Source organism: Hyposmocoma kahamanoa, unplaced genomic scaffold (assembly GCF_003589595.1).
Source record: "Hyposmocoma kahamanoa isolate Upper Pololo Valley unplaced genomic scaffold, ASM358959v1 94, whole genome shotgun sequence".
In the NCBI taxonomy this organism is placed as follows: Eukaryota; Metazoa; Arthropoda; class Insecta; order Lepidoptera; family Cosmopterigidae; genus Hyposmocoma; species Hyposmocoma kahamanoa.
This window is the reverse complement of record NW_020654878.1, coordinates 11,979,802-12,123,980: the sequence shown is the minus strand read 5'-3', so window position 1 is coordinate 12,123,980 and position 144,179 is coordinate 11,979,802. Positions and strand designations below refer to the sequence as shown.

General features: G+C 36.9%; 1 protein-coding gene across 3 annotated transcripts; it reads left to right on the top strand.

The window, feature by feature from the left end:
* The first annotated feature begins 48,976 nt into the window (after nt 1-48,976).
* LOC113237815 (lachesin-like) lies at nt 48,977-101,712 on the top strand. Of its 3 annotated transcripts, none has more exons than XM_026474495.1 (8): nt 48,977-49,182; nt 86,576-86,670; nt 86,880-87,087; nt 88,367-88,531; nt 93,788-93,916; nt 95,955-96,089; nt 97,219-97,371; nt 101,517-101,712. In XM_026474495.1, the coding sequence occupies exons 1-8, from the start codon at nt 49,101-49,103 to the stop codon at nt 101,690-101,692; spliced, it is 1,143 nt and encodes a 380-aa protein (XP_026330280.1). In that variant the 5' UTR covers nt 48,977-49,100; the 3' UTR covers nt 101,693-101,712. The 3 variants fall into 3 exon arrangements, with proteins under 3 accessions (XP_026330280.1, XP_026330279.1, XP_026330278.1); XM_026474494.1 differs by having other exon boundaries at nt 86,573-86,670; nt 97,222-97,371; XM_026474493.1 differs by having other exon boundaries at nt 86,573-86,670.
* The last annotated feature ends 42,467 nt before the right edge of the window (nt 101,713-144,179 follow it).

Here is a 144,179-nt window from a genome sequence, read left to right as displayed (position 1 = left end):
GTTGGGGACTTCACACGTTTTCCGAGGGTTGTGAACCTTCTTCAACGTGCAGGTTTCATCACGATGTTTTCCTTCACCGAAAAACTCATGATAAATTTCAAATTAAATTTCGAACATAAATTCCGAGACACTCAGAGGTGCGAGGCCGGATTCAAACCCACGACCCTCTTCTTGAGAAGCAGTAGCTCAAACCAGTAGGCTACCACGGCTTCATATTTGTTATACTGAAGGTTTATTATACACATTGAAATTATGCCTTTTCTTGTTATACCTCTTATTGATCATATTCAGTGAGTGATTATATCCTCATAAATTATATCGGATGTTGTTATACCAATTGAAAATAGATAACTTGTTGTATATCTTTCATTACACACCCGTTACGCACCATTATAGTCGGATAATTTTGAAGTTATATTTTCTAATTGAAAATTTCGTTTCCGTTTCGCGTGTGTTAATTGAATAATGTACTAAAAAAGTGTAGCATTAAAATAGTCCAAGATTGAAATCTTGAAACAGTACCAGAGTCACGGTTGGCGCAGTAAGCGTTATTAAAATTTGCTTACAGTCGCAAACCGAGCCAACGAATAGCAGCAAAACGCAAAATTAGCCGATTTTTCAGATCGTAGACTCGATAACTCATACTGTAATTTTCGCCAATCTATAAAACTTTGCGCCAGGCTCGCTCCGCTTTTTACTTTGAATTATAGCTCTTATGACATCAAATGAAATGCAATAATGTATGTGGGTAGTTAATGAAAAAAGATTCATACCGACTGGTACAAATGGGAAATCATGAATACGATTCTCGACACCATTTTCATGGCGAATTTTATTTATTACTTTTATATTGAAATACAATTTTAATATTTCGCCGAACTCAACTTTCAATTTCCATATCCACGATAATGAGAGCACTATCTACAAAAATAACGCAGTAAATCCCCTATCTTAAATTATGTGCAGTGGTAGTAGTTCCATAGCAGACATTTGTAGAAATGAGTGTTTTACCAAAAAAGAGTGTTTTACTAAGAAAAGTTAAACCACATTCATAATTCCAATAAATAGAAAAACTTATTTTAATTTTTAACGCAAAGAATAAAAGATGTGACAATTGAGTTCAAATATAAAATAAAACATAAATATTGAAATCATAAACCAAGAACTGAAATAAAAAAAAAATCTGAAAAGTGAAATTAAAATTACACAATTCGATTTTTTTTGCGAAATATATTCAACATCAGTTTGTTATATGTTACAATATTACATATAACCTTACCGAGAGTGTATATGCATTACACATATCTAAACTATTTATAACAGCTACATACATAAAAAAAGTAAGAAATAACCACATTTAAAGTTCATTATGCTATGTACATTTTCGTTATTCGCTTTTTTTTTCGCTTGATTCGCTTCCATTCCGTTCCGCCGCAATATAAATTGAGCCTAATGTATACCTCGTCGTTGGGACCAACGCAAATGAGTACAAACTCGGTGTGTCTACATTCAATAAACCTTAGTTCCTGTGTCTACATTCCTGCTCCATCATCATATCATAATTAATATTATTTTAATTTTTAAGGATTTCCAAAGTATACCAAATTTCAAGTCGATCGGCCTAGTGGGAGTAAAATAATTTTTAGAAGCAGTAGAGCTCCTTGTAAAAGAGTTCGTCCAGGGAAGTACTGCCACCTTATCTATTTTTGCCGCCAAGCAGTAATGTAAGGATTACTGAGTTCCACTTTTGAAGGGTTATGGGTGCTGGTGAAAATACAGGCGTTGTCAACTTGGGATTTGTCAACTTGTGCCCCTCAGATCTTTGCGATTTAATACTTTATGTGGCACTGCAACTGCTATGGATAGGCGTGTCGCTTAACACCAGGCACTTGATATTATAAACAAATACCTTTTAGACATATTTATTAAATATTATTTCCTAAGTGCTTGCGGGAACATGTAAGTGACAAGTTGACTTAAACTGGTAGCATATCTTTTCGTATGTTTCAGAACATTAGAACTACTCTTCCAACTTACAGGGCAACCTAGCCCCCTATATGGCCAATATGGTTAAAACAGTCTTTCGTACTAGCTGGTTGTGGGAATATTTAGCAGAGCTAAAGAGTTACGCGAACTTGAAATTTATCTTCGAAGTCGTGACGTAAACTTTTGCCCCTCCTTGGTACGTATAGTTCTTGCTAGTTCTCGGTATAGGCGTAGTTTGCATTTCAATCCGAGGTGGATGTCGGAGAATATTTATGTCAGATTGTCACTGTAAGTGGGAGTTAATTCGGTCAGGAGGCACCATAAGCGTTAATTGGAGGCTGCGGAGACGCACGCGCCCTTACAAAGATCTTTACTGAAACCATGAATGAAAATGAAATACTACGTTATATTTTATTTATTAAAGAAAAACCCGTGTCACCCTTAGGGCGCATTTATTCGACACGAATTTCATCGCGCTCCCCCGCGAGGCCGCCTCGCGGTCGCCGAGCGGTTTCCGCGTTGCCGCCGCGCAGCGACCGCGTGCGTCTAACTGTCATGGCAAAATACGCTCTATTTACTTAGCTTTTACGTTTTAAGTTAAATGAGCGTCCTGGGCATGCGTTCGAGTCTGGCTTACCGCTGTCTGACCGCGCGGTTGTATAATTCAGAGGAATTTAAAAGTTGTTGTCTAGTAAATAAAATTCAGATTCACCATTAATGTACATGAAGGCGTGGTAACTGGCCGACCGCGCGAAAACTTTCTCCTCGTGTAACTGGACGCTTATAGTTCCAGACGTAAAATAAGCGCCTTGACGTCGAGTTGGGGACACCAGCCCGTTACATCAAGTATCAAGTACCCTTATAGTATAACCTACCGCCTCAAGCAGAACTCTCTGCTTATGAGGCGGTTGGGTTCGAATCCGGGCTGCGGAAATGCGGAAAACGTCGTGAGGAAATCTACACACGTCTTCAAAGCAATTTATTGATGGTGTCAAGTTCCTAATCCGCATTGGTCACGCTTGGGCAATACAGCCAAAGCTCTCTCATCATGAAAAGAAGCCTATGCTCAGAAGTGGGACTATATATAGGCTAAGTATTATTATTTATTATTGTTATTGAAGAAATTAAAATACAGAAGGATAATACGTTTCATTATATTCTATGCTTCTTTTGTGTCAAGTAAAAAACATGGTCTACGAAAATTACCTGGTAACCGTAGGAACCAAGACAAATTTGCTTCTAATTCGTAAATATTTATAATGCTAACAATTTGTTACGATTATTTTGATAGTTAAAACATGCTTATGCTGTAATAACATATTATATGTTGAGATTTTACAATCAATTATTCTACACGAGTGACGCGTATGACTTACGACATGCAAATTGGACCCGATCTTAAGATTTGACTTTCTTCCTCTTAGAATTTCCGATCAAATATAAGTTTAAATTCATCAGCAAACTTCTCCCACTGATGGGTAAAGCCCTCCCGTAGTTTGTGACATGCACCATGATCCTGTGCTAATCTCACTCATCTACGCCTGCTTCTTTGACTATATCGCCACTCATCTCGCTACAGGACGTCACACGTGCCTATAACCAATTCTTGGCCACCTTTCGGTCATCGCTTTACTCAATCTGTCTTCATCACACCTCGCATTAAGTCCTGGTTAGCTCCATCTTAAGTTCCTTATCCAGTATTCTATGTCCTGGACTATAAGGTCCAGGACATAGGAGGCGTTCCAAGTTCCGATTTCCCAAGCATAATGTATTGGTTTGATGCCAAATATAACTGGCTCCTTGGCCCTCTGCACACAATCTTCTCTGTGAGCGTCCACATCTCGACACCGTAAGTCATAGTGCGCAGAATATGTTGGTCAAATAGCTGGTTTTTAAACATGATTAAAATGTAATATTTTAAATAAAGAAACATTATAATTATAAAGTATTCTGAAGTTGCAAAGAAGGAGGCGACATCCCGTGTATTTTGCGACATCCATAAAGGAGACCTACCTTCTTGTGACTCATTATCAAAGCACCAAAAAAGCTAATTGAGTATAGCCTGTAGAAGCTGGGGTTATAAAGTTGATATGTTTATAACATAACCTATATCAACTTTAAAACATTGTCCTGTATTTCGCTTCAGATGTTTGTACGTAGTAGCAGAAAAGAACAAGTTTTCAGTTTGTTCCCAAAAATAAATATATATAAATAATAAAGAACTTCCCGAATATTCCCAAATCTACCAAACATTGACACATTTAGTATAACTTATCATGTTCAGCAGCAATGAAAATGAATAAAAATTAAATCTGCCCAAATGCCAGAAATCTGCCATAAATGGTCACACTGTTCTCAATATCAATGTGATATTGACATTGGCAAGAGGTCTCTTGTCAAAACTTTACAACTTTCATTATCTCTCATTTCAATATTGTCTAAATATTTTTGTCGCATTTTATTTTATTTTTTGCTTTATGTCATTACTGTTTAATTGATTATTTCATTAGGTATTTTTTAGGCTTTAATGTTTTATGTGTGTACTATACAATAACCTCTTCGGCGGCGCGCAGTGGCAGCGGAAAGGTTATCGGAACAACTTTCCATAACTGCTATTGTCCTATTATTATCATAATTTTTAACGGACTTCAAAAGAAAGGAAGAGGTTCTCAAATCGACTGTATATTTTTTCTTTTTTTTTGTATGTATATTACGCAATAACTCCGGTATTTGTGAACTGATTTTGATGATTCTTTCTTTGTTGGAAAGAAGAGTACCTGAGTAGTGCTCCCCTTTAAATTTCATGAAAATATCCCACCTCCAAGAGTGGCAAACTAGGGGATAAATGACTTTTGAGGTCGGTGTTTTTAGTACTCTGTACTAAAGTGCAAAACACTAATTGCCTTTGTTATTCTTTTGATACGTGGAGAATTTCAACGTCGTTTGTAATGTTACTGGAATATGGCATACGTCTTCATATGTTAAGGGTTTTAGAACAGTTGGCATTCCTATTTTTCAAAAAAGTACAGTTGATATGCATATAAAAAAATCAATTATATGGTTTCTATTATTATATTATATTATCAAATTCATTTAATCAATATTTTTCTGTGAGCTTTCAGCTCGGTAAATATTGCGTTTGTCTTTTTATTTATATAAAGCGAAACCGACTCCGGATAGATGAAAGATAACGATAATTAAATTTTTTCCATTAGCACTGTGCATTTCTTACTCTCGTTTCTATAGACCGGTGCTGAATTTTTATTACTTTGTCACTAAATATAACTCATACGTAATCCACTGCAAGGAAAGGGAATGAAGTAAGTAGAATGTCTAATTTCACATGTTCTAGAGTACGTAATGGAAATAAATGTAAACACATGAAATATTTTTGTGAGTAGTCACGAGATTAAGAAATTTATTAGAGGAGGGCTATATTGATAACCTTTTTAGTAGTAGTTGAGCTCCTTGTAAAATAATTCATCCAGGGAAGTACCGCCACCTGTCCTACTTCTGCCGCGAAGCGGTAATGTGGGTATTGTTGCGTTCCGATTTTGAACGATAAGGGTGTTAGTGAAATTACAGGTACATGTGGCTTGTCAACTTATGTCACAGAGTGACAGGCGCAGTGGCAGTGCGCCTCAGATCTTTGCGATTTAAAGTTGTGAGTGGCATAGTAGCTGCCATTGACAGGCGTATCGCTTACCAGGCGCAAGATTTGTTCATCCCGTTACTTGGCACTTACTAGTATTTATGTGGTCTGTGCTTGGCACCATAAAAAAATAGTCGCTGAGCTATTTCAGTCACATAACACTGAACACGATAAATTGTTCGCAGCCGAAAAGATTCAAGGGAAGAAAAATCATCAACCTGTTGGTTAGTTAAACACGTCATTGGACTATCAGTAACGGCATGGTAATGACCGCTCTAAGAAAAACTGATAACCAAATAAAATGGAAGCATCTATTTGGTGATCCATGTCTTGAAAGGCCTTTTAAGAAGCCCGTGACCTTCAGCTATGAACAAAGAAGATGGACTTAAAAATTTAGACCTGAGTTCACTCTTATAACTAATAATACACAAAGCGCACCAGCATATGCAACTAAATCAACATTTCTGGTGAAAATATAATACAGTGCACAGGTTGAAATTACGACAGGAATGTAATATTTACGCCTTTGATCACTTTGAAATTATTCAGTCGTGCGTATTCATTTTATATTCGGAAAATCTTTAACATCGTGAAATGAATTCTTATTTTCCTATTATTTAAATAGAAATGAAGGTACGACTACAAATACGACCTCTTCTGCTATTAAAGCATTAGTCAAAAGCAAAGTTATGTGGAACTTTATTAATTTATAGATCGTATTGATAATGGAAGACTAATTACTATACCCGCATTGGAATGGGCCACATTGATTTCGAGCTTTTACATCTATGGTGTGGCTGGTATATGATGGTCTTTGAATGTGTGTTAATGCATCAAAATTACACAAATGATATTCCGCTGTCCAGAACTAACTATGAAGCTTCTAAAATCTTTTTGACAAACATGCAATTATTCCTGTAGCTTTAAATACAATTCGGTTGTGACAAGATCGATACATAACAACAAATTATTAATGATCTAATGTGACTCGTTATAACGATACATAGGGCGCACTATAAGTTTCCGGAACTGGCCACTTACATTAACTATATTTAAAAAGTAATTACAACATTTGAAAATGGAACTCTTTGGCTGTAGAATACAGATTGTTTTATCTGACTGTCACTTGTTTTTACATTGTGGCGTCATTTTAGAAATTGGTTATCTACATCACCATGGATTTAACTCGTGAAAATTTTCGTAGTAAGATTTTCTATGACATTAAGTGTAATTTAACAGCTCAGCGGGGCTTCAACACGACTATTTACAGCTGGTTTGCAAAATTCAAACGCGGTTATGTGAATCTCAGTGACGAATTTCTTGATAGTCGCCCGTCCACTGATGTGAACAACAAAAACATCGATGCTGTACGCCGTATGATCAATACAGACAGGCATGTGACATACAATAAGATTCGGACATCTTTAGGCATAGGCATGAGTTAAATACAATCAATACTACACAAACATTTGGGTGTGAAAAAGCTGCGCTCTCGGTGGATCCCACACATTTTGACTGAGGCTCAAAAAACGGATCGCGTTACTTGGTGCAATATGGCATGCTTACCAGATTCAACGAAGGGGCGTCAAATTTAATGTGGGACATAGTAACAGGTGACGAAACATGGATTTATAGTTACAACAACGTTGACCTTAAGAGCCATGACCGCGTACAGTCGCGACCTGGCACCTTGTGACTCTTATTTATTTTTTTCAAAAATTAAGATCGACGACTTTCATCACCTGCAGAGGCTGTCGAAGAGTATGAAAAATATGTTTCAGAGATTGTCACGGAGAAGTGGCACAAACAGAAACAATAAATCCGTTTCTGACCATTTAAAGCATTTTTTTCTTTTTCATTCCGGAAACTTATAGTGCGCCCCACGTATTTCATAGATTTTTCTAGCAAAGGAAATTAACGCTCATGGGTTATAATTAATGTGTAAGTATAATAAACGTTCAGTGTAACAGACATTAGATATAATTATCATAATTAACTGCCTCAGTGGCCGATTGTTTATGTGTCCTTGGCACCCGCGACACAGGGTTTCCCTAGTTGCCGTTGCCGGTGCCGTTGCCGTTGTTGTTAGTGTTGCTACTGTTGCTAGTGTTGTTAGTATTATTAATTAATGGTATAGTATTACCAGTATATTGTCCTAATTAATATAATTCATTATTTCGGGATGTGGAATCTATCTTATAAATATTTTAACCTAACGCTTAATTGGCATAATTTCTAATAATAAATTTTACCTAAAACATTTTCGGAAACCCAAACAAACTCTCTTCGATATTCGTCGGCCGCTGCCGCGGTACGCTAACTTCGCTCGGTCGACTTGTGCTGCTTTTTCATACACTAATCTAACCTACTAAAGGAGGAGCGCACATTACAGGTACAGGTACAAGTAATACCTCGTAAAAATTGTCAGAATTGACAACGCATAAAATCATTGTTATAGGAAGATAGTTATATGAATAGATTGAAATATGTATAAATATGTAAAAAAACTTGTAACACCAATTCAATAATTATAATCTTGCTTGATTGGATTATAATAAATCCAATCTAAACTAGGGGAAGTATCAATTAAATAAGATTAATTTTAATATGCTTTAGAGCCTAACACTCCTCCTCGCTGCGCTCGTCGTCACACCTAAATTTGATTCTGGGATTATATTTCTAATACATAGTTCTCATCGATTTTTTTTTTTTTTTTTTTTTATACATGACAGGCAAATGACTCCACTCCACCTGATGTTAAGTGGAAAGTGGTATCCAAACGCGAAGGAACCTAGTGCAGCGATGAAATCCTCACTGCACTAGCCACCTCCACCCTGCCTGCCTACAATATAGGCATATTGTAGGCAGGCAGGGTGGGAGGGAGGCTTCACGCCTCGTTTGAAGGACCCCATATCATAAGAGGGAGGGAAGACATGTGCCGGAAGGGAGTTCCATTTGTCAACCGTGCGGCAGAGAAAGGAGCCACCGAACCTTTTAGTACGCGATGGAATTCGGCAGGTAGTGAAACGGTGACTACGAAGGCCAGCACGCGTGCTTCTGAGCAGGAACGGGGAAGGGGGGATGAGGTTGAACAGCTCTTCAGAGCACTCACCATGGTACATGCGGTAAAAGGCGCTAAGCGATGCAACATCTCTACGCAGTTGCAGAGGTTCAAGGCGTGATGAGACCTCTTCGTCGCCTATAATTCGAGTAGCACGACGCTGTAATTCATCCAAGGCATCGAGTAGGTACTTGGCGGAGCCGTCCCACAAGTTCGAACAATACCCAACGCAAGACCGGACCTGTGTTTTGTACAGCAGGCATAACTGGTCCGGCGTGAAAAAACGTCGCACCTTGTTCAGGACTCCGAGTTTGCGTGAGGCTGTTTTGATCACAGATTCGATGTAGCTCCTTGGATTCAAATCACAGCAGATTTCCATACCGAGCAAGGTAAAACTGCTCTGAGGTGAAAGTGCTGTGCTCATCAGAGAAGGCATGGGAAGGAACGGCGACAATTTTGTTGTTAACGCGCAAACCTGTGTTTTCTTGGCGTTGAACTCAACAAGATTACTAGATCCCCATGCAGAGATGAGGTCCAATATTCTATTGAGCTCAACGACAAGATCAGATCGCTCTCTGTCAGTATCGGCGCGCCCAGCTGCGGGGAATCCGTGATATCCCCCATGAATAGTGCTATCATCTGCATAACAATGAATATTCCCAAGTGGAAGCATATCATTGATATGCAGAAGGAAAAGCGTGGGAGATAGGACGGATCCCTGCGGTACGCCGGCGTTCACATTCACGAACCTCGAAATGCTGCCGTCAGAAACGACGCGAATTCTCCGCTCACGAAGGAAATCGGCAATCCAGCTGCATAACTGGGCTGGCAAACCGTACGCCGGGAGCTTGAAGAGAAGAGCTTTGTGCCAGACCCGATTGTTGTACCTGAAAAGTTTATATAAAATGTACATACACCACCGGTATATTAAAGTGGCCTTACTTTATATCACATAAGAATATGGCAAATGTCTTTCTTTATTACCATGAATTAATTAAATCCATTGAGCATTATATCGATCAAAAATATGTCGTTTGTTATTACATCGAATGAACCCCACCCATAACATTCCTTGAATAAAAAATTGTAAATTTGTTAAAAAATTTCCTCATTTTGTCTTTTTTATCTGTTAAAACAACGAATGTACTTTGTAAACACCATCAGTGTGAAAACTTCACCAACAATTGTATTTTTTTTAAATCGGTACACGTAATCTTTTTTATGGTGACGGGACGAACAAATCAAGCACCAGGTGGTAAGCGACACGCCTGTCCATAGCAGTTTCAGTGCTCCTCAGATTTTTAAATCGCAAATATGTGAGGGGCGGTGGCAGTCTACCGCACCTGGCACCCTGAGACATAAGTTGACAAGACACCCCATACCCTTAAAAACCGGAACACAGTAATGCGTAGCAGTAATGGATTGCAGCTTGGAAGCAGAAACAGGAAAAAAATTCAATGAAGAACTTGATTGTTTGTTAAGGTGATTGCGCAATCTATTTCCTTGTTACATGTTCTGTGCCTATCAAGCTTTCATTCCGCGAACAGCTAGCGCGCTTAATAGCGGTCTAGTTGAGGGCCTTTTTTATTACCCGAGGGAATCTGCTTACAGATATCCCGGCCCTGCAGGGGCAGAGCCGGGGCTATGTGGAACCCGGCTGAACCCGGAAGGGGAGCAACCCGACCGCACCAAACCCCCGGGGTGTTCCTCCTCTCCACTGCAGGTAGAGGCACGGGTACGCTATCGCTCGTCCGCGCCTCCACCAGCAGCCGGCCGTGCCCAGCGCAGCTCCTCCCCGAGAAGGGAGACACAACGGTCCCCCGACTCCAAATGTAAGGCTCGCCGAACGTTATTCCATATTGGCCTTCCATCGCGGAGTATAGGATGAGCGGCAACGACACACCGACACGTGTCTGCTCTCGCGACCCTCCTCACCGCATGCGTCCGCGCGAACCCGCTCGGCCTAGATCAAGACGAGCCCGCGCGGTACCACGACCTCCTAAGACCACGGCTACTAGACCCCCGCTACCTCAAGGCGGGAACACATTCGGGGGCTAGTTGAGGGCCTAAGGCGAGAAGACGCACAGGGCACGTGAGTTGCCCCTTTAAGTCGGTAGCTATGTCCGGATATTGTCGCAGGACACTGTTACTTGGCACCTCCGGCACTAGCTCGGAGAGCTAGTAAAGAATTTTAGCGTAGGAATTTGGGAACTGGAGAGACGGCGTTCATTCGGTGTCGGAAAGTGAGCGTGCCTTACAGCTCCGCCACCAGTGAAAAGATTTGGTACAAAAAGACGTTTTCCAAAGTTAATTATCTTTATCTTTGGCCCACGTCATACATCGTGTAGAGATCACCTCAGAGCGGACAGTGTAATATTTATGCATTTCTAAGCAACAATACGATCATAACTTTTAGTAATCATTTATCTGATTCAAATACTTGTATCGGTATAAAATATCAGTGAACTAATAAATTCAAAAACAGTCATTCCATAAAAACATAATTCACGTGTTGCTTTTCAATGCACGAAAAAACATGTGTATTGATTTACTATTTTAATTACCGTTTTTACGCAGTTGTGTGCGTGCGCGTATGCGTGTGCGAGGGCATGTGTATTTATTACGAACTATGGCAGATATCAGCGAGGGCAATGTACTTTAAAATCCTCTGTAGCTGAGTAATAGACCCATTTAACATGATTACAATAATAAATAAATCATTTATTTGGCATCCAAGGCCCACTAGTTAATAAATACAGACATTTTTAAACTTATGACTATTGTTAGTAAATACAGAGACAAAACATAAAAACACACATTATTTCACTTGAGGTGCCGCCGGGTTACCTATCACAAGCTAGAAACGTGATTTACAGTTTTGTTTCTCCGAAAACCTTTAGACTTTTATTGAATAGATTTTGTTTCATTTGTCCGAAAACACATTACGGTTTTTTTCATTACACCATTTAATGTTTCACTATTTTGACATACTGACAAGTTATTCTTTTTCCGATTTTTATTTCCCCAACAAACCATTTGACCAATGTATCTAATTGAATATATTTATTTTGTAAAAAACGATACTCATGATACATTTTTGTTATATTATTTCTTATTACAGATATTAAAAGTATTAGAATGTTTCGCACAGTACGACTCGTCAAATTAAAGCACCTCGCATCTTTAGAAAATATGGTAAGCGAGATGCATGTTAATTTAATCGAGTTGTAGTCGCTCACTTCGCTCGTTCAGATCGTGCTGCTTTTTCTTAAACTAACCTAATCTAAACTCGCAGGAGGGGGTCATACCGTCTAAGTAATGCAAACAAATTCGGCTCTGGCACTCGCCGGCCGCTGCCGCGACACGCTCGCTACGCTCGCTCGGCTCCTGCGACTTTTTCATATACTAACCTAACCTAAACCCACAGGAGGGGGTCGAACTAGCTAGGAAATGCAAACAAATGCGGTTCTGGTACTCTCCTCGATTTAGTTATAAGTTATTTATTGAATACTCGAGACCATTGTTTTTAAATTACATTTCAGATGACAGCAAAAACATAGCACAATGGTGTTACGAAAATTACGTAAGTGGACTTGCTGTGCACCAGCAAAGTACAGTCCAGAATTTTGGAGCTGTACTGTAAAATTGTATGGCGATACAATTTTATCTAAGAATAATAATGTTGTCGAAACGAATTTTCAGCAATCTAAATTATATGGAAAACAGACAGTATAACAAACATGATTAGACCAAACAAACTTCTGCCCAAAGAATACGTATGTGTAATAATTATTCTAATAACAGGTGTTCGGACAAACAATACTTGTGCTATGAGACATTTCTGAGTTGCAAATTTATATCAAAACTGTCATCGCACTAATGAAAAAACGGCGAACCGTTTTCGGAGTAATGAAATTCGGAAAAAGAAATTCGAGTTTGTGATAGGTTACCGCGCCACCGACTACCCCATTACCTCACCAGAGCCTGGATGAAATGACGAAGCATCGGCGCATCGAGCTTAGCCGCAAACGTTTTCAGGATGCTGTTAGGACTAGAACGCAGTCTAGAGAGTAGTGATGCCGTCTTTTTTCACATCACAGCAAAAAAGTCATCTACTCCCGCTTGAGCAAACATCGACGATGCGCTACAATGTCGCGGTAGTCTTAACAGCATCCTGAAACCGTTATTATATTGAAGACGCAGGGCGCCGAGTGCCTTCTGCGTGTAATTGACCCACAGACCACCCGTGTAGAAGGGTTGACGCTACGCCTAAGCGAGGTCGTCCTGTTCTTCAAAAAGGGTGCCAAAACACTCTTGAAGAACTATCGGCCAATCTCGCTTCTGAGCCATATCTATAAGTTGTTTTCGAGAGTTATTACGTGGTTAAATCGTCTTGCTCGCAGGTTTGACGACTTCCAACCTCCCGAACAAGCCGGTTTCCGATCAGGTTTTAGTACCATAGACCACATCCATACGCTGCGGCAAGTTATACAGAAGACCGAGAAGTATAACCGGCCACTTTGCTTAGCGTTTGTGCACTATTAGAGGCCTTTGATTCGATTGAGACCTGGGCGGTGCTGCAGTCTCTCCAAAGGTACCAAATAGACTATAGGTATATCGATATGTTAAGGTACTTTATACAAAAACGCCACTATATCAGTCCGATTACAGGATCAGAGCTCTAATCGTACCGAACTGCAACGAGGCGTGAGACAGGGAGATGTTATATCTCCGAAATTGTTCGCTACTGCGTTGTAGGATATTTTCAAGCTTCTGGACTGGAAAGGACTTGGCATCAACATCAACGACGAGTATCTAACATACCATCGATTTGCCGATGATATAGTTCTTATGGCTGACCTGAACACAATGCTCGAAGGTCTCAGTAGTGTTTCCCAAAGAATAGGTCTTAAGATGAACATAGACAAAATGAAGATCATGTCGAATGCCCATGTTGTACTCGCCCCATTTAAAATTGGGAGCACTACACTCGAAGTTGTTGACCATTACGTGTACCTGGGACAGACAGTCCAGTTAGGTAAGTCCAACTTTGAGAAAGAGATATCTCGTCGAATCCAGCTCGGATGGGCAGCGTTCGGGTAAATAGAAATATCTTCGCTTCTTCTTCTTCTCTTCGCAATTACCTCAATATTTCAAGACGAAAGTCTTTGACCAGTGTGTGTTGCCAGTGATCACATATGGATCAGAAACGTGGTCCCGCACTATGGACCTCATAAGAAGGCTCAAGGTCACCCAGCGGGCAATGGAGAGAGCTATGCTCTGCGGTATTTCCCTACGTGATAGAATCAGAAATGAGGAAATCCGTAGGAGAACTAAGGTAACCGATATAGCTCGAAGAATTGCTCAGCTGAAGTGGCAGTTGGCGGGGCACATAGATAGGAAAACCGACGGCCATTAGGGCGGAAAGGTTTTCCAATGGCGACCAGGCACCGGATGACGCTCAGTGGGTAGACCCCCACCAGGTGGACCGGCGATCTGGTAAAGGTCGCGGGAAGCCCATGGATGCTGGCAGCGCAGGACCGATCGTCGTGGAGATCGTTGGGGGAGGCCTTTGCCCAGCAGTGGACGTCGTATGGCTGAATGATGATGATAATGAAGACATCACTCTACCGGGGATTCCAAAGACCATAAACTCAATCTTGACACAATTATATACAAGGCCGTGAGTACTCGTATACTTCTCATAAAACCGAAGGATCTCCGCAATTGAGTCCGCCGTTATAAATTTGCTTTTTCGTTTAGTGTTGTAAATTCGTCCAGAGAAGTCCTGCCACCTTACCTATTTCTGCCACCAAGTAATAAGAGCATTACTGCGTTACGACTTTGAAACTTTGAAGGGTAAGGGTGCTGGTGAAATTACAGGCACATAAAACTGGTGAACTTGTGTCTCAGAGTGACGGGCGAAGTGATAGTGCCCCTCAGATTTTTGTTATATACAGCTCTGAGTGACGCAACAACTAGCATGGACAGGCGTGTCGCTGACCACCAGGCGCGCGATTTGTACGTCCTTCCCAGAAAAACTTAAAATAAATATCTATTATTTTTTCCAAACAAAGTCATCACGGAGGTGATAAAATGAAGTCTTAAGGTTGAGTATTGAAAATATGTTTCTTTCTAATATTATTATAAAGAAACATATTAATACTAACAATAACGTGATGACGTCATTATAAATAATAATAAACTAAGAAAAACTTTAGGATTATGCATCAATAATACTTTCAGTACAGAGTACTAAAAAAACCGACCTCAAAAGTACGTGAAATGACATCTATTTGCCAAGTTATATTGAAAGCAAACCCGGATTCATCCCCTAGTTCGCCACTATACGGAACTTGACACAGGAGATAATAAAAATCGGTTTTCACTACTCAAAGTATACTGAGATAGAAAAACGCCTTGAATTGGAGTATAGCAAAATAAACCATTAAAATAATTTCTCCTGAGAATAAAATTTAGGCGCTATTTTTAAAAATGAATCTTCATGCGTGAACAGCCATCCTTAGAGGTGGATGATTTTCTTTGTGTGGAATTAAATGGGACCACTATGGAGATACCCTCTTTCCAACAAAAAAAAACATCAAAATCGGTTCACAAATGGCGGGGTTATCGCATAACATACATACAAAAAAACATAGAGTCGAATTGAGAACCTCCTCCTTTTTTTAAAGTCGATTAAAGAAGTGTCGATTGACGACGAATTGACAAATAAAAAATTGACGAATAATATGACCGTCAACTTTATTACACGTAATAACATTCGGTTATCGCACGTTGGTATTAATAACAATAAAAAATAATAATTTTGGCAAATATTTACAAGGTAAAAAATTTTAAAATAAAAAGAAAAAATTAAAATTTTATTGTTATTGACCTTTTTTTTATAACAATAAAATTTTAGGTCAATAACAATAAAATTTTAATTTTTTCTTTTACGTATACAGTCAGTCCCAAAATAAACGTTGACTATGGACCCTGTATCAATGATTTTAACACAAAGCTTAAATTTTTACATAGGTATAAATGTTTCGCATCAATCAATAGCACTTTATGCTTACAGAGATAAGGTCGGTTTTTATTAATGTCCAGACATTTTTATTATTATCATTTTTACGCTGACTGTTCGAATATCAATATCAGAAATTAAAAGTATGTAGGGAATATAATTAACAACTTGTCATAAAAAATGGTTAATAAATATATTAAAAAATAGGTATCGAGTTCTTAGGTTTTCGCGATTGTTACACATAGGAAATAAAACTATTTTTCCTGGTTTAAATCGCGTATATTTGTTTTTGAAACAAACTTGAACTGACACGGTCAACCGTGACCATGGGACCTGTAAAGTTTTTGTGTTGGTTTGTTTGAAAAGATAAATATACGCGATTTCAATCCGGAAAAATAGTTTCATTTCCTATAATAAAAAGGTAGCTTAAATATCTAGGTAGCAGTCATTATTTAACACCTTTACGGATTACATTACAGCTTCGCTGTCCGCCAATGCATCGGTGGAATAAATTATAAATGAATTACGAAGTATAATAAACATATATCAATTTCTGTCAATGTAGTAACAATATACACAGGCACTTCCTGTATCCGTCAACTTCGTCCATTCAGAGTACAACTTGAAGGCGGAACAGCAAAACAATGCCATAAGTAGGTCTCTGATATAGACCGTTTCCTTTCTTACAGGCTGCAGAATAGTGAATATGACAGAGCCTATCAGCGATATGCGATCGTACCGACAGACATTTTCACGTGATTACACCACAAATGATTTGTAAATAACTTCCTATTTATTCATGCAGTCTCTAGAAACGATTACCTGCTCTACCCTCATGAATAAATTTAAATAATTTCCAGCGGAGGTGTAAATGATGTAAGTTTTTGCATTTAAAACCGTTGTTAATCACTTTAGCTTTTCACTTGACAAATTATACGACAGCTAATTTAAAGTTATTCGTTCTAAATTTTTTATTACTTAAAATTGTGTTAAGACAATTATACAACACAAACCTTTAATTGCGCATAAATACGTGTAATATACATAATACAACATATATTTCAAGTCAAAGGAATATCTAAAGCAAATCGTGGCAATAGGCGTAAAGTATAAAGCACATGTACTCGTAAACAAAAAATGTGTAGGTACCAAAATAAAATAGGTACTAATAAAATAAATAGAAACATCACAAAGATATTTTTTTATGATTTTGTTTTATGATACCAAGTGACGGGACGAACAAGTCGTGCACCTGGTTGTAAGCGACGCGCCTGGCCATAACAGATGCAATGCCACTCAATTGTAAGTAGTAGAGCTCCTTGTGAAAGAGTTCGTCCAGGGAAGTACTGCCACCGTACCTATTTCTGCCGCCAAGCTGTAGTTACTGTAAGGATACGGCTGCTGGTGAAATTATAGGCACATGGACTTATCAACTTTTGTCTCAGGGTATTGCGCGCAGTGGCAGTGTCACTCGGTTTTTTGTGATTTAAAGCTCTGACTGGTACTGCAACTGTTATGAACAGGCGTGTCGCTTACCATCAGGCGCACGACTTGTTCGTCCCGAACTTAGTTATTATACATATAAAACAAAAAAGGTTGTGTAAATGTTTAAAATGAATTCCGTGGTAGTCTAATGGTTTGACCTACCACCTCTTAAGCAGAGACTGTTTGTTGTTTCGAATCCGGGCTTACACCTCTAAGTTTTTTGGAATTTACGAGTATGTATGAAATTTACAACCAATTTTTAAAATTTAAAAAGCAGTGATGTTACCATTACTGAATAGCATTGCCACTGCGCCCGTCACTCTGAGACATAAGTTGAAAAGTCCCATGTGCCTGTAATTACTAGCACCCTTACCATTCCAAAGCGGAACACAGTAGTGTTCACATTACTGCTTGGCGGCAGAAATAGGTAAGGTGGCAGTATTTCCCTGGACGAACTCTTTCACAAGGAGTCTACTGCTACTAAATATGAACTACTGCCTCGCAGACGTATGATTATTTTAAAAATAGATATCAGAAAAACTAGCACTTGGCGATATTGCATCTTTGGAAATGCAATTAACACTCGGAGACAGGTCGATGCAGAATTATCTCATTACATGTACGGTAATTATAATTCATTCTTACCCAAATGTCACGTCTCGGTGGTTTACTATTATAATACGGCAGGCTGTATACCTCTGCAGAACATAAATTCTGACTACGCACTATATGACTTAATGAATTATTGAATGCATACAACAACAGTAACTAGTTCAGTGCAATGTAAGCCTTGTAAGCTTGCATTTGAATGAACACCGGGTTTAATAGAATTGTAACACAGATGTGTAACAAAGCACTGTCCATATTGTGCGCTACTATGGAACACTGCTTTGTTAGACGTCTGTACCACAATTCTATTTTAAATAGCATACAATGCGCTGGGATGAACGAAAAGAGTCTTCCAACACGTACCATTACTTTCCTATACGTCTGGCGCATCCTGGACGACAATCGGCGAACGCCTTACGCCGATTGGCAAAGCCTTTCACCACGATGGCAAGAATTATAGTGTATGGCAACAATACCATACGAAGATTAATAGTATGCGCTGACATTTGACGCAAGTCTAAACTAAAAGTATAGACTTTATATTATTAATTAATTTGCTTTACTACTATATGGCGTAGAAACTTGGACTCTCGCAGAGAACACAACAACGAAGCTGGAGGCTTTTGAGATGTGGATTTACCGCCGTATTTTGGGAATCTCGTGGCGTGACCGGGTTACAAATGCAGAAGTACTCAATAAACTGAAGAAAAGAGTTTATGAACTCCATTAAGTGCAGGAAGATGTCGTACTACGGCCACGGCATGAGAAACAATAAATACAAATTATTCCAGCTCATCATCAAATCACTGGAAAACGAAGTGTTGGAAGAAGGCGGCATCCTTAGTTGAAAAATTTGAGGAAATGGTTCGACTGCAGCACCACCTCGCTCTTTATAGCGGCAGCCTCAGAAGTCAGGATTGCCATGAGGCTGTCCAATCTCCGATAGGAGAGGAACTCTAAGAAGAAGTGCTTTACAATTGTTTTTAATCTCAACAAACTAGCAAATTTTCTTCTGGGACTAAAGTCAATAATAATTTACTGTGTTCTCTTAACGTAGCAACCTTAGAGCTTAACCACTGAACCACGCCTTTATGGTTTAATTTATGAAATGAACAAACCAATACCAAATTATTAAACACTTAGTCGGCCCAATGCTTCACTGATTCTTGCAACATTGTATTATTAGACGAGGTTAATATGCAAATTATGATATGCCACATGGAAATGCTCGCAATTATGGGCTGTAATATACACGCTGCAATGCAGTCACAGTTCAAAGACTCTAATTAGCAATATTGCCTTGTATGGTTTACGAGTTAAGTGGAAGCCCCGTCAGGTTGTTGAATTTAACAAAATAAGTAATATGTTTTACGTCTTCTTCTTATCGGATCAATGACAAAAATCAATAACTTTTTTCTCTCTTCCAATAAGCAGCCACCTATATCTGTTGCCTTTAGCGGCCGGATACAGTGGGCACGAGAGCAGATGAGATATACTTTGTGTGGGAAATCCACAATGATTATGTTTTTGAGAGGGTTCGATGTTGCTCCATTTCACTATGTTGTATCTATCAACTTGTGTCCTGAAGCAGTTTAGAGGTTTCCATGTTAGCCACTGCAACCCGGGGGAAAACTTTCGATTGGGGTGATAAAATCAATAGTAACAGAGTGTATGACCTACTAAAGTTGACTGGTCGCATCCATTGGGCTACCGTCTAAGATGCTGGTTGGGTCTTGTGACCGAATAAGAGGTGCTAAGTATTAACAACCTGCTTTAATTTTTCCGCACTATCCTATCGCGTGGTGGAGTAAGGCGATAACCGAATGGTGGCTAAGAAATGTATACAGAAACGTAGGACTCGACGTCCTGTAGCGAGATGGGTGGACGACATTGTCAAAGTTGCGGGCAGTAGATCGGTGATATTAGCACAGGATCGTGGTGGATGGCACAAACTACTGGAGGCCTATCCGCTCGGCTACCCAACAGTGGGTGAAGTCTTGCTGTGGATGATGATTCTATCATGTAACGTACGTTTGGAAAAGGAATACCTGCTAGCGAGTATAACAATAGGACAGTAAAGGATATCTTCTACTGACTAAGCATTTTACTGCGGCCATAATTTATTTGTATTTCAGGATTCGAAAGACGTTTTTGCGTCAAATGGCTATTGTTGTTGCCAGCTTTTACCGGGTGATCTAACAGGAAAATATTAATAATTAAAAGCTGTAGCTATACTAATCGAGTCAAAAAAATATCTCGTGTTCTTTGAAATAGCTAAGTTGAAACGGTTTTAATTTGTTACACGAACAGACCGTAAATTGAATTATCTGCAGAGCAAAAAGAACAAAAGACGAAGTAAAAAATTGTTTACAGAACAGAAATGAGCAATTTTAATACACCTGGGGTTATGTTGACTAAATTAAAATTGTTTATTTTACTATAATAGTTAATTTCCACTATCCAATTACGGTAGGTTTTTAGACAAGTGCAGTTACATTAATTAAATTTTTTATTGAATTGGTATTCAATTATTTTTTGTGAAATTACTCCACTAGTTTGTTATAATTATTAAATACAAAGATCGAACACTCAGAAAAAACACTCAGAAAAAATTCCTTCGATCCGGTCGGATTCGAACCGACGTCTTCTTGCATACCGTGCCAGACGCTATACCAACTAAGCAACGGAACGAACCAACGGACCTCACGAATTTTTCTATGTGCTTGCGTCGTGTCTTTGTACTTGGTTTTTCAACGACTTTTTAGTCGTAGCGCCATCTAGGAGAAATCTTTGAATTAGCAAGAAGACGTCGTTTCGAATCCGACCGGATCGAAGGAATTTTTCCTGAGTGTTTTTTCTGAGAGTTCGATCTTTGTATTAATAATTATAAGTGCTTACATTATTACATTACTCGTCTTTTTAAGTCTAGCAAAGAGGCCTGGTTGATAGTAAATAACATTTTATTGGCATTGTAAGTTGCAACGTGTGCAGTAGTAGCACAGTACGAGAATCGTTGATTCTTTAAAATCCCGGTCGCGATATGTACCTAAGAACTGGGTATTTTGACAAAGGAAGGAGAACTAGAGCTCCTTGTGAATGAGTTTGTCCACATTATTGCCTATCGGTTTGGAACAGTAAAGGTTCTGGTGAAATTACAGTTTGAGTTTGGTGAAAGTACACATGAGTTATCAACCTATGTCTCAGGGTGACGGGCGCAGTGGCAGTGCCCCTCAGATCTTTGTGTTTTAAAACTCTGAGTGGCACTGCGACTGTTATGGAAAGGCGTGTCGCTTACCATCAGGCGCACTTGTTCGTCCCGTCACTTGGTATCGTATTAAAAAATGTGACATCCTTAAGAAAATGCATTTCGATCTTAATTGCCTTCGCAAAAGCTTTTAATACGGTTTCTGTTCTAAAACACAAAGAGGTGTTTGAAAACATTAGAAGAACACAGTTAAGATTATTTAATATTATAAGATTATTCATAAGTGCAAATGTTCTAATATCTCCTTTTAAAATCAAAACATATTCTCCTCATTCTAAAGCAATCGAAGTCTTTATTAGTCCTAACCACAATAGCATTAAAACTTCGTAGACACTAAAATGGTACCTACGTTAGACGTTTAATAAACTAAATATCTTATTCTTCACAAAACATGAAGCTAGACAGGTAATACTACAAAATTGAAAAGCTCTTGATAAACAAGCCTAACGTATAAACTACACGGTATGGATTATTTCGACATCATGTTAAGGAATAATTAAGTTATATACTTAGACGAGTTATTTATATTTATTACAGGAGATCCCTACCCAGCAGCGGGATGTATTGTGGGTTTAATACGTTGCAACAGTGTGATCATTCCGAACACTTATGTTCTCACAGCTATTATTATATGAAAATGTTTATATACCAAATTTCAACTTCTGAATAATATATTCCTGCACATTAATAACTTTCATACTTAACGATGTAGATAAAGGCTGATAAGTTGCCTTTTGGCCGTATTATGGTGGCAATTGTATTGACTTTGACATCAATGTGCGTGTTGGTAATAAAAAAAATCAGTCCTTAAAAAAAATCCGTAACACGGCCTGAGTTGTAATTTAACATTTCAGCTTTTAAGGGATAGTGAGCTTTTTTGGTCATGGTCATTCAATATTTAAACGTTGTTATACATTTAACATAACCAAATTAGGCAAATTCTATTTTAATATAGAGACATCACCATTGTTTCCTTTAACACAATAGACACAAAATAGACGCATTGTTAAAGAAAAGAAAAAACGAATTCCAAATATCTAACCCCTTCGACATTTGAAATTCGTTTTCGTGTTGGCGCCTACGTAAATCAATTCATTTTATCAAAGGAAATGGAAGGTACAAGCGAACAACGATGAAAGACAGTTTAGTAATATTTTGAGATAATTGACTTTTTATATTGACATAAATATGCCAATACATAATTTACTTATATTTCGGCTGTTTTTGCAGTATATGACTGTAGTATTTTTAAGTTGAAGTGTAGCAGTAGAGCTCCTTGTGAAAGAGTTCGTCCAGGGTAGTACTGTCACATTTGTGCCGCCAAGTAGTAATGTCCGCATTACGTGTTCCGATTTTGCAGGGTAAGGGTGGTGGTGAAATCACATGACACTTATCAACTTATGTCTGGATGACGGGCGCAGTGGCATTGCCCCTCAGATCTTTGCGATTTAAAGCTCTGAGTGGCACTGCAACTGTTAAGGACAGGTGTGTAGCTTACTATTAGACGCACGACTTGTTCGTTCCGTCCCTTGATACTATTATAAATATAAAGTTGAAAAAAGCCGTAGTAGACTACCGGTTTGACCTACCGCCTCTCAAACAGAGGTGGTGGGATCGAATTCGGGTTCTTCTGAGTTTTTCTGAATGCATGTGCGAAATTTATTTTGAATTTTAACTGCCTCCTTGGCCGAACGGTTACCATGCCGAACTGCCACGCAGAGGTCCTGGGTTCGATTCCCGGGTCGGGAGAAATATTTGTTTGGCTTACATTTATTTCTCTCGTGAGTTTGGGTGTAATTTGTCGTTGTCCATATGTGTGTCCATGGCAACCGCGACACAGGGTTTCCCTAGTGCGGGGCTATGAGTGTGTACGCGTTATTATTATTATTAATTTACCATGAGTTTTTCGGTGAAGGAATACATCGTGATGATGCGACGAAGAGGGTTCACAACCCTTGAGAAACGTATGAAGCTCCAGCCCGCAGCATTGGGTGAGCGTCGCGGACTAAACCTTGGCCTGAGAGGAAACCCGTATTGGTGATGGTGGTGATGATTTAGTGGATTTGATATACACATATATAAAATTTAAAAAAAAAATTAAAAATCACCCTTCGTTTGGAACCTGCAAATGGAAATTAACAAAAAATGGAATGCGAGTAATAATACGAATCAATTAGTGTCTTGAATTAACGCCGAATCAACAGATTGGTGGTTTTCATGTGGTTAAAACTGTCATTAAGCTCATTTTGCTTTGCCGTGGAGAAGTGAAATATTAGATAGAGAGAGAAATTCATGATTAGAATGCGCATTATAACCTGGCTTATATAGCTATTACCACAAAATATTATGTTGTTTGTGAAGATGAACCTATATAGTTTTACTTATTTTTGTACGGAAAAATGCCTCTTCGAAAAAGGTCGACAGTGACAGGATGCGTAATTTTTTATAGGCACTATCGACGATCTACATCACCAAGTGATGTGTAATTCTAAGTTACTATTTTTTTATTTCTTTTCACATGTTTATATGTTTACTCCATTCCTTGCAAGTCAATTTTAAGCGGTTTAACATTATCCGACTTAATTGATATTTTTCATGCACGTGTAAATTCTGGTAAAAAATCGATAACACAAAAAGCTATAGTTAAATTTTTACTCATAGAATTAATTTTTGTTATAGCTTTTTTAACAACACTTTATTCAAAACTAGGTTTCTGTAGCACATATTTATAATGCTTCGTTAAAATAATTTTTATTATATTAATATAATTACACTATATGTATTACACTATATGATATTTTTCTGTTTTCTGTTATCACAGTTACACTGTGATTACAGAAAACAGAAAAATATCATGTTAAAGTCATATCATATTTTATTGCATTATGTGGTACAGAAAAAGGTTTTGAAGTTATTACATGATCCAACATAAACCCTGTAAGGGCACTGTAACTTAACGTACTTTACTAAATACATTATCTAATTTCATTACCTTTATCAATATCTATTTATATATTTATCGATTAATAATAAAAACCTCCAGTAAATTACAAAAATAGTTCGACAGGAAGAATATTTTCAGTTAATTTGTCAACATGTGTTTCTTTTCTATATTTTTTTATTGTGAGAGGTTTTTTTTTATAATATCAAGTGGCGGGACGAACAAGTCGTGTGTCTGGTGCTAAGGTACACACCTGTCCATAACAGTTGCAGTGCCATTCAGAGCTTTAAATCGCAAAGATTTGAGGTACACTGCCACTGCACCTATCACCCTAAAACATATATGTTGACAAGTCCCATGTGCCTGTAATCTCACCAGCACCCTTGTCTTTCAAAACCAGAACGCAGTAATGCCAACGTTACTGCTTGGCGGCACAAGTAGGTAAGGTGGCAGTACTTTCCTAGACGAACTCTTTCAACCTTGTGAAAGAGTAATACCTTTTAGTAGCAGTAGACTCCTTAGTCTACTGCTACTAAAATGTTTTTTTTTTAAAACCTTTTTTACAATATAGTATGTATTATGTATGAGTATGTACCTGATAACAATGTATACATTTGTAAATTAGCTTATTGATTCCTTTTTTTTTTCAAATAAGCTTTATAGAGATTTTCTATCTTGTTCAAATATGAAATAATAATACTGTTTTTATCAAAGTAAACCCAGAGACAACATGTTACTTTATCCAGCATCAATTAGTAATGGTGTCAGTGCAGATGCACGATAAGCAAGAACATAATTAAAAACGCATTAATACTTCGTAATCAAAGTGCCGTAGTTAAAGTAAGGTAATTGGAACCACAAAGTACCTACATGTTGCTAAATTAATCGATAGTTACCCTAAACTTAACAATAACGCACTATAACAATATAATTAAGGCCTGTACAGATATAAGCGATATTCACTACCATTTCCCGCCGGGTATTTGTATATAGTTCCGCGGCTAAAGCGAAACTGGGATACCGCGCCATACTCCCACGTAGGCAATATCTTTTCACTTGTTTTGCGAAACAGGTTTCGCAGCACGACGCGAAAGCAGTGGCAAATTCAGTCAGTGACGATTAGTTGACATGATAATAATAATAAATGATACTTAATGGCTAATGGATTTCGATATTCGCTTAGGTAACAGTGGTAATATCGCCTACTCACTCGTATTTTGCTACGCCCGGCGGCAGCGAATTACTGCTATATCAGAACAGGCCTTTGTATGTATTCGATATGTTGGTATTCGATATTCGAGCGTTGCCGTCACTCGTGTCGACAATGAGATGAATTTATGACGTTAATAATGCTGATAATGTTCGGACGTCAATCCAAGCGCACATTAGATTCACGAATTTTGTTACCGAAACCGTTTTATTGAACCGAAACCGATGAGGATTATTATTATTTATACACAGTCTATAAATGAATTTCATTACTAGTAGGTCAGCTGTATTAAAATTTAATTAACACTCAATCAGCTTCAAGTTTATGCTATATTTACCTTATTTATTGAATATATTTATTGAATATCATGATACATTTTTACTGCCAAGTTATTAATCTATTTTTTTGGGAAATTACTCCACTAGTTTCTTATTGTTATTCATACAATGATATTATAATATTACAGTCACATGGGACTTTTCAACTTATGTCTCAGGATCATAGGCGCAGAGGCAGTGCACCTCAGAACTTTGCGATTTAAAAGCTCTGAGTGGCACTGCAACTGTTAAGGACAGGGTGTCGTTTACCATCAGGCGCACGACTTGTTCGTCCCATCACTTAGTATCAAAAAAAAAGATCTTACAAAGGCAAACAAGAATTCCTTTGACCCAGCTGGGCTGGAACCAGAGTTTGTCGCCTCAAAGTGGCTACCGTTCTGCCAATTGAGCCACGGATCGAGTCGGCAGACCTTACGAATTTTTCTATGAGGTTGTTGCAGGGCTTTGAATTGGGCTTTAAAGCGCTCTGTCATATGCTTATGCTATATTTACAATTACAACTTTGTCAATACGAAATTCGAACTTAGCCTTTGACTCGCTGAAATAAATAATTAGAATTTCGATACTACTAATGAAGTTATAAAAAACAGAGTTTATTGCGTTTGTTATATTGCGCAAAAAATTATAATTCTTAATCATGAACAAAAAAAATTAACAAGGATACAAAAAAAAATCGACATAATTGAAAATAAAAAAAACAGGGTTTCCAAAGAAATGGCCGTAATGATTTTTCGTTACAACCTTAACATGACGTCAAGCTTAAGCAACGTACTATAATGATCGATCGGTTAAAAAAGGACGAATCATTCCTCCACCACTGACTTTAACCATTAATACGTACACGCCTCTGGTGTTGGTGGAAATGTCAAGAAACAAATTTCAGGTTCATTTTCACATGACCATGTGAATTGATGGTAACGATACAAAGTATCGTAGACGAAGAGGTTTTATTCCAATTGATCTTTGAGCAGAGTCACAGGTACTTAACAGGAAGTTATTCGTAATTAATTTTATTGAATATCATGATGTTTTTACTAATGATTTGAACACGAGTTCATTGTTATTATTGACACAAATAACGAACAAACAAAAAAAATCCTTCGATCCTACTGAACTATCGCCATCACCACATAGCCCCGGTTTGGTAAAAAGCCGCTGGTTCGAATCCAGCTGGATCGAAAGAATTTTTCTTTGTCTTTGTTCGATCTTTGTATCGTTATTGATCACAAAGATCGAACGTTTTGTATAATAAACAAGGAAGTTATTTATTATACTAAATTTATCATTCATCGTGATCAGTTTTTAGACTGCGCCATTAGCTGTTTCGATGACCCGTCTATAAGGTTATTTTAGTCTCTATCTCTATGAGAGCTTCCACATTCTGATGAGATACATATTTATTTAGCATGCAAACAGAATTACAGTCTCCTACATTAGAAATTTCATTCACAATACTGAATTCATTCTTTTGAATGAACTTACAATTATTCAATATAAAATCAGGGTTAAATCTACTACTACTTTGAAACACATAGGACAAAACTGGTTTTTGGTAGTATAATTAACAAACCGTATATAAGTCTTTCAACAAATCTGTATAAGGCGTTCAAGATAATTGGCATTTTAAAGCGATCGCATTAGCATCTCAGCGACGGGTTATAAATCAAGCTGTCAGAGTTGGCACGATGAGAAAATGAGCTTTTCTCACACACTACGCAACTCCTCATAAGATTTTCATATGCGTAGCCAAAACATTTAATGTCTCAGGTCGAGTTCGAGCAGCTTATACTTCTATACACATATTTGTAACTGTCTAACGTTAAAAGAGATTTATGAGTATAACTATCGAGTTTTTTTAGCTTTGTAACCATGTTGAATATTTTACGGTAAGTTACGGGCGAACGAATTATCAGGATTTGATTTTTTTGTAATATATTTATTCGTATGTATATTATTATCTTAATTCGTTTTTGCGTACTTAAGGGACCGTAAAGCCCTATGGCTTTTCTATTACTATGGCTATTCTTATACTATTATAAGAAGGCCAAGTGTGGTAAACTCCATACAAACCTAGCAGTGCAGCTTCTATGTGTACACGCCCGCCGCGCGCCGTGTATGGACGCACACATTTGCATAATCTCGCAGTGCACCCGCATCGCATAGCACGGATCGTCACACGCGCCATTCATTGTATAACTGAAACGTTCCCTCGATGTTTAAAAATAACGTCAAATAGTAGACGTGTTTATTATTGAATTTCAAAATTGTCGTTCTTTTCGTCATCTACTGACCGTGAGAGGCAAGGAGTTAAATATTTTTAATTTATTTGTTTATTTGACGACTTTGGTGGTATTTGACCCAGGCGGTAATCACTATGGGATATTTAACGATAAGGAGCTCCTGAAGCAAACTTATCGCAACTGGTTCTAATTCCCGTATTTCGGATCACAGAAATAAATCTTCGCTTTTCTAAGCAGGTGATGCGTGTTAACTTTTTGACAAACTCCGCATACAGCGTCACCTTGAGAATGCATAGTTAGTGAAGTAACAATTTGTTAAAACCTTATTATCAAATTATGTGTACACCCTGTGGATATAAATAAAATAATAATGTGACAACCTTACGCTCCAAACGAAGTGTAGGCATTGCTGCACACAGGCGGGAGTTGCCCTACGTGGTCTTATTATGCTGTGGTAAAGAATTTAATTAAATTTATTATTCTAAAATTGTAATGTGTTTATGTGATATTTATCTTGTCTTTGTTTTAAATGTGTTGTGTTTATTTGATCTAGTATTAAAAAGGCAACTATACCATTTACCAATATCACATAATTAAACCAGTTATTCGCAACCCTGAACGAAAGTAATAAAATTGTATTTCCGTTAAACAAACAAAAAGCTCAAAGTCAACTACGAAAAACCACAACTGAGACACATGGAACGCGTTTCATGTGCAATGGCTGTGATGCGTGAAGGCGTAACAAACGCGATGCGATTGGAAAGGGATTCACGAATTTTGTATTGTACTTTGGAAGACGAACTTTACAATATTTTTTTAAATCGTTTAAGCCGTCAAGCGACGACAAAATTATGCACGAAAACTGTTTAGAGAAGTTCCTGTTTCATCATACCATCTAAGACGGTACAGAGCTGTTATTTTGCTGATATGTTTCGCCAACGTAGTCACCGTTTACAGCATACCTGAACGAGTAATGTGGGCAATGTACTAAACAAAATTCGCTTTGGAAGAACGTACTTAAACTTAAAAAAACCTATTTAACTCATACAAATAAATAAATTTCATCATAAATAAATAAATTCATAGTGCTAGTTAAAACAATAATTAACGAGGCGTGGAGCGATAGGATATATGGATGTTGTTAGGCAATAAAGTGTCAACCAGCATGATCTTAGTTTTGCGGAAATGACACCTAAAGATTTTTTCGTTGGTTTTGATGAGTACCTGTGTACTAAAATTTATTTGTAAAATATAACTTTTTTATAAAAAAGACCGACGTCAAAAGCTCGTGGAATTACGTCTATTTGCCAAGTTTATTGCAATCGGTTAACGGAAACTACGCGAAACTGGATTCATCCCCTATTTTACCACCTTTAACGGTAGAATATTTTCCTCAAATTTAAATGGGAGGGGAATGCTGAGGTACTCTCTTTCCAACAAAAAAGAATCATCAAAATCGGTTCACAAATCGCGTATCAAACACACAAAAAAAATGCAGTCGAACTGAGAACCTCCTCTTTTTTTAAAGACGGTTAAAAATGAAAGCTTTTGCTCGTGTCACCTCAGGAATGATGAATTGTTATGATTTATTACTATATTTTTCCAACAACAACAAAAGTTTTTATTTTGTGAGTAAATTTTAGGACAAACTATCAAAATCATAAAAACATGTTTACGTGGCATTTTCACAAAACTATGAACATGTTAGTTGACACGTTATTACTTATTAGTATCCATATGTAGGGTACTCAGAGTTACATTAATTATCAAAACCTGTATTTTCTACTGTCACTTTGAAATGTTAACGACGTTTTAGTAGCAGTAGAGCTCCTTGTGAAAGAGTTCGTCCAGAGTGGTACTGCCACCTTACCTATTTCTGCCGCCAATGTCAGCATTACTGTGTTCTGGTTTTGAAGGGTAAGGATGCTGGTGAAATTACAGGCACATGAGACTTGTCAACTTATGTGTCAGGGTGACGGACGCAGTGGCAGTGCCCGTCAGATCTTTGCGAGTTGCACTGCAACTGTTATGGATAGGGGTTTAGCTTACCAACAGGCGCCCGACTTGTTTAATTTTATAAAAAGAAAACATGTAAAGTATAGTCTTGACACGTGACAGCTACTAGATAGGCTTGCCGCAAATTGATTTATGAACATCAATTAGCTGCACGTCGTAAGTTACTGTTGAAATCATGATATTATATCACTAGAGTACTGTTATAATGTATCAATGTAGCAAACGTAGCATAATGTTTCGCGATGCGTGAAACGACATAACCAACAACCAGTGACACGCGCCACCGGCCGGACGCGCTAGTCGCAAACGGATTTATAGCCGCCATTTTGCAACACGTCATTCCGTAGTTTTAATATTGATAAATAAGACTCATCTAGTAAGTAAAACTAGGTAATTGGTACTTCAATATAATTGAAAATAAAAGAATAATCATTATTGAAATATAAATTAATATTACGAAAAATTCTTGTACATAATTACAAGAAAGTTTTATCTTCTTCTAACTGAAAACTTAATACAAGAAAATAAAATTACCAATATTCTTAGAATAATGTGTTAAGACAAAGAAATGTAGACTGTTTTTGAGCCTAGTAATTTATAGGTAGAGCTTGTATTATTAAATTATCCCGCTCCAATACAAGTTAATTATAAAATAATTTAAGAAAGTAAACAAGTTCGGTCTAGTGTAAGCAATCTGTGTTAAAAGCGGATAAAAACAACAATGTACTTTCGTTTTTTAATGAAAGCCCTTGCCCCAACATCGGCTCATTGGGACACGGGAGAAAATTTACACGGGACAATCTAATATCGGGTACAATACGCACGTACGAGATTGCGACTGTATCTACCTTAATGTATTGCTTTAATTTAGAATGCAGGGACACGAGGAAAAAGTGAAACTGAGGAGTAAACGAAATACAAATACACGTATACAAATATTACTCCTGCAAATACATTTATTGTTTGTGCCTTCATGATTGAATCAATATTTATGATAGGTATCGGTAATTTTTTCATATAATTTCATCTGTAATATCTTTCGCATCTTTGTATGAATAAACCGTTGCTGCCGATGAGCCTTTACTCAAAATGTTCTCAAATAAATGTATGTATTTGTATGTACAAACTTACTTCACATAAAGTTAATATACATTGTGTGACACTACTTCAAAAGCATTGTTCGCAGAACCGAAGTCGATATTCAATGTATATTATCTCAAGACGATATACTCGTAACTTAACGTCCTTAGCAAATTATAATCAATTGTTAGTTATTAAATCGAGAACCCCTATCAATATTGACTTCCGTAGCTAGCGGCCCTAAACCGCACAAGTTCACGAGTGTCGTTATTTCACACTGCCAGTATTAGGGCCGTCTTTTTCGAGTTCACTACCCCAATACAGTACAAATAATCTCTTGCTCAAAAGAGTTGATTGCTCCGACTTAGGTCATAGTTACTAATAGCGGTAAAGTATTTTCGACGCCTTGGAGATTTTTGTTGTATTAGTTTCTTCGGAAATACGTCATAAAGGTAAAATAAATGACTGTCAAAGTCTAAGTACTGTCCTATAAGTATATATTACACATCGACCTTTAGAAAAAGACAATCGGCTGATTTTGGCTTTATAGAGCGTCGTCCCTATCACTCATATCAATGCCGACATTTTGTTGCTAATTTGTCAGTCGTGTGACAGAAACGGTACTCTACAATTTTTTTTTCCATCCTCTAAGCTAGAAATCCAAAAGTCGTCTATTATGACGGCTACTCTTTTTCTAAAGCTCGATGTGCAACATTAACGGCCTGTAAATAATGTTGTCGTATCGCAGCTGCCAAGTTTTAAAAAAATCACAAAGCAATATGTTTATGATCTGTACTCGACGAGAATAGCGACCTTCTCCTAGTGTTATTCATAGGTATAATAGTATGGTATGGTTGAACAATGAAAACTTATACGAGTGAAATTTTAATTTTAGGTTTCGATCATGTTTTCTTAGCACAAACATTTTTTATCGAAATAGGTTTACTTTTTTACTTTATTTATAGTATTTATTTATTTAAACTTTATTGTACAATATACTGAAGTACAAATGACGGATTTAATGCCATAAGGCATTCTCTACCAGTCAGCCATGGGCCAAACAGAAAAAAAAAACACAATGGGTTGGTGCACTTAAGCAAGAAGAAAATATACTAGAAGCTAATCGACAATTTGTATGGTATAAAATAAATAACATGATATAAACTCACTTAATAAAACATACATAATAAACTTACATATTTATAATAATAAATAATAAAATATTTAGTGATAAGCGGGATATGATTTAACAACATTTATTTGAAATAAAGACACATACCCTTACTAAATGACAACATACCTAATGTGTAATTTTTAAAAAAAACTATAGCCTCAAAGCCTTTCCTTAGAGGAACTCCAAACCCTGCAGTAGGACATTTAGTGTGAGTGGTTATTGATTTTTTTATGACACTAAGTGACGGGCCGAACAAGTGATAAGCGACACGCCGGTCCATTGTAGTAGCAGTGCCACTCAGAGCTGTAAATACCAAAGAACCGAGGGGCATTGCCACTGAGACATAAGTTTACAAGTCCCATATGCCTGCAATTACACCAGCACCCTTACTCTTCAAAACCTGAACGCAGTAATGCTCACATTACCGCTTGGCAGAAACAGGTAAGGTGGCAGTACTTCCCTGGACGAACTCTTTCACAAGTAGTTCTACTGCTATAAAACATAACGAAACATACTATGATGAACATAGCTTTTATCTACGCAGTAAATAATAAGAAGCTGTCTTCGTATTCAGTAGAAGATATTTTTGAACAAGAAACATCAGGTAAGTAATTTCATCAAAAAACTGTTGTATTTTATTGTACTTTGTTGCCACGTGTGCTATTTATTTATTATTTAATGGTCTTTTAAAGCTCTTTACTTTAACGTATGACGATTGAAACCGCTTTGTTTATTTTTTTAACTATAAGAACTTTCTGACGTATTAAAGAGACCATATTAAATTTTTCATAAAAATATCTAGTTTGCGATACGCTAACAATCGAGATATAAAATCTAACAATGCGTCCTGTGTCGAAATCGATTACAAAGTTTAAGCTCTACGAAAGAATTCGTTATAACATTTACAATTATATGTTTTATATAAATGCGCTTCTGAAATTCAAAAATCATTACTATCCTTTTAGCTTAGGCGAGTTCGAGTAAAAAATAAGTCCATTTCAGTTTATCCAATATGCAGTGATTGTAGATATGGCTATCTACAATCACCGAATTTTCAGCGAAAGATAATGGGGACAGCAATTCCATTATCGGCACACTGGATCACAAAGCAAGTCATTTTTAACCGGGTATGAACAAAACGGGATATCGTGCACCCCTGAGGCCGGTTGACCCGAGATATTGAGCTAGTCGGGTTAAAGCAGAGGTGCTCAAACGTGTCGACTTTTTTGCCGTCCAATCCCCTGTCCTAAGAAACACTCATCTTCCGAGAGTATAATTCAAAGTTAAACGACCCCACTTTCATAATGCAGTAATCTGTAATTTATTACACAGAACATTTTCGACTTTCTTTTTCTTCTGGTTCTTGATAAAATCTTCTGCAAAACCGTTTTTGTAAAAGTAGTTCTAATTAGCAAGCTACGTTACATAAAAAAGTACTCTGATTTTTCTATACCCGTACCTTGAAATTGTACAATAGCAAAAATTTATTTTTGCGCACATTTAGCAGAAAACGTAATGTTAATAATGCTGATCAAAAATATCGAGTTGGACCTTCTAAAATCATTTCAATAAGTATTTCCCCAAAAAACAGATTGAGAATTCCTGGGTCAAGCGAACAGCGAAACAAACGAATCAAACCAAATCTCCTTATAGAGATTTGCTTGGGAGTTGTTTCAAACATTGCCATGTCGGAAATTGCTGCGCTTTGCAAACTGTAAGCCCATTCCAATTTTATGAGCAGGCAATCAAAATTCTTGGTAACACAAGCGCCATGACAGAGATAAATAGGCATAGAGCACCATAATCCGTCTGCGAACACGGAGGGAGGTGTATCACTGCCGGCACGTTAGCTCAGAAATTCCATCACGTGGAATAATTAAACGCAAACAAACTGTCATGTCCACGAGCGATTGGGATAGTTAAGTTTATTTTCGATATCTGGTCTGACCTAAAATCGATTTCGCGTTATTATCTTTTTATAAGCGAAATATATATTTCAGGAATCTTCTTCCGTTCTTTATTTTTTTCGCTGGAGTTTTTATCGTCTCTGGCTTATAACCGACCGGCGTCCGGTGGTAAATTAAATAAGTGGGTGCGCGTTGCACCATAATAAATAGCACAAATTAGTTTACGCTGCGTTGAGTGAAGAGAGCTATAGTTTACACCTTGTGTAATACCGCACGTCAGAGTTACAAGTTAACTTTGTTAAATGCCTTGTAACCAGATACTACGATACAAACACTTAGATATTTTTACTTCCATGACAATGACTACGTTACTTTTATACAATAAGTGTAAGCATTCGCAATTTCTTTGAAATTATTAGTTATGTAGCTTCTGCTAAATTCATAAATCTCGTAACCTCCATTAACGTAAACTTTTGTCTAGGCAAAAAAACAGAATTACTAGAAAGAATGATATAACAATCTATATTATATCTTTATTTTATTATTAAGGAACACATTTTATTCTTTAATTGCCCGATAATGCACCTGAAGAATAAGAAACGGATTTCATCTTGAACATGAAGTTACGAAGTTTTTAAATTTAGCCAGATAGATTTAGACGATAAATATACATAAAGGTTACTATTATAAATTATCAATTGAAATAACGCTTATAAGAACTGTGTTATAGGCAGGTCCAAACTTCGGAAAATGCTTTATATAAAGCAACGAAACCAAATTTTAATTCAACGTTTTCAAGCAAACTGTATAATTATTCGTAGCTATAACACTGGTAGCCATCCGTCGCTTAATGAAACGACTAGTTGGCAGCGTAGCAACAACGCATTGTCGCCACTTGCTGCAACCACCACTTATATTAGACTTTACTGCTCTAACGACCCTCCATACTATTATATTCCTAATTCCACAGACGTTATAGTTTTGAGAAAACCATATCGTGGCTTTACATAACGCCTATTTGAAGAAAATGGCATATGAAATTTAGTAGCAGTAGAGCTCCTTGTGAAAGATTTCGTCCAAGGAAGTACTGCCACCGTACCTATTTCTGCCGCCAAGCTGTAGTTACTGTAAGGATACGGCTGCTGGTGAAATTATAGGCACATGGACTTATCAACTTTTGTCTCAGGGTATTGCGCGCAGTGGCAGTGTCACTCGGTTTTTTGTGATTTAAAGCTCTGACTGGTACTGCAACTGTTATGAACAGGCGTGTCGCTTACCATCAGGCGCACGACTTGTTCGTCCCGAACTTAGTTATTATACATATAAAACAAAAAAGGTTCTGTAAATGTTTAAAATGAATTCCGTGGTAGTCTAATGGTTTGACCTACCACCTCTTAAGCAGAGACTGTTTGTTGTTTCGAATCCGGGCTTACACCTCTAAGTTTTTTGGAATTTACGAGTATGTATGAAATTTACAACTAGCTTTTCAGTGAAGAGACACATAGTGATGAAACCGTCGAATAAGGTTCACAACCCTCGGAAAACGTGTGAAATCAGCCAGGCCAGGGTAGCGTTGTGGATTATGTCCTAAGTCCTCGCCTGAGAGGAGATCCGTGCTCGGTAGTGGATGAACTGTTACGGGAAAAGTCTGCAAAAAAGGAAAATTAATAAACTTCAATGTATCAATATAATTATGATACGGTCCGCTTACCATAACATAAGCTAAATAAGGCTACGAAAAAAGCTAAGAAGATGAATTTGACTGGGAACACAGGACCGAAAACTGTCGAAACCGTTGGAGGCATTTCCGATAGGCCTTCTGGATTGAGGATTTTTTATAGGCCTCCTGAATTAAGGACTTTGTACAGAAGTAAACAATCTAACTTTACAAACAAAGGTCTTTATTATTCTTATTATAAATAATTGAATTATGATCACGGTCAACATTACTCCAACCAGCAATCGATCTACGTTGAATTTTTAAACTCAAGAATTTCAAAAAGGACATTATTTTTTTCATTAGCTTCATAGTGAAACTTGATCCTGTTGTATATGTACGAAAGGTGGTATATAAACTATACAGAATGCAATAAACAGGTCCGGCGGCATATTTCAACCATTTCAACTAGTGGTCGTATGTGTGATATAAACAACAACGCATGAAAATCTACCTCTGCAATTATGCAAGCTTTGGAGTTTGACAGGTAACAGGTAACGTTATCATCATTCATTGCATACCCACTAGGATAGTTAAAACCACGTGTTAGGTATTAACTGTTTTAACTTTTAGCATAAACCTTACAAACAAACAATTTCCGAACATAACTTCTTTTCGCGAGTACTACACGTTAGAACCGAACATATTTGTAATAATATTAACTTCATTGAATATCACGAAGTTTTTTACTACCTTGATATTCAATTATTTTTTGTGAAATTAAATTATTTTATTTCGTTATAATTATTAATACAATGAAAAATTTATTTTGTTATAATTATTAATACAAGAGTCCAACACTAAGAAAAATTCTGTCGATGCGGCTGGATATGAACCAGCGCCTTCGGCATACCGTGCCTGACGCTCTCCCGACGGATCTCATGTTCAGAACTGGGTGTTTGCATTCATATTAGACATAACCTATACCTATTTGATAACTAATACCATCTCAGTCATCCGTACTGTTGGGTAGGTAATTTGAAATTAAAATTTGAAATAGTGGAAATTTTTCCGAAAATATTTTTGAAAAATTGGAAAAATATTTATCATATTTTTTCATAACGCAACAGTAGTCATTAGTGACTGTCGACCCTGTAAACAACACGAAACATTGTTTTTTTCTAATAATTAAACGTTATTCAGGATACAAAAAAATACTTTCATTTCTAATAACTTCTCTTGTTTACTATTTCCTTGCATAACTACGGTCTATATTTTTAGTTTAACAAGCTCACCGACGTGGTTGGAGCAATCCGTGACTGTAAACAACGATGATCCGACCGAAAATCTCAGCGAAACAACGTGGATTAGGTTATCTAGAACAAACATACGTATGAAACAAGATATCACTTTCCTTATAGATTGTTTGTGTAGCGTATTTTATGTTATATTATAAGGTCTCAGAGCAAAAGTATTTTTATTAAATTTTTATTGAATTCAATTCTTTTTTGTAAAATTACTCCACTAGTTTGTTATAATTATTAATACAAAGATCGAACACTCAGAAAAAATTCCTTCGATCCAGTCGGATTCGAACCGACGTCTTCTTGCATACCGTGGCAGACGTTATACCAACTAAGTCACGGAACGAACGGAATTTTTCTATGTACTTGCGTCGTCTTCGTATTTGTATTTTCAATCAATCTTTGTATTATATAAAAATCTTTGTATTTGTATTTTCAACGACTTTTTAGTCGTAGCGCCATCTATGAGAAATCTGCCAGTCCTGGCGAGAGATGTCGCTATTCACTGTATTAATTAAATTTTTAAAATAAAAAAAAAGGAATTTTTTCTGAGTGTTCGATCTTTGTATTAATAATTATAACAAACTAGTGGAGTAATTTCACAAAAAAGAATTGAATATACATATATTCAATAAAAATTGCACTTCACACTTTCGTGCACACATTCGAACCCTATTGAATAGTAAAGATTTCAACATCGACTACCTCGGTTCAATTTGGGTGTAAATTCCGTTGCTATGATGCTCTGGAACTCCCTGATTTGAGGTGATTAGTGTGTTTGTCTGGAACATTCTGGCACGTCTACCCATACATATACTCCTATATCTATGCGTCTACCTATTCCATTCTACTTTTCAGAATGTTTAGACTTCATCATCGGTCACGCAGGAGACTGTAACCTAAATACAGATTTACAGTTGTACTTACTAAATAACTCTAGTTATGTAAATAATAAATTTAGTAGATACACAATCCTACACAAAAACGTTGTTAATAACGAAATGATTCGTAAAAGAAACATAAATTAATATATTGTAATAATAAAGAAAACCTTTTCCCAAAACATTGTTATGATAATATTGTACCAGAAGTATATCGCCCACGGCTCATGGTCTGCTAACTATAAATACGAACTTGTAATTATACATTAATGTATATATAAACATGTAACAGACGTAAATGACAATTATTATGCATTTGTAACTAAAATCACATAACATTTTAGTAGTAGGTGAGCTCCGTGTGAAAGAGTTCGTCCAGGTTAGTACTACCACTTTCCGAAAAAATGCTTCATTTTCTATATATGTGCATTTAAACTTGAGATGATTATATTGATGATGATAATTATGATGCTGATAATGAGATGTGAGTCTCTCTCTCTAATAATAACGCACACACTCGACATAGCCCTGCACTAGGAAAACCCTTTGTCGCGGCTACCATGGATACACACATAGACAACCACAAATTACACCCAAACGAGAGAAATAAATGTAGGCCATACAAATATTTCTCTCGGCTCAGGAATCGTACCTGAGACCTCTGCATGCCAGAGCATGGTAACCGTTCGGCCACGGAGACAGTTGTTGGTTTTTTTTGGTTTAAAAAAGGTAAATTTACAACGTATATATCAGTGTGTATATAGCGATTGATTCCATGATACTAGAACTTTAGGATTTAGTAATAAATCAATCTCAATTGCTCTCTATGAGTAGAATAGATACTACAATCATTTTAAATACATTGATGGGCCGCATAGAGCATGCCAATAATTGAGAGGTAGTTACTCTCTCTTTATGGAACCCGTTTATTTGTTTGAAAAAACAAATATATGTACGCAGTTTTCAGAAAACAGTTTCATTTCCAAGTATATGTTAATTTGACAGGTCTGTATTACTACGAACTCTATAGGAAGCGTGATAATGATGACTATTTACGTAGAGTATAGCTATAGATGGTGCCAGATAATTAGTTTACCTTAACTTAAATACAAAGGGGTCGTTTCGTTACGATTTACATTTATTCATAGCGAGGCTTGCTTGAGAATTTAAAGAAAATTTAATAACTTTTCCGCAAGTCAGTACAAATAACAACAAGTCGTTCAAAGCTTCATTTTAAATTGTGTAAAGAATGAATACTTCTATAGCTAACAATGTACAGCTAAGATGAAACGCAAAGAGGTATTAAAGGAAAAATGTTTGATCTGTACAGTGTCTAAAAAGTCTTACACAGATGTTGCCGTAGAGCTGATTTTCAGGTTCAGTTTGATGACCCCGCTCACCTTATCGATAGCTATAACGAAATCACAGCGCAGCGTGGCCGCCAATTTCGCCGCTCTGCTATCCATTTGAGTATTTCATCATTTTCTCGTAGGCATATTTTTACCCGACAATTTTTATGCCCAAGAGAGACGATGATGTTTATTAATATATTATAATATCTAGGTACATGCTTAAGGATTTACTTTATTGAAAATCATGATATTTTACTACCATGGTATTCATACTTTTTTGTGAAAATACTTCACAAGTGTCTCTTGTTGTTATTGATACTAATATCGAACAACACAAAGAATTTTTCTTTCGACTTGGTAGGTCGGTCTGAACACTGACTCGGACAGTGTAGGTTTTTTATATATCAGCGGGTGCTGACTTTTGACCTAAACATCAGCGGAAGCTGATCTGCCTAGCTTAATAGATGTGGAATTTTATCAAAGTTATATTTCAAAAACAATAACTGAGCGTTTTCGCCACAGTCTGTTTCTGAAAGGTTTGTAAATTATTCCAGCGTGCCTTAAAGGTCAAGTCACGTCTCGAAAATCCGCAATGAATATCAGTGTCGATTAATGCAGATAATAATGCTGATATTTTAATTTATGCAGATTATCCGCGAATGCGCACGCTGATATTCGCAATATCTCTAGTCAGTAGTTCAATTGGTAAAAGCACTGACCTCGGTGACAGACGCTTGTTTGAACCCAATCATATCGAAGGAATTTTTCTTTATGTTGTTCGATCTTTACATCAATAATAATGTATTTTGTCTTCGATTTACGGTATTACGTTACGTTAGTAACTTTATCTTAACAATGTTGAAAGAATCAATCAATCACGTTATTACGATACATAGGGCGCACTATAAGTTTCCGGAACTGGCCACTTACATAAACAAAATTTAAAAAGTAACTACAACATTTGAAAATGAAACTCTTTGGCTGTAGAATACAGTTTGTTTCTGTCTGTCTGACTGTCACTTGTTTTTACATCACCATGGATTTAACTCGTGAAAATTTTCGTACTATGATTTTCTACGACTTTAAGTGTAATTTAACAGCTCAGCGGAACTTCGCTCGGCTTCAAACTGCTTTTGGCGATCAAGCACTATGCAAGAGGACCATATTTATAGCTGGTTTGCAGAATTCAAATGCGGTCGTGTGAATCTCAGTAACGAATTTCGTGATGGTCGCCAGTCCACTGCTGTGAACAACAAAAACATCAATACTGTGCGCCGTATGATCAAAACAGACAGGCATGTGACGTACCATGAGATTCGGGCATCGTTAGGCATAGGCATGAGTCAAATACAATCAATAAATACTACACAAACATTTGGGTGTGAAAAAGCTATGCTCTCGATGGATCCACACAATTTGACTGAGGCTTAAAAAACGGATCGCGTCACTTGGTGCAACGCAATGCCTACCAGATTCAACGAAAGGGCGTCAAATTTGGTGTGGGACATAGTAACAGGTGACGAACATGGATTTAAAGTCACGATCCCAAAACAAAGCAGCAATCGAGCGTATGGGTCTTTCGAGATGAGCCGGAACCAACCAAAGTGGCGCGCGTGCAAAGTGCCTCTAAGTAGATGATTACTTCTTTTCTTAATAAAACCGGACACGTCGCTACTGTTGCTTTGGAGAATCGTTGTACCATGAATAGTGATTGGTACACGACCATTTGTTTGCCGGAACTTATTGACAAACTCCGCAAATATAACCGTAAACGCCGTATCATCTTGCGCCACGATAATGCCAGTTCTCACACGGTCAGACAGACAAATGAATTTTTGAAGGTGAACAACGTTGACATTATGAACCATCCCGCGTACAGTCCCGACCTGGCACCTTGTGAATTTTATTTATTTCCAAAAATGAAGAACCAGTTACGCGGTCAACGATTTTCACTACCTGAAGAGGCTGTCGAAGAGTATGAAAAATATGTTTTAGAAATTGTCAGAGAGGAGTGGTGTAACGTTGTAAATTAATAATATTTCATTTGTTTTAATTATTGTAACGAAGGATGTATTCGGAAGAGTCCCGTGTCCAGCAGTGGAACGTATAGTTAAGGATATCGAGCGAGGAATGCGCGCGAGCCATTTTTTATAGGCGACAACTGGTTCGGTTCCTCGCCCCCTTTGCATTAAAGCTAACGGATAAATATTTTGAGAAACAATAAATTCATTTCTGACCATTTATAGTATTTTTTTCTTATTCATTCCGGAAACTTATAGTGCACCTCACTTATTAACCACAGACCAAGATATTAACCAATATGTTATGTCCTTTTTTGATTAAAATGTTATTAATTTACATATCGAATGAGAAAACAAATACATGGTGCATTTAATTTTGGTCAAACTATATCCTGGTTTTCTTTTCTCATTTCAGTTACAGCCTGAAAGCACTAGAGATGTAAAACGTTAAGTAATATTGGTTTCGTAAGTTAATATTGGTTTCATATGTATCTGTTCTCTGGTATGTATCACAGAAATAGCGACAGCTATTTAATATTTAATGTTGGATTACAATTTATATTCCATAGCCAAACACTGTAATTAGTGCTATATATTTCATTTATCGTTCAGCTGTATTATTCATCTGAGTTTTAGAAAATTCTATTGAAATTTATGATGTTTACCCGTAAAATTTATTTTCGCAACTTAGAGTTATATAACAAAATAATTAAATATTGTTGTTATGTTCACAGTCGACAGCAGACTGGGTTTCACGCCTCGAAATTTCGACCGTCTTATTTTTATTACATTAAGTGGCAGAGAGAAGAATTAAAACCATAAGTTTAAAGTCGGTGGGTTGTTTGTAGTCAGGCATACCATTCAAATGTGCGCTAATTGTACTAAATTATCATAAAATGTGTATGGTAGTCAAATAAATGTATTTTTTTTTATTTCTTTCGTGTGATAACCAACAGGAAAGAACAGCGTATTTTAACCGAAATATCCAACGTCCTATAGACCTGATAAGAGGTGAAGTAAGTTAAGTGTAAAGAAAGGTCGCACTTTCCTCCCTCGTTAGCGTCTAAAAGAGAAGAACCTCTCCTTGAGAGTGTAACGTTTTGTCACACGCCTGAATAGTCAGCATTGTATAAAAAGGAAAAATTGAAAGCGTTGCAGATAAAATAACACTATTATAATTAAAGTTGGCAATATTAAGAATACCACTATTAGATGCACAAAAGTTATACATGATTATATAAACAATCCAATTCTACGAAATAAGTTCATCATTAGAAACATCATGAGCTTAAACTTCGAAATGGCAACGCTTTGAGAAGTATGACAATATAAAAAAGCTGTATAGAGCACACAGAAACCATTTATAGCATTAATATACCATCTAAACGAGTTGCAAACCGTATGAACTTTAAACTGAAACTAGGTAACATCGGATATGAGGGAAAAGGCGAGCACAGCGCAAACATGAACTCACTCGTCTTCCCGAGTGATATTTGAAAAACATGCTGTTCAAAAATGCAATGAATAAAATGTGCATAATATATACCTATATCCGTATAACATGGTTTTCAATTACCTCTTTCAGAACTTTATATAAAAAGAGATGCTTTTTTCGTACGTTTAAAAATATTATTTAATTTTGTTTCGAACACACTCAGACGGTAATAGTGTTGTATGGAATCAGTGATGTCGTGGAAACGGGACCAGTACCCCGAGAGCCGGCTTGCTGTGTAGAAAGGACCCACTCCATTATAGATATTTAGTTCGCTCATCGACATCGCATCACATTTAACATAGGTTTCATCTTCTCTTTCCCAACTTTTCCCAACTAGGCAACCACTCCTTTTTTGTGACATCATAGTGTTGTAGACTATATCTTTTTGCTCTTCAGTACTAACTCAACCCAGTTTGGGCTGGGATGGAGGAAAGTGGTCTACTACGATCTGATTAGATGCGGCGACAACAAATGTTACCAGAAAATATAACCAGACAAATGTACTATTGAAAAATTAAACACGCCGTATAATATTTATGATGGAAAGAATAAAATTGTTTCATCGTACTTCAACATGAATCATGCAAGTGCTCGGTCGGAGAGAGCGGAATATCTTCTTACCGTCGTACTTGTATTTATTAATTATAATAAGATAAACAGCGTATAAATGTTAATGTGACACCGTGCTATCTCTTTTTACTTATTATAAGCGATGTATGTTTTAATAAAAAAAACACGGACGCAAGAATGGGAATAGTCCCACACTCGCTGCACGCGTTCCTTTAGGTACCCACGTACATAAATATAGACTAATGCGTTTAGTGGGGATTAATGGAATATACTATATCAACGAGTGTATACAATAAACTACTAAATGCAACTCATGGGAAGAGAGCATTACAAAGACATTGCCTTATTTTCCATTACATGTATGTAACTTCCAGCCCTTCTAATAAGAGCCTAATAGCTGACGTATCCTCTCGGGTTATCGATAAGAAAACCGCTGTGAGCCCGAGGGCGGTGGACAAAGGGCGTAGTTTGTAACCACACAAAAGCGAACCCTAAGGACACACAAACAAACACAAATTTACAAATTACTTCGAAATCAGATTTTTTTACAATACCATAGCCGAAAGGGGACTTTTTGAATGATAATTTTGTTAAGGTTAATGCTGTGAGTTAACAGAAGTACTTTTAGGACTCAAGGGATACGGAATAAATATTGGGTATATTTAAATACATTAGGTATATTTGCTTTGGGATAATGGTTTTTCCAAAGCGAAGCAAATACCGCCATACCTTTTCTATTTCAGGTGGAGATTGGGTAAGTATAAATTTGTATATGTCCCAATGTCTCGTTACTATTATTTTTTCTATACTTTTAAATATTATTTTTATGAAATAATTATAATACATATTGTGTTCATGCATGTATTTATGTACACAAAGTTTATGTGTGTGTGTGTGTGTGTGTGTATATATATATATATATATATATATATATATATATATATATATATATATATATATATATATATATAAAACTTACCTTTGTATATGTCATTTATAACAAGTGTTTTTACTGTGTTCCCTTTGGGCAATAAAGAATTTATTATTATTAATTACATTAATGTAATATGAAGTAGATTAAGAAGATCAAAATAATAAGTTAAATTATTTGGATTTTGCTTTACAGGTTCCATAATAATGTTAATCTAAATTACCTGCATGTATAGCATGGTATGGTACGAGTGTACCATGGAATAAAATGATTGAATACAACAGTAATGTTACATGATAAACCCGAGCCAGCGTTGTAGACTATAGCCTAAACCCTTTCTTTGGAGGAGACTCGTGCCCAGCTGTGGGACGTACTTACATACGTAGTTGATGGTGAGATCTAACATTATTTGCACGTAAACAATCTACTCTAATGTGTCGCCATATTATGGGAACAGTAATATCAAATATATTTATTGCAAATAAATCTCACAAATAGCAGCTGCCCTTCTCACCGGTTGCTTAAAATACATTGTGCTCGTGTAAACATATCAAGAATCAATTTCCGGGACAAGTCAGCCATTGACTACGCAATTTGGTACAGCTCTTATAAAATAAATGTAATGCCCATCCCATTGATAGAATCGAGCGAATATTGTACAATTCAAAGTCAGCCCGAAATGGGCGTAGAAGTAAAATGTCTATTTTTCTTTTATTTTACAGGCAATAGCTTTACTGTTACTGCTTGGCGGCAGAAATAGCTAAAGTGGCATTTCTATTTCTGCCACCAATAAGTAATGTGAGCGTTACTGCGTTTTGATGAGTAAGGGTGCTGGTAAAATTACTGGCTCTTGGGACTTGCCAACTTATGTTTCAGAGTGACGGCCGCAGTGGCAGTGTCCCTCACATGTTTGCAATATAGCGCCCTGCAACTGTTATGGACAAGCATGGCGCTTACCACCAGGCGCACGACTTGTTCGCCCAGCCACTTGGAATCATAAAAAAAACTCTATTTATATATGCATAGTCCGCACTATAACTTTCCGGAGCTGGCCTTTTACATAAACAATATTTAAAAAGTAATTACAGTAGAATACAGTTTGCTTCATCTGACTGTCACTTGTTTTTGCATTGTGGCGTTATTTTAGAAATTGGTAGTCTACATCACTATGGATTTAACTCGTGAAAATTTTCGTAGTATGATTTGCTACGACTTTAAGTGTAATTTAGCACCTCAGCGGATCTTTGCTTGGCTTCAAACTGCTTTTGGCGATGAAGCTCCATGCAAGTCGACTATTTATAGCTGGTTTGCAGAATTCTAACGCGATCGTGTGAATCTCAGTGACGAATTTCGTGATGGTCGCCCGTCCACTGCCGTGAACAAAAGAAACATCGATTCTGTGCGCCGTATGATCAAAACAGACAGGCATGTGACATACCATGAGATTCGGGCATCTTTAGGCATAGGCATGAGTCAAAGACAATCAATACTACACAAACATTTGGCTGTGAAAAAGCTGTGCTCTCGGTGGATCCCACACAATTTGTTTGAGGGTCAAAAAACGAATCGCTTCACTTGGTGCAATGCCATGCTTACTAGATTCAACGAAGGGGCATAAATTTGGTGTAGGATATAGTAACAGGTGACGAAACATGGATTTATAGTTACGGTCCCAAAACAAAGCAGCAATCGAGCCCCATACGCTCTTTCGAGATGAGCCGAAACCAACCAAAGTGGCGTGCGTGCAAAGTGCCTCTAAGCAGATGATTGCTTCTATTTTTAATAAAACTGGACACGTGGCTACTGTTCCTTTGAAGAATCGAGTATGAAAAATATGTTTCAGAAATTGTCACGGAAGAGTGGCACAAATGTTTTCAAAATTGATTCATTGGTATGAAAAAGTGCATTAACGCTAACTATAACACTAATGGTTTTTGTTTTAATGTGAAACATTTTAAATTTAACTCCAACAAAATAATAGGTTAGAATTATAAATAGAAGAACCATGAGTGAATTGGTTACAAGAAGATTATGTACACTAAAATATCCTAAAGTAAACTTTTTACTGGTTCTTTGTGCAAAATCTGTTTAGGTAGGTATTACCTAGTCCTACCGTAAAGAAGCACTGCCATTTTCCAAATTAGAGGAGTGGGAAGAACCAATTACATCAAAGTCACAGAAAACTAAGATCTTATAGTTTCCATCGAGTCACAGCCGCGGAATCTCATGATTAATTGGTTTGAAACATGTCAAGCAAAAATGCTACTTAAGTACGTTAGTTATCCGTTAATTTATTCAATAAGATCTTATATCCCACGAACAAGTCGTGTGTCAGGTGGTAAGCGACACACATGTCCATAACAGTTACAATGCCACTCTGAGTTTTAAATCACAAATATCTGCCTCTGCCCCCGTGACCCTGAGATATAAGTTGATAAGTTCTATGTTCCCTCTTCTTTCTTTTTTTATAATACCAAGTGACGAGACGAACAAGTCGTGCTCCTGGTGTTAAGCGACACCCTCACACTTCAAAAATTTACTGCTTGGCGGCAGAAATAGGTAAGGTGGCGGTACTTCTCCGGACTAACTCTTTCACAAGGAACTCTACTGCTACTTAAAGAATTTATTAATTAATATTGGAAGCATTGCTGGACAAACATTGTAAAATTATTGGGGAACTTCACGGTAAAAACTTGATGTATATTTTTCAATTTTAGAATAGAATAGACATTTATTGCAACGCCACAACACAGATACAAAAAAAATTATAACACAATCAAGAAAAACAAAATTAAAGAAATAATAATTAATTAATAAACAAAAATAAAAAAATACAATAAAAAAACAACATTAAATAAGACAAATCTGACGAAAACAAATTATAATGACTACAAATTTTGTACTGTCATTTGTGTGGTTGTGATGTACGCAAAAGGACTTCATTCAGCATAAGCCACAGCCTTAATTGACTGCAGCGCTGGTTTGAGCTCTCAATGAGCCCTGATATTTTATATATATATATTTGAACATAGAACTTATCAACTTATATCTCAGGGTCACGGGGGCAGAGGCAGTGGTCAGATATTTATGTATATTTGTTGACCATAAGGGCACAAAATAATTTCACCAACGCCCGTAACCCTTCAAAATTGAAGCGCAGTAATGTGAGATTACTGCTTGGCGACAGAAAGGTGGTAGCGTTTTCCTGGGCGAAATCTTTCTCAAAGTGGTCTACTGCTGCCGAATAAACATTAAAATAACAACGACAACAACTGAAATGTAAATTGTGTTTAGTCATTTCTGCGTCCCGTTCTAAACATTCTCTTAATAACGGAAATGGAAAATAAAAAATGTAATTCACGTAGCTCTAATTTATACAAAAACGGCGACTGAGTCTTATTATTATATTACGTGCGGGCCCGAGTTTGCTCATGTACTTCTGTTTATTTCCCCTTATAAATTAAAGCAAATATTCAGGGATTCTGGAAACAACTCTAAATTGATTTGGCTTGGGTAAGCCTTCTTGGGAACTACACAGGTAATCATTTTAAGTTTATATTAAAATTAATTTAATTCTAATCGTTTCTCTTCTAATTAAAGTTTCTAATAGCAGTAGAGCTTTTTGTGAAAGAGTTCGTCCAGGGAAGTACTGCCACCTTATCTTTTTCTGCCACCAAGCAATATTGTGACCATTACTGCGTTCCGGTTTTGAAAGGTAAAGGTGCTGGTGAAATTTCAAGCACATGGGCCTTGTCCACTTATGTCTCTAATATCTTTGCGATTTCAAGCTCTGAGTGGCCCTACAACTGTTAAGGACAGGCGTGTAGCTTACTACCAGGCTCACGACTTGTTCGTCCCGTCATTTGATATTATATAATAATAATAATAACGCACACACTCAATAAAGCCCCGCACTAGGGAAACCCTATGTCACGGGTGCCATGGACACACACATAGACAGCCACAAATTACACCCACACTCACGAGAGAAATAAATATAGGCCATACAAATATTTCTTCCGGCCCGGGAATCGAACCTGGGACCTCTGCGTGGCAGTCCGGCGTGGTAACCGTTCGACCACGGAGGCAGTTAAATATAAAAAAAATCTTTAATTAGATTAACTATTTTGTAGATCTCCTCGAACGTATTTCTTCTTGAAGGCGATCATAAATTGCGGGTGGTAATTTTACATTCTTAGAGATCAGCTATATTTAGTATTCGAACATAATATAACAGGGGTGACAGTAGGTGTAATCTGTTGAAGAAGTTTCTAGAATCTTACTATCTCGCAGAGAGAATGGTTGAACTGTTATGCGAAGTCAGAAGCACTCCCTGCAACAGTTTGTATCTCCACCAGCTGTCGGCGGCGGCGGAGCGAACTCCTTCAAGCAACCGCGAGAACCTCCCGAAATACGATACACCACTCTGCACCGCCAGCTGACGTCAATTAATCGATCCGAAAACATACTAATACATTTTTATTTTTCCCTGAATTTAGTCTGCCTAGTAAGAAATATATCGAATATTGTCAGTAGAAGGATATATTATATTTTATTATAATATTTATACCTTTGAAGACATAATATGCCTACTTGACGTTTTATTTAATAAATCCGTCTGTGTACAATAGGTCATAACATAAGTACAAAATAATTAATTCAGTGTACGTCGAATGAAACGTTAGGTTAAATCCTCAGTTGGGAACGCATGTGCAGTCGGGCGGCAACTTACCAAGAACTGGAGCCCAACACGGCGGGCACCGACAGTCGCGCCTCGGGACTCCAGCCGGCCGCACGTAACACCGCTACGCGGCACACGCTACGAACTTCTACGTACTACGCGCGATATGATGCCGCGCAAAGTGTGAAGTTTCTCCCAAAGTTGCGATGTCAATTGAATGATGTCGTTAGGAAAACTTTTGTTCTACGTACATTTTGGACTTGTCTTCCATGTAGTGATTTGCTTTAAGGACACTGTTGGTAAGAAATTAAGAGACTGTTTAATTACTATAGTTCATTATGCTGCAATGACCTTCACTAGATACTCTATTACTGAATGACTGTAGCTCGTGTAAGCTACATTAACTCGCAATAAACCAATCTCCGTTGCCGTGACTAGAACGTATAAAGTTCAGCTCAAACAGTTAATTCGCACTGAAAATTTCGCTAATTAGCAAAGAAAATTAATGTAACCTTAGAATAGTTCGTTTAGCTTAAAACTTTGATTTAGCCTAATTCGCCTAAAGTACTTTTTCATTTTCAGCAGAGGTTTATCTCATGCCATTTATTGCTCCATTAATAGCTGAGGTAATATCATTTCATTATTAATAAAACCAACTATTATTTGATGAAAACTCAAAATGAGAGTAATTAAGCAGGTAAAATTTGTCAACCAAGCGACATCGTGTCTCACGAATTTTACTTCTTCATTTTTGTTCATATTTTATGTATTCAATATAATGTAATATTAAGATGTAAAAATATTTTTAACAATAAATGCGAAATAATTGCTATAAGGGTTTGTTCGCATGTCGTACAAGTATCAGACGATAATTTAGAATAAATAAATGGTCCCAAATTTCGTTGAAATTTGAGCTTTACATTGAAAAAGTATATATGTCAGCGAAGATATAAGTACGGGACCTTTTAGAATAATACGCTTTTAACAATTTCCTGAACCTTTCGTGCCGTGGTATAAAATTAAATGAGTAAACTAGGAATATTAATAAGCAAAATATGTATATTCACATTACAATAAGTAATTACTTATTCATTAGTGCAATTTCTAGAACACTATATAAATACCATATTTATTAATCCTATCACAGGCGTAAACATTGATCCGAAGAAACTATAACAATCAGACAAACTTTCGCATAAACACCACTCTCGCTGTCAAACAAACATACTGTTTCTGAAAAGAGGGAAATGTAATGCGTTTAAATACAAACGCTAATAATGCAAACGCTCGGCTGGCAGGTTACACTTTGACTCTGAAATACTCATTTTTGCCTTATGTCCACTTCTTGCATAAACTTAAATCTTACTTAAATACGTCTTAAATCAATGCTTGGAAAGCAAATGACACATATAATGTATTTATGGTAGCCCTAATATATATGTTTAACATAGCTATACTATGCAACACAAAGTAAAAAAGACTCCACAATTACAGTAATTTATTTTGGTACATACGGCGTTACTTAATACGGTGTGTTAAGAATGTCTTATCTTTTTTTAAATATTTTTTATATAATATCAGGTGACGGGACGAACAAGATCGTGCGCCCGATAAGCTACAACAGTCCCTAACAGTTGCAGTGCCACTCAGAGCTTTAAATCGCGAAGATCTGAGGGGCACTTCTACTGCGCCCGTCACCCCGAGACATAAGTTGACTAGTCCCATGTGCCTGTAATTTCACCCAATATTTGTTAGTGCTAGTGGACATTAGTTAACGATGTCTGTAAACGAAATTAACAAAACAACTTGCACAATTTTGGACCTTTAGGAAGTTTACCAAATTCAATCATCCATCATCGTACTCTGAAATGAGTAAACAATTTTTAGATTTTTGTACAATGATAATGATGAATTATTATATCGATACCAGAATAAAGAACTTACATTAAATAAAGAATAACAGTTTAAATTTAGCATCTGCGAGGCACTGAAGTTCATAATAGGTAACACGACCTGTATGCGATGTATCCGCCCACAAAGCATTCACCTTCTTATAATAATCTAAAATAAATACAAATCAACTGTTTGTGTTCACTGTTAAATTTAACGAGTGTTCATATTGTATTTAAAGTTGTGATGATATGATATTAAATACTATGAGAATAATATTATAGAATTGTGTTATATGGTATATATAAGGTAAGGATAATTCATTTAGGTTTTTGCTATTGTTACACATAAGAAATGGCTTTGAATCTTTTCAGATCTAAATTTGTTTCAAACAAACCAATACTTCAAGCTCTTTACAGGTCTCGTAATCGTTGCTGTCTGTCTGTCATAGTTTAATTTCGTACTAATTCACTTTGTTTTTGAATTTCATTAGTTAGACTAATGTTCTTATAATTTAAATCTATTGTTTTATAAAAGTGGTAGTTTTTTTAATATGCCGAGTGACAGGACGAACAAGTCGTGCGCCTGGTGGTAAGCGACACGCCGATCCATATCAATTGCAGTGCCACTCAGAGCTTTAAATCCCACTAATCAGGGGGGCATTGATTCCGCGCCGGTCACCATGAAACATAAGTTGACAAGTTCTCCGTGAATGTGATTTCACCAGCAACCTTTTCAAAACTTGGCGGCAGAAATAGGTAGGTGGCAGTACTTCCTTGGACGAACTCTTTCACAAGGGGCTCTACTGGTATGAAAGTTGCCTAGAACCCCAGATAATAATTAATACAATATAGAACCAACCTAAAACTATTCTGACCAACTATGGAACATACACACATCAAAAAAAGTTTGCGATCAATAGCATAAGCTCCAATAATTCTTTAAATTTAACTTTATCAAGAAAAAATCTATGTTGTATGCTTTCTTTAAATAGGAATACCCTGTTTGAAATTAAAATGTAAAACTATTATTTAATATTTATTTTAAAAAATTGAGCCATTAATTATAATGTAATAGTGATAGAAATTTCATAGAAAGAAAAACACTGTTTAATTAAACTTAAACAACAATCTATTATTAAAAGGTGTGAATTCAATATAAAATAACTCCTCCCCTGGCTCGAATACATGCGAAGATCCTCCTGGGCATGCTGAGGATCAAGTTATCCAGCATTTCCTGGGGTAACCTATCCCATTCTTCAATAGCGGCTTCCCTGAGCTCTGGAACTGTCTGGGGACGTGGCTCACGGTTCCATACTGCTCGTTTAAGAGCATCCCACGCGTGCTCTATTGGGTTTAAGTCGGGCGAGCCGGCAGGCCAGTCTAATCGTGTGATATCGTATTCTTGAAGAGCAGCATTGACTCGTTGAGCTCGATGTGCGGGCGCATTATCATCGACCAGTACAAATTGGTGCCCATGGTTTACTCGGAATGGTCTGACGATATCATCAATAGCAACTGCTTTGTACATGTCTGCTGTCATGAAGCCCCGATACGGGATCAAAGGCGTTCTAGCTCCAATCATAATGCCACCCCAAAAGGACACCGATTTTCCGCCTTGCTGAACTGTTCCAGTGGCAGTTCTTTGTCTTTCACGGTCGCCTGGTCTTCTCCAGACACGGACACGTCGGTTATCTGGATGAGTGCTGATTCGGGATTCGTCAACGAAGAGACAGTTTTGCCAAATGTTTTCGTCCTCACCTTCTTCATTTTGCCGAAGTCTAGCCCACTGCAATCTTCGTTGTTGACGTTGCCGGGAATTGAGCGGAGCTCGCCAAGACCGCCGTGCTCGTAATCCAGCCTGGTGCAAGCAATTGCGAACGGTCTGCGTGCTAATTTCAAGCCCAGAGGCGGCCCTGACTTCTGCTTTTATTTTAGTGGCGTTGATTGTTGGATCACGGGCTGCCAGCAATCTAATATAGCGCTTTTGGGCAGCTGTCAAAACAGTTGGGCGACCGCTGCGGGGTCGGTCAGCTAAATTCCCCATTCCGTGATACCTCTGCAACGTAGCCACGACACAGGATTGGGATATAGCAAGTCTGCGTGCTATTACGCTCGTGGTGTATCCTTCTTCCCTCAAAGTTACTATTCTAGCTCGTAAAACCTCTGATAATCCTCTTGGCATTTTTTCAATCACAACTTTCCGCGAAAAATATCTTGAATCGCTTATAATTGACTAAATCAGATTTCTGAATGAGCGTAAGCTAGGACTGAAAGCCTTTTTATATGAAAAAACAATTGAACGGGGTCATTGTTTTATGTTCTAATTTATTTTTAAATAAAGAATATAAAAAGAAGAAAAAATCATTATATAATCTACAGTAACAAAAAAGATTTCAGTTTTTCGAAATGATCGCAAACTTTTTTTGATGTGTGTATATGGATGATGATCAATATCAAGAAACATAAACTGAAAATTTTCATTACATTTTCGGACGGAAATTGATCCATTGTTATCACTGAACCGCGAGCTTACAATACTCGATTTTCTAATGCAATTAAAAGTTGTTGGACGAAATTAATAGTGCAAAATTGGTTGTACAACCACAATTCCAACAATACAAACATTCAATATTTATTAAACTTCATCTAACTAAATAACAACAATGTCGTGCTTAAACATGGCCGATCTCTAGTTAGAAAGCTTTGTATTACGTTCCTTGAGGTTAGTACTTGTTATTAATGTTAACTGCTTCATTGAAATTTTGTTACGTATCTGAGATTTCTATTTTCACTTTTTCTTCCTATTTTCTTGTTCATAATTCAAAACTCAAAAATTCAAAAGTTCAAAATTCAAAAACCAATGCTTCAAAAAAAGGAGGAGGGTTTCAATTTGACTGTATGTTTTTTTTTGTATGTTGTATGTTGAATGTTACGTGATAACTGTGAACCGTGAATTTGTGAACCGATTTTGATGATTCTTTGTTTGTTCGAAAGAGGGTACCCCAGTAGTGGTCCCAAATTAAATGTGCCAAATTAGGGGATAAATTCGATTTCGCACACTTTAAATACCCAGGTTAAAACTACCAAGAACAAAAGTGACTACATAAAAATATCAATGCGAGTGCAAAAAGCGAAAAACGATAGTTAGAAACGTAGGAAGTCGATTTCAGAAGTCTCGTCCTACTTCATAAGGAGACAATCTAGACTCTATGAACATATTTATGAAATGCTAAGTATATAATTCATGTGACTTTTGACCACATCGTACTCATGTGCGTATAATATCAACTTTTTTGTATAATATCTAGCGATGGGACGAACAAGTCGAGCGCCTGATGGTGAGCTGCGCGCCTGTGCATAACAGTTGCAGTGCTATTTAAAGCTTTAAATCGCAAAAATACATATGTTGACAAGTCCCATGTGCCTATAATTTCACCAGTACCCTTACCCTTCAAAACCTGAACATTTTACTGAGTATTACCGAATACTGACATTACAGCTTGGCGACAGAAACAGGTAAATTGGCAGTACTACCACGGACGAACTCTATGTCAGTACTCATACGGAGCACCACTGCTACATCAACTCTATTGCCTTGATATTTACGACGATTATAAACATTTTCCTTTAAATTAAAATAACACGAATATCCGAAGCACTAAACAGCACACCGCGAACGTAGTTGTAAAACAAACAGCTAATTTGTCGACTCACGATGTTCGCGCGATGTTTGAACACCGCATATTTACCCCGCAAATTGTACCGCTCACTTGTTACACTGCTCGATGCTCTTCAATTTACATTTGATTGAGTTCATAATTCTATACGAATTCTATATGATTTTGTGCTTATATATTCTTAATAAACCGAGTAACTAATATTTTCCTATTGATTTACTTTCAACTCAATGGCACAGATACCAATGCGGTGTTATACATCATTAAAATCGTACGTTTTTTAATGAAATATATAAATATCTATCCTATATGATGTTTCATGAAGTCACTTAGGATATTTATTCATTTTTTTATGATGGACAGATCTGGTATTCGGTCGTCTCCTACAGACAATGCAATGCTTACGAAGTACTGTTAAAGTCGCAAATGCGCCGCCGGCTGTACGAGACAATTTTTTGTCTTCTTTGGTTATTGAAAAAAAGGAGGAGGTTCTCAATTCGACTGTTTTTTTTTCTTTTTTTTTTTGTGTATGTTACGCGATAACTCTATTTTTGTGAACCGTTTTGATGGTTCTTGTTTTGTTGCAAAAATGGTACCTCAGTAGTGGTCATAGTTAAATTTGAAGAAAATATCCACCTCCAAGGGTGGCGAACTAGGGGATGAATCTGGTTTCGCGCGTTTTTCCGGTAACCTATTTCAATAAAACTTGGCAAATAGATGTAATTCCATGAATGTTTGAGGTCGGTTTTTTAGTACTCTGTACTGAGATTATGTTGGTTAGACATAAGTGTTTTCACCCCTATCCACAGTAAACACTAAGATGGTAACATCCGAGATCCAAAGTAGCATAAGTGATAAATAAAAGTCCATATGTAGAATGAGTAACCCTTATATAGTATAGGCATAAGCATCAACATTTCATTTCATTCAAATTCAATTTTGATGGGTAAACGAAATTATAAAATACTTTGAAAAAATTTACCTACTTCAAATTAAAATAAAAAATATTGTACCTACACATGTTTCTAGAGATTGATTATTTATAATTTAGCTACGTTTATACGTAACAGTACGTACGTACATTCAGTAGCAGTAGAGCTCCTTTGAAAGAGTTCGTCCAGGGAATTACTGCCACCTTAATTATTTCTGCCGCCAAGCGGTAATGTGAGCATTACTGCATTCCGGGGTTGAAGGTTAAAGGTGCTGGTGAAATTACAGGCACATGGGACTTGTCAACTTGTGTCTCGGGGTGACGGGCGCAGCGGCAGTGCCCCTGCAACACTGGAGTGACACTGCAACTATTATGGACAGGCATTTAGCTTACCACCAGGTACACGACTTAACCGTCCCGTCACTTGATATTTAAAAAAAATTTTGGTCGCTTTTTATTGCCTAATATTATATGTATGTATTAGCAGCCGTTTATTATTATTTGTTAATCATGTTTAATCTTACACAACTTCAAAAATTTATCTAGTCTTATTTATCACTATTTCTCTAGTAGATATTTCTAGTTACATTATTTATTTTTTGTGTTTATATTTAGATATAAGAAAAAAATAATAATTACAGCAATTATAAAAAAATAAATTTAAAAACCTAATAGTTTGAAACCGTAAAATGATGAAATAAATATATTTTTATTTGTAACGCATTCAAAAACAATGGGGTCAGTTGGTATCTAAATTTACAAGATTCTGAGCTATCCTTGATTTATAAATTCACTCTCAAGGGGCTAAAAAAGGTCGCTGGACACATCCCTAAAGACTCAAGAATGCCTACACTAGACAGATCACCTGCTAGCCTGACAAATGGTGACGATTATGCGAAATAGATACACTGCCCGCGTGCCACGTGGCACTGGCCTTTACTTCGAAGAAATAAAATAAAATAAACCCTATGAATCCGTTTATTTCTGGCACTTTTAGCTCTCCTTTTGTTTTACTGTACTCTATGGTGTACTTTAGCGTATTTTTTAAATAAAAAAGTATCTGCGAATTTGACCTATATCTAATATAATGTAATTATTTCCTCTCAAGTTAATCTACAATGCTGTTACGTTTATTATGTAGATACATTGCCACTATGAGAGCCAGTTGATTACACTTTGTGCAAGAAACTAATCTCTTTTATAAAAAAAAAACCCTGCGAACCTATTTATCTCACTCCCTTTGTTTTGCACTGTTCTGTAACGCAGTCTAACAAATAATTACTTCCTTTAAAAAGTCTGTTATATGGAAACCGGTTTTTTTTCGCTTGCCGAAGTGATAGACAGATAAATAGTTATTGGTAATTACTTGTTAACGTGGTTAACATTTACGACGCCTCGTTCGTTCAGTATTTATTTTTACTATTTATTGAATAAAATAAATCTAGCTTATTTACGCTGCAGTATAAATATATGATACGTGTCTTTCCGTATCTTTAATAAATACGTACTAAATAGCGGTAGGGTATCCGTCTGTGACAAACCTGCCTCGGTAAGTGATGGTACTTCAACCTACTTTCACCAGAAAGCACACTGCTGTGATCCAGATTTACGGGTAGAGAAAGCCAGCGCAATCTCAGGCACAAGAGACTTAAAATCTAATATTTCAGGTCCGATAACACATTAGTAATATTAAGTACATTTCCTTAGTATTACAATTTTCTATAGGCAACGGTTACGACCATTACGAGAATCGTCTTACTGTTTGCCAGTTTGTTACAAGAAAAACTATAAAAATAATTAATAAGTACTTTACAAACACGTGATATTTACCCTTGAATACCATATTTTAAAGAATTTATAGCCCAAGATACTCTTGGTCGCATGATATTTTTAATTATTTCATAAAAACTCCACAAAAGATACAATATTTCTTTAATAATTACCATTTTCGCATAAATAGCTTTTGTGGATGCCTTCATATTAGTTTATTATTACATTATAGTAGATTATCAACACATAAAACTTGCTATCATAGTATTCTCTGCGAGTACTTTCTTTCTACGTAATCTGCTACCAAATTAAAGGAAAGTTTCGTAGCTGTATAGCCGTAGACCACCTCGTAGTACTACACTGCTTTTTCTAAGTTGCTACATACATAACGTCGTTAGCAGACAATATCGTTGAATCAAAAATAGGCGGATTTTACTTTGAACATTACTAATCAACAACAAAACGTAAATATTAATATAAATTATACAACAACAGAAACAATTATATGTTATCCATGAATAGAGCGTCTATTAATAACAATAGCTTCAAATATTTTTAAGCAGGTCCACTCTCCCTTATAATTACTCGAAATGACTTCAGCGGTGTTGTTTGCTAAGTGATAATAAATAAACCTCAAGTAGGAAGTCTTTTGATTTTGTTTTGCAAATTTTTTTGAAAATTCTGCAAATTAAAATTATTTATTTATATGTATATTAAAAAAAATTTTGCAAATTCAAAAGATTTTGCTTACAAATGTAATTTATGCGTAAAGTAGGTCAATTACTTTGAATATTTGGAAACATAACAGCATATAACACAAAATAGTAAACAACCACCGCAAATTTCTACAAATGTATATTTTTTTAATTTGCCAGACAACCATACCGATTGCATGGTCTCTAACTATGGAATTCGCTCTGGGGCATTTCCTAAGACACCCAGACCAAAACCAATTTGGAAAAGTAAGGAATCGGACACGGTACCTCCTCATCCAGTACCCATAGTACAAACCGTTAGGCCATCGAGGTCATTGATTTTTTTTTTATTATTTTAACACACACTCACTCATAGCCCCACACTAGGGAAACCCTATATCGCGGCTGCCATGGACACACATGAAGACAACCACAAATTACACCCAAACTCATGAGAGAAGTAAATGTGGGCCATACAAATATTTTTCCGAATCGAAACCGGGACCTTGGCGTCACAGACCAGCATGGTAATGTGGAGTTCGGCCGCGGAGTCAGTCTATTTCTAAATTAAAATTTTCATGTTTGGGGGTTATTTTAAAATGAATGTAACCATTTACAACTGTAAATAAGATATATGTGACAGACAATGTAGGTGTAAAGATCGGAAAGACGGGGCATTAATTGCTAACATGAGCAAATTATGAACGGTGGTTGGCGGCAATGTCTGTAGGGACACAGATTGCATGAGCCCATAAGCCGGTTTACCATCCTGCTCATATCTTGCTATTTGCTCTGTATACTCCTCTACGTCTAATCTCCACATCTTGTTACATGCGTAATATACTTAGCATAAATTGTTCTGGATTCACGCATATAACGAAGATCAAGTATGGTGCATGTGTAAAGTGAAATCAAACGACTCAACCAAAAATTTAAAAATGTATTATCAATGCTCAATATGTCACTGTAACTACCAGTGTTGTTGCTGATGTAGGTTTTTTACACATCAACGGATGCAGATACTGATTTCTTTACTTTAACATCAGCAGATGCTGATGCGATTGCTGATTTTATATATTTCACACTTACAGGTCCTGATCTATACAAAATAGTTTCTTGTTAAAAATTATTTTTTTCACCGAATTTGATTTTTTCAATGATTTTGCGACATTTGTTTTAAAAAAAAAACCCACATAAAGAAAGAGTTCGTCCGGAGAAATACTGCTACCATACCTATTTCTGCCGCCAAGCAGTAATCTAATCATTACCATTATTGCGTTTCAGTTTTCAAGGGTATAGTTCGAAATATATAGTTTGAAACTTTTAATTTATTTATTTATTTAAGCACATCAACAGGTAGTACATTATTACATTCAACAAATTGTATATTGCATTTCCGGTCATGGTCTGATGTAATGACCCATTACAGATATGCACAGCATTGACATGAGCAATAATACTATTTACTTAACACTAAAGTAGGTTTAATAACCTACTACATTTAATAACCTACATAGAAAGATATTTAAAAAAAAAACAATTAAATTAAATTAGCCAGTTTACGCACAGTACTAGTACCTCTAAGACTCAGTATTAACAAGACCCTCCATGAAGTTTTTTTTAATATTAAGTGACGGGACAAACAAGTCGTGCGCTGGTACTGATGATAGGTCTAATGGAATTTAAATCGTAAAGATCTGAGGGGCACTGCTACTACACCTTGAGACATAATTTGACAAGTCCCATGTACCTGTAATTTCACCAGCACCCTTACCCTTCAAAACCGAAACACAGTAATGCTGCCATTAATCACTGCTTGGCGGCAGAAATAGGTAAAGTGGCCGTACTTCCCTGGACGAACTCTTTCACAAGGAGCTCTACGACTACTACTAAATGGTAGAACTACAGGCATATAGGACTTGTGAACTTTGTGCTTCTGGGTGAAGGGTGCCGTGACAGTGCCCGTCAGATCTTTGCGAATTAAAGCCCTGAGTGGCACCGCAACTATTATGGTTAGATGTATCGGTTACCACCAGGCGCACGACTTGTTCGTCCCGTCACTTTATGTCGTAAAAAATGCTACTTCTAACTTTTAATTAATTCGACCCAATGACAATGATGTACAACTGTAATAAATCTAAAAACTGCATTCTTGCACTTTCCTTATATAAACATTGAGTACTAATAAAAAAAACTACTACTATAAAAAAAAAAAAAAACTACTACTATAAAAACTACTACTATAAAAAAAACTATAACAAAAAGTTAGGAAACCCTGAGTCGTTTAATTTAAAATATCCCGTCATATACATATGTAACTTAATTTTCACATACCCTCAAGTTTCCTAGCATTTAATGTGGTTTACAATTAGATTTAGAGTCTTGGTATAATGATTAAGTAAATTCATAGAAAAGCAGGATATTTTGAATCCCCCATATTTTGTAAGTACATTTTTAAGTGTATTTTACAATTACATTTTTATTTTATATATTTATAATTTTTCGTACTTTTAATCCTGAATGTTAGAATATTGTAGAGCTAATATTACTTTGGTGACCTTGGCACCAAGTGCTATAATTTCGAAGGCCGAACAACCGTTAAGAACTTTCGAAAGAAGTCTAATTTTAAGATATAAAATTTACGCTTTAGTCTCCTAAGACCCAGTGAACTACAATGGGTAAAGCGCTAAACGCTCAATGCACTTTAAAATGAACTAAATATAATTTGCTTTAGACCCAAGGAAGCGTGCTCTCAGTTTTGTGTGTAATAAGTTTTTGCTAGATACCCTACGGTCATATAGAATATATAGCGGTAAATTTGAATGCGATGTATTCGATACAATATTTGTTCACGTGATTATATATTATTACTGGGCGTTTACGTGATCATAAGAAGAATATTGTCGAGGTCTGAATCACTCTACATATTACCTGTATTTTGATGTACACGGGGCCTTAGGAGGTTATATTGACCTACCTATAAGTCAATGTGAAGAGTAAATTCAAAACGATAAAACAAAATAATAATAACATAAAATTTTATTTAAAAAAAAGTCGACCTCAATAGTTCATGTAATTCTACTGGAATTACATCTATTTGTAAAGTTTCATTGAAATTGGTTACCACAAAGTTCGCGAAACCGGATTCATCCCCTGGTTTGCCACCCTTAGAATGGGAACAGCACTGAGGCACCCTCTTTTCAATAAAAAGAGAATCATCGAAATCGGTTCATATACATACAACAAAAGGCCGGAGTAATCGCGTAACATACATACAACAAAATAAAGACCGATTTTGATGATAGTCACTTTCCGGTAACCGATTTCAATAAAACTTGGAAAATAGATGTAATTCCACGTACTTTTGAGGTCGGTTTGTTAGTACTCTGTACTGAGATTATACGTTTTCAGCGTCCCTACCTACAAGTAATAAATTAATATAGGTTTTTCTCAAATTGACTTGTTTATGTAATTGCCAACGACCTCGGTCGGCCAAAGGTTTGCACTGTGGGAAATGAACTTTTCTAAACTGGTTCTGGTCTGTGTGTTACGGGTGGTGCCTTGGAGTAAATTCCATTGCTATGCTATTCTTAATACAGGGAATCCACGTTATTGTAATAATTATCATATACGTATAAGTTCAATTTTTAAAGTTCATTTTTAAATAACACTGTACTAAAAATGATTTTCCAAACAATATTCCTCAAAAGAACTACATAATGGTTACACAAGCTCGTATTTATCACGTTCACAAGAGATCGTATTTATCACGTTTTCAACAATAACACTGCTCTTCCATTCTATGTTTTCACGTAGAGTGGAAGAGCAGTGGTATTGTTGTTGACTTTCGTCAGGTGTTTTTTTATTCGATTTTGAGCCTTTAGTCTTATGGTTTATAATCATTATTTATTATAACTTACGGACATACTATTTCTATAAAGTAGCGAAACTTATATAAACGTATAATATCATAACAATAATAAAGTATAGAAACCCAGCCAGAATGAAAAACATATAATTGGTCATCTTAAGTCGAGTGGTATGAGTAGTTTCAGTGTGGTTTGTGTTAGAGTTTGAGCATGATGTTCAATGAAACTCAATGGTCAAAAAGAAGAAATATATTTAAATATCATGTTTAAATATAACTTGTCAAAAAAATGTCGGAAAAATATAAAGAGTGATAGCAAAATGTATTTACGCTTTTATTTATAAATAGTATTAGCAAAGTGTAGTAAATTCTTCAACTATAAGTTCTAAGTGGTTATGGGCCATATTTGTTGAAGTTTTAATAAACTACGTGGAAAAATCCGATCAAAATGGAATTATGGAAAATTCAGATTACGAAGCTGGATGGACATAACTGGGTCCAATGGCGTTATCGCATGTCCGCAATGCTTAACGGCATCGACAGATTAATGGATATCGTGGAGGGCAAAGTACGAGAACCGAAGCGACCAGTAGTTGCTACCGGTGATGAAGACACTTCTGTTCTTGGGTAGTACAATCGGATGCTAGGAGAATACAAGAGATCTTTAAGCACTGCGTTGCTTTTGATCACGAACAACATCTCGGATGAAATCCTGGACAAAGATTCTGTCACCCTAAGGATGTATGGGATGAGTTACATCGGCTGTACGGCGGCATGAACGAGGACCGTTTGTATGAAGCTTGTTTGGCATTTTTTAAAGCGAATAAAGGTCCATCAGATGACATGGTGACTTGTATTTCGAAATTGAAAACTTTGTGGCATACTTTGAAGCAGGAATTAGTCAAATCAGGTGAAGGTACAGATTTACCGGAGTTTCTGCTAATCTGCAAGATTTTGGATAGTTTGCCGAATACATATTTCTCATTTAAAGCGAGTTGGATACTAATGTCAAAGAAAGACAGAACAGTAGAAAGTTTAACAAGTCAGTTATGTATTCACGAGAAGGCACTGTTGAACTGTCACGATGGAGAGTCTGGAGTAGAAGCTTTTACTGTGAAGATGAATAAACAGAAAAGAATTCAGAAGGTACTAAAACAGATTCGGATACTTCAAAGGAGGAGAGCAGACGCTGCTTTATATGCAAGGAAAAAGGTCATTTAAAATTGCATTGTCCTAATAAGAAGTCTGAAATGACAAAACCTGAGGATGTACGAGCTGTGGGTATGTCTAGCTTGACGCTAACTTCGGTTTTTGCTACTTCTGCTGAGAATTATCCTGAGATGTGGTATATTGATAACGGAGGAACTAGTCACGTAACGATGCGAGCAGATTTATTTGAGGATTTCAACGAATTTGGAGACATTCACACCGTTACTACGACAGATGGAAATATTGTCAAGGCACTAGGCAAAGGAAGCATACAGTTTTCAACTATTGTAAATGGAAAACCGAGTCAGTTTTACCTCAGACATGTTTGGTACGTACCTGGAATTAAAAGGAATTTGTTTTCTGAGTTGGCGGCTCAAGATATGAACCCCTATAGTGTGTTTGAGTCACATATAGAATCATGTACCATGAAGATTGGCGGTAAAAATCATAGTTACAGGAAAACGTTTTAGGCATGGAGGTCTATTTACTCTGAATTGTAAAGCCTTGATACCGATGCCTTCAACTTATGTCACAGTTGTACAGAAGGAAGATTTGCTACAATTGTACCATGAACGTTTTGGACATCATAACAAAAGGCATGTCAGTCGTATTCTAGAACGACAACTGGGAAAAAAACCACAGACAGTAAGGAGTTGTTTGATGGCTGTGTTTTCGGAAAGGCACATCGAAAGAAATTCGGTACTAGAGAAAAAGCCACAAAATCTGGTGAAAGGTTTCACACTGATGTCTGCGGACCATTTCCAGGGTCATATACAAAGCAAAAATATTTATTTGCTACAGGCAAAGTCTGAAGTCTATGAAAAGTTGAGACAGATGTTGGCTGAAGTAAAGGCTTCTGGACATCAAGTACAAGAACTTTTGAGCGACTGTGGAGGTGAATTCAATAATGATAAAGTACGAAAAATATTAGCAAAATTCGGAATAAGACAACGCCTGGTAACGCCCTATACACCAGAGCAGAATGGTTTGAGCGAACGGGAAAATCGTACGGTAGTAGAGTGCGCGCGTTCAATGATGCTCACGAATAATTACGTCAAAAGTTATGGGCTGAGTTAGTTAAAACAGCTGTTTACATTCTGAACAGAACTGGACCGACTACTATAGAAGGTAAATCACCTTATGAAGTATGGTTTGGTAAAAAACCACAGATAAAGCACTTGAGAATAATCGGGGCGTCGTGTTATGCTCATGTTCCAAAGCAGACTCGCAAGAAATTGGACAAGAAGGGTGTCAAATGCAAGTTGCTTGGATATGACGACGATGATTGTTACAGGCTTTGGATTGAAAAGTCAAACAAGATCATAAGATCATTGATCTTCACGTGTCTTGAGACGTGACTTTCAATGAAAGACCACTCGAAGGACAGAGGGACACATATTTAGAGAGTGATCAAGATATTGGCGAGATTCCTTATGAAGTTTGGAACAGACCTTCAACCTCTAAAGGACCGAATGTTATGCGACATAATGCAAAGAACGACATTCAAGTTAGAGAAGAAGATGGTATTGTCAGTGACGGTGAAGTCAGAGAAGACAATCAGCGTCCTGAAGGTAGTAGAAACCAGATGTTTCCAATAGACCCGGATGATCATGATAACGATGTTTTTATAGATGCTGAAACGTCTAATGAATTTAATAAATTTAGGGAGGAAGGAAATGAAGTGGTAGAAAATATGAATTCAAATGAAATTCAAGAAATTCATCGTATGGTATTACGGAATCGCACCACTTTGAAACAACCTGAAAGATTTAAAGATTATATCATGAGTACGGAATTTGGCACTGATTCTGAACCAGAAACATACAAAGGAGCAATAAAATCTCGAAATACCAATGAATGGCGTAAAGCTATGGACAGCGAAATAAATTCGTCACAAGAAAACAAGACTTGGATACTTGTGGACCTACCGGAGAAAAGGAAATGTATACCGTGTAAGTGGGTTTATCGAGTAAAGCACAACCCAGATACGTACCAGTACGGTACACAAGTTCAAGGCGCGTTTGGTTGTCAAAGGTTATTCACAAAAAAGGGAATCGATTATGATTAAACTTTTAGCCCTGTTGCTAAACTAGGAACACTGAGAGCGGTACTTAGCGTAGCTGCTAGTGAAAATATGGCTATTAGACAGTTTGATGTAACAACTGCGTTTTTATATGGAGACCTTGATGAAGAGATCTACATGAAGCAACCCGAAGGATATGATGACGGTACTTGGACGCGTGTGTCTTTTAAAAAGAAGTCTTTATGGCTTAAAGCAAGCTCCGCGCTGCTGGAAGAAGCGCATAGTGAATTTCTTCAAGGAAATCGGATTTAAAGTAAGTGAAGCAGATCCATGTTTACTTATTAGAAATTCTAAAGCTGGAAAACTTATTGTCGCACTGTACGTGGATGATGGGCTGGTAGCAGGCTCAAATGAGAAGTTAGTGGAAGACTTTCTGGAGCAATTGAGTAAAGGTTTTAGAATCACAACAAAACCTGCGTCTTACTTTCTTGGTATAGAGATAGAACACAGAGAAGACGGTTTAAAGATACATCAGGCTTCCTACACAAAGAAGAGGTTTCAAACCGGTATCAACACCTATTGTGAATGATGGACAAATACACGCTGAACAAAGAGACGATTCAGATATCAAACAGAGATATAGGCAGATTGTTGGAGCACTAGCCTATTTGATGGTCGGGACAAGACCAGATATAGCGTATGCTGTCAGTGTGGTGTCAAGAAGCCTCGATAGTCCTACTGATGATGACTGTGTCAGGGTGAAGCGGATTATGAGATATCTGCAGTATACTCCAGATTTCGGAATCAATTATGGCAGAAATAAGAGTGTTCTGGAATGCTTCAGTGATGCAGATCATGGCGGAGACGTACGTACGGGGCGCTCAACCACAAGAGTGCTATGCATGTATGCCGGAGGAGCTATTACGTGGATGAGCAAGAGACAACAAAGTGTAGCCATTTCGACTACAGAGGCGGAGATTGTAGCTGCTAGCGAAGGTGCAAGGGAGTGTGTCTAGTTAGCTCGGGTTATGACAAGTCTAATTGGAGTTAAAGCTAAACCAACTTTGCAAGTTGATAACGAGGCAGCAATAAGACTAGCGGAAAACCCAGAATTTCATCGGCGCACAAAGCATATCCGAATACGTCATTTTTTCATCAGAGAGCTGGTAACTACGAGAGAGATTACAGTGAAGAAGGTGTCAAGTGAAGGACAACTGGCGGATATTTTTACCAAAGCTCTACCGAGGCCCAGGCTACAAAAATTAGTCTGTCGATTAGATATTCATTGAGAGAAGATGTTAGAGTTTGAGCATGATGTTCAATGAAACTGAATGGTCAAAAAGAAGAAATATATTTAAATGTAATGTTTAAATATAACTTGTCAAAAAAATGTCGGAAAAATATAAAGAGTGATAGCAAAATGTATTTACGCTTTTATTTATAAATAGTATTAGCAAAGTGTGGTAAATTCTTCAACTATAAGTTCTAAGTGTTTGGAGTAGTTTGGGTAGTTTAAGCACTGTTTGTATTCCTTGAGTGTAGTTCGAAAACAAATTACCACCAAATTCACAAATAGTCATATTTGTGAATTTGGTGGTAATTTGGTGGCACATATTATTCCATTTTAAAAAAAAGGTTATTAATTTAAGAGATCTACATTATTTATTACATTATAAACGAATAAAAATTCTTGAAATTATTTTCATGGCAAAAACGCCAAAAATACTACTTACACATATAAAGAATATAATATTATAAATAAACTAAAAAATATATAATTATTATGTACAGACAGTTGTTCAGTTGCACTGGAGGCAATGTTAGAACGAAAATGTATGGCTTGATTTACTGTTGATAGTACATAAGAAAGAGTCAATAGCGTGATCTTATTATCAAAGAAAAATGTCATGCATTAATGAAATGAATGTTCTGTTTATTAAAACATAAAAGTCCATTCACTATAAAAAAAAAGCGAATAAAACAGAATGTAATGGAGATTTTATAGGAAATGTCTTTACAATATAATAATTAATTTCACAAAAATAATTAAATATCATGGTGGTCAAACGTCGTAACATTCAATAAAAACTGAAAAAATAAAAACTTAGTAAGCAAATATAAGTACTCGAACTAGATTCGAATAACTTAGACATATTGAACACTATGTTGCTTTAAAGAATATCGCGAAAACAGTGAACCAAACGGCTGTCAGTCGTTTTTTTTACGCCAACAACAAACAAACAAATTTAATTACTAGTAATATTTCATAATATTCTTTAGAAATTAAATATATATTTAATTAAAGGTGTTGGTAAAACTATAGGTACGTGGGACTTGTCAACTTTATGTTGTTGTTGTCGTTCTTGTAACTCTTTCCGTAAAGGAAAAGGCAAAGGTTTTAAGTGGTTAATCCCATCAGTTAATATCATAAAAAGCGGATAAACAGATTTTTTTTGTAGGTTTTTACACACTTATTCCGCTAGGCAATATATATATATTAAATGTTTAGGGCTTCAATGTTATACGTGCCAACGCCCGCGCCAGGCTTTGCGTTTATGCGTATCGAGTAGGCGTATAGTAAACAGAATCCTACCGACAACGTGCTCTACTAAGCTTATGTTCTAAGAGTAGATCGGCATCGCTTTTCCCCTTGAACATCAAGTCGTGATCACCAGTTTAAATCTTGTTATTGCTTGAGATTCGTGACGAAAAACTGGAATGATCCGATGCCTTTACGTTAACGCGCTGGATTTTATCTAAATTTAGAGAATTTATATATAATGTCAATGAGATCTCACATACGTCATTTGTTGTTTATACTAAGTAGCATTGCGAACGACCGTATGTTAGGTAACATAGCGTTTTTTATATAAACGTGCTAACGTTGTAATAAAACTACATATGAAATATTTATTTATCAAACAAATATAATCATAATAATATAAGAATACACAATATATATTCCTAATTTATTTAATAAACGTAAAATATAACAACATACTTCAACAGTGTTTTTATTTGAACAACGTCCTCGGGCAACCTCAAAAGAGACAGACAAAAAACTGTGCAATCGAAAGAGTGTTTTCCATATTTTCTCGTTCCAATATCATTTGAACAACACAATTAGAATTACTTAGAATTAATTAATTAGAGTCGTGATGATTTTCGTGATTATTGAAACATATGGGTATTGAAATTATACACAAACATCACCACCAATTATACTATAATATAATATCAGGGTTAGTTAAACAAAACGGAGCTTTATTATTTTAAAAAAATATATGCTAAAAACAATTTGTTCACAATCGTATCTATTAGCGGCTCTGTTACTTATGTTAATGTTCAGTAGCTCCCGGAAAGTTCCGGGAGCCAGCCACAAACAGCCTTTGGATAAACTGTCACGTTTAAATATAACGACCCGATGATAATTGCTACATGATGGGAATAGAAGCTTTCTACAACAATATTCAATGAAGCCCAAATAATAATTGCTTTGGATGGTGCAGTGATATGTAAAATTCTGGAATCGTGACCGAATATTAAAATTTTAATAATACAGTTGCATACTCAGAGATATAAATCACAGAGATTTGAAGGGCACTGCCACTGCCTCCGGGGCCGAACGGTTACCATGTCGGATTGCCACGTAGAGGTCCCAGGTTCGATTCTTGGGCCGGGAGAAATATTTGTATGGTCTACATTTATTTCTCTCGTGAGTTTAGGTGTAGTTTCAGGTTGTCTATGTGTGTGTCCATGACACCCGCGACACAAGATTTCCCTAGTACGGGGCTATGTTGAGTGTGTGCGTTATTATTATTATTACTGCGCCCATCACCTTAAGACATAAGTTGACAATTAATGTTATTTATGCCTGAAATTTCACCAGTACCCTTACACTCTAAAACCGGAACTTAGTAATACTGCTTGGCGGCAGAAATAGGTAAGGTGGTAGTACTTCTTTGGAGGAACTCTTTCACAAGGTGCTCTACTGCTGCCAAAAGAACCTACCTAAGAGTAAGTTATGGTATTTTAGTTTATAAAAAATATTATACACCTTCTTTATTCATTTTGATTCAAAAAATTCAAATTATTTGTGAGAGCTAAAGTATTCTTTTCGAATCTAAATTGCGTATTTTTTTTTTGTTTAAATGAATCAACATTTCGGACACTTTACTATTCGCATGGTCAGTCGTGCCCATAGAAACAAATAACAATTGCATATAATAAATCGCGGAAAAAGCGAAAACCTAAGAACTTATATTTACTATTTACTAAATCTTCATTGTTTTTCTTGCATCATTCGGTGTAACTTGTTCAAGAAACTTTTGTAGTTTCCCTACTTCTCCCCGTTTCTATTTGTAACAAATAGAAGTGGTCATGCATTATTCGTACGAAATGTACAATTCATTATCCATCGAATGTCTAAATTGCTACTGCTATGCTGTTATTCTGATGTTATGAGTGTGTCGCGCGAACAAGCAAGTATGCATGAGCCAACAGCTGCTAGTGAGAGAGAAATAGCGCTAATCAGATTATAGGACGATGCTACGAATTGCGAATCTTACAATTATAATCTTTCAGTGCACAACATAAAGTTCTCTTTCTCATTTTATAATTTTATTGTTATCTATTATCCTATTGTTATAAGTCACGTATTTCAATTTCAATACAACTGATGCGGAATTCAGCCATTTTGTTTTAGTTTATTGGTCAATGGTTAAAGTCAACAACAGGTTTATGTGAGTAGCAGATTTGATTTCATTGCGGTAACACCATTATCGGTGATTGAACCACAAATAACAGGTTACACAATCAGCGTTGCCGTGGTGTTGCCAGAGCCCTTGAGTCGAAAATTACATTTTGTTGCCTGAAAACTTACATTTTACAAATTCATTTTTTTACTTAAAAATTTTTATCGTAAACGATATTTAAATGCTTAAATCCATTGCCTTACAATTATATGGACGTCGGGTCCGCGGTAAAAAGTGTCCGAACTTATAGGGCGTTAAAATCGTATACAGAGCGTCATTCACGCTTTAGTCTTCGTTTGTTTCTTCTGACAGCGAAGCAAGCAAAATTAGACAGTACTGCGATGACATTACAATTCAAATTCAACGTTTTAGCTTTTTCATATTCCTTTACATGTCACTACGGTTAAATAGGTTGACTTGGGACATTTTTTTCGTGGTTTTTGTATTACACCCGTCGTCCATTTATTTGTAAGTCTATGCTTAAATCCTAAAAATTATTAAGGAACTACGCTCAAGACAAATCAAGTTACAGCCAGTAATTGATTGATTTGACTTTGTTTGCGCCATTTATGAGTTATTTTTTTGTCTAATTTGAATTTAGAATTTATAATAACAAATCACACATGAAACCAAATACTGCCGTTAACTCAAAATTGCAGAATTGAGAAAACACTATTTGAAAATTAAAAAAAAATACTGAATGGTTCTTATTGCAAATAATGTGATTATTTTTATTTATACATAATATTTAACTATCCATTTCTAAACGAGTATGTAGACAGAGTGTTTTTCTTTTGTAATGGGACAGTGTGAGGAAATAACCCACAGAAGATACAAAGAAACTGTCCAAGAAACGTTAAATCTTTTTTGTGAAAACAATTATTGCTGATTGACTCAGTTCCATGCAGGGATCACTTCATTGTATGTCAAATTTAATAAAACAGAAAATTATACAAAATGAATAACAAATAATACTGAATTTTTTATTATTGAAATTTTGTAGCAGTAGAGTTTCTTGTGAAAGAGTTCGTCCAGGTAAATACTGCCATTTACCTATACCTATTTCTGCCACCAAGCAGTAATGTGAGCATTACTTTTCGCATTGCGTTCCAGTTTTCGAAGGGTTAAGGGTGCTGGTGAAATTACAGGCACATGGGCCTTGTCGACTTATGTCTCAGGGTGTCGGGCACAGTGGCAATGCGTGTCAGATCTTTGTGATTTCAAGCTTTGAGTGGTACTGCAACTGTTATGGACAGGTGTGTCGCTTAGTATTATAAAAAACATACACACAATATACATATTACATGTAATTTAGTGGTTAAAGATGCCTTTTGGTACCAATTACTTGATCTTAAACTAGAGAATTATCTGCACTATGAAACCTATACTAGGAAATTACATGCACCGTGTCAGAACAACGGAATTCACTCTGAGGAATTCACACCACACAAAACATCCAGAACCAATTTAAAAAAGTTCAATTCCCAGAGTAGTCCTCTTTTTCATGATACCAAAGGACAGGACAAACAAATGGTGCACCTGACAGTAAGTGACACGCCTGAACATAATAGTTGCAGTCACACTCAGAGCTTTAAATCGCAAAGATTTGATGGGCACTATAACTGCGCTCGCCACCCTGAGACATAGTTGACAAGTCCCATGTAGGTACCTGTAATTTTACCAACACCCATACTCTTCAAAACCGAAACACAGTAATATTCACATTACTCCCTGGCCTGGTGGCAGAAATAGGTAAAGTAACAGTACTTCCCTGGACGAACTCTTTCACAAGGACCTCTACTGCTACTAACTGGATATTATACGATGTTCATCGATAGATAGTTTTGAAATAAATCTTATAGCAAACACTCATAGCCCCGCACTAGGAAAACTGTGTCGCGGGTGTCATGGACACACAAATAGACAATCGCAAATTATACCCAAACGCACGAAAGGAATAAATGTAGGCCATACAAATATTTCTCCCGGTTCGGGAATCGAACCCGGGACGCCTGTGTGGCAGACCAGCACGGTAACCATAATGTTCATGTATATATCCCTTTGCTTTACTGTCACAAGGATTAGAAGGCCCCGTATAAAATAGCATTGTGTAAATCGTTTGGTGTAATTTTACCCCCCTTAGAATTCCACCATAAAGTACCTTAATAAACAGATCGACACGTTTTGGTCTAGCTACTTAAAATATAACGTTAGGAATTTTTGAACACCCAATATATGGACAAAATAATTGTCCCACTCAAGCAACCAACTTCTGTAAACTTAGTGACTCCTCACCAACTCTGATCGCCTTAAGGAAGGACCACCCAAAACTTTTGTCTGAGTTTATGTTTCGGTTTATTTGATAGTGCTAATAATAATAAGCAGCACGTTTATGCGGTTATGTGGTAGATTCACTGGAAAATACAAAGGTTTTTATTAAATTCACTGAAGAATTTAATAAAAGCCATTAAAATGCCCCACAGGAAAGAGGTGTGGGTATATTGTATTACACATTCGCCATTTTTTTTGATACTTTTAGAATATTTTAAAGCCTGAAAGGATTAATTAAGTGCTGTTTATTATGGGGATGAAAATGTTATTAAACTCGCCCTTTTCTGATCTAAAACCTTACTTCCATTTTAAAACATTCTACTCAGTAATTCAAGGTTTTGCTTTTGCTTTGGCCTAAAAAATATTTTTATCAAAAGAAAACAAAAAGTGCTTCGTTGGTAAATAATGTTATATGAGGTACCCGCTGTGCTGCCATTACGAATACTTTTATTTTAGGCGATCTTTTCATTTAAATGTGCTTTGATTATCTTGTTGAAATATAAAATGTAAAAATAACATTTTAGTAAAACAGTTAAAACCAGAAATTTGGTAAAAGTAGACCTCCTTGTGAGAGTTTGTCCAGGAAATTACTACCACCTTATCTATTTCTGCCGCCAAGCGGTAATGTGAGCAATACTGTGTTCCGGTTTTGAAGGGTTAAGGGTGCTGGTGAAATTACAGACACGTGACACATGTCAACGTATGTCTCATAGTAACAGTCGCAGTGGCAGTGCCCTCAGATCTCTGCGATTTAAAGCTCTGATTGGCACTGTAACGGTCATGGATAGGGCCTATCGTTTACCAGCAGCCACAAGAGTTGTTCATCCCGTCACTTGATATCATAAACAAAAACTTCTTCAACTTCAATCTTTAAATTACAGACAGCTGCATTTATTGTAGTAATATTGTTCGTAATTAAAGAAACTATTTCGCTAAATTTGTAAGACTTTCTACATTTTGTTGCGCATGTACAGAACAACAACAGCGCACGTACAAAAACAAACGTTCGGCAAAGATCGTACGTGTGGATCTTATTAATAATTGAACAATAATTGGGCTGAGGCCCTTCACCCTTCACCCCTCCCATCCGGTCACGTTCTCCAAAACTTCCGTCAGCCATTAAATTAAGAGCAACTAAACTTCATTTATCTCGGCTTGTTACTTCTACGGGCGATAAGGTTCCGAAACACGGCTGGAAAGTTCCGCAACTTGTGGCTAACTTCGGCGAAAAGTTGTCGAATCACGCCGATCGTTCGCAAATTTGTTACTTACTCAATATTTTAAATAGTCCTCTTTGCGTAATTCCTTATCTGCTGAGTTCCAGGATAACTTCCCCTATTATTCAGTTTTACCTTATCCATTACACTGACGCCACCTTCGAAGTTTGGCTGTAGCGTTATCTCACTCGGTTATTATTTTTAAACGTTTTTCACTGCCAGACAAACTATGTCTGCAACCAAAGTTATTTTGGTTGCAGGCATAGTTTGGTTGGTTTCAGCCGTTACTACCTATTCTAATACGGGTACCGTTGAAAAGCCTTTTAAAACAAAAAGACAATTATAAATTGGTTAGGATATGTCATGAAGTCTATTTGAAATAATTTAACTAGAATATTCACACCGTTGTTCGTTTTCGTATCACCTTGATATTTGATGGAGGCAGTTTTAAAATTACACACCATTAGGAACGCGATGGAGGGCCGTAATTTGCAGAGAAACCATCGATCGCATACGAAGGGTATTTAAAGTGGAATAAACTTCTTACATTGAGTCAGGAGCTCGCGTGACGGTCTACGTTTGGAAGAGCGCGCGGGGTGTACGGCGGCGGCGGGTGCGGCGGCGGCGGCGGCGGCAGCGGCGTGGCCGATGCGATACGCAAATATTTATACCGCCGCAGCCGCCGCCGGCATGCCCCACTAAGAGCTCACGGTACAATTCATCACCTGAAAGCGTTGTCTTGTATTGCGTCGCTGTAAACAGAAAATATTGCCTGTCGATAACATAATTTAACAACAAAGTCACGTAATAATTCGGAAGCAATGTATTTACCTTTGAACTGTGCTCGTCCCAAATTGAGATTAAGTGAACTTTTACACAGTAAATGTTGATATTTTTCATGAAAATTTTCAATTGAAAGGCTATAGGATAGCTTTCTGTTGCGAACTTTTATGAAAAATAGCTTTTTGAAGAAAGTACGAAAGGCTTTTTGGAGCAAATGAGTAAATATATGCGTATTTGAGGTGTGCACACAATGGCGTAAATAGGAGTTCTTGACTCCTTTTTCCAGACAAGAAAATGTAAGGCTTGGCAGAATTTTATAGTTGTGAGCGTGCCACTCAAGGTACGGGGATCAGGAAATGTATTCTTTACAGCAAAATCTGTTTTCATTTGTGTTTTAAACATATTTTTAAAAAGTAAATAACAAAAGTAAATAAGCAAATAACTTCGAACACATATTACCTATGGTTTGGGTAAATATAAAAGGAAGGTTATAGGTTACAGTGCTAAATACTAACACGAAGGTGATAATAACAAGTTTTCATATCGGATACTGAAATAATATTTGATAATAGTGCTATTTTATCGGTAATAATAATAAGTTACAATAGAACGGTGACGTCTAAATGGCAAAATAAGATGGATAATTCAGAATTCAATGTTATTGATTTCCTAATCCTGTTTAATTAATTGTTGTAGTTTTTTAAATCTCCGTTAAAAAAGGCCAAAGTTTTAAGCGAAGTCTTGATGAAATTCATCATTCATCTTTTACTAGTTTTGGATAGAAGGACAAATAGACAAAAATGATTCGGATTGAAAAGGTGTAAAATACATAATATAGAATAGACATTTGTAAATGGTCTGCTGTAGAAAGCGCAAGAAAGATTGTTAAGCGATTTTAATTAAATGGTTATTATATTTTAGGAAGTAATTTTAAGTTATGTTAATTTTGTACTTTTTAACCATAAATCCAGAAGTCTCGCTCTCAATTCAACAGCACGGGCATCAATGACACCTCAATAAAGTTAAGCTTGTTAAAATTATATTATGAATAAATTCCATTGTCAATTTATATGCAAAGAAATCTGCAAAGAATGTTTTCCCAGTACTGACTCAGCCAAGATAGAGAGTACGTCTTTGTCAAGCGGTAACAAGGACTCAAACAGAGCATTTTAAAACAGGGTATCTTTGTCCTTTGGGTAAACTCTGGTTGGTGCCTTGATCACGTTCGAAAACAGAGAGCCAGCTTTAGATAAATAATCATCGCAATTTAGTTATTAGCAAAATTTATCAAGTGGACTTCACAAGTCTGTAACAGTTACTAAGAAGATTACGTAGTGGAGTATGTAGTCTAAGAAGATCACGTAAAGTCTATTTCAATCCATTATGCCAAAAAAGTAAATAAACCGATTTGGTGAAAATTCTAAAGCAATCACTCAAGTATATTTTGTAGATTTCAACTTGATATCTCATCACTATTTCCAGCAATATTCATTTGAATAACATATTAAAATCTTATTTGAAAAATGTTGGATAAATAAAAATCAAATAAAAAATAAAAATCAAATAAAATTAAAATTAAAATATAAAAAAAATAAGCGAAAATAGTTTTGAAAAAATGGCGGGTTTTAGTAGTTATAGTTTTTACACAAATTCATTTTTAGTTTATTTAAGTATATTACGTTGTGCGTTTCTTGATTATTTGTTACCATTAAGCTGATGGCTTAGTAGCCAATGCTGTATAAATAAATAAATAAATAATTGATTTGTGAATAGTCTACGGTTGCAAAGGGCTGTACGGAAATAACTCATTCGGTTCATTCAATTAAAGTTTTTTCAATCGAAAATTTTATCATAATCGATCGAATATGTAAGTACAACATTTGAAGGAGGATTTAAAAGTAGATTTCGAAAATTTTAAATTTGCTTTTTAGGTTATGTAATAAGAAATTTCTAATCTCATGTGTGAAACATCATCATTCAGTATTGAATCACATATTTTTTTTTTTAGTAATCAGAAGCGAAATCGCAAATTTCATTTTATTATATAAATTGCAGTTATTCCACGAGATTTAATAAACAAATCAATTCATTCCATTAATTAATCGATTTGTAGTTGACAGTATAGTTGGTCATCACTAAACTGTCTATGGTCGGTCAATCGGTGATCTGTTTGTTTACTATTTTGGAACATTGGATTGGAACAGACCTTATACTATTATTTTTTTCCATCCTAGGAACACGCCATGGTAGGTTCTAGACCATCACATGTTGGTTTGACATCAAGTGATGAGACGAGTATTTAATGCATAGAGTTCATCATCAGTTGGAATAAAATAAATGACGCAGATTTAGTGTAAATCATGTAAAAATTTGCTTTTGAAACTTTGCTCAATAGTAAAGGGTGAATACCACGCTTGAAAATCATCGTAAAATCGTGAAAACCGTTCGTTTTAAGGCGCATACGCAGTTTTGCGCTAAAATCATCCCCATTCTAATTAGAGCGAACATCGTATATGACCGAGAGCCGTAAAGAAACAAAAGCTACAAGCCCATGCCGGGGATTGAATCCATAACTTTGTTAATAGTCACGTGTGATACTAAAATCTAATCTTTCATCCTTGATAACAGAATTTACTAATATACTCCCGGACACATAATTCGAGCCACCTCGCGTTTTTGCCTTAAAGGATAGGTTTAAAACCGGGGGTTTTGTAAGTCGAAATTTTCAACAAAGGCTTATGGAAAATTTGAATGAAATGAAATGAAATGAGATGAGAATGAATGAAAAAAAAGACTTTTAATATACTAGTTTCAAAATTGCGTAGGATAGTTCTTGATCAATCGAACATTGTATAAGCTTAGGGCATTTAATACTGATGTGGCTGTGGCTCCAATTATGTGTCCGGGAATATATTATACCAGAGCACATAAAGCGTTTACGTAAATTTCGGATACTCCATCTAGAGGATTTCACGTAATCTCTATTCAATGTTATTGTTTTGTGTCCGGCCTAGATACCCTCTGCTTGTACGTTCGTACGTTCTATCCAAATATAAACCCTAATTATATACGAGCTTATTTCCGCCGCATTAATGTTAATACCAGGTAAAATAAACAGGTAAACTTCAAGTTAAGATGTAGAGGTACAAATGAGGTTCATTTAATTTTTACCATACAACTCGTATTTGTTTCTTATAATTATTAGTAATAAAGATCGAACACTTACAAAAATTAATTCGATCCGGCTGGATTCGAACCAGCGCCCTCAGACAATCCGTGCCAGAGAATCTGCCAATTAAGCCACGGAACGAACCGGCAGACCTTTCAAATCCTGCCGTCCACTAACTAAAACGCGGCTTAGTGACAAATGATCAAATATCCGTTTAAAATAGCAAAAGATAGAGCAGAAAATTCTCTTTTAAAAATAGTTAAAATTAGTTAACATGTTTGACGTATCGGAACTTACCCTAATGATGCATAGCTGAAATACCATTAAACAAACAATATTCTAAGACTGGATTTTTTTATGATATTTAAAAAACATATTTTGTCACTTACCCACGTTTTGTTAAAGGACAGCACAATTATTTTTCTATGTGCTTACGCAAATCTTTGTTTTGGTTTTTAACGACTTTTTGCCGTAGCGCCATCTGTTATAAATTTATTTCTTCACTCATAGAGGTACAGCTACTATCGCTGACTAGGGATGTCGCTTTAATAATTGTAATTTTTAAGTTTATTGAATGTCGTATTAGTTTCTCAAAATTTGTATCACTAAAGAACAATTGATTGCGTGAATTTACACCAGTACTTACTTGGTACTTACAGCAGAAAAATACAGTGGAAGTGCCTTAAGTAACTATTAAGTAATCTATCTGAACCGCGGTCGACAAAAATCACACAACCATATGTTAAACACTATGAAATCTTGATAACGCTTGGTCGTAGTTTCTAATTTAAAAAGATGTAATAAATTCTGGACTGTTAATATAATTTAAACCTTACCTTAAATTACTTAGTTAGCATATCGTTGAAAGTTCAATACGTATTATTGCAAGTTACGTAGTTTTAATTTTATACTGAAATTCATTCAATGCGCTGCCATTAGCGACGATAGCCGAAAGACTAAGATACGACAAACGATTAACGTTCTTAAAAAAAGTAGACCATATTGCAGCACTATAAGGTTACTTTTGTTTCTTATAATGAATAACCTATTACAATAAACAGAAAATGGAAAAGTTATTAAAATTAAAAAAAAGACTGAACGGTGATGTGAAACACCATCAAGGATATATCGCACCCTTAGTAATATAAGGGCACAATCCAAAAAAAGTAGATTTTTGGGAAATCGCGTATTAAGATTCTGGATTCCTACATTACACCTATTTTTTCAAATAATATGCTTATTATTTAAGTTATAAATATGAAATTTGGCAGATTTGTTCTTTGATAAATGTATTATAAATAGCAATAAAAAAAATAATATAAATAAATTCCATAAGTTTCAAGCAAGTTAAAAAAACACTTTCAAGTTAGACCCATATAGTACAAAAAATATAACAGAAATATGGAGCTATATAAGTTTGATCCCATTTATTATTTAAGTCCCTATCAATTCCGAAATTTCCCAAAAATCTACTTTTTTTGGATTGTGCCCTTATATTACTAAGGGTGCGATATGTGCGACTATCATTTTGGCACTCTAAAGTAGCAAAATGAGGCCACGATTTTCGAAGTTTTGCCTAAGATGATTGACAAGACGTACAAAACGAAAATGGCGGACTGAGCTCAAGTATGTGGAACTGCGCACACCTGCTCCGCCCTCTAAGTACCTACTTCTACTGTATTTATTCTTCTGTGTGTGTTACTATCTAGCTGTCAGATTTTTAAGTAACGTCAGATTTACCTTTAAAATCTGTTATATTTCGTTTTTTTGAAGCAGAATATTATATTATATACATAATAGATGGAATCACAAGGAATATAATTATATTACGCAATGGAGGATATTTTTGGGTCGCGATAAGTGCAAAGTTTCCGCTGGGAATAAAGATTCGCAGACAACAAAGTACGGGAAGAGGGAAAATGTCATAGCGTCGTAAAATTCTCCAGCTTATACTCGTTTATACTACTGCTAACATAAAACGAGACATGACAAATAGTTTACGTCGTTCAATTTAAACTTTATTTGGCAAATAAAATATGAGTCATAAAAATTGGCACTGATATAAGATATAAAATAGACACGTCCGATTGTTACTACTTCAAGTAAATACCGTGTTGCGGATTTAGGGAAGTTTAAAGGGTACGTAAATAATCTCAATAACTGCATGCGTGGCCGAACGGTTACCATGTTCGTCTGCCACGCAGATGTCCCGGGCTCGATTCCCGGGCCGGGAGAAATATTTATGTGGCCTACATTTATTTCTCTCGTGAGTTTGGGTGTAATTTGTGGTTATCGAAGTATGTGTGTGTCCATGGCACCCGCGAAACGAGTTTCCCTAATGCGTAGGTAGGAGTGTGTGCTTTATTACTATATAATCGAATGAATAAAAAGCTAACTAAAGTTGTTTGTTTTTAATTTTTTTATCATAACAAGTAACGAGACGATCAAGCCGCGCGCCTGTCTATAACATGTGCAGTGCCACTGCCCACTTTAAATCGAAAAAATTGAGGGGCACTGCCACTGCACCCGTCACCCTGAGCCATAAGTTGACAATGCCCATGTGCCTTGTAATTTCACCTGAAACCTTGCCCTTCAAAACCGAAACACACTAATGATCAGATTACAGCTTGACGGCAGAAATACGTTGGGTGATAGTAGGTATTTCCCTGGACGAACTTTTTCACAAGGAGCTCTATTGCTACTCAGTGAGTTAGTGAAACAATCATATCATATCGTATCATATCACATCGATGGTTTTCTAGAATATCAGCCTAATTCAAAAAGTACGGAATCATCAGGAAGATGTACATAACTGAGGTGTAGCGCGGAATTTCCCTGAATAATATATTGACCCAATATTGTCATGTAATTATATTCAACAATGGAAAGCTAGATGTTTTATTTACTATAAAATGTAGCCCATTGTCAATAGAGCTGTATAATAAACAATGGTCGGAATAAGGTGTTCCAAATGATTAGATAAATGTCGGTGTTTCGTAGAAAGGGCGTAAGCGACATTTCGAATTTTTTTTCTGGGGAGCTTGTTTTAGGTTTTAACGACTGTTTCAAAATATTTACTACGTCCTATTTTAAAATTCAATTATGTCACACCCCGGACACTCCATACGACGGTCGAAAATTATTTACCTACTACTACTACATACAGCAAGGCGCTATCTGCACATGCGCAAAAATGTGTGCTTGACGTCGCAGGGTTACCCATCACTTCCTTGCACTATTACGTTTCGTGATCAGAGCGGCACCATAGCGAAAATGCTAACGCGAATCTATTATCTATGATTCTATTAATTGAATCCAGAATCCTAAACACACGTCTATTATCTATTTATATCGATATAATATCATATTTTTCATTAACTCACTAACAAAAGTAAATAGAAGATTTATTTAAAAAATTTATTAAAAGCACTTAAAATGTTATATTTTGGACATGTACTTTTAAATAAGGTAACCAAGGTATTTGAAATTGCGTGTCCTAGTTGATCATCATTACTTAGTTAATAATTAAGTATATTCGCTACTTACGTAATATTTATCGGCAATATGAATTGAAAATTCGATAACCCTTGTCTACTAGCTAGCTCACGAAGTCATGGCGCCTCACTATATTGATATAATAAATCTGTTTTTTTCATACATTTTTCATACATACATATATTACTCTGCAGTAAATAAAGGAAGAAAACAATAACTGAATGAGTCTCAGACATAAGTTTTTTTACTTACCTACTTCGTTTCGTCTTTCGGGAAATGATGATATACAGCCGTACCCAGCACTATTTACGACAATTATAAATAGTAACGTAAAATAATGTTTTATATTAACGTACAAGTTTCGTAATGAATAAATGAAAACTCTATTCAAATATCAAAGCCGTCTTCGCGTGAAAACGGCTCGCTGGCAGCCTTGTTGTCGTTCAGTCAAAGTGACGGGCATTGTGCGGGGCGTGGTGCGGTATCTAAAGCTAGGGAGGGGCGGAGAGTGTCCGTTCTCTTTACTTTTTGTTCTCTGATTATGTTTTAAAATTGAATTTAAAACGTTAAAGTCTTATAAGCCTAAAACATGCTAACCTGATTTTTTTCCTAATAATAAGCGTAGTAAGAACACCGGCGATATATGTATAGATACAAAGAGTGATATAGAGTGGTTAAAACTACCAAATATTAAAAAGTACTCACCTAGGAAGCTGAAGTATTATTTTAAAGTAATTCTAATGGCACTTATGTACAAAATTCAGTAGATAACTAATCTTTTACCAAAGTAAGCTTTTTTAAAGCTACAAATAAAAATCCAACTTCTGCTTTATATGTAGGTGAATTGGTTTATCCTACGATGCAATAAAACTATTTCTGGAAATATGGAATTCGAAAAAGTAAATAATCATAATTACTTTTTTAGAATTCCATATTCGGAGTGGTTCAAACCACCAAATATTATATTGGTGGTTTCACTCGCCTTGCATCTATATGTACACATTTATCTACTAATTTGGAACATCCTATCATTGGTAATAAATAAAGAAAGTAACGATATGGTTTGGGCCTCCATTCTCGAAAAGCTACTTATCATATTATGACAAGCCTTCATGATTAAAGTCTTTGTTGTATACATTGTTATATATTTTTTTTGTTTGTTTGTTGTGTTTGTATGGTTTAACTGTATCAAAATATTTCACTGGTAATCAGTATGTATATATAGATTTAGGTTAGATTAAGGATTATTGGTTTTGTTGTAGACCTTTAAAATTGTTCAGAATTTTAGTAATAATGTTCCGATAATGTCCGACAGAGAAGACAGGCGGAGACTGAAAAACGACACAATTTCTTTTATAATACCAAGTGAAGGGATGAACAAGTCGTGTGCCTGGTGGAAAGCGATACGCCTATCCATAACAGTTGTAGTGCCACTCAGTGCTTTAAATCGCAAAGATCTAAGGGGCACTCCCACTGCGCCCGTCACCATAAGTTGACAACTCCCATGTGCCTGTAATTTCACCAGCACCCATACCCTCGCCGCAGAAATAGGTAAGGTGGCAGTACTTCCCTGGACGACTACTAAAATGTAACAATATCAGTAGTTATGACCGCGGCAAAGTCAGATAAAAGGCTATTTATTTTCCTGAACAAAATATCAAATTAAATGTTAAATTTCATGGTCTTTCTTTTATTTAAGATGCTATGCTATTCAGAAGAAAACAATCCTTATGATTAAGGCTTTCGATCAGTATGTAGTAAAATTACAGGTTTTTTTTTTACATTTGGCGGGTTCGACCGATAATCGCCTATTTATTTCTAATTATCTAAAAATCTTTAAATGCATGTTTTTAAAATCAAATATAAGTAAATCTTCTTTCAGTAAAATTTTCTATCTACGGTATTTGAGGATTTCCCTCCATGTTGCATAGCCGTGGAGTGCCCTGTATATTGTACTCAACATACATACTTATGCATACTTCGCAAAAAAATTTACAGAGTTATGGATCTCACACTTGCAACAATCTGTCAGAGACCATTTTAAACTAGCCGTCCACGGATAGATATTACTGGGTAATTCTACACATGTTAAATATAATGACCCCTCTCATGCCTGTAAAGCCGTGTCAGTAACCAGCGGTCAGAGCGCTAAAACTGTAACGAGATTGTTTCGCTTTCATTTTATCCGTGCCGGGTTGTAGTCATATTTGAAAGCAAGTACTTATACTCTATATATAAATTATTTGTTTCTTCTCTTGAATAAATTTGATATGTCTTAGAAGAGTCATAAACTTTTACCGTTCTGTAGGTTTCTTCAAGATGAAGAGCAATCAACAAATCAATCTCAAATAATATAGTAACACGATATAATATCCAACGGTGTATTTGTGTTCATTCATATAGTTTTAATAACTACGTGGGCTACAGAAGTCGATAAAATTGAGTGAAAATTTAGCAAATTTCCCAAAACATTTTCATACATTCTGTAAAGCATTGGCAGACTGAGTAAATAAATAATGATATCTTTACATTAAAACCTTTTACCGCATATATGTGGTAAGTATAATTATTATTTATTCAAATGAATAAAAAATACACGCCAAAATGTCCCCAAACGAGTGGTATCTTACTCACCCGTGTTCGTGGCACAGTCTATAGAAATAGCAACAATATTATTAAATCCCGTCAAGGATATCCTCTTAGAGCCAGCGACCAATTCATAATCTAGATTGCATATGAATGAAAAAAATACAGTGATTAGTGCAGGGCAGGTGCCCATGCAAATTTTTGTCTCTTAAAAACCTGTTTTATTTTTACTGAACATGGTAATACAAATCGATTTCGTAAAAACGTTACACAACTTAATATCAGTATTATGTCGACGACCTACGTGCATATAAAAATCGACATAAAACTTTCTTTTAGTCGCTAAGGACACATAATGTTCTCTCAGAAATTGTCTCTGGAGACTTTCTTTGAAGCAATGAAACGATAAACATCATTTTTGTTGCTTCGGGCTGGCCCGTGTGTGTTTTATTTAAATCACATAACGGAACAAATCGTAAATAAGTAGGTTTCGGACGATTCCTCGAATTTTTTTCTCTCTAAAGAACCTGTTTTGTTTTTACTGAACATCGTAACACAAATCGTTTTCTTCAAAACGTCACACAACTTAATATCAGTATTATGTCGACGACAAACGTGCGTATAAAAATCGACATAAAAGCATTTAAAACTTTCTTTTGGTCGCTAAGGACATATAATGCTCTCTCAGAAATTCTCTCCGGAGATTTCCTTGAACTCATAAAACGAACATCATCTTTTGTTGCTCCAGGCTGGAACGCGTGTATTTTAAATCACATAACTGTAGGTCAATGCACATAATGGAAGAAATCTTAAATAAGTAGGTTCCAAACGATTCTTCGATTTTTTTATATTAAGAACCTGTTTTTTTTTCTGAACATCGTAACACAAATATTTTTTTTAAATCGTTACACAACTTAATATCAGTATTATGTCGACGACAAACGTGCGTATATATGTATATATAAAAATCGACGTAAAAACATTTACAATTTTTTTTAATCGTTAAGGACATCTTAATGCTCTTCCAGAAATTTTCTCTGGAGATTCTTTGAACTCATAAAACGTGTGAGTTTTAAATCACGTAAATAAGTGGGTTTCAGACGATTCTTATTTAATTTAGACCACCTGTTCGTTATACATGCATTTCACAAAATGTTTACTAGAACTCGTTTCGACATAAAAAGTTTATTGAACAAGAAAACACACTAAATAGATTTTGACAAAATCGCGATACTTGAGCCCATTTGACAAAAAGTTTCAAATTACACCGACGTATTCAACAAGATTAAACATGTCATGACAAAGCATCGCTTTCCTAAATATTAAGCTCATGTACAGTGATATGATATTGAAAATCTTTACAATTTCATTTTGATAAAATTATACCAGCGAGCAAAAAGAATAAACGCTTTCAACCTCTTCTAAATGATTTTAATTATGCTACTCAAGCTCTCAAATAAGCGAACATCGTAAATCAGCATTTAAAACATTTTTTTTAAATTAAGCTCGCTTAAAAAAATTCGCTGACAACGGCTTCAGTCCCTACATTAAAGACTGAAGTAAAAATTATATGACTTTTCGCATAAAATGCCTATAACATGACAAGTTACCAAAAGTATATTTTAGTAGTCGATTCGGAAAAATATGCCATCAAAATAATAATATCCTACCTTAAGGAGGCATAAGAGCAAATTCGGCACATTTACGATCATAAAGGCCTTCTAAACATTTTATTGTCAATCTATTGATTAACGTTATCTTATTGTTTAATTTGCTTAATCTCTGTTGTTATTCCATCGTTGCTGAGCCATTTAGCAACTTAAATACAAACTGGTGGGAACAATTTTCGATCGACGGCTGTCTTCTGGCGAAGGACTCGATTACATTATGCGACAATTAATATTGGGCGCCAAGTAAAACATATACAGCACGCAACGAAAAAGTGCGATCGTCACCATCTTAAAGATCCATCACCATCTGATGATCACACTCATAATAAAAAATGTTATTATAAAAAAATATGAAATAAAAGGAATTCCTTTTGGATCAACAAATTTATTTATTCTTTTTGTTAATTTTGCTGTTATAATTACGTGTGAACGTACAAAAAACATAATTCAGCTGTCACCGGTTGAGTTATGTTGTTACACCTTGTTACACCCCATGAACAGGAGAGAGTCTAAAATGCTACCCTTTATTACGCCTTTAGTATATTGACTCTTCGAAATAGGTACAGAGAAAAAAACCTTCATTATCGGTTCTGGCGCGCAAATAAAACAGGATAGCTCCCCAGGGGCCGTTCTCTTGGATATTGCGACCCACAAGCAAATTTGTTCTAGACACAATACAAAAGAATATACGTGCGTGTGTGTGTATTTTTCGACCGACTGTGGAAAGTCGCCCCAACCAACGTTAATATTTGTCTACAACGATAATTAGACTAGTGTATATTGTTTACTTAGGTCTAAATCGTTCACTATTTTCCTGGAAACAAATTATATTTAAGTTAAATTTTGTGTAATGTCTAATTGTAATATAACATTCTTTGTGGAGTACAAATATTACAATAACGAGATACGAACACATACAAATATGCGCTTAAAATTTTCGTATTTCTAGCTTTTGGTGAACTAGATAGACTTCATCATTATAATCTCAGTACAGAGTACTAAAACAACCAACCTGAAAAGTCATTCATCCCCTAGTTTGCCACCCTTAGAGGTGGGATATTTTCTTCAAATTTAAATAGGACCATATCTAAGATACTCTCTTTCCAACAAAAGAAGAATCATCAAAATCGGTTCACAAAAGCGTTATCGCGTAACATACATATAAAAAAACATGCAGTCGAATTGAGAACCTCCTCCTATTTTTGAAGTCGATTAAAAAGCAGGTCCCGTTTTGGTACTTGATGACGTAGGGTCCACAAAAATCTAGTTGCTTGTTTGACAGGCCACGGCAATATAACGGATTAGGGAGGTCGGCTATTACATTTCAATGCAAATATGTCTACTGGCATCGAAATCCGGTTGATTGTTATTCTATCGTCCCATTTGTTACATTTATTTTCGCTCGGATAGATTTTACGTCAAATCAGTTAACCTGAATACTTTACCTCAATAAAATCCCGTGTCACATGGTTTAATTGTTTCTAGCTTTTGTGTATTCATCAGCAATTCAATTTTGTTTGCAACAATACAAAATGGCGGTTTTGTAGATTTAATCTTAACTTGAAAAAAAGTATTGATGAAATTTAGTTAATTGCGTTTAATTCACGTATTTGTTACAGAAGTTCCACGCTTTGAAGATAGCCTTAACAATTTAACAGTGTCGTTGGGGAGAGAAGCCGTCTTCACTTGTGTCGTCAATGACCTCGGCTCTTACCGGGTAAGTACCTTTCAATACAACTCTGAATAATGATATCAATTAATCCAAGTACATACCTACCACATTTAACTAACAAAACAACTGATTATTCTCACAGCCCAAATTATTTATACCACTTATACTTTAATTAATCACAAGCTTGACCTTGATTTACGGGTCAATTGTTAACCCATAAAAGTGCGTGTTCTCAACTTTCGTTTTGGTTCAAGGTGGCGTGGCTACGCGTGGACACGCAGACGATCCTGACGATAGCCACGCACGTTATCACCAAGAATCACAGGATCGCTGTGAACCACAGCGATCGTCGCGTGTGGTTCCTTCACATCCACGACGTGAGACAGTCAGACCGCGGATGGTATATGTGCCAGCTCAACACAGACCCAATGAAAAGCCAAACGGCTTACCTAGATGTTGTAGGTACGTATTCTCACAAACTAAAGGAACCTAAACGCCTTTGGTACGAACTACGCAGAATACCAATCCACCATGGATTTGTCGCCTCCTGTGCCTGCCTCAAACATACTCCAACGTATCATTATTCCACGAAAATCTAGAGTACCTAACTCTGCCTTCTAAATGTACATAGAGCTCCACAGATTAGACTGATTTGTTAATAAATTATATTAGACTACGTCAAGCGAGTCTAAAGTTTATCGATTATTTGATTAAGTGAGGCGTGTATTGTTTAAAACCTTAATAATCAATTCAGTGGTAACTTTTGTTAATTGAAACTTTCAAATGAGTTTAAGCTTTTCTTTCGTTAATAGTGTTCGCCTGTCGAGGGACGTCCTCGCTTTGACTGAAAGGAGTTTCAGTAATCTAATACGGTTTGATGAGTGTTTTGTGCGAATTACAAATAGGAAACGACGAATTGAAACGAGGGAAATAAATTGCTTTATAAAGTATTTTAATTTTTGGACAAATTAAGGCCACACACGTATATCGGTATATATATTTATCATTGTTTTATTGGACTATTAACAATTTAAATAGTAATTTTTTTTTGGAGTTACTCAACGTCCGGTGTTGAGTACTTTCTTGATGCCTAGTATCATTCCTTGACTGAGAGTTCTTAGCATAAAAAAACCGACCTCAAAAGTTCGTGAAATTACATCTATTTGCCAAGTTTTATTGAAATCAGTTACCGGAAAGTCCAGGAAACCAGATTCATCACCTGTGTAATATTTTCTTCAAATTCCAACAAAAAAGAATCATCAAAATCGGTTCACAGAGTAATCACGTAACATACATAAAAAAATACAGTCGAATAGAGAACTTTCTCTTTTTTTGAAGTCGGTTAAAATTTATTTGATATATTTAATAATGTATAAAGGTTAACATAAACAAGACGCAACGTAGGCAGACCATTAATAACATCATTAATATTATTATTGTTGTTTTACGTTTTACTGTGATAACTAATTAGGATTGTGATTGTCATCGTATAAAATACGTAAATAAATATAATATTCCAATCACGATATAAATAAAATTTGATAATTTTCGTGATTATTCTCTAAACGAAGATTGTTAGTTTCAAGTTTCTTACCGTGGTATGGTTTTTTTATTTCTCTTCCGATGTTCAAACCGGTGCATTTGAAGCGCGAAATTGCTTTGAAACATCGGGAGAAGAATAGAAGGTCATACCGTGGTAAGAAACCCGTGATAATCGTGGATATTAATTTGTTTGTGTCAGTGCCACCTGATATTCTGGACTACCCGACCAGTAGTGACCAGGTAGCGAGAGAAGGTGCCAACGTTACGCTGCGTTGTGCCGCGCATGGAGTGCCAACGCCAACCGTGGTGTGGCGACGGGAGGCCGGAGACCTCCTGCCTACTACTAATTTCAGCGATACACAGAGTAAGATTAACATTGAACTTATACTATGACTTTGCTACTTAAATTCGAATAAATTCAAATTTCTTAAGGGAACAGTCCTGTGAGTGCGTTCCATACTACAGTTTGGAATATGACTGAAGAGTCTATACTACCTCAAATGATTTTGGGTGATTCCGCATAACAGTGAAAATGTTTATTTATTTATTTATTTTTGGAATAGCTACAGAATACAAACTGTGAAGATGCTTAAAGTTAACATGCATTATAATAGGAGTAAATTTGTATTCCTATGACAGCCACACACGGCATTTGCAAAATAAATAAGTACCTACAAATTAACAGGTTATTAAACATAATAAAAAAAAAATTAAAATTTGCACTTAAAAACAATAGCAAAAAATCATGTTACACGTATATAAAAACAATGAAATTCTTAAATATCCAACATATTCAGCTTCTCCTTACAAATATTTAAATAGGTATAGCGACTATGGGAGAATAAGTCCAAATCTTTAGAAAAGTTGTTATGAGCTCTAAACATGCGAAAAATAGGATCATTATATGAGACATTGTTAGTGGTACATGGCAAAGAAAAAGTTATTTGGGTACGTTACTGCCAATCTAAAACAAGGCGTGCCTTAAGATCTCACTTGAGTCCGTTTCAAAGTTGGTAATTTTAAACAGTGTGGAATAAATAGTCCAGTATCACACGTCTGTACTGAAGAGGGCGTACCTTAAACTATTTGAGTATTGCTTCGTAGGTATCCGATTTCCTACGCATTCCAAACCTAGAGCTCAAGTTCCGAAGAAACCGTCTTTGGACAGCTTCGATTCTTTCAATATGACAATTATAAAAGGATGACCATATAATTCATATAACTGAACAATACTCTAAATTGCTGCGAACCAAGGAAGAAAACAGGGTTATCATACTGTTTGGGTTTTGGAATGTTGAATCAATCACTTTGGAAAAAATATGTAGTAAAATTGAGGATATAGACTGATTACTTACTATACACGGTGTGAAAACACGATTCCGAAAAATTTTCACGATAGAAAAAATACACATTATTTTTGTCTTATCTCGAAATTTTACAAGAGTTGTATTCAATATGTATTTTACACATACCAATGATTTTTTTTTATATTAACTGAAGTAAATGGAACACGTATACTATACGATACACATTATTCTAACGGTTTTAATTTCGTTGTAAAAAAATAAATTATGTATATACTTTTATTATAACATGGCCTTAAATAAAACGCTCACGGTAATATCGAGTTCTTAGGTTTTCTCTTAAACACTGGAAATAAAATTTTTCGGATCTAAATCGCATATAATATTGTTTTTTTAGCATTGTCGAATATTAGCATTGTATTAATATTAGATGTAACTGGTTGACGACTTTACTGCCTCAGGTAACTGTGACTATCGTATGATCATGAAAACACAAATATCAGCAATTTTGATCCGAAAAAATAGTTTTATTTCCCATTCATGCTAATCATAACAAAAAATAATAAAAAATAAGGATCTATCAGTTTAATACCCCCAACTGCATTACATTGATTTAAACTTTCAGGATTTTTACAAATTATTTGATTTTAAAAGCGGTCTCAAAGGAACCTCGAATTAGTCCCTACAAGATCGCTTTTAAAATCAAATAATGTGGACAAATAAATGGACGTTGCAATACGTCCAAAACGTTGAGGTAAATGAAGTGTGTTTTATACGTTAAGTCCCGATTTTAAAATCAAAATATAACACCCGATATCAAGACAGTGCCCGATATTTCAATTCAAAATATTTCCAGCTCTTGCAAATACTTTACAAAGCAAAACAAAAACGCCGACATGCAAATCGGGGTTCTCTTACAGATTGCTTTCACACCATTTCCGGGGTCCGCACACGTCATCCCCTTTCAAACCGCTCATCTATATGTCGCCGATTTGACCAAACTATACCATTGTCTTTTTTCTGTTCATTTTGAACCAGCTATTACAAACACTTGCTACCCAAATATATTTCATTTTACCTTAGCGAGTTTCAGACATTAGTCAAAACTCCCTTAAGCGTCTTCATTAAATTAAATGCCTACTTAATCATACAAATAAGAATTATAAATAGCATTACAAGAAGTAAGGTAATTTAGATTAATTAAGGAGATTGCTCATCAAGCATTTTCATGCAGAACGCCTACGGCCCTAATTACCGTACCTCAAGATAAGCATTAACTGCGGTTATAAAACATAATTGTCATATTTACACAGATATACAGAATAATCTTGAGGAGATTAGTGAACAATTTCTGTCTGATACCCCTACTCGTGCTTTTAGAATATCCATTAAACATTTTACCTAGTAATACTTCTTGACTGAGAGATCTTAAATTATAATGATATATTTGGCAATGAATAAAGGATAACAATAATTAATTAGTAATATAAAACATAACAAGACGCAGCGTGCGGAGACCACCCATAAGGTGGACCTGGTGAACGTTCCGGGAATCCATTGGATACCAGCAGCACAATGTATCCATCGTTTGTAGCGCTCTTTGGGCTTTTGGGAGGCCTATGTCCACTAGTGGACCTCTTTCGGCTGAAATAATGATGAGGATGATGAAAGCATAAAAATAATTAATAATGATAATGGTAATGCAATGTGAATGTTTACTTAAGAGTTTTTGTTTTATATTAGACAGAAGTTACTGTTGTTTCGAACAATTTATGATAATGTTAATATTTATTATGTTGCGGTACTATCAGAGTTCGTGTTTAGATACTGAATATTTTTAAATATACACTATAATATTATATACTCCACGATGGCAATAATGTACCTTATGGAAGTTTAATCCCTGTGTCGCGGGTGTCCATGGCATGGTTGAGGGTATGCGTCATCTAAAAAAAATAAGAAAAAAGTAACAACAAAAGATGTATATGAACGTATGCAAAACAATTATAACGCACACTCAACATAGCCCTGCACACTAGGGAAACCCTGTGTCGTGGGTGCCATGGATACGCACATAGACACCCACAAATTACACCCAGACACACGAGAGAAATAAATGTAGGTAATACAAATATTTCTCCCGGTCTGGGAATCGAATCTGGGATCTCTGCGTGGCAGTCCGGCTATAGTAACCGTTCGGCCACAGAGGCACTTTTTTGTATACTGAAAATTGTGACAAATTGTACTGAGTTGGGTAAAGAAACAAAACATTATACAAATAGAGTAGCCGTTTTAAATTAATGCTCCAGAACGATGCATTATTAATGTAAGCGGACGATCTCTCTTAAACGCAGATTAGTCTAGCGCTCCCAATTAACAACAACTGCGTTAGTATAATACAATGGCATTCAGTTATTCCTCTTAGGTACGCTTTTAGAGTAATGAGGTGTATTTGTGAAAGTAGTACCCATGTAACTCTTTCAGAAACTGCAATGTAATATTTTGCAAAGGAAAAATAAAAGATTATCATTTCTAAAGATCTGAGTAAGTATCTGGCCAGTTATTATGGCGTTTCTACTATGACTAGAAGAAATTAAAATAAAACTAAAAATACATAATGTGCCGTTCAACAATTACCTGGTTTCAAACTATTAATAATAATAATAACAACACACACACATAACCCCACACTAGGGAAACCCTGTGTCGCGGGTGTATGAGACATGGGCACACACATAGACAACCACAAATGACACCTTTAAACTCACGAGAGAAATAAATGTAGGCAATGCAAATATTTCTCATGGCCCGGGAATCGTACCCGGGACTTCAGCGTGGCAGACCAGCATGGTAAACGTTCGGTCACGGAGGCAACTAAGTCCCTAATTATAAGTTCACTTCACCTAATTATAAGGACACACATGTCCGGTGCCCTATCCAGAACCGAACCTTATTCAGACCTAATTTAAATAACTTCATTTCCCAAATTGGTTATACCCGCTTAAGACCCAACAAAGTAGAACAGAAAAAGCGCTAAACCCCCAATGTACGTTAAAATGCACCAAATATTACATGCTTCAGGCCCAAGCATGTGCGCCCTCAGTTTTATTTTATTTAATAATATCAAGTGACGGGACAAACAAGTCGTGCGCCTGATGGTAAGCAGTTTTGTGTAAAAAGCGTGTTTTTGTAGAAAACCTATAGTCATATAGAATTTATAACGTTTAATTTGAATGCGATATGTATATATTATAATATAATATTATATAATACTGTATACTGAGCGTTTTCGTGATAGGAATAATATTGTCTGGGTCTGGATCACTTCACATTTTGATGTACACAGAGCCTTAGGAGGTTAGAAAGGAAATATTTTTTTACCTTGTACACTTAAACTCGAAGTCGAATAATCTTTATTTCATAGGTAAGCAAATTATACTTGAAATCGTCATATTGATTGAACTCTACTGCTCATTAGTAAAGCAGATTCCCCTGAGAAGAATGAGTAAGAAACTCTAGGGGTTACTCTTTGTATGTATCCATTAGAATACATTTATCATTTACATTATTTATTTCATACATCATGTATCGAGACTTCCTCCAAGAGCTTAATGGGTCACTAACGCGAATGTTTGTCATCCAAATACGCAAAAGCCGTACAATAAATAGCCTTTAGTATAAAGTTTTGGTTTCACTATAGTTTTAAACCTTATAAACAGCTAATTTTCATCTACCGGAATCGTATTCTAGAAGCGTATCCGTGGCCCTTTAAATGAATTTGTGACTTTCAAGAACGGGTTCGTAGAATCTGAATCCCGGGCCGGTATAAAGTGGGTCAAGAACAGCCATTAATTCATTTATTTTTATACCTCATATTAATGTCATGTCTGTCACCATTAATCACAAAATTACCATTCTTGTTAACATAAATTACATTTTCATAAATGTACTGTAACTCTAGTGTAAGAATGTTAACGTCTTTAAACTTATCTCTCAAAGACACTCACGATCTGCAGGCTATCAAAAAAACACTGTGTCCGATAAGTTTCAGCACTGTAGTACCCACTTCTGGATATAGGTATCCTTTCGCTCTTGCCAAACTTTCCGGTTCGGTGCGTCTCCAGTCCAGGTTTTGCCCACGACTTTTACTATGTCATCAACGTGGGTACCATTGGACGATCTAGATTTTTTCGGCCTGTCCTTGGCCACTGGTCTGTCAAAGCCTTACTCCAGCGGCCATACTTGATACCGTCGGCGTACTATGTCTATGTAAAATTAATTCTTCTGAAAGGATGATTGACGATTTGATTACGCAGATACTTCTGTGAGTGGCGCAGTGCTTCATCTAGTGAAGGTGTCTCGTCTTCACATGGGACCGTACCTCTGCATCGCCAGCAACGGAGTCCCGCCTTCCGTCAGCAAGCGAGTAATGCTGGTTGTACATTGTAAGTTGCTCTTACTTATAAAATAACATTATAAAATAATATCCATCTTAAATTGATAAAACACTCTTAACAATTGTGTTACTCTTTTGCATTGCAAGCATTGGTTTAAGACATATTGTTTGCAAGTGGACATCAATGTATCAATTCCATTGAAATATTAAAGCTACTATCACACCAATGCAACCATCACTACCATCAACCCACTATATTTTCCACTACTGAGCACGAGTCTCTTACAAGGAGAGGATTAATGCCACAGCCTGTAACGCTGGCCCAATGCGTGTTGATGACTTTACAAAACTTTTCTTCGAAAAGCCTTTCGCATAAATGTTATCCAAGTAGCAAGTTTCAGCACTTTGTTTTCTTTCGCCATTAAAGTCTATTGTGAATATTACTAACCTAAACGAATATTACTCACGAAAATTACGCAAACCCCGACGTGAGATTCGATCCTAGGTAATTCTACACGGAAGGCAAGTATTTTCCCTAGCAGACTCTCATCCCAAGCAATCATCACGAACCTTGCTCTAGATAGGGATGTTATTTATAAACACATATGAGTACAACCTTCATAACTCTATCTATACATATACGAGTATTATGTTCATATTCAGTTTCGCAGTCGTCGAACAGGCGGAAATTGCACCATTTGTCTTATTATACGTGTGGCGCACTATAAGTTTCCTGTATGAATAAGAAAAAAATACTATAAATGGTCAGAAATGAATTTATTGTTTCTCAAAATATTTTTCGTTGGCGTTAATGCACTTTTTCATACGAATGAACCAATTTTGAAAACGTTTATGCCACTCCTCCGTGCCTACCTCTGAAACATATTTTTCATACTCTTCGACAGTCTCTTCGGGTGATGAAAATCGTTGACCGCGTAACTGGTTATTAATTTTTGGAAATAAATAAAAGTCACAAAGTGCCAGGTCGGGACTGTACGCGAGATGGCTCATAAGGTCAACGTTGTTCACCTTAAAAAAATCATTTGTCTGTCTGGCCGTGTAAGTACTGGCATTATCGTGGTGCAAGATGATACGGCATTTACGGTTATTTTTACGCAGTTGGTCAATAACTTCCGGCAAACAAATGATCGTGCACCAATCACTATTCACGGTACAACGATTCTCCAAAGCAACAGTAGCCACGTGTCCAGTTTTATTGAAAAAAGAAGCAATCATCCGCTTAGAGGCACTTTACACGCGCGCCACTTTGGTTGGTTCCGGCTTATCTCGAAAGACCCATACGCTCGATTGCTGCTTTGTTTTGAGATCGTAACTATAAACCCATGTTTTGTCACCTGTTACTATGTCCCACACCAAATTTGACGCCCCTTCGTTGAATCTGGTAAGCATGGTATTGCACCAAGTGACGCGATCCGTTTTTTGAGCCTCAGTCAAATTGCGTGGGATCCACCGAGAGCAAAGCTTTTTCACACCCAAATGTTTGTGTAGTATTGATTGTATTTGACTCATGCCTATGCCTAAAGATCTCGTGTATATAATCTCGTGGTATGTCACATGCCTGTCTGTGTTGATCATACGGCGCACAGCATCGATGTTTTTGTTGTTCACAGCAGTGGACGGGCGACCATCACGAAATTCGTCACTGAAATTCTCACGACCGCGTTTGAATTCTGCAAACCAGCTATAAATAGTCGTCTTGCATGGTGCTTCATCACCAAAAGCAGTTTGAAGACGACCGAAGCTGCTGTTAAATTACACTTAAAGTCGTAGAAAATCATACTACGAAAATTTTCATGAGTTAAAGTCATGGTGATGTAGACAATCAATTTCTAAAATGACGCCACAATACAAAAACAAGTGACAGTCAGATGAAACAAACTGTATTCTACAGCCAAAGAGTTTCATTTTCAAATGTTGTAATTACTTTTTAAATATTGTTTTTGTAAGTGGCCAGTTCCGAAAACTTATAGTGCGCCTTAAGTATTATGATCTTATTTTGAAACTTAATACCCACTATTAAGAGTCGACATGTTTCAGATGTTTTTAAAGCAGCATCTTTGTTACAGTTCCGCCGATAATGACGATACAAAACCAACTAGTTGGGGCCAAAGAAGGCGACATGGTACACCTCGATTGCCATTCAGAAGCATTTCCAAGGTCCATCAATTATTGGACGATAAATGATCAAATAATTTCACAGTGTAAGTATCCAAACATACCTGCACTTGTACACTGGAGGCCCTAAGATACCTGACCCGCTAACCGATCCTTCGGTTCAGAAGACTCATTTTACGCATTCAAAGGAAAAGTGTCAAAGGAATTCCAGCTTATACGTTAAAGATTAAATTGGCTTAAAAAGTTCCTTAAAACGTAATTCACTAATGATGCAATCAGGAAGTCATGTCAAAATGAATTTCACCGTTCACAACTTGAAGTTTGTTTAACACTTTTCTGTGCTCTTTTTCTGTACGTCTACTCAGAACCAAATGGTCAGTTAGGGTGTACTTAAATAAATTTTAGCTTTCGTGATTTGTCGTATTAAACTACTGTAAAATTACCTACTACCAACTAAATTACTATTGACTTCACGCTGTTTTCCTTTTACTATACAACATTTAACAAATTTAATTTTGTATCAATAGAGGAATTTCATGAAAGTTCTTATAGGGTTTATTTGATCACCAAATGACAAGAAAATTTAATAATTAATAACATTTCAAGTTTTCGCGATTGTTACACGAAAGAAATGAAACTATTTTTTGTGATCTAAATCGTGTATATTTGTTTTTTTAAACAACCAACGTTTCGAGACCTTTACAAATCAGTCGTGACCATGAGACCTGTAAAGGGTTCGAAAGGTTGGTTTGTCGGAAAAACAAATATACCTACGGACTTAAATCCCATCAAAGTATTTTATTTCCTAAATTATAACATTTGTAATTTAAACTATTTGTGAATGTTGAGTTCAAAATATTAAACAGTGGACAAATAACAAACAAGTATATAACAGAGACAAAAATACGAACAAAATAGTTGCAACCCTATACAAATACCGGAATTAATAAATTTTTTTCATTTAAATTCTTAAATGTTTTTTTTTGCTAAAGTTATTGGTTATCGTGTCACTTGTGATCAACGGCTACAAAACGGTTTCACCTTTTTTTACACCCCGTAGAATACCTACCGTTACATTGTTTTTACATAAATTGTTTAAAATACACAAAAAAAGCACTTATCTATATTATTTGATATATCTCATCAAAACCTTTGTATCATCATCGTAATATTAGTAATATGATGAAATTAGATTAGATAATACACTGTTTGCAGCAGACAAAAAGTTCGAGATCACCGCCATAGAGCGAGGATACGAAGTAGATATGCGGCTGAAAATAAAGAAAGTCGGCCGATCCACCTTCGGCACTTATAGCTGCATATCAAAGAATTCCCTTGGAGACACAGACGGGACTATCAAACTCTACTGTAAGTATACAAAGTAGACAAAGACATACACGTCCAACTTCAAAAGTGCATGATGAAAATCATTATACGATATCGGAGATAAATGAAGCATATTTACGTGATTTCCAGGAAGGAATTACACCAATATGAAGTGTAATTTTATCTTCCTAAATTATTATTGGTATTATCCACTGTGCATCTATTACCATGAGGATGGATAATCGTTCTCTGGAATCCCGGAAATATTGTTTTGTACTTTGTTCTATTTTTTTCATGTGTAACTACCAATTATGTTACTATAAGTAGTGTAATTAGAAGAAAAGTTTTGTAATTGTGAGTAAAAATTAGTGTAATAGTATAATAAGAGTAATTAGTCAACGAATAGTTCATTCAGCGAGGAGCAATGCCGAATAGCCGAATATTCGGCCAAACTATACAGCGTGATTAACATTAATCAACATAAGAAAATTAACACGAAAAATACTTCATTTATGATAAAAAAAATTTAGTCCAAAAACAAAGAAGATAATTTAATTTTCAAGTTTACAATTTAAACATACGAGTAAAGTAGGTAACAGGAAAACAAGAAACAACTAAATTAGTAAGGTACTTGCGGTAAACAAGGGCCACCTTAATTCAAAACTAAATATTTTGTTTAATTATGGAATACGAATAGAAAACAATGCATTACATGAATATTTACTTTATTAAGATCACGAAAAGAATATTGTTTTTGATATCACCCACATTTCGTCTTCAATATTAAGTCTTTTTTGAAATCCTTGGTGTGGCCATTATTAAACCTAGGTTGTTTAATAAAGACCATAATCATAAGTAAAATGTTTAAATATTAACTATCATAAACACAATATTTTCTAGTTCAGACTAGCTTTAATTATCATTTGGCATTGAATCACACTTTCAACCCATTTTAAATAAGAGGAAAATCAAAAGTGGGCCATATTAAACTGAGGTAACAAAAATTGTATAAAAAAGTATTCATTAACTTAGTACCCACAAAATGAACACATATTTAAAGAAAGTATTCGTAACTCTATGTTATATATACGTCTTTGACAGAAACAAAGAAACATTTATTTTTTTCAATGATTTGTGGCCCTTATTATACTTATGTTCCTAATGACATCCTATTTCAATGAACGTATAGAAAAAGTACACGTTTATTTAGTAGTTAGTTTTGTTGCCAACAAATTTTGTGAGGATGGGAAAGGATAACAAGTTAATGAAGTCTGAATATACTACTGCACTGAAAATTCGACTGCGTGTATATTTCACACAATTTGTCCGACTGGTAAAATTGACTGTCATGTCTAGAATGATACTCGCTATACTAATTAATATTCTATCATAAACCAAAATCTGATCAGTCATTCGAGAGATACGGAAAAAATACAAACATTAGTAGGTTAACATAATCCTCCTTTTAGTTACTCTGCAATTGAATCAATAGTTTAAACAATTACAATACACACTTGCTTATTTTTAAAATGCTTGATAATCCGAACGTCTAATAAGGGCCGGCCTATTTACCCGCCTCGTATGTGGCCCTTATTTCACTTTGATCGTATTTTCATACGTTTGTATAAAAAAATAAATAAATATTAATAAAATTATTAAAGTTACCTTGATTAGTCGACACGATTGTCTAATCTTAAATTTAAACTAGAAAACTTTATAAAAAGTTGTGTATTTTATACAAAAATTGACGATTATTGTGGAGAAAATTATACTGCGCAGTGACAGACACCTACTACTTCGACGGATTCGTGGCTACTGACAAGATGGCGAATCGCGTGATGACGCAACCGCGCGCAGTAAGTTTCCTATTGGTCCTTTACATGTGCGCGTAAATAGTATCCATAAGGAACGTTAGAAGATTGTTTTTGTAACAGTGGCCCCTGTTAGACGGTGGCTCTTGTTACCCGCAGGTACCTTATAGTTATTTGTTATGAAAGGCTGCAAAGTTGTTGTTTGACGCGAGTGCTTGTATTGAAACCTGACCAAGCGAAGGAAGCTAAGATTAACAAAAAGCAAGAAGCTAAGATCTAAGAAAAACAAATTCCTGAGCGTAGCGAGGGTTTAAGGACGAGACGCAAAACAATTTTGCAGCCGAGCGAAACACACTTCTTTTCACCTCACTATAGCGTGGAAAATGGTAGATGATTTTTTTTTTTTATTTATTAAGGCTTTGGCAAAGCCATCTGCCTAAACATGAAGATTAATTATGTTTCTGTAAATATGGCCCCCACAAAGAGGATAGGCAATTTGAGGCGGCGTGGTTGGATTGACTCGGGATTCCTTAAAACAGGCCGATACGGGTATTCGAGTTCGAGATTCGTATAATTTCGCGTTTTAATGTTCGATTAAGACACAATAGCACTATCCTATTCCACTTTAAACTAGATTTCACAAAATAATTGAAAGTCAAAATAAAAACGACACTTTTCGCTCCAAAAGGTCCAGAGCGAGTCTAAACGGTAGATGAATAAAAAACAATTGAACTATAAAACATCCGTTTTTTTTTTTTAATTAAAAGAAAAAGTTAAAAAAAAACATTATCAGTGCGGTGCGGTGCACGCTCGGATTCGGACGTGCTTCACTGCACAATAAGAATTGTAATAATTCGCGACCTGCGCGGCAATAGCCGCTGCACGTAACTGACTATGGGTTCTCAGCAACTCATAGCCAACGAACTGTTGGCGTTTATACAACACGCCATAGATACCATGGACGAAATCAGCATCGTGCACCGACCTCTGGCGCTGTTGCCGCGCGCGTTTCCCCGCACCCCGCCCCGCCGGAGACGACCCCTCCACGTGATTACGCAGCTGTTGCCGCTGTCCGACCTAGTACTCCACAACCACAACCCAGGCAACCAATGAAGGGAAAACCGAAAAGGAAACTCGTATCTGGAGCTGCGTCGTCAGTACCACCGAGACGAGTTGATCAGTGCGACGAGGATGGCTTTCGGAAGGTGGAAAAGAAAAAGAAGAACACCAGCCGAAACCTTAGTGGCACCGCCCTGACTGGCCCGAATCATTTATTGCGTCCAGCGGTACCGACGACGTTGTTATACGTGTCGCGTCTTCATTATTCCACCAAGTCTGCGGATATTGTGGAGTACATGCGAGTGAAGGCCAACGCAAACCTGAGGGTCGAGCGGTTGGAGTCGCGTCACAATGTGAATTTTAATTCATTTGTGGTGCGAGTACCAACTCAACACCTGTCGACCTACATGAGGGAAGACTTTTGGCCGAAGGGTGTCATGTACCGGGGTTTCCGAGGACGGCTACCGGACACCCACGTTGCGTCACACGTCGAAGTACATACGTGTAAATAAATAGTGTTATATGTATATTATCATGTTATATTGTATTTATGATTAGTCCGTAGGGTATTTATTTAATATTTCTGTTATTGTTTTATTATATTATTGTTATATTATACAATATGTATGTTAGTGTGTAAGGTATGTATCTATGGGTCCTAGTTGCCTGAAATAAATAAATAAAAAATAATTATCTTCGAATGCGTTCTGAATTTACACCTCATCAATTTTTATTCTTGCTTGTACTTTTATTTTGTGTGATTACGTGATTATTGAAATTATTTTAGTTCTTCAACGAATTAAAATCATTTAATAAACACAATTAGTTATCATTGTCAATTTAATGTCAACAATAATCAGAATAAAATATACCAACGGATTTATATTACATAAATAAGTAATGTACGACAAATGACGACAAGTCTCTTATTTGTCGTTTTTTTTTTGCACCACAGTCCATCCTCAAACTCGAATTTCGAAAACCCTTTCCACGCTAGCTAGTACAAAAAACGTTTTTGCGCGCAGATTTCTAAGGAGAAAGAAAGCCTTTCCGAGCTAGTGAGGTGAAAAACAATTTTATACGCTTACACTTAAATCCTTCAACGCCACAATCAGTAAAAAAAACATGTAATAAGTCAATTTCTGTTCAATTTTATGTGTATAAAATACGTTATGAAATACCTTTATGAAAAACTTCCAAATTATTTTAATGTGGTAAAATCATTTCTTTTTTTGTTGCCACCCTGGTTAAAATTTTATACCTGCAATAAATTTTGTCCTACGATAAATTTACATACGTATGCAAAATTAATTTCAGCATTATCCGGAAAATTCGAGGAGATGCAGTACAACGAGGTCAGCGATTTCGATGAGACACCTGACGTCAGTGAATTGGAAGCACTCAAGCGCAGCTTCTCGGCACATGTCTCCTTCGGCAGTGCGCGCACACCTTTAATGTTGTTAGTCGCGTTATATGCCATCGTTGCATTATAATTGTACCCAAACTTTGTATATACTGAATATATTGTTACATTAAACATTTTGAAGTTGTTTTATTGTTGGTCTTTTTTTCTTGAATTTATGTAAATTTATATATTTTTTAAATATCTTAAATATTATTATTAAAATATTTGTAGTTGTAGTTGTAAAAATATGTGTAGTAAGGAAACATCTGCAAAATAAGAGCTTTTCAGTAAAAAAGAAGTTTGATGATTCTACAAACGATTTTTTTTACTATGTGCCAGATAACCACTCCTATTGCCTGGTCTCAAACTACGGAATTCCCAGTACTATGAGTAACAGAGCTCTTAATTCTTGGGCACTTCCTAGAACACCCAGACCAGAAACAAAAAAGTTTATTTCCCAAATGAGTTTTACCGGAAATCGAACTCGGGACTTCGGTAAAGTTCAAAAATTTGTCAAAAAAGTTTCAAAATATGGCAGTTTAAAAAAGGAGATTTATGAAATTTCACTTATACAGGGTAAAAGCGGTAAAGCGGTAAAATACTAACAACCTCGCAGGGCTATATTACTAACATCATAAACAAATTATGTGTATAACTGTATATATGTATTACTTCTATGAGTTTCATGTAAAAAACCACCATTAAAGTTTGATCACATGTGACTTTATTATACCAAGTAAGTCTCCATATTTCAAAGGCTTTATAGATAGACTCTGCCACGACAGCCTGTTAAATAAGCCCTTAGCCAACGGAGTTGAGGAACGGCTCAATTTGTGTAATTGTAGATGGGTACACGTTTGCTCTTCAGGTTATTAATGCTACGTAGGTCAGTAATCTATCCTCTCTGCTACTCTATCATACCTGCTGATGATTCCTCGTGTCTTAAACATAAAGTGGATAGTTGTGTGGTGACGCGGTTGAACCGATTGCAAAAGCGTAAATACAAAACACATGAATATAAATAGCAACTTAGTTTGTACTTATCATCTAACCTCAAATTTAGTCGCTGCATTGAATAATTGGTAAAAACTACTGCCAAAAAGCTTCCTTTTTGAGATCAGGCGGAGTAGGAAGGAATGCTGATTCTGACACAGATTTAAACGACACTTTACACCAGAACACCTTTTAAATAGCTACGAAACACAAGTTCCGTATTGTATGGCATACTGCAATATATTTGGAATTGCAAAGAAATTGAATACACCATCTGTACACAATATATATCAATAAACCATTTGCTATCGTTGTTTTGATATTTCGGGCTGTAATTTGCAAGTAAATATTTTAGTTTTCCAACTAAATTTTAACTGTGTACACCTTATGATAAGTATAATGAATGAAAAAGAAATAAAAATAAAAGCTTTTTTAAAATGGGTCCTACCAGGCATTGCGCCCGGGACCTCCTTATCCAGCGCCCATGATGCTAACCTTTCGGGCAACTTTTAAAGTTACTTGATATTGCGAAGTAAATTAACGTTTTTATTATTCAACGTCTGTTCGAAACTCGAGCTGCGGCAAGAGGAAGTTGCAAAATCATAGCAGCAGATGGACCGGTGCGACGATGACGGTTCCACAAAGGAGAATAGGAAGAAGAAATCAATCTGCCGTAACCTAAGTGGCACAGCTCCGACAGGATCGAACTTTCTGCTGCGTCCGGCCATATCAACGCCGCTGCTGTACTTGTCGCGACTGCATTGCGCTATGAATTCTGAGTAGATAGTGGAGTACATGAGACTAAAAGCCAAATACACCCTGAGGGTCGAACGGTTGGAGTCCTGCTACAACGTGAATTTTAATTCGTTTGTGGTGAGAATGTCGACCGAACATCTATCGACCTTCATGAACGAGGAGTTTTGGGCGAAGGGTGTCGTCGTGTATCGGGGATTCCGCGGCCGGTTACCTGACGCCATGGGCCACACGTCACTGACAAATGCAATTCCTATAGATTAGTAATTTACTTTTCATATTATGTATTTAATATTATATATTTGTACAATATATATTTCAAAATATATATTGTAAGGGCCATAGTTGCCTGATTCAAATTATTAAATTTAAAAAAATAAAAAGTTACTATTTGTGTAGATCAAATTATTACAACTTCGCCTTATAGTAAAAGATTCCATTGTTGTTTGCAACCATAGATATAGAATTTGCAACTAGGTTAGAGTGGTATAGTTCAGACAACGCATCGGTGCAGCGATGAATCATGAATAGCGTTCGGAAGTTGTACACTTTATACTTGTCGTCGGACCGCGATGCACCAGCACCTGAGTCCGGACAAAACCAACAAATATGGGCCTTGAAATTAGCGAAGAAACTTAGTAGCAGCGCAGTCACTGCGCTGATAATAACAATGCGAACGATCCGTTCAGAAAATACTCTCCATGAGTTTCCATGAGTTTTATCGCATCCGCAGCAGAAGGACTTGGCCTTCCCATAAATCCGTAAAACGTGATAGTCAATACAAATGTTTGAACTTTTGTCTTAGTTTTAAGGTTCTTAGTAATCTTATCTTATTTATTACTTGAGGTAGTTATGATCAATGATAACTTTGATCCGGGATCAATCGTAGTCAAAGGCCACTGTCTTGAAATTGCTTCCGAATACGAATGTACTCACTCCACATCACTCTAAGATGCAAGCAGGAGAGTAGTAGACGGAAGAAGAGACGGCCACCATAGACTTAACGTTTTTTGTTACTTTTGTAAAATCCTAATTCTGATCCGTAATATTGAGTTATGTTTGTATACAATAATAATAATTTTTTTATTACTCATCACAGAATATAGTATGTAAGTCAAACAACACTAAAAAAACGAAACAAAAAAAAATATTGCTAAAAGATCACTTTTCGCAATATTTTTTTTTGTTTCGTGAGTCACTGTAATAATCTATACATTATAATATATACACACAATGAAAATACAGTCATTATTCTATATTTACCTAAGTACTCTCTAGCAGATACTCGTTTATGAATACACATGATAATTCGTATTGTTCGCGTTTGCAAGATCAATATTTTCTCAACATCTCAACGTTATAATTTATTGAATATGAAGATAATATACGTATAACACTTGTGATTTCAGTTTGAGTAAGGTATAATTTGCCAATGGGAGTTTTTGGCAAATCTTGGCAATGTGCAGAAAATGGGTCTGTTTTGTACTCTACAGTATCAGTTTTTTAGTAAAGGCTTTGGTGTCCATTGATTTTTTTTATTTTAATGACCTTTCCTATTGCAATTTCTGTGGATCCACCTATTTTAAAAATATACTGGCAATCTACTAACAATTTACTTGCCTCCAAAAGTTTTGTAATTTTTCTTTCTACATTAAGTTTAAAATTTTAGATACAATAGACAGTGTGAATTTCGATCTATAATTATTTACGTGGTGTCTGTCGTCTTTCTTATGTAAAAGTATACGGCCTACTTTCACGGCATCAGGAAAGATTGTTGCTGTTAGGCATTCATTACATAGAAGTAGTAGCATACTTCGCAAGTTATCGTTTTGCAAAATCACGCTATAGGTGCTCTAGCACTGGATGTTTGTAAGCTTTTTATACAATAAATTTTCTAGACGTAACTCCTTTCCCTTGACTTATGGTGATCTACTTTCTGTACTACTAGCCTAAAACAACGGCAAGAATATGATTTGTCTGGGGGTTTACGATTTAGATTTATATTTCGGGAACAAATTAAAATATCCAATGTACAATTGAAAAACCAGATGCATCAGAAAGATACTATGGGCTACAACAAAAACCACAAACCATAGTAGCCGACATGATCCCTCATGGTACTCCACAAACTTAGTACCATTTATAATTAGTATTCGACCAGGAGCTCTAGCTATATTATTAACTGACAATATAATTACAGACACTATCGCGCCTACCATCGTGTGTCGTCGAGTCAGGGATGGTAAAATCTAAAATCACATCGAGAACACCAAATAAATTTCCACTTTCATTTAATTTTATACGGAAACCTCCCCGTTCCGCGCGCGGTATAATTATACACTTTATAGCAGAAGAGTTTAGCAACAATTTCTCAACTGGCTCGTTTAGTGGCCCAACAAAATTTTCGAGCGGGTTAAGCTCGCGACTCGAATGTAAATTTGTCAGACAACAGTGTCACGTGACGAGTGTTATCTTACTTACGGCCCGTACTCCAATTGTGACTTGCTACCCGAATGGCGCTACTGAATAGAGATCATCAAAATTCATTCCACGCCATCGCACCACTATTATATTCTATTTAGTTATGTAGATTCCATGCATGTTAATTTAAGTTTGATTTAGCATTCAATGTAACATTAATTTGTATGTTATTGGTAGGTGTTTTATATGAATGTTATTGAAGGATTGTTATTTCTTTCATTTTTTTTAAATCACATGCGAATTATATTTTGTCCTTTGTTAAGTATAATTATACTGAATTTAATCAAAAACGAAAGAAACTGTCACGCACGCAACGCATCAAGGAGGAAGTTGTGTTGCGTATTATGGCACTAAAGCTGTCAATACGCGTTTTCGACAATTCTGAAGCGCTGCAAAAGCGTGGCAGTCCCAACTATATCCTAAACCTACTATTATACTGAACACGCAGAGCAATGGCCACCTTTTTAGTGTAGTTTGTGCACAGGCTGCACGTGTAAAAGGTCTGACAAAACGCCCTGAAAGGGGTAGCTTTAACGTCCCCATCCACAGCACCAAATCTTCGGGATAACATATTATAACGTACAACTAATACCCTGTGCTCTCTTTCTCCATATTTAAATCATCAAGGACGTTCTCGGTGACCCAGTGTCCAAGGTACCTACTTAAAACCTGCCACTCGTTTGAGAGGAGCTCTACACTTATGCACAGTAGGGGTTAATAAGAGGGCTTTGTTGTTAAGGCATGTGCCACCGCATATTCCTTGTAAATTAAGAAATAAGATATATCATAATATATTGATAACTACTATGAGTTAATTTATCAAGAAAAACACTTCACTATATTTAAACTAAGACGCTTCGTGTTGCAAAATCGCAAGTGCTAAACCTTCCAAAAACTTATCAGGGCCCGAGAGACGTTCGAGTCACCCGACCCTCGGATGTGCTACACATTTACACTAGACCGAGTCAGTACGCGCAGTACGGCACGGTTTACAATCGGATACGAACGTAATATTGTGACAAGTGTTAATTAACAAAATATGGACTTTTCGCTATTAGAGATGGCAGCTATTGCAATTGCTATTGAAGAGGAAGTACAGTGTAAAATTCAAAAAGAAGATGGAAAAATTAACATCAAAAGGAGATTTTGTTACGCTCTACAAATATTTAGTAGATGATGAAGACAAATTTAAGTAATATTTTTAAAAGTCAAAACAAAACTTCCAGTTGTTACTCATAAAATTAACACCTGCTCTTGCCAGACAAAATACAAAATTGAAGTCACCAATAAAACCTCAAAATATTTTCATATTCACGTTTTTTAATAATCGAAATACCTAATTAGCGATCAGACTCATTTAATTCACAGGCTACTGTAGTCCATATTGTAATTTTGTATTTGTTATCTAAATATTTAGGATGGCTCGGTCATATCATATAGCACTGGGAAATTTTTTACGCACTCGTACAATTTTTCATCTTCCATTTTAGAAAAAAACTTATACTCACTCACTGTATGTAAATCGCAACATAGTCGAGACACGGAAGAATGTTCATATTATTAGAACGAGCCGATGCGAGGGTGGACCGAATCTAAGGCTCGGACGTGTTCGTAAGCAGCTCATGGGTCTCTCGGCCGTCCATATAAAATGTTCGTAGCATTTCCAACCCGTGGCCCGTCTCCGGCACGGGTGTGACACGGTTCATGCCCGGCAATGTGAATAATCCCTTAAACTTTAATCTCAGCCATATAATGCCATTACAACCTTTGCAGAATTCACCGTCCACCGTCCGATTGACACAATTTTATCTGCACGTATCAGGTATATTCCATACATAATACGTACATTGATTGGCAAGTCAGGTAAATGGTAAGGTCACGCCCGCGAAGGGTCCGGATGCATTCAACGTGACACGAGGGCGTCCATTCACTTTGAATCAGGCACAGGATCACCCGGTCCGTGACCTGAAACCTGTATTAAATACTTACATTGTTAGAAAAATCGCCTCTCCCTGTGAGGGACAAATTTAACAAATTGCTATCCCTTCCTTCAAGCAAATTGAAATGCTAACGCTGCTAGAATTGTCACGTGTCTATATTTCGGAAATATGATTTTAAAAATTAGTATACGTAGTATAGAACTGAGGCTACTAGCGGGTCATACACAGATAGTGATCGGCCATCAGATATGACGGTTAGCTGCGAATATACTGAATAAGCAGTCTCTGACCATACGACGACATTACTACCAGAACGTAGTAAACACAAAACCACACAAGGTTTATAGACGGTATTGTGATTGACGGCTTCTAAGCTGCGATGAGGACAGCAAGTAGGAGGCTGATTACTGCGATTACACATGGCGCCGCGGCGGCGGCCTTTTTTGTCGCCGTGGGACTGCAAGAGTTGTCGCGTCATACCGCAACACGAGCGGCGCGACTACAGCATATGCGAGACGCCGCCGTGGTGGTGCGTCTATGAAAGTGTGTAAACAAAAGCAAAGGCGATTACAACTGCGGCGTCGTAGCGGTGGCGATACCGCTGTTGTTACGGTACCGTGTGTAATCAGCCGGAAACTTAAAAATTGGAGTAATAAAAATGTCAACTAAAACTAATATGGTTCTTAACGTAAAAAGACACGAAGAAGCACATCGAGATCAGACAACAAGCACATAGAAAAATTCGTGAGGTCCGCTGGTTCGTTCCGTAGCTTAGTTGGTATAGCGTCTGGCACGGTATGCTACAAGATGTCGGTTCGAATCCGGCCGGATCGAAGGAATTTTTTCTGAGTTTTCGATCTTTGTATTAATAATTATAACAAACTAGTGATAGGTAGTAATTTCACAAAAAACAATTGAATATCAATTTAAAAAAAATAAAATACAGTGAATAGCGACATCTCTCGCCAGGGTCGGTAGCTGTAAAGGTGAGAAAACTTTCATGGATTTCTCATAGATGGCGCTATGACTAAAAAAGTCGTTGAAAAACCAAATGCAAAGACACGACAACAAGCACATAGAAAAATTCGTGAGGTCCGTTCGTTCCGTGGCTTAGTTATTATAGCGTCTGGCACTGTAAGGTAGAAGACGTCGGTTCGAATCTGGCCGGATCGAAGGAATTTTTTCTGAGTGTTCGAACTTTCTTTGTATTAATAATTAAAGACATTCTTCTGGCGCGACCACAGAAAATGCTTAGAAACTATTCAAGCTATAAATGCAACAACAAAATATCGTGTTATAGATTAATCACGTGTTTTTTGTGATATGAATCTAAATGAAGGAAGGCTAGGAAATAATAATTAAGTCAAAACAATAAGCTTATTAAACAAATTTATTTCTTTATGCGTTTGTTTAATAAAATTATTACTATAGTGCGCTAATTGGAAACAAATTTGTCTGCATGGAATTGGACATTGTAATCGACTTTATTATGCTACGTGGGAATTCAAGGTTTGTAAAACCTGGTTCAAATAAAGGATTTTGTCAATTTCAATCATGTTCCTTAATACAAATTGCATGTAAAGTGGGCATGTATTATAAAATTATCAGCAGACTCAATATCTGTTTAAAAAGTTCGTAAAAGGAATTAATTAAAGAGTGAAAAGTGAATGCTTTACAAAACAATTTAATAAAAGAATTTGTTTACAGTTCAATAATAAACATACCGTCCTAAAAAACGGCACCAATTGACTAGTCTCTAACTAGGAAATTCCCAACCACCAGAGTATCGAAACTCACTTCGGGGTACTGCCCAGAACACCCTCACTAGAACCAATTTACTAATATTAATTTCCCAGGTTAGTTCTATTGAGAAACGAAACCAGGAACGTTCGATCACCGAGATCGTTTATATTTTTGCATCTTTTGATCTATTGCTGTACAGTGTATTCCTAAAACATCTGTGATTACCTTCAATTATTTAACGTTACTTAGGTTGAATTCCCTGTGGTTTTATGGATTAACCGTTTTATACTCCTGCGAAGTTACGATCATATCATGACGGCGCGCGTTAATTTAGTTACTGGTTAACTACACGATTTCAATTTATACCGTGCGACGCGTGGGGAGTTAACCGCCGCTTATTTTACTGAAGAATAACAATCCGTAGACGCCATTAACCCCCATACACCTAATGTAATTATACTGGACACGCACAAGTGTACCTAACGCCAAAACTAGTTCGTGACAGTAATATTTTTTAACTTTCTTTGTAGCACGTAGTAAACTGTAGAGGATGAACGTTTCAAGGAATGTGAGTTCTACAAGCTAAATTACGTGACACTACTCTTGGCTAAAACTGTAAAGTTGATGTAACCATGGGTGTTTAGTATACTGTAAAGCACACTCGACCATAAAAAGATTCCTACGTGGGATAACTCGGCTTTTTTCTTTTCACATAACCCTTCTACAATTCAGACTCTACTACGCTACACATCAAGATCTCTTCGATGACAAGCTATACTTATAGAGCAATGAACTAATTCAAGAAATCGTTCAGAAATTGTTAAATAAAGAAATGAACACTTCGTATCTTCTAAGAATCGTATAACAAAAGAAGATGAATTTATTACATCTCAACAAAGAAGCGAGTGAGAGCACAGCGTACCTAATAAACTTAATTCAATTATTGGAACTAGCACCAATATCGTGACGTTCCACTAATCGCTGAGCTATTATTAATGTTCAAAATTGCTGAAGAAAAAATTCAAAGGAATTGTCAATACAATTCCTTTGAATTTTTTAAGATTGTTGAAAACAAAGCGGACTTCTTATCTAATGGACAAGAATTCGCAGCTAATTAATTACACGGCATCTACGTGTACTTCAATCGAAATTTCATAACATTTTTTAATAATAATTCACTGTCTATTAAGAGTTTCCTTTCAAGTTATAGTTGAAAAAAAAAAATCTAAAAGAAAAATGATCATCCTGAAGTAAAATAAAAGAGTTCTTCTTTTTGTGAAAATTTTCCTTGAAAGTTGGATATTTTTAACAATAACATTAATTAGCCATAGACATTCGGACCTTCTTCTGCTTAGATAAAGCCGCCGTTAACACAGTCAGGTGGCCTACCAAAACCTCTTAAGACAATATTACTTTAACCTTACATTGACTTTTCGTACCATAATGCGCTTAAAGTGCTTACTTTATTTATTATTATATATACTTATTGTAATTTTAAAACTATGATATTTTATTGGCAGCTTTGTGACTATTCGTTCACTCAGTTCGTACTATGACGCGACTTTAACATTAAAGTAATATTGCTCTTATGTCAAATTTAGCAATCTTAAAATAGTTACACGGATGCAATGGAAACAATATTATCTTCAGTTTTATTGTCTTTAATTGTCTTAAAAGTTAAGTTGAACTTATTTATTTACATATATCTCTTCAATGTTTTGTTTATTTTTTATTTAATAGCACATAGGAAATAATGTATCGTTAACGCGAAGTTTATTGCGTAAAATTATGACAGCGCCATCTATATGCTCCTTCGAAACTAACAGTTGATACCAGACTATAATTGTACTTATAACGAAACATGTCGTCTTGCGCTCTACATACTTGCATAAAAATCTCTGCTGCGTCCAGTCTAGCCGAGGGTGGAATTACATTCCATACAAAAGCCTATTTTTTACATAAATTGCCAATTTTCTATTTTATGACATTTTTTTCACAATGATCACATTGATTCAATTTATCGACTACATAAAAAATATTTGAAAACATTTGACATAATCATGCCTATGAAGTTCCCTAATTACTAACAGGTAACTATATACAAAAAATGCAGTACTTCATGAACGCTGTTTTTTCGTTATAGAGAAGCGACGCGCTCTTTTGGCTCCTATTTTTATCGACAGGTTATGTAACGACTTTATTCAAATTGATTTCTCCGTCGTATTGTATATTTAACAATAATAAATTACAAATAATGAAAATAAATTGTAATTGTTTAATATAAATCATCACTTAGAATAATAACGCATAGAATGATAGTTTCATATCAAACGAACTGTCACAAGTGAGGCAAAAATCAAATTCATGTAGGCTAGTTTTAGTAGTAGGTTAATTTTCGGATTTAGTGAATATTCATATAAAAATACAAGTTGAAACGCGTTACTTCCTTGTGGAATGTGATGTTAGTATCTACGTTATGCTTGTCTGACGTATTTTTACACTCATTTACCGCACATTTCGTCATTTTTAGCTAAAATTCTGGAGCTGTTCGCGGTGCAAGTTGATCTTGAGCACTGAAGGCCCGCCCGCTCGTGTAGGCCCTTTTGGCGCGCTTCAATTTGCCTCACTTAGCGTGTGCGGGCTAGGTTTCTATGCGTTACTATTCTAAGAATCATCATAAATCATGCCGTACTGTAAGAAAAAAATTAAAATAAAAAGTACATATACGAGTACATACATACAATACACATGAATTACAAAAGCAATAAAAATAACCAAATAGCTAACCTATCTACACAAGACTCTATCTAAGAAATCTATGCGCAAAAGAAAGAAAGAGACTCGTTACGTCAATTTCAATTTTGGAACCACAAGCAATTGAAATATTTAGATTTAGAACAAAGAAACTATAGAGTTGATTTAAAGTTAATCTTATTTTTAAAATGACTTTTTATTAAATGTTAGTAATAAGTAACTAACCAAATATTGTTGTATTCGTTTTACTGTTCGGAGTTATCAATCAGAAGTCCGAAAATACATTTAGCCGAAGTAATGTTTGCCCGAATTTTTGTAATCCCAAATGTACTTTTTTTAGTTATTTTAGGAATATTATAAAACAAACTAACTTAATCCTTTCTTTGTGATTAGCAACCAAAATCCCCAGAAAGTATAACGGTTTTGTTATTAATCGGGCTTCGAGATTATGAAACTTTGAGTTTACTTCTAGTTGGAATCTAGAAATTCGAATCATCGATACATTTCTTATAGCACGTCATAACTACCAACAGAGAAACACAGCTATTTTTACATTAACAATATTTGTATGTACACCTATGTATCTGCACAACTCTTATTACTTAAAGTGAATTCGTATAAAATTCAACATAATACTATAAAATTGATTAATATTAACATTAAGACTATTCCATCACTCTTGTGTTCAAGTAGTTTTCACTAGAAACTAAATATGGTGCATTTTGTTATTTCCAGTAGAAGCTGAATATGGATAATTTTTGGGCGTTTAAATTGTGGCAAACAAAAACAAACTATACTGCAATGACTTTACAGTTTAAATTAAATTTTAATTATGTAAGTATGTAAATTTAAATGTTTTAGTTTTTTAAATTTTTCTATACATGTCACTACGTTTGTTGAGGTTAATTCCGGCCATGCTTGTCATTGTCTCCAACGCTGACCGCGAAAAGCCATAAACTGAAAAAAAAACTCCGGACATATTTTCGCGGTTTTTGGATTAGACCTTGGATTGTATTTATTGTCATCCATTTATTGGTAAGTCAATTGGCAATCTCCTCTAGCAAATACAAGTAAAACAATACCACTGTTACACTACACACAAAATTGGAAAAAGAAATTCACTACATCCAGTTTAGCCAAGGGTGGAATTACATTTTTCATATAAGTACATGATTAACCAGTACGTAATACATATCGACACCGTCACGTCGATAACTTTCCGTCTCTAGTATATTCATGAGAATCGATTTATTTTTACAGGCCTATTCTGTGTACGGCCATGACATGAATGAGTGTTTTTTCTGTGTATTTGTAAAAATAAGCTAGTGTTGTAGACTTTTGTTTGTGCGAGACCTGTTTGCTTGTAGTAGGGGAACGTGGGGTATTGAGAGCCCGCGGGTAATGAGAGCGATGATACACTGGACGTTCCCAATGCTCGTATTTGTGCAAACGGCACTCATAAGTCTTCGTTAACGTTCGCCAAGGTTCGAGTCCTGTGGGCCCCATAGGACCCCGCGTTTAGTCGTGTGAGATGGTTGTGTGTTTTTCGCTCCGCGCTTATAACATTTGCCAAATTTCATCATCCCAGGTAAGCATTAAAATGCATAGATACTAATTGTATTTACACTAGCTATGTAACCATATCAAATTTTAGAAGTTATGCTTGAAATCCATTGACTTACAATTATATGGACGTCGGGTCCGCGCTAAAAAATGTCCGAACTTATAGGGCGTTAAAATCGTATACAGAGCGTCATTCACGCTCTAGTCTGCGTTTGTTCGACTGACAGCGAAGCAAACAAAATTAGACAGTACTGCGATGACATTACAATTTAAATTCAATGTTTTAGCTTTTTTCATATTCCTTGACATGTCACTACGCTTAAATAGGTTGACTTGGGACATTTTTTTCGTAGTTTTTGTATTAGACCCGTCGTCCATTTGTTTGTAAGTCAATGTTGAAATCACAATAAAAATAGAAATGTTTTTACTGTTTTATTCCTTTTATTTTAGATGATATTTGAAGTGTTTTTCTTGATTGAAAGATTTTTGTTTGCATCGTATAAACCTCCTAAAATAAGGAGAATATCTTACTTTTGTCAAATATGTTCATCTCGCTTCTACCAGCAGTGATTATGATACGCGAGAAAGAGAGATCAAATAAATAACGTATAAATGAAATTAGACCGTGATACCGTGCTTTTGCCACTATCTTTTCCCCAATGTATGGGTCATTTTAAATATTGTATTTTTTTTACTTTTCAATACTTTTTCAGTTCGAAATATGTATACTAAGTTAATATTGTTCAAGGGCCAATAAAAAAGTAATGATTTGTCATAATTGTTTTATTTAGTTACTAAAACTCAACCAAGTTAAATGTGGTCTGGCGGATTCTCTCTCCTTAGACTCGACAGATTTCATAATTATCATAAACCCATTCATACGTCCCGCTGCTGGGCACAGGTCTCCCCTCAGGCGAGTGCTTAGGCGACAGTCCACCACTCTGGCCCAATGAGGGTTGGGGACTGCATACGTTTTCCGAGGACTTTGAATCTGCCTCAACGTTTCATCACGATGTTTTCCTTCACCGAAAAGCTCATGATAAATTTCAAATTAAATTTCGCACAAATTCCGAGAAACTCAGACGTGCGAGTCTGGATTCGAACCTACGACCCTCTGCTTTCTCAAGCAGGTAAATGACTTCATTTTTATTTCAATTTCTTTAACGGGGTAAAATTTTAAAAGTAGACAACCCAGAATTTATAGGTACTCTGTTGGTATCCCTTTTCAGTATACGCGAGAAGCTTCTCTATTCTTTTTTTTTATTCTCCCTCTACGATATACTTCAAATAGCGTTATTTCTGTCCAATTTTTAGTAGTGAATAGACAATATTGGGAAATCATTCGATCTTTCAGTCACTTTAGCAATAATACATTACTTGGTTGATAGGTTTGTCATAAATAGTACGAATATGAGTAATATTATAATAAGCATACTTTAAGCTTACATTGAAATAAGATTGTTTTTGGAAAAGTTATAGTAGTAAGCTGATTTTACGTATCTTAAATTACATCATCTCGCCGGGAATCGTTACTGAAAAATAAAAAAGATTCTATCGAAAAGGATCTCCCTAAGAGGATTTGCGCAATTAAAGCAAAGGCGGAGAGGCTGATAAAGTAAAAAAAAATATTTGTTTCTGGCTTTTAAATAGAGATTAAGGAAAAATAGAGCTTCCTTTGTATTCACTAACATCAAATATATAACTTTTTTTGAACCATTAAATATTAAGTCGCATGGTAACGTACGGTATATTTATATTATATTTTCGGCATTCTGCTCGTCTTATCATACATGGCTTAAGACATTTATTTCTTAAAACAGAATACAAACATTCATTTACAATGAAAATTTATTAGATAAATAAGCTTATAAAATGAACTTGCATCAGAACCGTTACAAACATATTAGAATATATTCACATTTACACAATGCTATTGCATAATCTAAAAATTATGTTTTGAAATAATTATGCTAGACATATATCAACAATAATTAGGAGTAATTAATGTTTTTTTTTAATGTAGGTAGGTAGTTAGAAATATTTTATTATTACAACAAGAGGCCCACACGGAGAGTTCACATTACGTATGGACAAACAATAAAAGTGAATTACATTTTATCATGTGAAATTTTAGTTTATTTTTAAATAAAGAGAATGATTGTATTTCTTTGATATACTTTGGAAGATTGTGTGTGATATATTTTTATTTTGATAATATACAGGTAAAGTAAAAAAGACAATAAAAGCTCAAAAACTAGAATGTAAAACTGGGATTTTTAAATTATATGAATAAAATTGTGTCCCCGCGGAAAGGTGCCCAAGATGCTGGCAGCGTTCCCCTTTGTATTGCTATGCTAATGCGATGGGCAAGGTAGCTGCCGTCCTTGGGTTTTCCAGACATTCTATTAATTTTTTTGATAAAATTTTGTACAGATGAAGGGCACTGGGACCCCACGAGTCAAGGGTTTCGACTCCAAAGGCTATAAAAAGGTCGTCGGACCCGAGACCCTGGTACTTAATACTTTTTATTCCGCGGAGCTGCGGAGCCAGCCCTCTTGCTGTTATGCTGTGGGGCAAGATTATTATGAATACAATTGGCAACTTCGTACCCAATATTCTCAGTACCGATGTCGGTTCGTGGTTTGTACGAGGGTTGCTACTTATGTATCCGGAATCCAGAATACCGAATTTTTTTAACGCTATATCTAACCTCCATAGCAAAATTTGAAGTTTTTTAAAAATACTGGCCGCTTTATTTTTTTTTCTTGTGTCGCTAGTCTTTTGTTTTTGGCGGGTTTAAAATGTCATCTCGCTGCGAAAATGGAACTTACTCGTGAAAATATTCGTGCCATGATTTATTACGATTTTCGGCGTGGTTTAACGCAACAACAGTGCATAGATCAACTCAATTTAACTTTTGGTGATGAAGCTCCATCAAAAAGCACTGTGTATCACTGGTTTAGTGAATTTAATTGTGGACGTAGTATGCTCAAGGACGAGGTTAAGGAGGGTCGCCCGAAATCGGTCGTTGTACCACAAAACATTGAAGCTGTGCGAAAACTTATAATGCATGACCGGCATGTTACATATCGCGAGATAGAGGCGACTCTGGGCATTTGTATGACGAGCATTAATAAGATTGTGCATGAATATTTAGCTGTAAAAAAAATTTGTTCGCGTTGGATACCGCATATGTTAACTACGGATCAAAAAGATGCTCGCGTCGAATGGTGCAAGAAAATGTTCGAAAAATATAACCGTGGTGACTCAAAGGCTGTCTATAATATCTACACAGGTGACGAATCCTGGATTTATGCGTATGATCCCGAAACTAAACAACAATCAACTGTGTGGGTGTTTCAAAATGAGCCGAACCCTACGAAAGTAACTCGTGCATAAAGCACTATGAAGCAAATGGTGGCCTGCTTTTTTGGTATTAATGGCCATGTGGCTACAGTGCCACTAGAAAATCGTAGAACGGTTAATTCGGAGTGGTACACGACCATTTGTTTGCCTGAGGTATTTGAAGAAATACGAAAAAACAACCGGCGACGCAGAATCATTCTTCACCATGACAATGCCAGCTGTCATACGTCACGCGTAACAACTCAGTTTTTGGAAGGTCAAAATGTGGAATTAACTGGTCATCCACCGTACAGCCCTGATTTGGCACCGAATAATTTTTATTTATTCCCAAATGTAAAGAATAAATTACGTGGTCAACGATTTTCGACCCGTGAAGATGCAGTCGACGCCTTCAAACAACACGTTTTGGAGATACCTCAGTCAGAGTGGCAAAAGTGCTTTAAAAATTGGTTTACACGGATGCAAAAGTGCATCGATCATCGTGGAGAATACTTTGAAAAACAATAAAACTATATTTAGTCATACATGTTTGCTTATTTTTTATTTTCCGGATACATAAGTAGCAGCCCTCGTATAGGCATTATGGGCATTTCTTAATTGTCTGGTTCCAGTTTTATTGTTAAGCAAAATCAACGAAATAGACATTTTTCAAAAACAAAATTCAGCTGCCAAAACCTCAAAAATTACCAATGTGCGTTAGTTATAACTAAAATAAAAAGTAATGAGCATTCTTACACATGTAAGAATGCTCATTACTTATTGCCTGGTGACTTATTATTATATATACCTAAGTGTATCCATATACACCACAAACGTACACATAGACCACAGTGCAATGAAATGAAATGAAATGAAATGAAATGAAATGAAATTTTATTTGCCTTAAATATGGTTTACAAGGTGGTACACATAATACATAATAATAGAAGTCCTCATATTTCACCAAAAATTTGGCATGCAAATAATACATTATCATCTATATTTTATAATTTAACAATTCTAATAGCAATTACTCACATACTTATTAACATTTATTATAAAAAGTAAGTTTTGGTATGTCAACAAATTAAATTAACTTAAATTAAGTAGTCAGATTATTAAAATTAGTATCAAATAAGTCTTTAATTGAGTAGAAATTTTTGTTTCTTAGCCACGACATTAACTTACGTTTGAACATAAGATTATTATTTATCAATTTCATGTCTGATGGTAAAGCGTTATATATCTTTACACACATGGCCCCGCATTGTCGCTGGTAATAACTTAATTTGGTATTACTTTTACACACTAACCTGTCAAGGTTCCTTATATTTCTGTTATGAACGTCTCGAGTCTTTTTAAAGAGCTTACTATTGTACTTCACAAATTTAGACGCTTCAAATGTGTACATGCAGGGCAGCGGTAAGATGTTAAGCGATTTGAATACAGGTTTACATGATTGTCGGGGTCCTAAACCGCACATTGCCCTGACGCATTTTTTTTGCGCTACAAATAATTTATTCACATCCGTTGAATTCCCCCATACAACCAATCCATATCGAAGTAAGGATGCTACGTAGCCATGATATGCCTCTAAAGTTGTAGATAAAGTAGAAGTATTACGTAGCCTTCTTAAAACATAAACATAGCGATGCAGATTATTCCGTATTGTATCAACATGTAGCTTCCATTCAAATTTATCGTCAATCATTACACCTAAAAATTTTGTGTGTTCTAATTCTTGTAAGATTTGTCCTTTGTAATTAATGTTCAGTTCTAACTTATTATGTCTGATAGTCCCAAATTGAATGAAGTTTGTTTTACTAAAGTTCAATGTCAAGTTATTACTATTGAGCCAATCCACCACTAATGCAATTGTATTATTAATGTCCGTTTCGTAGTTTACTTTATTGTCCTTATATGGTATCGTTATAGATATGTCATCTGCAAATAATACACATCTGTGTTGTGTTATGTCAGGTAGGTCGTTAATGTAGAGTAGAAATAAAATTGGTCCGAGAACGCTACCTTGAGGCACACCACATGCATTTACTCTATATAACGATCCATTTGAAACTACGTGAAAATTACTATCTAGCGAACTGATTTCTACCGCCTGACTCCTATTACTTAAAAATGAGGTTAACCAGTCAAGTGCTAGTCCTCTAATTCCAAGATTACCTAGCTTTTGGAGAAGTAAATCATGGGACATGAAATCAAAGGCGCGAGTCATATCAAAAAATATACTAGTTGTTGGTATACCTTTGTTTACATTCTCAACTATTTCCTGCACTAAGTGGAAAACTGCTAACGAAGTAGATTTATTTTGCTGAAATCCAAACTGTTCTGGTTTAATTATGTTGTTTTTGGAAGCAAAATCCAGCAGCCTTTTTTTCATTGCTTTCTCAAAAATTTTTGAAAGCACAGGGACTAATGTGATAGGACGATAATTAGTCATGTCAGTTTTCGTGCCCTTTTTATGGAGAGGCTTAACAATTGATATTTTAAGTAGTTCTGGAAAAGTACCATGTTCGAACGAAAGGTTAACTAAATATGTAAGTGGCGCACTTAGTTCATTAGCACAATATTTTAAAACTTTCGTTGATATGCCATCGTACCCAGTTGAGTTTGTATTGCTCAGTGATCTTACTATGTTCTGTATTTCCGTTGGTTGTACGGGCTGTAAATAAATACTATTTGCCAAAGTATTTTTGTTCGTGTTTTTAGTAACTTTTTTACTTGAATTTGTTAAGTTGATCAAATAATTGTTAAATTCGTTCGCTATAGAGATAGGGTCACTTATAATAGCATTATTTACTACTATTTCTTTTATAAATTGGTCACTACTAATAGCATTCAGTTCTTTTTTAACGATTTTCCAAGAAGCTTTTGCTTTGTTTTTTGAGTTTCTCATGAGTTTGTCGTTGTGCAACTTTTGAGCTAAGTTTATACTTTTGCGCAGAATTTTGGAGTATAACCTATATTTTTGTTTTTTAACTTTCGATTTTTCGGCGTAGTATTGGTAACGCAGTATTCTTTTAGTTTTATAACTTTTCCTGATACCTTTGGTGATCCATTTTGGTTTTTTATATTTGTTGGATACTTTGATTATTTTAACAGGAAAATTGAGATTATACAAAAAACTTAAGGTTTCATGGAAATATTGCATGGCTCTATTTAAATCGCGCTCTTTTAATGTCTCCCAAAAGGACAGCTCTTTCAGACAGTTTTGAAATCTATTTAGATTTTGGCTGCAATAGTCTCTGATCTTTATAAAGTATTCCGTCGTCTGCTCAATTTTTTTAATAACTGGAATATATAACATTTGAGCCGTGTTGTGGTCAGACAGATATAAATGTTGTAATTCAGCAGTAGTATGGTCAATGCAAGTATGAAGTCTAGTCGGTTCAGTAATATGTAATGTCAAATTGTAATTTTTTAGTATGTCCAAAAAGATTCTAACATTTTTTGACAATTGTGTCGCTAGGGTGTTGATATTAAGATCTCCAGCCAAAATAATCTTACTTTTTGATTGTTTTGTGTATTTATGTAATACTTCTTCTAATTTTGATAAAAATATGTTTATATTTGATTTGGGCGACCTATACACACATAGGATGTAAATATTGTGTGATAGTAACTTAACACCGCAGCATTCAAATGTTGCATCCTGAGCATAGCTTTTCAAATCTTCAATCTTTTGAAATTTTAGTTTTTTGTTTATTAAAATACATGTTCCACCCCTACTTTTCATGTTTTGTCTGCAATAAGTCGCTGCTAAGTCATAACCAGTTACAGTTATACGACTTTCATTTCCAACTTTAACCATAGTCTCTGATAAACAGATAATGTCAGGGCCCTTTTTAATTGAGTGTAACTCGGAAATTGTGACATCAAGCAATGATTTTTTGGAGACGTAACCGGCTATATTTTGATGCATTAATTTTATTTATTTATTTTATTTATTTACTTAACAAGGAAGACTTACAGCTAAAAACTAAAATAGGAAAATACAATAACAACATAAAGCCACTTAAAAGTCTTCACTAATAGAAACACAATAAAAAATGAACACGACAGATCCTAGGCTAAATTAAAACAAGAGATAAAACAATTTTGACTAAATAGGAACATCACAGAACAACACAAAAGCCTCTCAGACAATACAAGTAATATAATGCTTAATTAGTGTATTCCTTATCGAAGTCGTGCTCGTGTTAAATAGGTCTAAATCAAGTATATTGTTAAGACTATTAAAATTATGCCGTTACTTTTTGTATCCTTAACGAAAAAAGTTTTTATTTTGGCACGTACAAGACAGGTTTAAACTATGCGGACTTGTAGTACTAGGTTCGTTTAGGATTGGTTCTTTCAAGCTATATAAATAATAATAATGCGTGATTTCACTAATTAATTCGTTCAGATTTTCGATAATAATTTTATACCCATAATTACTCACTAAGCCGCCCCTTGTATACATTTTTGTACAGTATTCCAATTTTTTGTTGCTATCTAATAAGTAGGCATATTCATAGTACTTATTATCACGATACAGTAAATTATTAAATATTTCTACTCGTTTATTGTATAAATTTGCATAACTAGTAGATCTGTAAGTGGGCAAACAAATTACTATATTTGTATGTTGTACATTTAGCAACTTATTTCGAATATGTTCAATTAGCTCAGAGTACTTGTAACTTTCTTTAAAGTCCGCGTCACCTATAAACAAAATACAGTAGTCGTCATAATTAAAATTGCATAATTTATTTTCTATACCCTTTAGAAGTTGATTTATACCAGCTCCTGGAGTAATATAATGGCAAATATTGGTGTGGTCTAGGGTAGCTCTAGTTAGCTGCAACATTTTGATTCTGGAGTTACTGCTCAGTATACATAATTTTCTTTTTTCGCGCTGATATTCATTATTATTTGTTGTGTTATTCGTTTCTGTTTTCTTATTGTAGTTATTGTACTTTGTTGTTATGTAATCGTCATACGTTTTTGTTTCTTGGGCTTCAGTGTCTTTGTTTGCAGGATTTAATTTTTCAAGATTAGTATCGAAGTCTTTCTGTCCGTTTTCGACTTGCTCTGTGATAGAATTATCAATATTCGAGAATTCCAATACCCTTTTTTTTAAATTTGATGATTTTTTCTTGATATCTGTAGATACTTTCTTTGTCGATGAGCATATTTGTGTTAGGGTTTTATTTAACGACTCTAATTTGGTGATACGATTTTTCAATGCATAATTTTCCGAAAGCAAATTCTTTATTTCTTCATCGGCAGCTTCAAGTTCTAGTTGTAATTTATAATTCTTTTCCTTTAATTCCTCTGCCTGTTCACCGTGACTTACTTGCACTTCTGGACAACTTCGGTTTAGCTTTTCGTTAGTCGCCGACAGATTCGAAGAATCATTATCAGACAGTGAATCAAAAGAATTATAAGTGGAAATGTTTATTCTGTACTTTCGTTGTGTAACAAAGTTTGGAGTTTTATTTAGTGTATGTCACAATTTGCCATTGAATAGATTTTGTTTGTTTCTTTCTTAAACAAGAATTTCGTGTCGTAGAGTGTACCAATTTTTTTTTTAAATGAACCGTTGCTGCCCTCTCGCGGAAGAATACGGAACTGGGATCTATATTTGCAAAATACTACTGCTCCTTCTCACTAGATGGCGCCACAGTTTTTTTTTTATGTTGCCGTGGGTTCGAACTCGGTGCAGTCGACAAGCTTGATTTGTAGCGAGGCTGTTTAAACCCTTGAGCCACCGTGCACTTGACGTCACAACTGCAAATTATGAGTGCCTTTCTTCTTTTATGTTGTATGTATTATTATGGTACCTCTGAGTAGTACAAAGTTCATTTCAATTTAAAATAGTCTAACATCTACAACGGTTTTTTTATCACAATTTTTTAGAAATACAACAAAGTTCTGGAGCAGAATTAATATCTATGTGTCAATTTTTGTTTCGGGTTTATCAACTTGTTGTAATGGGTATTCACTTACTTAATATACTTTGTCCTTTTTGATCCAGCACAGATTTAGCACTGTATAATTTTTTCAACACCATTTGCAAACAGTTTATGTCACAATCAATAATTGTCCATATTTATGGTAGTAACAAACGTTTTCTTACACTTTGCACTTTAAACCGTTCACTTTTATTATATTTACGAAAAATCAGCAATGAATCGTGTGTTTACACCTGGTGGCGCCCCCTGGCCTCTCCATTCTCTGCAGTCATCATCATGCCCATGACGCCCAATGCTGGGCATAGACCTCCCCCAATGATCTCCACGACGATCGGGCCTGCGCTGCCCGCATCTATCGGCTTCACTGGCAACACGCACTGGTCAAAGACTTTCGTCTTGACACACTGAGGTAATTTGGATGCAAAGATATTTTGTAATTTCCCGAACGCTGCCCATCCGAGCTGGATTCGATGAGAGATCTCTTTCTCAAAGTTGCACTTACCTAACTGGACTGTCTGCCCCAAATATACGTTTTTTTTTCACTCTTTGGGAAATACTACTGAGATCTTCGAGCATTGTGTTCAGGTCTCCCAAGATCTCAGCCATATAGAACTATATCATCGGCAAATCTAAGGTGTGTTAGATACTCGCCATTGATCGCGTCCTTCCCAGTCCAGAAGCTTGAAAATATCCTCCAACGTAGCAGTGAACAGTTTCGGGGATATCACACCTCTCTGTCTCACGCCTCATTGTAGTTGGATAAGATTAGAGCTTTGATCCTGTAATCGGACTGACATAGTGGCGTTTTTGTATAAGTACCTTAACACCTTTTGCCCTATTTGATACTGACGAATCTGAAGTAGAAAAAATCATCATGACTCCGAGAAATGACTGTGCTACTCGAATTGACAAAATACCCTGCTCATTCATCAAGATATTCAAGCAACACTTAATACTACCACTTACGTATTTATTCAAGCAGTGCTTTGTAACAAGAATATTTCCCCATATATTAAAAAAGGCCCTTATCACTCCCGTTCATAAAATGGGGATAAGAGTTGCTTTGACAACTATCGCCCCCTAGCCATAATGCCGTCTATTTCTAAAATCCTAGAAAGACTTATCTATAATAGGCTAATAAAGTACTTAGAGAAGAACGGACTCCTGGCAACTACACAATACGGTTTCAGAACTAACAAATCGACTGACGACACAGTGCATGAACTGACTGACTACATTGTAAGACACAAAGACTCAAAAAAAAGTGCTTAGCCATATTCCTAGACCTCGCAAAGGCTTTTGATACAGTCTCAATTCCAATCCTCCTCGAAAAATTATACTACTTAGGAATTAGAGGTCATGCACATAATCTTCCGAAAAGTTATTTAACTGACAGGACTTAGCGCGTTAAGATAGATGATACAGTAAGTGAAGAACTGACCGTCGAATATGGTGTCTCGCAAGGAAGCATATTAGGACCTTTGCTTTTTCTGATTTTCGGTAATAATTTATGCCTCCTCCCCCTACCAAACAATAGTAAAATAATATCTTACGCTGACGACACTGCTTTGTTATTTAGTGTCAAAAATTAGCTGACACATTCACATTAGCCCAAGCGCGCTTTGACATTGTCAATAGCCCTGTTGACAATGTCAAAGCGCGCTTCTTGCGCTGTTTGTTGTAGCCCTGATAGGAGATATAAATGTGGACATAAAACCAAATAATAATAATCGCAGCAGTGATGAATACCTAACTTTCATGTCATCTATGGGACTCCTACCAGCACATCTGCTACCTACGCGACTTGGCAATTGTCTAGATCACATTATGTTGAAGACGAAATATAAGGCAACAGTGACAGTTATCCAAACTGAAACTACTGATCATTACCCTACTGTACTGTCGTTAAAATTAAAAAAACAAGACTACAAAAATGTCCCCAATTATATAACAAAATATGACTATTTTGAAATTAAAAAAAGTATAGACAAATTCGATTTTGGTAAAATTATGACGGAGACGGATCCAGAACAAGGAACTCTTTCCTTAATCACAAATATAAAAACGTTAATTGAACAACACAAGACAGTCATTAAAATATCACGTAAAAGCGTAATAATTAAACCCTGGATTACCCCTGGGATGCTTCGGTGTATACGTAACCGTGACGCCATGCATCTTAGGCTAAAGAGTTCGCCTAAAAACAGTATTTTAAAGACTACTTATTGCAGATACCGCAACTTTTGTAACGATCTTCTAAGGAAGTTGAAAATTTCCTACGAAAAATGCGAGTTAGAAAAGGCCAAGAATAACCCAAAGGAGCTGTGGAATGTAATCAAGACTATCACGAATTCGAAAAAAAACAAAAGCGACCCCAGAGAACTCCTGAGTATTGCGTGTGACGAGAAGACTGCTGTAAACCGAGTTAACGAATTTTTTGTCAGCGTTGGCAGAAATCTAGCCGCAAAGATTGCTCCCACTCCAGAGCCACCACAACCTGACCACTTTTCAAGCCATAATCATATGAGCAATTCATTTGTCATTCTTCCAATTGATGTGACGGAAGTTAGGAATTTAATCCATGGTCTGCGCAGTGATTGTGCTGCTGGATGGGATGAGATTCCACCACGGGTGATCAAACAATCCATTGATACTTTGGCTCCAGCGCTGACTCATGTCTTCAACCTCTGTATCACACGTGGTGTCTTCCCCCGATCTCTAAAACATGCAATAGTTCATCCAATTCACAAGGGGGGAAATAAAGGTTTCGTTCCAAATTACAGGCCAATTTCTATCCTCACAGCCCTTTCTAAGATTCTGGAGCGATACCTCAATACCTGCTTAATCAAGTACCTTGAAAAATACAAGTTATTGTCTAATAATCAATACGGGTTCCGAAGCAGCGTCTCTACAGAAGATGCTATATTGAGTTTTGTGTCGAATCTAGTCAACAATATAGACAACAAGCTTAAGTGTTATGGTGTTTTCCTGGATCTCGCCAAGGCCTTCGACACGGTTTCTGTTCCAATCTTACTATCCAAGCTTGAACGTCTGGGTGTACGAGGTCTCGGCCTAAACATCTTTGCCAGCTACTTATCTGAACGCACACAGAGTGTTAAGATTGGCTCTTTGATTAGTGACAAGAATTTAATTTGTTATGGTGTCCCGCAAGGAAGCATACTCGGCCCCACGCTGTTTCTGGTATACATGGATCAACTATGTAGCATGTCCCTACAGAACTGTAACATTTTTGCTTATGCGGATGACACTGCTTTATTGATCTACGGTGATAGCTGGGAATCTGCCAAAAAACACGCAGAAAATGCCCTAAGACGTGTCAAGGAGTGGCTTTCGGGAAACCTTCTAACGATTAACCTAGACAAAACAAAAGTTGTCCAATTTGACATTGCTAAAATTTCAAAACCAAAATTACTTCCTCCTGTCTTAAGAATCCATAATTGTTCCACTATAGACAATAACAATTGTGACTGTAAGCCTCTCGACACCGTACAAACCATAAAGTACCTGGGTGTACACCTAGATGATAGACTTGACTGGCACGTCCAAATTAAATCCCTTTCAACCAGAGTCAGAAGCCTCATTTACCTTTTTAAAAATCTCCGCCACTCAGCTGACCACAAAACCCTCTTCATGGTATATTTAGGACTATGCCAGTCTGTCATCTCATACTGTATCCCGGTATGGGGTGGTGCATCTAAGACCTCTCTTCTAAAATTGGAACGAGCTCAGCGGGCTATCCTCAAAGTTATGACCTTTAAAAAACGAACATTCTCAACAGCAAACCTATACAATGAATGTAAAGTACTTTCAGTAAGACAACTGTTTGTGCTAAGGACGCTTCTACGCAAACACCGGTCAATACCTTATTCTACTGCCACTGCAAACAAACGAAGGGGTGCACAAATGTGTCCTCCATTAAAATGTCGCACCGCATGGGCCAAACAACAATACAATGCTCTAAGCTGTAGCTTATATAATAGAATGAACAAACTAAGTCCGATTTACTCCCTACCGAAACACACACTTAAAAAAGTACTTCAAGAATTACTTTTAACACTAAATTACAATGACATAGAAAATATGTTAAAATGAAGAAAACCACATCATTCCATTCACTCCACACACTTACACCCAAAACACACTTCAATTAATACACACTACAATAATTACAAGGTAAAACTCTTATTACAGTACACTTATTTCAATACACTTATTTACGTATACTTATTTGCTACTGAAGCTATTCGTGTGTACTATTTAAGCACTCAATGTTGAAGGAATCACTAACTCCTAAGATACAGGATTACCTAGTTTAGAAGTTAGGGAATCACAAATATTGGCATTTCTTTACTATATTTTTATGTTTCTTTTTATGTTGTGCCTTGTAATGCCATTGTATTTCATTTTTCTTTGATCAATAAATTATTATTATTATTATTATTATTAATAAATGGCTTAGGAACAACTTCCTGACCCTGAACACTGATAAAACAAAATACATAACGTTTTCTTATAACTCACTCTAAACCGACTTTAAACTCACGTTCAATATTCGCGCACAACTGTTTTGGCTCGGTAGAAAGTACCTGTATATGTCCTAAACTTAGCAGCACAAACACAATTACACCGCAGAACTCCTTACTAAATGTAATACACTTTCAATACGCCAGTTGTTCATAGTACTAACCGTAACAAAAAAGCATTCACTAACGCCCTATATCCCCTCACTCCACGCCAGCAAAAGACGAGCAAACATTGTTTGTACCACTGAACGGTTTCGAACTGCACACTCTCATAGATTCTGTTGCTTTCTTGGTAGCTTTTTGTATAATAAAATAAATCGTTCACTATGTATATATCCTATGAATAAGTTTCAATGTAAGAAAACCATACAAGACTGGTTAAAAGGATTAAACTACAATGATACCGAAAATTTAGTATCTGTTGTTACATAATATTAATAATAGTTAAGATGCTAAGTAATATAATTAAGTATTCATGTTTTATTGTAATTCATTGGTATTGAACAAAATATGTTGAAAATATGTTGAGTAACCATTATGCTATAAGCACTGATTTGGATACCTAAGATACAAGTAAGCAATTTTACTTAGTTTAGTATCACCTAGATTAACTTGCACTACTAACCTTAATTAAAGTTATGTAAATATACAATATATCACTATTTGCGATAGTCTGGCGCATATATGTAAATAAAAGGTTATTTAATAAGATTCATGTAGCTAGGTTAAATTTTTGTACAGAATAAATTTATCTTTATCTTTACCTCGATATACCTATAGTCTACTTGGCACCTTTAGAAAGACTGTAGCACCACCCAGGTCTCGATCGAATCAAAGGCCTTCTTATAGTCCGCAAACGCTAAGCAAACTGGCCGGTTATACTCCCCGAACTTCTGTATAACCTGCCGCAGCGTATGGATGTGGTCTATGGAACTAAAACCCTTTCGACAACCGGCTTGTTCGGGAGGTTGGAAGTCGTCAAACCTGCGAGTGAGACGATTCGTGATAACTCTCGAAAACAACTTATAGACATGGCTCAGAAGTGAGATTGGCCGATAGTTATTCAAGAGTGTTTTATAACCCTTTTTGAAGACAAGACGACCTTGCTTCTGCCTCAAGCCTTCGGCGTTTGACCTTGGACGATGACAGAATTGAAAAGCTTCTGGAGGATTTTAGGAATCGGCTTGCCGCCCGCTCTCAGAAGTTCTGTTGTGATTCCACCATCGCCCGGCGCTTTGTTGTTCTTGAGTTGTTTAAGAGCCACACTAATTTCATTAAGGCCGACGTCCGAGATATTATTATCTTCGGTATGATGTCGGGTAAGCTGGGCTCTGGGTTCTTTAGCCTCGCTTTCAACAGGTGTTTTCGTGGAGAATAGCTGTCGATAGAAACTCCCTATCTCCCTCAGGATTTCAGGCTTAGATGAAATGATGCTACCGTCATCAGTTTTCAGCTTCGTCAGTTGGCTTAGCCCAATACACAGATCTCTCGTGAACACCTTGGAGCCTTTATTCCACTCAATGGCCTCTTTAATATGCTCTGTATTAAATTGGCGCATGTCGCTAGTCAAAGACTTCGATATCTCTGAGTTGTGTAGCCTCATTTCATGTTTCTGTTCCACGAGTTGGAGTGTTTTGACGGAGAGTTTCTTCATTCTGGTATGGTGGGTTTTGAAAAGCTTGGACCCAACCGTAAGGACAGTATCCACCACCATGTTGTTTTAGATCGTCCACATCTACGCTGTTTTCGAGGGCTTCGAAGCGTTGTTGAAGTTCGAGTTGAAAGCTCTCCGGGTTTTGAAGTTGTGCAGGTATTGGTCGGAGCGTAGACTTTATCAGTCGAGATCTTTCAAGCCTGATCTTGATATTCAATGTGTCTCGTACCAACCGGTGATCACTTCCTGTTGTAACGGTGTTGATCGCTGAGACAAGATTGAATATATGCTTTTTCGTCGACATGATAAAGTCAATCTCATTTTTTACTTTACCGTTCGGACTCGTACAGGTTCATTTTCAAGTTGGAGATTTCCTGAAAAAGGTGTTCATCATATAAAGGTTCTCGTTTTCCATGAAATCAATCAACATCCGGCCTCTGGCGTTCCGTTGTCCAACTCCAAACTGCCCCACTCTCAGCTCATCACCGCAACGCTTTCCCAACTTTGCATTGAAGTCCCCCATCACAACCGTGTAGTTGGTTTTGTAGCTATGCATGGCTTTTGAGATCTCCTCATACACAGCCTCCACTTCGTCATCTGGGTGTGTCGAGGTCGGAGCATAAACCTGAATGACATTCAACAAATATCGTTTTGATATTCTGAGTATCAAGTATCAGGCCACTCTGGTCGACACACATCCGATGGAAATCACGTTGTTAACAAGGGACTATAAACCCGACACCGCCAAGGAACTGTAGGTCGCCCTCCCGGTAGTACAGTAAATCCACGGAGTTCAGGATTGTCGAGTCCTCCCCCTCTCTTCGAACTTCAGATAGCCCAATGATATCCCAGCGTAACTGGCCTTGCATGCCCTGTTTCCAAAGCCTAGCGGCTTTGAAAGGCAGGACTGCCGGGGACTAGGGGCCAATTCTTTGGTGTGTGTACCATTGGGTTTGCTATAATCGCTACGCTTGGCAGGCGAGTTGGCGATCACAGTACTGGCCAAGATGGGTAATCTGGCAATTTTCCTTAAGTCGCCTTTTACGACACCCACAGGATGAGAAGGGTTTGGTGCTGATGGGGTGAAGTACAGTGAATTATATAATGGAACGCAACAACAAGTGATTGACAAAATAGAATGATAGTAATTTGTTGCGTGTGCATTGCTTAAATATTGAATCTAAGCGAATAAAATGAAAACAGAATGGTAAAATATTCAACACTGCGGCGGCAGCGGATAGCAACGGGTGGCATCGTCTTCAATCAGTCCGACTGCGGGTAAACTGAGCTCCGTCCGGACGTGTGCAGCTTGCGAATCAGGACACTATTCACGACAAAATATTTCTATTGACGTCAATGGAAATAATTTAATGAATAGAGCGTATTTATTGAGATTTTTTGTGAAATAACTCCACTATATTTGTTATGATTTATTGAATAAAAAGATGGGACATACAGAAAAATTTTACCCAGTGGGAGATGAACCCAGGTCCATGCTGCACTGTAGCATTGCTCTTACTTTTATTGCAACTGAGCTACGAGTCAGTTACCGAGCCGTCAAGCTTCTCCTACATATTTTTGTTATAGATCTTTGTATTGGCTTTCGGTAAATGGACCCGTAGTTAGAAAGAGCAATGCTACGATGCAGCATAGACGTGGATTCAAGTCCCACCGGGTCGGCGAAATTTTTCTGTGTTCGATCTTTGTATTCATAGTTATAATAGAGCACAGTTTCCTAAAGTAGTCCCTACCGCCCGTCAGTGGGCGCTGACGAGTCCTAGGGGGTAGGTGCTTCGGAAGCAAGCGGGGGGCGTTCATGCTCTCCAGGGGGTACTGCCGCATTTGAAAAAAATACCAGAATTATCTATAAAAGTACACTATATTTTTTTCTTGGGATTTTTTGTGTTAAATACGTGTTTTCAATTATTTATTTGTGGTGGTGGGCGTTCAAATGTTTTATCTTATCTAAGGGGGCGGTGAGCCAAAAAGTTTCGGAATGTCTATGTAATAGAGGTTCCAACAGAGTAGAAGATAATTTACTTGCACAAAGTACGATGCAATAATAATTAGTTTTCACATTTTACTAAAGACTGATCCCAAAAAAATTGTAAATGGAAAATATTATTATGAAAAATAATAAATACGACTATAAAACAAAAATTTCATTATTATCACCGAGTAGAGAAATTTAAATCAGATCACGACTTTAATGCCGAGTTTGCTGTGTTAAGGTTTATGTATGTTAATTTATGTATAGTTGTGGTTAACTAATTAGGTTCATAAGTGGCAAGATGGGTAAATGTCCGGTCATGCCCTTTGAAATTATTCTATTCTCGATTGGTTGACATTTTAATGATGATTAATTGATACAGAGATAAAATAAAACATATATTTAACTAAGTTTCAGCTTTCTTAGGTCCCAGGATAAGACCTGTCGCTCTCTCTTTTGATATCAGTTATCTTATCCATCCTTCAATTCCGGTTTCTATTCTCACTCCTCCACTGTGCATGCAATCAGCTATTTTCAATGTATTATAAAAGTATTATAAAATAAATATTTATTTACGTATTTATATAGTTTATAGTCAGAGAGCTAAAGTGACCGACATAGTTCGCAAAACCAGTAAGCTTAAGTGGCAGTGGGCCGGGCATGTGTGCAGGAGGGTAGGTCGCCGATGGAGCAGACTTGTTCTGGAATGACGACCACGTCAAGGAAAACGTAGCGACCTGAGCAAGATGGCCGGCAGTGCCTGGATGCGGGCGGCACAAGACCGGGAGTGTTGGCGTGCTCATGCACGGTAAAAACAGATTACTTAGAAAAAGACAAAATTATTTTTATGAAGACAAATTTATTAAATCTCACAAAACGATCCTCTCCCTAAAGACGCTAGAGAATAATTACTTGATAATAGTAAAAAAAGTCTCAAAAGTGTATTTTAGTTATAAGACAGAAATATTTAATATAGCAAATGTATTTACTTCAAGTCACAAAGCTACTCTAGATTCAACAAAATATTTATTAGTTATTAGAAATGTCCTATTTCGACTTGAAGAAAAATTGAGAGGTACTTCATTATTTCATTGAAGACTTATGTTTTCTAATATCAAAAACGGTAAAAATTTACTGAGCTATGGACCCAACAGAACGTCTCAATACTGTGAAAGCAAAGTAGCAGAAATAGGACGGAATCTTCTCAAATACTTGAGTACCATTCAGTGCCATATAAATGCTACAGCGGTAGAAAGCACGATTTTTTATTTATGAAGGATATTTTGCAGTTGGCCGCTGATGGCCTTGACTGCGCCACCGAAGAAAAGGTCGAGCTGAAGGTTCATAACCCCTAAAATAAACTTAAAGCTAAGTAGCGGGCCTGAGGGCGCCCAAGTGGGCACGGACCTCGGCTCAGGGGTGCTACTGGAGACTTCCGCCAGAAGGGCGTGCTGTAGGAGAGAATCTACTAGTGTGCGTGCTGAAGTGAGGGGCTCTACGACCTCGCCGGCGAGGACGGTTGGTGCGTGAGGGACGGGACTGACTAGCGATCTGGTTGACCTACAAAGTGGCGAGAGTGATAGGATCGTCAGGGTCGTTGAGGACTTCCCTTGGCCGACGGTTCCTGTTTACGCGGTGGGGTTGTTCCCTGAGGGGGTCGTAAGACGATGCAGCCACCACGAGGGGATTGGAGTGGTGAGGAGCAGAGTCGAAGTATTTCCATGATGCCTGTTTCATGAATTGAGCGGGCTATTGTGGGGAGCCGTAAATCTATGTGGAGGTTAACGTTGCGCAAGTACCACGGGGCACCCGTCGCGTTGCGCATGAATCTATTTTGGAGAGCCTGCAGGCGGTGTATAAGCGCGGAATTTGCCTGAGCGAATGCGACGCTGGCGTACGTCATGATTGGGCGGATGCAGGTCGTGTACAATCTCACCTTATTGCGAAGGGAGAGTTTGCTGTGCTTGTTGAGAAGGGGGTGGAGCCGGCTCATAACAAAGTGGGCGTGATCGCGGACGGTTTTCACGTGTGCTTTGATTGACAGCTTCCTATCGAGCGTAACTCCTAAGTATTTGACCGTGTTCACCCAAGGGATTAGGCGGTCAAAGAGCGAGATCGGGGTGAGGTTTTGTACCCTACGACTGGATAGGTTACTTCGCGTGAAGAATACCACCGCGCTTTTGTCGGGATTGACTTCGATTCTCCATCTTCGAAACCACTCGCCTAGGCGTGTGGTGGCAGATTGGAGAGCCGTGGACACTAACTTGGAGCTGCGCGCCGAATAATAGAGCGCAGTGTCGTCGGCAACGAGGGTGAGATTTACTGCCTGATACTTCGGGATATCGCAAGTGTACAGGGAGAATAGGAGAGGCGAGAGGACAGAGCCTTGCGAGACTCTAGCTCTTACGGGGTGAGGGAAGGAGAGTGCGCACTCAACTCGGTAGCGGAAAGAGCGGTTCGACAAGAAGTCTCGAATGATGTGCACGAGACGATCAGGCCGCCTAGATTGTACAGCTTGTAAAGTAAGCCGTTGTGCCAGACTTTGTCGAAAGCTTTTGGCACATCGAAAAAGACTAAGAATTTTTTTTTTTTTTTTTTTGAATGACATTTTGCAGTTGGCCGCTGATGGCCTTTACTGCGCCACCGGAGAAAAAGGGCGAGCTGAAGGCTCATAACCCCTAAAACAAACTTAAAGCTAAGTAGCGGGCCTGAGGGCGCCCAAGTGGGAACGGACCTCGGCTCAGGGCGCTACTGGAGACTTCCGCCAGAAGGGCGTGCTGTTGGAGAGAATCTACCAGTGTACGTGCTAAAATGAGGGGCTCTACGACCTCGCCGACGAGGACGGTTGGTGCGTGCGGGACGGGACTGACTAGAAATCTGATTGGCCTTCAAAGTGGCGAGAGTGATAGGGTCGTCAGGGTCGTTGAGGACTTCCCTTGGCCGACGGGTCCTACGTACGCGGTGGGGTTGTTCCCTGAGGGGGTCGTAAGAGGATGCAGCCACCACGAGGGGGTTGGGGTGGTGAGGAGCAGAGTCGAAGTATTTCCTCGACGCCTGTTTCATGAATTGGGCTATTGTGGGGAGCCGTAAATCTATATGGAGGTTAGCGTTGCGCAGGTACCACGGGGCACCTGTCGCGTTGCGCATGAATCTATTTTGGAGAGCCTGCAGGCGGTGTATTAACGCGGGATTTGCCTGAGCGAATGCGACGCTGGCGTACGTCATGATAGGGCGGATGCAGGTCGTGTACAGTCTGACCTTATTGCGAAGGGAGAGTTTACTATGCTTGTTGAGAAGGGGATGAAGCCGGCTCATAACAAAGTGGGCGCGATCGCGGACGGTTTTCACGTGTGCTTTGAATGACAGCTTCCTATCGAGCGTAACTCCTAAGTATTTGATCGTGTTCACCCAGGGGATTAGGCGGTCAAAGAGCGAGATCGGCGTGAGGTTTTGTACCCTACGACTGGATAGGTTACTTCGCGTGAAGAATACCGCCGCGCTTTTGTCGGGATTGACTTCGATTCTCCATCTGCGAAACCACTCGCCTAGGCGTGTGGTGGCAGATTGGAGAGCCGTGGACACTAACTTGGAGCTGCGCGCCGAATAGTAGAGCGCAGTGTCGTCGGCAAAGAGGGCGAGATTTACTGCCTGATACTTGGGGATGTCGCAAGTGTACAAGGAAAAAAGGAGAGGCGAGAGGACAGAGCCTTGCGGGACTCCAGCTCTTACGGGGTGAGGGGAGGAGAGTGCGCCCTCAACTCGGTAGCGGAAAGAGCGGTTCGACAAGAAGTCTCGAATGATGTGCACGAGACGATCAGGCACGCCGAGTTTATACAGCTTGTAAAGTAAGCCGTTGTGCCAGACTTTGTCGAAGGCTTTTGCCACATCGAAGAAGAGGGCGCCGGTGGGCATGAAGCGGGGGCGATCGAAGCCTTCGGAGATGTGTTCCACTATCCGGTGCACTTGCTGGACGCATGAGTGCCTAGCTCTGAAACCGAACTGTTCGTCGGGGAGGAGATTGTGAGACATGACGTAGTCTCTGAGGCGGGCGTATAGGATGCGCTCGTAGAGTTTGCCCATGGTGTTAAGCAGGGAGATGGGACGGTAACTGGAGGGCTCAGATGGAGGTTTCCCGGGCTTGTGAATACCGATGACCACCGCCTCTTTCCACTTTTGCGGAAAGATGCAGTTAGTCAGAGCGGCGTTAAAAATTGCAGTCAGGAGACAGATGAGGGGTGCAGAAAGCTGTTTAAGCACCTTGTTGGAGATACCGTCAGGGCCTGGGGCTTTGCGGGGCTTAAGGTCCTTTATGAGCGATTCTACTTCCTTTGGGGTGACCGGGGGGAGGGGAGGGTCGGAGGGCGGGAGGGTTGCTCTGAGTTCGACCTCGGAGTCCACCTGGAGGAGGTGGGTCGGGTCGACCGGCTCTAGGCTGGGGGAGCACTGGGCTTCGAGGCTGTCGGCCAGGCATTCGGCCTTTTCCTCGTCGTCAAATGCTGGGGTGCGGTTGGGTCGGTTAAGGGGGGGCGTTTGGGCAACTGTGCCGGACTTGAGGGAACGGGTTAGTTGCCAGAAGGCTTGGTGGGTGGGCTCGAGCCCTTCTAGGAGCTTTTCCCATCGACTTTGACGTACCTCGTCCATACGCGTCTTTACGTCCCTCTGTAAAGCCCGCAGGAAACGACGGTTTTCGTCGGTGGGGTAAGAGTCGTAAGCACGAGTGGCTGTGTTCTTTTCCGTTAGAAGGGCACGCACATCCTCCGGTAGGTTGCAGCGACGGTCGTCCGTCGCCGGTGCCGGCCGGGAGCTGTTACAAACGGCGGTTTGTATGTGTCCCTCTAGACGGTCAATAGCACAGTTGGCGTCTACGACTGAAGAGATCTCGTCCGGAATCTGAACTAGGTGTTCAGACTCGAGGAAATTGAGGTCATGACTCAACTTCCCCCAGTCCAACACCGATTTAACGGGGGCGCAAGGGTCAGGGGGGGCTATGTCTGAACGAGGAGAGAGGTGAAAGAGGACAGGGCGGTGATCTGAAACTAATTCATGAACGACGTGGATTGAGTCTAATCTAAGGTTAATGTTTTTAAATAAAGCTAAGTCTAGGATGTCGGGGCGGTAATTTACGTTATGCGGATAGTGGGTGGGCTCTAGGGGTGCAATTATATCGAAATGCATGGATTCGGATAGCGTCATGAGGGTGTTACCGCGCGGGTTGGTGGTGTTACAATTCCATGCAGTATTTTTGGCGTTAAGGTCGCCAGTCAGAATTACTGAATCTCCTAGGGACAAGAGGGCTTGCAGGTCTTCGCGAATTAGCGATCGGGAAGTATCAGGTGAAAGATAGGCCGAAATGAGAGTGATCGGTGGGTGGCCGGTGATGCCGAGCCGACACGCCGATGCTTCGATGTACGTTGTAGGGGGTGGGTCGAGCGGGATGCAGTGAAGTGACCGTTTGTAGTATATAATGGTACCGCCGAGGGGCGAGTTCAATCTATCGTTGCGTACCGCGCAATAGTTGGCAAACATGGGGGTTCGAGCGGTGGGTTTAAGGAAGGTTTCTTGAATTAACAGGACGTCGAGTTGGTGGTCTGTGAGGAAGGTTCGAACTTCCTCGCGTTGGCTTGATAAGCCATCCGCGTTGAAAAAGCCTAGCTTTAATGATCGTGGCTTGACTCTACTCCTACTGGTTAATAAGTCCATTTAGAGGGAGAACGAAGAGGCGGAGAATTTGCTCAGTGATTCTATGAGCGAGCTGAAACGCGACATGGCTTGAAGACGGGCAGTGCCGTTTCCGTCAGTGGCGCGGAGGAGTGTAGCTAGATTTTTAACTTCGAATACGTCGAAGGTGCTAACAAAGTGGCACACGAGGGCCAGGTCGTCCTTAAGGGAGTGAGTCGCGGGTGGTATCGCGGTGGGTCGATGCGCAGAAGGCGCCGATTGTGCTTTTGCCTTAGGGGCAGCGGAGGCGATGGGGCTAGCCTGCTTCGGAGCGGCGGGCGCAGGGGCGTTGGCGCGGGGGATTACCCACGGTGATTGGGGCGATAGTGGGGCTGTAAGGGCAGGGCTGATGGCCGGGAAGTCGCGGATGGACATAAGGGGCTGAGGTTGTGCCCTAGTCTGCTGATGGGCCGCAGTGCGCGCCGCCACCTTGTGGTTAGGGCGGGGGGCCTTAGCACAGCCGCGATACCGGAACCGGAACCGGAACACGGTACCGGAAGTGTGGAAACGTGCCTACGTCACACCAGTTTACAAGAAAGGGTCTAGATCTGACATTGCAAATTATCGACCAATTTCAAAGCTTTGCATTGTCTCAAAAGTTCTCGAGAGAATAATATACGATCAGCTTTACTCAGCACTCAAACATTCCCTTAGTGTCACTCAGCATGGTTTCATGAAGGGTCGCTCCGTTGTGTCAAACCTGGTAATCCTTAATGAACTTCTCACTTCTCATATGGACAGTGGTTGGCAGGTCGATGTTGTTTATACGGACTACAGCAAGGCTTTTGATCGGATTCAGCCCGATTTACTTGTGCGTAAGTTGCAGAAGGTCGGCATCAGCGGAGATTTGTTGAGATGGTTGTCCTCGTACATTAATAATCGGTCGAGGGCTGTAGTGGTAAAAAATTACATTTCTGGGTGGCTTACGGTCCCTAGTGGGGTCCCCCAGGGTTCTCTGCTCGGTCCTCTCCTCTTTGCTGTTTTTGTGAATGATATTGAGCAGTGTTTTGAGTTTTCTCAACTGCTATGCTTTGCTGACGATATGAAGATTGTTGCACCGATTTCTTCATTAGCTGACGCGTTTAAGTTGCAGGAGGACCTTATGAGGCTTGATGCATATTGCATTGAGAATCAACTAGACCTTAATCCATCCAAGTGCAGCGTTGTAACTTATAGTCGCAAACGGAATTTAGTGCAATTTGACTATGTATTAAAAACCTCTGTACTGAAACGTGACAAATTCATACGAGATCTTGGTGTAATTCATGACAGCAAATTGATATTCGATTCCCATGTTAACAACATTATTTCAAAAGCGTCCAAGGCTTTTGGGTTTGTAATGCGCAACTCTGGTGACTTCAGACAAGCAAAGTCACTAAAAATTTTATATTGTTCACTGGTTCGAAGTCATCTGGAATATTCATCGCAGGTCTGGAACCCTCAATATGTGACATACATATCACGTATTGAAAATATACAAAAGAAGTTTCTGAAATATTTATGTTTTCGAACCAAGGAACAATATGAGTCAAGTCGCTACATTGACTTTTGCAGGAAGCATCATCTTCTGCCACTGGAGATGCGTCGCCAGATGGCGGACCTTGTGTTTCTGCATAAAATTGCTTCTGGCTCCGTTGACTGTCCAGAACTTCTGTCTCGAGTCGCCCTTAGAGCCCCTGTGAAGTCTCTTAGAATTAAGGCCCTTATATGCGTCCCTCCCGCTTCCTCAAACTTTCGGCAGAATGCATATTTCCTGCGAGCAGGTAATAACTTTAATAATATGTCGAAACGGGTTGATCTCGATCTTTTTAACACTAGCGTTGCATCGGTGAAGCGAATAATTAATGGGTTGTTTTTTGACAGTTAGTTTTTATTAGTATTTTAGCAGTTAAGTGGTGGCTTGAGTCAAATAGTAATTATATTAATATTTATTAATTGTTGTGTTAATTCTTCGGTAGTATTTATATTTTATTATTTAAGTAGTGTTTTTGCCGTATTAATTAGTGCTTATATATTTATTATGTCTTTATTAGTGGGAACCTGTAATTGGCTTTCTATTACTATTTAAATTGTTATTCTGTGTCTGTAGCTGTTGGTTTTCCTATAAATAAATAAATAAATAAATAAATAAATAGTTCGCGGTGTGGGACTCTCCGCACAGAACACACCGAGGAGGCTCGGTGCACTGGGACCTATCTTTAGGTCTAGGGCAGGCTGAGGTCGCGTGGGGGAGTGCGCATTTAACGCAGCGGGGTTGCGAGCGGCAATTACGGGCCGAGTGCCCGTAAAGTTGGCAATTGTGGCATTGCCCGGGCATGCCACGTTTGCGAGGAGGCTCAACGGTTAAGCCGGTGAGTTGGCAACAGGTAGTCAGGTTGAAGACCTTCTTACCTTCGGGTGTGAGGGGGAGGACGGCGAGTACCATGTCGTATGGTTCGCGGGAACGGCTCTTGTACATTCGGTGAACCTCATGTACCGGGAGGTTTTGTGATTTCAGGTCCGCGGCGATAACCTCTGTATCTAGCTCCTTTGGGAGCCCGCGGATAACAACGCGGAGAACGCGTTCTTCGGGGAGTGCGTAGGTGTAGTATTCTACACTCAAGTCATTTAAAAGACGGGTGAGGCGGCGGTGGTCCGACGACGATTGGACCTTGACGTTGATGCCAAGCTCGGACGCCTTGGCTTTCAAAAAATTGATCCCTAAGCTGTTGCATCGGGTTGAAATTTCGCTCCAACGGGCCTTGGAGCGGATGACTATTAGCGGGGGGGCTGGTTCGGTGGGTTTTGGTACCGGCGCGGGTGCGGGTGGCTGCTTGGATACGCGGGGGGAGAGGGTCTGTCCTGCGCGGAGGACGGGCGGGAGTTAGCCTTTTGGGCTTTTATTGCCTTAGGGGCAGGGGAGTCTGATGTTTTGGCAGCGCGGGAGCGCTTGCCCTTTTTACCCTACTAAGAATTTTAAATATATGAGATGACTTCATACTATTGAAGTTAACAAAACAATAGCGCGTTTCAGAGTACAACTAATGCCATCTAGCAGTGGCGCGATGGAACTAATTGTATGTTAAAGTTGTGCTTGTTACAAGTGTAGTTTGATTTCATATTGAAACCAAATTTCTTAAATTATGACTACAAATACACACTAACAAACTAGAGATACTACGTATTGTTCCTTTAGATAAATGACTGTTTATGATTTTTATGATTACAAGCACAAGTAAAAGTAATAGTTACCGCATGCGCCTTCGGCGACATTTCACGACAACATTGACTATGAAAACGTAACGAAATGTTGCTTTAAAAATATACCCTAGAATTTAGTATATTAATCTGAATAGCAAACTATTTCTTTTTTTATTTAAGAATATAGTTTCTTAAAATACACCCAAGAAATTTTGAATTCATTTAAGATTATTTAAATTTGATGTAAGAGGTAAAAATTTCTTGATGTAAGTAATGTCCAATTAATTGATTAGAAATTAAATAAAATCTTGAAGAGAACATATTTGTCTAAAAGTTAGAATAAAGTTAAGAGTAAAATTGTATTAGAAAACCACAAATTACACCCACGAGAGAAATAAATGCAGGTCATACAAATATTTCTCCCGGCCCGGAAATCGAACCCGGGTTCTCTGCGTGGCAGACCAGCTTGGTTGTTACCATGTAGAGCTTCGTGTGAAAGAATTCGTCGTCGTATTTCTGCCGTCAAGCAGTAATGAAAGCATTACTGCGTTCCGATTTAGAAGGGTAAGGGTGCTGGTGAAATTACAGGCACATGAGACTTTTCGATTTATGTCTCAGGGTGACGGGCGCAGAGGTAATGCACCTTAGATATTTGCGATTTAAGCTCTAAGTGGCACTGCAACTGTTTTGGACAGGTGTGTCGTGTACCATCAGGCGCACGACTTGTTCTCCCCATCACTTAATATCATAAAAAAAGCCGTTCTGCCACGGAAGTGGCCACGGCGGGCTAGGGTTTATAATAAATTGATGAGGTGATTTAAAATTTTTTTAATTGAATAAGATTTTTTTTAATATTGGAATTACTCATTGACGAACCGTTACTTTGATATGAATAGAAATTTATTCAAGATTAATTAAAACATGGCAAGTGAAATTCACTGATGAGCGTGGTCACCGAGTGTCCCTAATTAGTGCACCGCGATTGCATATACTCATGGATAATAAATTCGAGTCACCTGCAAATAATATCGTAGAACACACAAAAACAGAGTTTTGCACTAAATTCAACATTTTAGTGTTTAAACTTTATAGACATATAAGTATTTACAGTTTTACGTAAACATGCATTTATTTCAGAATCCTAGCTACGATATCATTTAAGTGGTTTTTTAGAAGTAAGGTTTTTTTGGTGTGAATTTTAAGAATTAAAAAGTAAACTATTTTCAATAAAATAGTTTTAGTTGTATGTCGGTTTTGAAATACTCTATAACATAAATATGTATATCAGTATCAGCATCCTAACATTATAATTACTCAAATTTTTATACTGGCCTGGCAGAACCCGAGCCTATGACCACTCCAAACCAGGGCGATACTCTGCCAACTGAGCTACTAGTTAAATCAATTCCTCTTTGTGTTTGTTGTAGATCTTGGTACTGGGTTTTTGCGGCTTCTTAACGCCGTAAGTGACACCTTGTGAGAGAAGTTTCTCGATACCTTTACAACTATCACAAGCTGACTTATATGTCGCTGTGTTAATTGTAATGTAGATTTTATTGAATATCAAGATGTTTTCCACCACAATGATATTAATATATTTTTAACCGCCTTCAAAAAAAGGAGGAAGCTCTCAATTCGATCATATGCTTTTTTTGTATGTATGTTACGCGATAAATCCGGCCATTTGTGAATCAATTTTCATGATTATTTTCTTGTTGGAAAGAGGATACCTTAGAAGTGGTGCAATTAAAATTGGAAGAAAATATTCCGCTTCTGAGGGTAGTAAACTAGGAAATGAATGACATTTGAGATCGGTTTTTTTTAAACTCTGTACTGAGATTATTTATGAAATAACTCCATTAGTTTGTTACCATTATTAATACAAAGTTCGAACACAAAGAAAAATTCCTTCGAACTGACAGGTCTCAAACCTGTGACCACGCCAAACCGGCGATGCTCCGCCAACTGTGTCTGTTACAAATTTGAATTTGGTTTTTTTGGCTTTTTAACGCCGTAAGCGATACCTTGTGAGAAACTTGTGAAGTTTCTCACTCAGCCAGTACCTTTCCAGTATTGACAGGCCAGCCAAGTAGAATGAATTTTGTGTTTGTGTTCGATCTTTGTATTAAAATAATTTATAACAAACTAGTGTAGTTATTTCACAAAACATGTATGAATGTCACGGTGTTAAAACATGTTGATATTTAATAAAATCAATATTACTCAAATTATTTCCAAGTTTGTAAGCGAATCGAAATCATCGCCCATGAATGCAAGTTTTGTACCGCCTCACTAATCACTCATTGCGAGTATCAGAAGAAATGGGAATTTCTGTTTTAATATGTCGATACGAACTTTTTTTTTTGCCGTCTACCGTCAGAAGATCGTGTGTGAATGCAGTGACTGCATGCAGTGAGCGCTCGTCGGACCCTAGTGGCCAATAAAGTAGGCATCAAGGCGACTACGTGCAAAGTCGTCGAACGTGCTATCATGACCTTCCAGGGAAAAGAGCGAATTAAAAGAACTATTTCCCTATATTCGGGTTCCTACACAAAGATTAATAATAAAAACCTGAATTTGAATACGAACGGCGAAATTTGCTAATAAATTTGTACACTAAACGAAATAAAAAAATAAAATCGGAATTATTTAGACTTGAAAAAAATATATGCAACATTAGTGGATGATCATCATGATATTTGTCTTTATAAGACTAGTCTTCTCAAGCTTATTTTTTAAATATTAGAAAAGTCATTCGACCATCCGTATTGCAGAAGAGTTTTTTTCAAGCAGAGATGAAATTGAAGTATTAAGTTTAACTTTGTAATACTTATGCAATAGTTTTACGTGTAATACCGAGTAACAGTGCCATCGAAAAGTTTTGATTCGAACTGATCCCCTGATAATTAAATAAAATAAATTAAAAGAATTTAAAAAAAATTAGATAAGGATTTTGAAATAATATTATTTAATCGAAAACTAATGATATTCTAAAATAAAGTAACGATTAACTTCATATTGGACATGGCTATGACAATTTTCTTTCTTTCTGTATATACTGACTTGTCAGGATGCTAATTCAAAAATGTTCACTAAGTTACGTTGATACAGAATTTGAATATTGTTTTTTTTTTTAACATATAAAGTAGGAAACAAAGGAGCAGACGAGGCACTTAATGAAAAGTAGTCATCGGCACCCGTGGATATCTGCCTCGCGGTGTTTACAGGCCCGCTCGGGGTTATCCAATCAGCAGATCCAGGAAGCAATAAACCGAGCATCACGTCCGCACGTGTCCTCCGGTGACAAACTGCTGCGCTACCTACTGGCGCAGAACGTGTCCATACCGTACACAAAAACTACGATTTACTTATTAGGCTTTACTTTTAATCCTTTTTTTTATAATGCCTCTAAAAAATTATGAAACCAGCACCAATCCCAATGGTGGGTACTACCTCCAAATCCCTCTTGTCTGTTCTGGTTCAGCTGATAATCATTTCACGAAACAATGCACTTCTATTACTGTCCAAGCATCTTAAAAGACAAGCAATAACAGTTGAAACGTTGAGTATTCAGTTGCAGTAAGAACAAAACCCAGCATCATGTTTGTATGTGTCCCCGTAATAAACTACTCGCAGCTAGTGTCGACGAGCGCGCTGTAAAAGGTAAAGCAGATTTATCTCTAGACTGCGTTTTTGCCTCGTAATCCAGAATAGTGAAACAGACTGAACACGGCAATATTAACTCCACTCAACTTACTGGTAGTAAAGTATGATAAAGAAAGCATTCTCAGGAGCTGTGGTTTAGATAATTTAGTTTTTATTACGTTCCTACACGTAAGCGTATTCTTTTGTAGATAACAATTTCCAGAGTCCTTAATCAAAGAAATACAAGTTTTATGTTAATGCGATAAGCTTTATAGTAAAACAATTCAATATAAATGT

Bases quoted from the DNA above. Each gene is read 5' to 3' on its own strand.
- LOC113237815 (XM_026474493.1), top strand. From the start codon at position 49,101: ATGATGTCGTTAGGAAAACTTTTGTTCTACGTACATTTTGGACTTGTC. The intron at 87,088-88,366 runs GTACGTATTCTC...TGTTTGTGTCAG, and splicing joins GGCTTACCTAGATGTTGTAG to TGCCACCTGATATTCTGGAC. The intron at 93,917-95,954 runs GTAAGTTGCTCT...TCTTTGTTACAG, and splicing joins AGTAATGCTGGTTGTACATT to TTCCGCCGATAATGACGATA.